The 121896-nt window shown below is 40.5% G+C and overlaps 3 protein-coding genes across 6 annotated transcripts; 1 reads left to right on the top strand and 2 right to left on the bottom strand.

Moving 5' to 3' along the window:
- Positions 1-34413: 34413 nt before the first annotated feature.
- trmt11 (tRNA methyltransferase 11 homolog) lies at positions 34414-104647 on the bottom strand. 3 transcript variants are annotated; one of them, XM_041188087.1, is made up of 13 exons: positions 104555-104647; positions 101050-101115; positions 99509-99582; positions 95629-95710; positions 95442-95534; positions 92958-93092; positions 90449-90605; positions 86238-86318; positions 84164-84328; positions 80489-80561; positions 74366-74497; positions 65415-65535; positions 34414-34736 (listed from the first exon to the last, which is right to left on the bottom strand). In XM_041188087.1, the coding sequence occupies exons 1-13, from the start codon at positions 104630-104632 to the stop codon at positions 34605-34607; spliced, it is 1389 nt and encodes a 462-aa protein (XP_041044021.1). In that variant the 5' UTR covers positions 104633-104647; the 3' UTR covers positions 34414-34604. The 3 variants fall into 3 exon arrangements, with proteins under 3 accessions (XP_041044021.1, XP_041044023.1, XP_041044022.1); XM_041188088.1 differs by lacking the exons at positions 34414-34736; positions 65415-65535 and adding an exon at positions 71742-71880; XM_041188089.1 differs by lacking the exons at positions 95629-95710; positions 101050-101115; positions 104555-104647 and having other exon boundaries at positions 99509-99564.
- Positions 104648-105932: 1285 nt separating this feature from the next.
- si:dkey-29b11.3 (actin-binding Rho-activating protein-like) lies at positions 105933-107447 on the top strand. Its single transcript, XM_041188439.1, has one exon. It carries the CDS (start codon positions 106114-106116, stop codon positions 106576-106578), a length of 465 nt encoding a protein of 154 aa, XP_041044373.1. The 5' UTR covers positions 105933-106113; the 3' UTR covers positions 106579-107447.
- Positions 107448-109640: 2193 nt separating this feature from the next.
- On the bottom strand, positions 109641-119986 carry hint3 (histidine triad nucleotide binding protein 3). 2 transcript variants are annotated; one of them, XM_041188682.1, is made up of 5 exons: positions 119785-119985; positions 116754-116871; positions 114417-114486; positions 113531-113657; positions 109641-110444 (listed from the first exon to the last, which is right to left on the bottom strand). In XM_041188682.1, the coding sequence occupies exons 1-5, from the start codon at positions 119941-119943 to the stop codon at positions 110400-110402; spliced, it is 519 nt and encodes a 172-aa protein (XP_041044616.1). In that variant the 5' UTR covers positions 119944-119985; the 3' UTR covers positions 109641-110399. The 2 variants fall into 2 exon arrangements, with proteins under 2 accessions (XP_041044616.1, XP_041044618.1); XM_041188684.1 differs by lacking the exon at positions 109641-110444 and adding an exon at positions 110451-111999 and having other exon boundaries at positions 119785-119986.
- Between the last annotated feature and the right edge of the window lie 1910 nt (positions 119987-121896).

Here is a 121896-nt window from a genome sequence, read left to right on the forward strand (position 1 = left end):
ACCACCACCATTTAGAAGGACAAAGGCAGCAGATAGATGGGAAAACCTCCACCTGCAAGTTCCCCTCCAAGACACTCACTATCCTGACTTGGAAATATATCGCCGTTCCTTCACTGTTACTGGGTTGACACCCTGGAACTCCCTCCCTAACAGCACTGTGGGTGTACCTACACCACATGGACTGCAGCAGTTCAGGATGACAGCTCACCACCACCTTCTTCAGGGAAACTAAGGTAGGGAAATAAATGCTGGCCTAGCCAGCAAAGCCCACATTCCGTGAATGAATTTTTAAAATGTACCCCGAACCTGTGAGCTGTGCCCCCTTATTATGACCAAGCAATTGGTAAAGCTGAGTTATTTAAAAATAATCCCAGGGGGAAACTTTAAACAACTGTCATAACCTATAATTTTAAATGTTATGTTTGAGATGCAACTCTAAATTCAGGAATCAGACCACCAGTTCTCGAGAGGATTTATATTAAACTAAATGAAACATTTTTTTAATTTACACACATTAAATATATACACATGGTTACAAATTACTACCATCATAACTTTTTAACAACTTCCCAAACTAATCTCTATTAAGGCAACAGCAACCCATAGACTTAACCAGACAGCAGGCAATGTATTTTCATCTTACAGATTGAAAATGAGGTTATTTTTACTTTGGCTCCTGTGGAGACAGTTGGAGGCTTACAGCTGCTTTTGATTTCACATTGTCTCTGCGCTAGACACACAAAACAGTTGTCTTGTTATACCTAGCACAGCCCATTGAATGTAAATTCCCATTGTATTACCAGCCCCTTCTAACAATAAATCCCCTTTCATAGTACCAATTTTATTAGCAATATAAATATATTGCTTGGTCTCTGCTTGCAAGGTGCCAGATTCACCCCACCTCTTGAATGCTTTATACAAAAAATGTAAATGCACGCTATCTCTCTTACATCTCAAAACTAGTACACATCAAAGTACCCAGACTAGCTGGCTTTAATCCAATTAAGACACACCCACAGACTAAACCTCTATTTTAAAAGAAAAATATTTTCCAATAATATTATATACATTAATAGCTTCACGACACCCCTAGAAGAACAAGGGCAGCAAGTGCTTCTGGGCATGATCATCTACAAGTTCTCTTCAAAGACCCATATTATCCTGACAAACATACAGAACCTAAAGTCTGTAATTTCTCATAGCTGTCTGTGTATGAAAGGTTTGCCTGAAAAGTCTACTGACACTCTGTGCAAGGACTAGATCACAATTCCCAGCATATATTAAAGGCTACCTTACACCTGCACATTTTGCTCTTTTTTCAGGTGCCATTTTTAACCAGGAGCAAAACAAAAATCTTCACCTGTATACTATTCCAAAATGCTGATTTTTTTTGTTTTAAATACCTAATTTCAAAATGCATTAATTGTTGAAGAAGGACCTGGTACCTGAATGGTTAACATTTAACTGAGTACAGTACCGCCCATATGGTGATGTAAGAAGGTACATGACCTAGAGCTAGGGCCAATCTAGAGATGAGTAGCAATGTGTATAGACCTAGTATGGAGTCCTCTCTATACCTTCTGTAATATGTACGTAGTTAAATATTGTTAATAAAGACTTTGTTGTAACTTATACAAGACTGCTTCATGGAGTTCAAGCAGAATGCTTCAACTGCAATGACAGCAGAATATATCATGGTAACAGCGGTAGAATCCATCAATAATCAGCTCAATATGTAATATGCTAAATGCAACAACCCAGAAACATTTGCTTCCAGATCAATAAATTGATCAATGGCCCCAGATTCCAATTGCATTCAACCTATGTGGACACATCTAGACCCAAATGTGGGTTCACACGATTTCAAAACTTCTTCCAACAATATGGTTGGCTCTGATGCTGCAAAGCATGTTTTCAGCATTTGTTTTACCTGTCAGCTTTCAGAGCTTATCACAATCAATCATAGACCGGTGTGCTGTTGCCTTGATAATATTTTAAATCTTTTAAATCTTTTAAATCTGTTGCCTTGATGTTTCATTTTTCAGAAGCTAAATTAATTAGTTTGCATCAGTGAACTTGTACTTAATTGGACAGCTACAATTGCAGTTTGAGAACTAATCGCAAAGCAAATGAGTGCATTAGTGCTTTAAGAGCAGACTGACAGATTTGTCTTTTTTAATTGACAAATGCTGAATTTAAAACCCAAGCCTGGTGGCCTGGTAACAATTTTCACCTCATTATAAGATCTGTTAGAGAGGAGATCACTACGGTGTTTTAAAAAGGATGAACTAACCACTGGACTTGGAACAGGCTCTTAATAGTATAACTAATACTGTTTACTACTTTGAAAAATATATAATAAAGATTGATTTATTTGGGTCATTTATTAGTCCACAAATAGCAAGTTGTCTCAGATCATGATACAAATTTGCAGAACAGGCTGACATGAAATCTTCTCCCTTAATTGTTTTCGTGGCACCACATTTGTACAGAATGAACATGTGCCAGACCTAACTGATGCCTCTCTCTTCACTCTTTTCTTTTCTCTCTCACTCCAAATGTTCTTTTTTGTAATGAAAAACCTTTTATGTTCCAAAGACATTCCTTCTTCTGTACTACCAAAGTTATCTTATATGAAAACAGGAAGCATTGGATGAGTGTTATAATGGAGATAAAAGAATAAATACAAAGCAAAGAATTGCAGATTTTGGAAGAACAAGTAGGTCAGTCAGCATCAGAACAACCCCAGGATTACTACTACCCCCTCCTCTTTTTCCTTCTTACTTCTTTCTCACCTGACACACTTTACATTCAGCAGCCACTTATCAATTTTTCCTTGTCCATCAGACTAAAAGCTAACCCTGCCCCTCCCTTATAGTTCAGATTCTGACAGGAGCATAATCGATCCACATTTTTAATAATCCCCAATGTTTTCAGGATGAAGAAGCCAGGCTTGTTTACATTATGGATTACAGCCAACAGAGGAAAACCCATGGGTTTGCAGTCAGCTGCACTTGTGAGTTGTAGAAGCTTAGGTCAAAAAAACCCACACAACTCCAGTTTATATTGGCAGTAAAAACTACTGTTGAGGTAATACTGGGCAAACCTACAGAGTATACAATAAGAACATTTTCCTTCAATCCTTGGCATATAATGTGCCCTCTAGAATCCAAGTACAAACAGTTTATTCAGTGTAAATTGCCCACAACAATGTTGATGGTTGAGAAATCAGCAGATAAAAGCCAATGCACACGCAAGCTGGATCCAGGATTCCATGTGAGGGATTCTTAGGGCAAGCAAAGATCAATAGATATAAAAACACTAACTTTGTATTCTCTCTATGCTGATGTTTTAAGTTTACTTCTAGTTTTTCACTCATAATAGGTGCAGAGTAATTAGACAATTGGTTCTGGGCTCGATTTCCCTCCTGGGAACTGCAGCTGCATATGATTTGCACCCACCCATCTCGTGCCAAACTGACTTCAATGAATTTTCCAGGGTCAGTCTTATTTAAATAAATTTTAGTAGTGTCAGGGTGCCCAATTGAGGAAAAGATGAAAAATTGCTGTTGCAGGCCTCATCGTGGCCCAGCTGTCTCTAGAGTTGCTGAAACCAAGGTTTTGCTCAAAACACAAAATCTATGTCCCAGGCTTCAAGGGTGCAGGGTTATACTTTCAATCATGCTCAGTACTCTACAGCAACACTAAGCATAAGGAAACACTGCTCTTAGCATTCAGCATTGCTACAGCACCAATGAAAGGAAATATATTGTGTGATGTTTACCATGGCTATATCATTTGAATACCTCCACTCATATTTGGGGGAGGTGGTGGCATACTGGTATCATCTCTGGGCTAGTATTCCAGAGGCTCAGGGTAATACTCTGAGGACCCAGGTTCAAATCCCACCAAGACAAAATTCAATAAAAATCTGTAATTAAAAGCCTGATGATGACCATAAAACCATCGCTGATAGTTGTAAAAACCCATCTGGTTCACTAATGCCCTTTAGGGAAGGAAATCTGCTGGTCTGCCCTACAAGAGACTCCAGACCTACAGCAATGTGGTTAGCTCTTAAAAATACCCTCTGAACAAGAGCAATTAGGGATGGGTAATAAATGCTGGCCTAGCAAGTGACACCCACATCCATTGAACCAAAAAATAATGGTTAGCCATAGTCACCAGCCACACTCTAACTTCCAGCATGAAAGCACAAAGGCCAGTACATCTTATACCTTAAAGAAGCAGGGAAGTTGGCCCTGTCATGGAAGCTCATTCCAGTTGGAGAATGATCTTTCATGTTTTGATAGTTGTAGCATTATTTTGGAATTCTGCTACTTTGTCACTAGTGTAGCCTAAAGCACATTAAAGTCCCAACTTTCTAAAACTAAACTGGTGCCACAGATCTTCATTATGAGTAATTATAGGTTACAAAACTGAACATAGACTATCATGCACAATCCTCATGCAGCACACTCCATTTTGCTGTGTAGGACAATACCAGGTTTTTAGACACTGCACTGGTAAGATGGTCAAAATTATTTCATTTAGACACACATTGTGTTATGGAAAGGGAGGGAGACAAAACTGAACTCTTATTTTCTGGCCGTCTGACTGTAAGCAGAGTTTAATTTTTGAAATAGGCTGTGGCAGGTTTCCCCAAACCCTCTGTTTGTGAAGTCAATTTTAAAAGTGACTTTCAGCAAGCTCTTCTTAGGGTTAAATCAGAAGCATGGTTTATTCACACATTCAAACCCAGGAAATGGTCACAACTTCATATACACACACATTAACACACAATAAGAATATAGAAAACAGGAGATTTTACAACCATGAATAACTTAAATAAAAAGAACCACAGATATGAATATCAGTTCGCATGACTTCCAGAGTCCAGAAAGTCAGAGTCTAGTGAGGGTTCCTTCATGGAGAAGCTACAATTCAGCTAGCTGAAACAGGATTTTGCAGAATTCCTTTAAAGTTGATGGTGGTTCAGCAAGATGAGGTTGGTATACAGAGACTGGGCCTAATCAGCAGGCAATGGCAGGAATCTTCCACAGAAACAGGGTCTAAGGAGGCTTAGACTTGATGCCAGCTGTTGGTCAGTCTGGAGTCCTGCTTTGATGTTTGCAGGCTGGAGTTTAAACAGCAGACTGAGTTGCAAACCTGGGAACGTAATATTAAAACTTTACAAAGGCCAAAACTTAGGTCATGTGATGTTGGTCATTAATGAGCCAGTAGCAAGCTAACAAGCTTCTATGCCTCTGGTCAAAATCCATTGTTCATCTTAGGAGATAAATGATGGCTTTCGGTGCCTCTGCAGGTATAACAAATTTCGATGGCTCTGCCTTTGTTATAATCCAGGTTGGGGAGACAAGTTGTCTGCTGGTCCCTGGTTTCGTTGATTGTAATGCATCCTCAAAATGAGAGGTGTGAGATTCCACAAGGATGAAGGTTAAGCTTTTGTCCTGTAACTGCTATTGGAAATTTCCAGAAACTGTAGACAACATGTGAATTATCTGGCCTGTAGCAGCCAACTTTTGGTTCAGCAAGGTCCACTTTTTAAAATAAGCAAGAAGATTGTGTTTGATTTAAACAGTTTGTGATCTCTTTCATGTCTTAGCGCCATGACAATTGCAATAAGTGTCTTCTTTGCCCCCTTCTTTTTGATGTTTTGCATTTTAGGTTTTTTATTTCTTATAATATACTTACCTTCAGTTATATTTCATTTTCAACAACATAAGTATGCAGGGTAGAAATTTCGTTGGGAGTTGTACTGACCATTCTAGGTTTGGAGAAGAAGCTTCTTGAGCGGTCAAGAAAGGTAGGTTAGGTATGCACATATGCTTACTTCAGACCCCAATTACTGTCCCAGACAGTCCTTACAGAACATCTCAGGGGAGGCCTATCTCTAGTGCCTCTGCTTAATAAAGGAAGCTGCACATAGCAGCGCCATCTCCTGGAGGTTGAGCTGCAGCCAACTTGGTGATGGTTCTTCCGAGAGTGCAAAGGTCATTAGTCTGTTAACCTTTTATGGCACCGGTTCCTTCCAAACCATCACCATGAAATACGTCAGATTAATCTACATCAAGCAGGTGACAGAGGCCTTGTTTGTAAGAAACAACACACTCATCACTTTCAGTGTGGTAAGGGGATTCCAACATGACAAAATACAGAATTTTGCCTGGGTGACAGGGTTCCTAAGGGCGTACAACATCATAAATTGCACATAGGTGGCCACCTACTCAGCTGCTCTCTGCTCCTCCTCTACTATGATCTTTCGCTCCTCCACAGATTTGCACTTTATTTCAACTGGCATTACCTAATGTTACTTCATCGTGTTAAAAAATTGCATCTTTCAGGATGTGCCCAGTTGGGCTGGTGCTTGTAACCTTTTGTTAGAGCGATGCAAGATGCTGTATGGTGCTGTCTTACGTTGAATACTGGCAGCTTTTCCAGGCCTACACTGGTAGAAAGAGGACAAATATTAGAATGCTTGTTCCCCAGCACACCTTTGAGCAGAGCATTGCATCATTGTTTGTCAAAAAAAATTGATTGTCTGAGGGACAGATACTATATCCTACCCAACTCTCATCCTTCTCAAATACCCAATAATATGTTAAAAAGGCTGGGTGTGAATGCTTTAGTTGCAAAACAGCTATTTTCCAGGTTCAGCAGTGTGGGTAAGCATTTATATAGATTACTAATTGTGGTGAGGATAGCAGATATTGTATGGGCCTTTCACAGACATTCACAACAGCATCGCAGTGTCTAAATTTCTTACTGCAAATAGAATAAATAGACTTACTAGTTTTTGAGAATTTGTGCCATTTAAGATCCTATCATCTAATTGTCTTTTGTGATTCTCTATGGACAATAGGATCACAAAGCATACTGAAAGGAAGCCCATCATTCCTGTGCTGGCTCTTTGAAGCTTTATCCCCTGCACTTTCCTCGCAGCCAGGCAAATTCTTTTTTACGTAGAAATTCAAAACAGTTCTGAAAGTTACCATTAAATTTGCTTCCACCACCCTTTCAGGCAGTGCATTCCAGGACATAACAACTTGGTGCCGAAAAGGATTCTTATCTCCCCTTCCCCCACCCCTTCATGTGTTGTGTTTGGCTCAGTTGATAGCGCGCCTGCCTCTGAGTCACAAGGTTCCTGGTTCGCCAATCACTGAAAGTAAGCAGGCAGGTGCAGCAAGCAGCTAAGCAAGCAAATGGTATGTTGGTCTTCATTGCAAGAGGACTTGAGTATAGGAACAGTGATGTCATACTGTAGCTGTACAGAACCATGGTGAGACCAACCTGGAGTATTGTGTGCAATTTTGGTCTCCTTACCTAAGAAAGAATACACTTGCCATTGAGGGAGAGCGAAGGTTCACCAGACTGATTCCTGGGATGGCAGGATTGTCGTATGAGGAGAGATTGGACCAACTAGGCCTGTATTCACTGGAGTTTAGAAGAATGAGAGAGGATCTCATTGAAACATATAAAATTCTGACAGGGGTGAACAGACCAGATGCAGGGATGATGTTTCCTCTAGCCGGGAGGGGTATAGAACAAGGGGGTCACAGTGTCAGGATATAGGGTAGGCCATTTATGACTGAGATGAGGAGAAACTTCTTCACTCAGAGGGTGGTGAACCGTGGAGTCTTCGACCACAGAAGGCTGTGGAAGTCAAGTCACTGAATATATGTGAGAAGGAAATAGATAGATTTCTGGACCTTAAAGGCATCAAGGAGTATGGGGAGAGAACGGGAATACGGCATTGAGATAGAGGATCAGCCATGATCATATTGAATGGCAGAGCAGGCTCAAAGGGCCAAATGACATACTCCTGCTCCTATTTTCTATGTTTCTATGTTCAAGACCCACTCCAGGGCCTGGGCATAAAAATCAAGGTTGACACTTCAGTGCAGTGCTGTCAAAGGTAGTTTTTCAGATGAGACATTTAACAGAGTTCCTATCTGCCTGCTCAGGTGCATGTAAAAGATCCTGTGACACTATCTTGAAGAAGAGCAAGGGGGTTATCCCTGGGCTTCTGGTTAATAGTTATCCCTCAATCACATCACAAAATCAAATTATCTGGTCCTCATCACATTGCCAATTGTGGGAGCTTACGGTGCATAAATCTGCTGCCATGTTACCAACATTACAAAAGTGACTACACCTCAAAAATTACTTAATTGGCTGTAAAGCATTTTTAAAAGTCCAGTGGGTTCTTAAAAATGCTAAAAATTCTCGTTTTTTTTCCCCTGGCATTTTTGCCATTTATTTTAAATCTGGGTCCTCGGTTTTGATTACCCTGCCAGTAGAAAGAGTTTCTCCTTATTAATTCTATCAAAACCCCTAAAAATTTTCAGTATTTCTATTAAATGTCTCTCTATCTTTCTCTGCTGTGTAGACAACCATCCTTTTATGTCTTGGGTAAATGAGTTCTTTGGTCAACCTGCAGGCCTTCTTATGTTTTCTTCAGTTGCTGCTTGCAATCAATAATGGGGAGAGACCAATGTAAGAAAAAAGAGATAAAGAGTGATGGTTTATTGAGACATAGAACAGAGCACCAGATCATACATGCTCACTCAGAAACCTCCAAAACTAGACTTCCCGTTCCCAGTTGCCCGTGCAGTACAGTGATTCCTCATTGCTGTTGCATGATCTATACACATGCATTCTCTTAAAGGGACAGGGCACCTCACTTTACCACATCCCTCCCCCTTTACTTAAAAGTACAGCTAACAAGCTTAAAACACATTAATTATTTACACAATACCTATTTACACACTAACTATTTACAGGTCAAGTCTCTCAGAAGACCTTCTTTGACGGGTTGAGCGTTGTAGCCCAACAACCTCAGCTGGTGTTTCCGAGACCTCCTTTTCAGGGACAGTTGCCCACTATGTCCCTCCGTGGATGATTTCACTATCTTCCGGGTGGAGTCATGTTCAACCCTGCTGTCCCTCCCCTCCAAGCTGAAACAGATAAGAGCAACAAACACAAAGCAATGCAGCGATGAGCTACGTGATGTGTGAGGAGAAAGAGGAAGAGGGAAAAAAAGATTTGTGTTTGTTTTTTCATTCCGAGGGCTAGCAATGATTTTCTTTTGTTTCCTGTGTGTCCTTTTATTGGAAGCACTGACCCGTTCCTCTGTCTTCTCTTTAATTTCGCTGTTGGCAGGTCTAGACTTCAGAGCAAGTGAGTTCAGTAGTTGAGTTTTCCAACATTTCTTCTAAGAATTCAGAGTCTTGTAGCTTTAAAACTTCAAGGCTTTTATGCAGCTGCTGCTTCAGCTCTGCCAATTCTTTCCTATTCTCATTAATAGTTTCCTGGAGAATCGCATATTGTTGCCCCTTCTCCGCTAATTTGTTCCTTAACTCAGCCAGAAACAGGCTTAGCTCTTCCTTTTCTTCTTCATATCTTTTTCATGGCACAAAATGGGAGCTGATTGAGTTTTGTAGCGCAGGAAAGCCCTTTAATAGATTTTCCGTTTCCTTTCAAAGGATGCTGACTTCAGATTGAACTCTGTCCTGGTGCAACACTTCTAGGGCCTTCTTCCATTGGGTCTTTACGTACTCATTTTTTTCTTGCAGCAATGCTTCTGGTTTTGAATTGGGAACTTAATGGGCCATCAAGATTTATCTTTCCCAGCCAGTTCCTTCCAAGGAGACTCAGTCTCCTGCTTGACATTACAAATAGGGGTCATTTTGCAGACTGTTCCTCATACTGCACCTTGACTTAACAAATCCCTTTCACAGTGATTTCTTTGCCCACGTATATCTTCAGCTTTGTGTCCGAAACTTCTATCTTCAAAGGATGGTTCGTTTACTCAGATATCTAAATGTATGCTCTCCAGTGATGGATATCGACACTCCCATATCAATTTCCATCTTAATGGGATGTCTGTTAACTGTAATGACTATTTGGATTGGCTCAGTTCCACCCACTTTGAGGTTATATAATGAATGGATGTCGGATTTTATTTCTTCTGGTTCTCCCATGAGGCATGTTTCATGATTTTTCCTTCTGCCTTTATAATGTTGTTTTAGCCTTTCTCTGCAGTGTCGTTTTATATGGCCATAGCGGTGGCAGAAGAAGCACTGGACTTGTTTGAGTTGTCATTTGCTCACTGGAGGCCTGGATGTATTTTTCTCATTCATTATGTGGGTTTTTACTGCAGTAACGTTGTTCTGCAATGGTCTGGAGCTAGAGAGCATTTCCTGCCTTTCCGTGGAGTCCGAAGTTTTCGCACCTTTTGTTGCCGGAGTGTCCTGCACGACCAGATGGATGGCACCATTTTGTGTGTCTTTTATAACTTCGGAATTTTTAACCGCGGTCTCCATCACGGTAGCTAATTCTAATTCCTTATTGAAGTCTGGACTAGGTTTAGCTAGCAAACACCTTTGGATGGTATCATCTCCAATTCCGCATATCAGCCGGTCTCTCAACGTATCACTAATGGACGCTCCGAATTCGCAGTGCTCAGTTAATGCCTTTAAAACAGCCACATAGTCAGCTATTGTCTCCTTTGGAAGCCTGTTCCTTAAATTGAGCGTGAAGCGCTGCTTAGTAACTGAGGGCTTTGGTCTCAGGTGGCCCTGTACAATTTTTATTAACTCGTTGAAAATCTTCGAGTCTGGGGCGCTAGGTGACGTAAGGCTGTGGATCAGCCCATACATTTTGTTCCCGCATGTGGATGAAAGAATCGCTGTCTTCTTCTCCTCCTCTGCGATGTTGTTAGCTGTAAAAAAGAACGCTAGGTGTTCGACATACTGAAACCAGCAATCTGCAATGGGGTCGAATGGATCGACACGCCCTAACTGCGGCATCATGAACGATTGCAAGGGGACTGCACTTCCGATAGGCTTTCAAGGTAATGACAAATTTAGATGTTTGGCTTTCTGTGGAGTTGCGTTCTCTCTGGGGTCTCTTATAATTTTCTGTCCATAGCCATTTTTCATATATTTACCCTTTTAAATGTATTGTCAATTTAAGAGCAGTCACGGTATTTTTTTAACTCTGTCTCTGCAGCTTTCAGCTTTCCCTGCTGCATTTCACGCTCTTTTTGAGTTTATGGTGGGATCCCAGCGATCACAATTCTGCAGGTTTTTATTTTAATTTTAAACTGCAGCACTGCTTTCTGCTCCGATTGCCAGCTGTCACCTATTTTATAAGAAAAGTATAGCTGTTCTTTCCAATGCTTTGCTCACCTGTCTTGAAATTTATTTTCTTTTGTTCCTTATTCTCTTCACCGCTTTTATGTTTTATGTTCGTTGGCCAACCGAACTCTAACCGCACACCTTCCTATGTTTTCTTCAGTTGCTACTTGCAATCAATAACGGGGAGAGGCTGATGTAAGAATTAGCAGTGAAGCTTTATTGAGACATAGAGCACCAGATCATATGTGCTCACTCAGAAACATCCAGAACTAGACTTCCCATTCCCAACTGCTTGTGCTGTACAGTGATTCATCAGTGCTGTCACATGATCAGTACACTTGATTCTCTTAAAGGGACAGGGTGCCTCACTTTACCACACATCCCATCTTCTCTAGTCCCCGAACATAAGTAAAATCCCTCACCCTGACATGATGGCAGTAAATCTCCTCTGCATCCATACAAGACCTTGACTTCCTTCCTAAAATGCGGTGCTCAGAACTGAGCGCAATACTCCAGCTGAGGTCTAGCCAGTGATTTAAAAGTTTAGCATAACTTCCTTGCCTTTGTACTCTATGCCATTATTTATAAAGCCCAGTATTCCAAGTACTATGGGCAGGATTTTTAGTTCAGTGGGCCCCTGAGATCGGTGGGCCCGGGAGCGGCCGGGGAATGGACCCCAACTGTGATTTCGCACTGGCTGGCCAATTAACAGAAAGACAGGGTGAAAGGTGCGCTGAAAAGCTCAGCGCTGCCAGGGTGGGGATGAGAGGAGGGTGAGTGCTGGAGTCAGCGCGGGCGTGGTGGAACGCTCATAGAAAACTTCCTGAAGGCAGAGAGCTGCCTCAGGAAGCTGAAGAATTTAAATGCCAAAAATAAAGATTGTAAAAACTGTGAAAAAGTGCTTGACATTTCTCAGTCACCGAAACCTATATGAGGTGAAAATTCTGTGTGCGCATTTTAATATTTTTTTTAGTTAATATCGGAAACCTCATCCCGCCCTTGGATGAGATTTCCTCAAAAGGGCAAAGGCCACCTGGCTGATTTGCCTGCCCGCAGGCATTCGCGTGTACCCGTCCACCAAAAAATCACGTGACTGCCCAACAACTTCGGGGCACTTGCCCGATGTCATCATGCGCTATTTCACCCTCAAGCGTGTTGGGCGTGTACCCACATGCTGAGCGAAAATTCCTGCCCTATGTTATTTTAAATAAATGTAAATACTTTAATTAAAATTTCTGAAATTTTCTCCTCTCCTTTCCTAAATTCATGGTCCAATTCCACGGATGCCAGCTGTGCTCTGCCCTCTCCACTGCACCAGGCAGCACTGGAATGTTGGTCCAGATCTTGTGGTCTCCAGATGTTTGTACCCTGGAAGATTCATTGGGACATCTCGGAATTCTGAATGCAAGGACTCTGTGGGAATTGCCCGGGAAGTTTCAACTTCCATTGGGCAATTACCCTGCATCTGGAACCCTCCAAGACTATAAGTTAGAATCAAAGGCAGGAATTTTCCAGCCCTTCACGCTGGCGAGATCTTCTGGTTCCATCAGTGTGAAGGGAGATTTCAATGGATTGCCAGCCCTGCCATGGGGGAACAATGGGGGGTGGGTGGGGGAGGCTAGAAAATTCCAGCCAAAGACTTCAGATGATACTGACTCACTTGCCAGAAAAGTTAGAAGGATTAAAACCAGTTCTAACTCCTGGGTAAATAGACTACTGACCCCCCTGACTCCCATCCAAACCACCCCCACAATCCCTGACCACCCCCTCCACGACCACCTGACTACCCTCGACCCCCCCCATTACCCCACACCCCGAATAACACCCCCACCAGCTAACTGCTCCCAATCACCTGACTAGCCCTGCTCCCAATTACCCTCCTGAAGCCCCAAACCACACTACCTCCTCACCCACTTACCCTACACACTTACCTTCTCTCCCTATCTTGTGACAGTGGCTTTGGGACATTTAAACTTACTGCTGTATGGCAGCTAGTGCCTTAAAAAGGGGGTGTGGCCTACACTACAATGGAATGACCCCACGAGCAGTTATGCTTGACATTTCTCAGGAAGCCTGGTTCAGAATTCCAGGCAAGAAAGGTGGAACTCCGGTTCAAGGTAAGCAAATCAGTGCAGAGTGACAATCTGACAGTGATTGCCACTTCTCAGAGGATTAGCTCCAATATGTCCCATTGGGTTTATGGTGCCACTGATACAATCTGCGTCATAATCCATCTGAATGGAATAATAGCAGGACAGGTTGTATTCTCATTGATTACCAACTCTATTTAGAATGATCCACAGATAGCTGGTCTTCCAGGAATGTCAAACATTTCCTGCCATATAGGCATGACAGGATTGATTTGGGGGCTTTGAAGCTTTGTAAAATGTAAACATTGTAATATGGATAAGTAACTGTTAGTTTCTCATATGGCTGAAGCCAAAAATCAATTTAAACATTGTCAGGGATTTCAGAACTCTCTCCCCAGCCTGCCTTTGCTTTGCTTGTGTGATTGGACAATGGAAACTAGAAAACTGGAACATGACTCCATGGGCATCCTCTTAAATTTTGCTTCCCATCCTTAGCAAAGGTCATTCATGGAGGACTGAAGATAACAGTTGTTTAAAATAATGCTATTTTACGTATGAATTGAATTTAAATCAACTCCAAACTAATAGAGTGTAATTGTTGCCACCTTGAGTGAAATGAATCTGTGCAGTTTCATTCCAGTCCTTACAAAAAACATCCAACAGCGCAACACTTCCAGAATTATGCAAAATTAGGATTAAATCGGCACTCCCGTTTGGGGCTATGGGATGGATGCCATGAGGAATGGGAGGGCTCCTTTTCTGAGATTGGAGTTAAGGCAGAATAGAGCATTATCATCAGAGATAAAGGCAAAGAACTGCGGATGCTGGAAATCCAAAACAAAAACAAAAACAGAAATACCTGGAAAAACTCAGCAGGTCTGGAAGCATCGGTGGAGAAGAGCACAGTTGATGTTTTGGGTCCTCATGAACCTTCAACAGAACTAAGTGAAAAAGGGAAAGGGGTGAAATATAAGTTGGTTTAAGGCGGAGGGGGTTGGGACAAGAAGAGCTAGGTAAAGGGCCAGTGATAAGTGGAGATAACCAAAAGGTGTCACAGACAAAAGGACAAAGAGGTGTTGAAGGTGGTGATATTATCTAAGGAATGTGCTAATTAAGGATGGAAAGCAGGACAAACAAGCTACAGATAGCCCTAGTGGGGGTGGGATGGGGTGAAGGAATCTAAAAAGGCTAAAAGGTAAAGATAAAACAATGGATGGAAATACATTTAAAAATAATGGAAATAGGTGGGAAAAGAAAAATCTATATAAATTATTGGAAAAAACAAAGAGGGGGAAAAACGGAAAGGGGGTGGGGATGGAGGAGAGAGTTCATGATCTAAAATTGTTGAACTCAATATTCACTCCGGAAGGCTGTAAAGTGCCTAGTAGGAAGATGAGGTGCTGTTCCTCCAGTTTGCGTTGAGCTTCACTAGAACAATGCAGCAATCCAAGCACGGACATGTGGGCATGACAGCAGAGTGGAGTGTTGAAATGGCAAGCGACAGGGAGGTCTGGGCCATGCTTGCGGACAGACCGAAGGTGTTCTGCAAAGCGGTCACCCAGTCTGCGTTTGGCTCTCCAATGTAGAGGAAACTGCATTGGGAGCAACGAATGCAGTAGGCTAAGTTGAGGGAAGTGCAAGTGAAATGCTACTTCACTTGAAAAGAGTGTTTGGGCCCTTGGACGGTGAGGAGAGGGGAAGTGAAGGGGCAGGTGTTGCATCTTCTGCGGTTGCATGGGAAGGTGCCGTTGGAGGGTGTTGAGGAGTAGGGGGTGATGGAGGAGTGGACCAGGGTGTCACGGAGGGAACAATTTCTACGGAATGCCACCGGGGGGGTGAAGGGAAGATGTGTTTGGTGGTGGCATCATGCTGGAGTTGGCATAAATGGCAGAAGATGATCCTTTGAATGCGGATGCTGGTGGGGTGATAAGTGAGGACAAGGGGGACCCTATCATGTTTCTGGGAGGGAGGAGAAGGTGTGAGGGTGGATGCGTGGGAGATGGGCCGGACACAGTTGAGAGCCCTGTTAGCCACCGTGGCTGGAAACCCTCAGTTAAGGAAGAAGGAGGACATGTCAGAGGAACTGCTTTTGAAAGTGGCATCATCAGAACAGATGCAACAGAGACGAAGGAACTGAGAAAATGGGATGGAGACCTTACAGAAAGCAGGCTGTGAGAAGCTGTAGTCGAGGTAGCTGTGGGAGTTGGTATGCTTGTAATGGATTTTGGTGGACAGTCTATCACCAGAAATTGAGACAGAGAGGTCAAGTGAAGCAGCATTTCACTTGCACTTCCCTCATCTTAGTCTACTGCATTCGTTGCTCCCAATGTGGTTTCCTCTACATTGGAGAGACCAAACGCAGACTGGGTGACCGCTTTGCAGAACACCTTCAGTCTGTCCGCAAGCATGGCCCAGACCTCCCTGTCGCTTGCCATTTCAACAATCCACCCTGCCCACATGTCTGTCCTTGGCCTGCTGCATTGATCCAGTGAAGCTCAACGCAAACTGGAGGAACAGCACCTCACCTTCCGACTAGGCACTTTATAGCTTTCCAGACTGAATATTGAGTTCAACAATTTTAGACCATGACCTCTCTCCTCCATCCCCAACCCCTTTCTGTTTTTTCCCCCTCCTTTTTGTTTTTTCCAATAATTTATATCGAATTTTCTTTTCCCACCTACTTTATTTTCAAATGTATTTCCATCCATTGTTTTATCTTTACCTTTTAGCCTTTTTAGATTCCTTCACCCCATCCCACCCCCACTAGGGCTATCTGTACTTTGTTTGTCCTGCTTTCTACCCTTAATTAGCACATTCCTTTAGATAATATCACAACCTTCAACACCTCTTTGTCCTTTTGTCTGTGACACCTTTTGGTTATCTCCACCTATCACTGGCCCTTTATCTAGCTCTTCTTGTCCCAACGCCCCCCCCTCCATAAACCAGTTTATATTTCACCCCTTTCCTTTTTTTACTTAGTTCTGTTGAAGGTTCATGAGGACTCAAAATGTTAGCTGTGCTCTTCTCTACCGATGCTTCCAGACCTGCTGAGTTTTTCCAGGTATTTCTGTTTTTGTTTTTGTTGTAGAGCATTATCATACATTTTTAGATCTTTGTCTAATGTGTGCTTTGACTGATTTTGTAAAAGCCGATGTTAACACCTGAAACCAAGAATGGAAAATGTTCCATTCTCTCCCACTAACATCTCTTACCTTGATCAGAAGAACATTATTATTAATAATTATTATTGAGAAGTCTGATTTAAACAGATATCTTTTGTTAAGGGCAAATCATGTTTAACTAACTTCTTTGAGTTTTTTGATGAGGCAAAGGAGGGTTGATGAGGCTGATGTCCCACTTTATCATTATCCCCCACATTCCCCACTCTACCATTACCACCAAGCCAGGGGATCAACCCTGGTTCAATGAAGAATGCGGGAGGGCAGGATTCCACAACCAACAGATCAGATCTAAGCTCTGCAATCCTGCCATATCCAGTTGTGATATGTGGTGGATGATTAAACAACTCACTGGAGACTCCAAAAATACCACTATTCTCAATGATCGGGGAGCCCAGCACATCAGTGATAAAGAGAAGGCTGAAGCATTTGCAACAATCTTCAGCCGGAAGTGCTGAGTGGATGATCCATTTCGGCCTTCTCTGAAGGTCCCCAGCATCACAGGTGCCAGTCTTCAGCCAACTCGATTCACTCCACGTGATATCAAGGAATGGCTAAAGGCACTGGATAATGCAAAGGCTATGGGCCCTGACAATATTCCGGCAATAGTACTGAAGGTTTGTGCTCCAGAACTTTCCACGCCCCTAGCCAAGCTGTTCCAGTACAGCTACGATACTGGCATCTACCGGGAAATGTGGAAAATTGCCCAGGTATGTCCTGTACACAAAAAGCAGAACAAATCCAACCCGGCTAATTACCATCCCATCAGTCTACTCTCGATCATCAGTAAAGTGATGGAAAGGGTCATCAACAGTACTATCAAGCGGCACTTGCTTATAAATAACCTGCTCACTGATGCTTAAATTTGGGTTCTGCCAGAGTCACTCAGCTCCTGACCTCATTACAGCCTTGGTTCAAACATGGACAAAAGAGCTGAACTCCAGAGCTGAGGTGTCAGTGACTGCCCTTGACATCAAGGCAACATTTGGACGAGTGTGGCATCAAGGAGCCCTAACAAAACTGGAGTCAATGGGAATCAGGGGGGAAACGCTCTGCTGGTTGGAGTCATACCGAGCACAAAGGAAGATGGTTGTGGTTGTTGGAGGTCAATCATCTCAGTTCCAGGACAACACTGCAGGAGTTCCTCAAGGTAGTATCCTATACCCAACCATCTTCAGCTGCTTCATCAATGACCTTCCTTCCATCATAAGTGTGTTATAAGCATTCTATGATTCTATGAACATGCCTGACGTCCTTATTACATTATACATTATTTTTTACAAACAGCCATTTTTTAATCTAATTCAACATGTTACCATCAATTTGATTAACCTGAATCTGATCCTTATTTGGTAGTCTTGCAATTGAGATATACCAATCCCTTCCCCATGCCCAGAGCAGTCAGTGCAAAGCTAGGCTAACAATGGTACAATGCCCCAGCAATGAAGATCTGCCACTATCTAGAACAGGACAAGGGCTAAGGAAAAAAGAGTGACCACAAAACTGAAAACAATGTAACTAAACTAGGAACTGAAATCAAGCAGCAGCCAGTCTATGGAGCGAGTTGTACAACATAATAAGGAAATATCATCCAAAAGATGCAAAACAAAATGGTCAATGGCATGTGTGCTCTGCCTGGAGGCAGGTCCTTGGCTCAATTGTCTGCTGATGTTTCAACCTGAGCCATTTTTTTTGGCAGTTTCTTTGTCAGTGATAGTTTTGACATCCATTTTCAGGGACAGGGTGAGAAGGCAGGTCCCAAGTCTACCTCAGCCAGAATGAGAATTGAACCAACAACATTGGCATTATTCTGAACCACACACTAGCCATCCAGTCAACTGAGCTCACTGCTTCCCCATAGGGGTCAGTACTAACTGTAAAATGCAAACTAAAATTTGACTTCCAGGTTGGGAACAATGAGCCAAATTTTCTGCTTTTGTTCTTGGGCATTCAGTAGCTTGGACAGGATACATACCCAGGATTTCCTTGGAGCTGTTGGCCTGCTGCTACAACTTCAGTACAAGTACAACGGAAACCCCATTGACCTGCGTTAAGAAGGGATTCTAACTTGCTTCTGGTAATGTTATAGTGGTAGGGTGGGAACAGTTCCTAGGAAATTCCAGGCTGTGGAGAAAACTCTGGAAGGGAGGATCATGCACCATAGCGGAGTCCACTCAGGGTTCCCACATGAACATATAACAGCAAAAGAATGTTCAATGTGCAGCAGAATCTTTTGGGCATAATTTTGCACTCATTGGGTGGGCACAGTGGGCAGGCCTGGGAGCAGTTGTGAAGTTGACTGCTGCCCATGATCAGGTGATGCCAGGGTGGGGCCTGTGAACTGAGTGACTTGCTAGGCCATTTATGAGGGCAATTAAGAGTCAACCACATTGCTGTGGGCCTAGAGTCATGTGTAGGCCAGACCAGATAAGGTAAGGATGGCAGATTTCCAGGTGAGTTTTTGCAACAATTAATGATAGCTTCATGGTCACCATCACTGAGACAAGCTTTCATTTCAATTTTTAATTGAATTTAAATTCCACCAGCTGCCCTGGGGGGATTTGAACCTGTGTCCCCAGAACGTTAGCCTGGGCCTCTGGATTACTAGCCCAGTGACATTACCGTTATTCCATCATCCCCCCTCAAAACAGTAACAAATTATTGTTGCATACTGCATTTACTGGACAATCCTTGGCCATTATCTTAGTGGAGGAATTACATGTTTAAAATAAAATTAACAGCTGCAGTAAAACACCAGAGTAATGTCATCTGAATGCATTTAGCATTCATTTACTAATATCGCGAATACTACTTCTATATGATACCTACCTGAGACTATTTAAGCAAACTCCTGATTTCCTGCCATCACATTGGTGGGTGATTGGCAGAAACAACAACAATAATGTATATTTATATAGCACCCTTTATGCAACAAAACATCACAAGGAGCATCACAGGGGCATTTTTTAACAAAGTGTGACACCAAGCCGTATAAGGAAAAATTTTGGTCAAGAAGAAAGGTTTTAAGAAATGTCGTAGAAGAGGAAAGTGAGGTACAGAGGCAGAGATGCATAAGGAGGTTATTCCAGAGTTTGGGCCTAGGTAATTAAAGGTGTGGTCACCAGTGGGGGAGGAATTAAGATTGGGAGGCCAGAACTAGAGGAGCACAAATATTTCGGAGGGTTGTGGGGTTAGAGGATATTACAGAGAAAGGGAGGGGCGAGGCCATGGAGGGAGCTGTAAATGAGGGTGAGAATTTTAAAATTAAGACATTGCTTGACTGGAGGCCAATGTAGGGTCAGCGAGTACAGGTGCAATAGGGGAACTGGACTTGCTGCGAGTTTAGACATGTATATCTAAGTTTTGGATGACTTCAAGTTTACAGAGGGTAGAATGTGGGACACCAGCCCAGGGTGCATTGGAATAGTTGGTCTAGAAGTAATGGAGGTAAGAATGAGGGTTTCTGCAGCAGATGAGTTCAGACAGGGCTGAAGTCAGGTGATGTTACATAAGAACATAAGAAATAGGAGCAGGAGTAGGCCATTTGGCCCCTCAAGCCTTCCCCGCCATTCAAAAAGATCATGGCTGATCTGCCCCAGGCCTCAACTCCTCTTTCATGCCAGTTCCTCATAGCCCTCAATTCCCCAATATTTCAAAAATCTATCTATCTCCTCTTTAGATACTTTCAGTGATCTAGCATCCGCAACTCTCTGGGGCAGAGAATTCCAGTCATTCACTACTCTTGGAGAGAAGAAATTCCTTCGCGTCTTAGTTTTAAATGAGTGTCGTCTTATTCTGTAACTATGTACCTTAGTTTGAGATTCCCCCACTAGTAGAAATATCTTCTCAGCATCTACCCTGTCAAGCCCCCACAGAATCTAGTACATTTCAATAAGTTCACTCCTCATTCTTCTAAACTCTAATGAATAAAGAACTAACCTGTTTAGCTGTTCTTGATAAGTCAACCCCTTCATCTCAGGAATCAGCCTAATGAATCACCTTTGAACTGCTTCAAATGCCAGTATGTTGTTTCTTACAAACGGGGACCAAAACTGTACACAGTGCTCCAGGTGTGGCCTCACCAACACCTTGTACATTTGTAACAACACTTACCTATTTTTAAACTCTAACCCCCTAGCAATTGAGGCCAAAATTCCATTTGCCTTCTTAATTACTTGCTGCACCTGCATGCTAACTTTTTGTGTTTCAAGCACAAGAACACCCAGATCCCTCTGTGCTGCACTTTTTTTGGAGTCTCTCTCTCCTTTTAAATAATAGTCTGCTGTTTGAATCTTCCTACTAAAGTTCATGACCTTACGCTTTCCTACATTAAATTCCATCTGCCAAGTTTTCGCCCACTCACTCAACCTATCTATATCCCCTTGCAGATTCCTTATGTCCTCATCACAACATGCTCTCCCACCTATTTTTGTATCACCAGCAAATTTGGATACATTACCCTCAGCCCCCTCCTCCAAGCCATTAATATAGACAGTAAATAATTGAGGCCCTAGGACTGATCCTTGTAGCACTCCACTAGTTACATCTTGCCAATCTGAAAAAGACCCATTAATCCCCAATCTCTGTCTTCTATGTGTTAACCAACCCTCAATCCATGTTAATACATTACCCATAATACCGTGAGCTCCTATCTTGTACAATAACCTGGTGCAAAAATATGTGGCACCATTTCAAAAGCCTTCTAGAAATCCAAGTATACTACATTTACCAGAAATAGAATTGGCATGAATCTGTGGTCATCTCAGGATCAAATGACAGGTTGTAAAGAGACTGGGTTAATCGCAGACATCACTCCAGAGAGGGATGGAGTTGATAGTCAGTGAACCGAGTTTAGAGCAGGGACTAAAAACAATGGCTTCAGCCTTAACAATCTTTAAATGGAGGAAATTGCTTCTTATCCAGTACTGGATGTCGGATAGGCAGTCTGATAATTTAGCAAAAGTGGAGATCAAGTAAGAGGTGGTGGTGAGGTAGAGCTGGGTGTCATCAGCACACATGTGGAAATGCCATGCCTTTGTATGAAGTCATCACGGGGCAACATGTAGATGAGAAAAAGGAGGGGACCAAGGATTGATCTTTGGTGAACACCAGCGGTAACAGTGTCAAAGCAGGAAGAGAAACCATTGCCAGTGATTCTCTGGCTATGATTAGATACTTAAGAATAGAACCAGGTGAGAGCAGTCCCACTCAGCTGGATGACAGTGGAGAGGATTTGGAAGAGGATGGTGTGATCAGCTGTGACAAAGGCTGCAGGCAAGTTGAGAAGGTTAAGTGGGGGCGAAAGTTCACCTTTGTCAGAGTCACACAGGATGTCATTTGTGACTTTGATACGAGCTGTTTCAGCATGATGGGGCGGAAAGCTGATTGGATGGATTCAAACATGGAGTTCCAGAAAAGATGAGAATGGATTTGGGAGGTGACAACATGTTCAAGGACTTTGGAGATGAAAGGGAATTTGGAGATGGAATGGTAGTGTGCAAGGGCGGAGGAATTAAGGATATTTTTTGGAGGCGAGCGGTGATGACAGGAGATTTAAAAGAGAAAGTTACAACACCTGAAGAGACAGAACTATTTGCAGTATTGATTGACATGGGGGCCAGGAGGGAAAGTCGGATCAGCAGTTTAGTCAGAATAGGATTGAGGGATCAGGAGGTGGGTCTCATGGACAAGATGAGTTCCAAGATGGCATGAGTAGAAGAAAAACTAGAAAAATACATGAGTTCAGGACTAGGGCAGGTGGGTGGAGCATGAAAGGAAGTTTGCCAGGTGGACTAGTGGAAGGAAAGGGAGTGGCAGAGGCAGCTGATCAGATGGTTTGTATCTTAGTTACAAAGGATTCTATGAGCTCCTTGCAGTGGTTGTTGGAGGTGAGGGTGGACAGCCAAGGGAAAGGGATTTAAGAACAGGGTCTGCAGCCAAGAAAAGAAGCTGCGGTTGTCTTTGCATTTCAGGATGATCCTGGAATAGTGAGCAGCTTCAGCAGACGACAGCAGATATTATTTTAAGCAGTCCAGCCAGATCTGGCAATGGATGCTAAACCAGCTATGCTCCATATCCTGTATGTCTGCATCCCTTGGACTTAAGTGAGTGAAGTTGAGGGCTATAATGGGGTAACAGCCAGGGTGAGACAAGGTAATGGTTTTATTGGGGACTAGGACATCAAAGGTGGAAGTGAGGGTGTGGTTGAATAAATCAGTAGCTGCAGAAATGCTGTGGCGAACAGAGGGTCAAAGGCTAGATAGTTCGTATTTTGAAAGTGCAATGGTAAATGAATTGGGGGATGTTACCATATTATAACCAGGGATGAATAAAGAAGGACTTGGGATTGGGCCATGGAAGGGGAATGTGGATGGTGGATGATACAATAAAGTGAACAGAGATGGCCTTATCTGTAACTGAAACTATAGGAAGAGCAAAACCATGTGAGATGAAGGCGGTAGCTGTGAATATGTGTTGGGAGTTTACATGAAGGGAGAGATTTAAGGAGGATAAGAGGACAGTGAACTCAAAGGAGAGAGAACATGATGAGTTGAAATGAAGGTTGAAATCACCGAGGATGAGAAGTGGTTTGGTGCAAAGGCTGAGGAAGGAAAGCAATGAAGTGATTAAAAAACATACAAAAAAACATATGAATCAGGAGCAGGAGTAAGCCATTCAGCCCCTCGAGCCTACTCTGCTATTCAGAAAGGTCATGGCTGATCTGACTGTGGCTTTAAGCCCACATTCCTGCTCACCCCCGATAACCTTTCACTCCATGTTAATCAAGAATCTGTCTACCAGTGTCTGAAAAATAGTCAATGACCCAGCCTCCAGTGCTCTCTGGCACAGAGAGTTACAAGGACTAACAACCCTCTGAGAGAAAAAAATTTTCCTAATCTCAGTCTTAAATGGGAGACCCCTGATTTTTAAACTGTGTCCCTTAGATCTAGTCTCTCCCACAAGGGGAAACATCCTTTCAGCATTCACCCTGTCAAGTCACCTCAGGATCTTATATGTCTTAATAAAGTTATCTCTCAATCTTCTAAACTCCAATGGATACAGACCCAGCCTGTTCAACCTTCCCTCCCAGGTATCAGTCAAGTGAACTTTCTCTGAACTGCTTCTAATGTGTTTATATCCTTTTTTAAATAAGGAGACCAAAACTTTACACAGTATTGCAGATGTAGTCTCACCAACACCCTATACAACTGTAGCAAAACATCCTTACTTTTGTATTCCATTCCCCTTACAAAAATGACAACGTTCCACTTGACATTTTTATTGTACTTGGGAGGGTGGTACAGAATAATGATTCTGAAAGAGAAGTGAGGGAGGTGGAACAAGGTGAGATGCTCGAAGGAGGGGAAAGTACCTGAGGAGGAGGGAGTCTGGCCAAGGTGTGATCTTGTGATAATTCCCACGCCACCAGCACAACAGTCTTGAGGGGGCGAGCGGCACAAGATGTAACCAGGCGGGCAGGCTTCATTAAAGGGGAAGGTGTCATCACCCCTCAGCCAGGCTTCTATCAAGGCCATGATGTCAATGCAATCATCCACAATAAGTTCATGGGTAACTTGGGCCTTGTTCACAAGTGAACAAACATTCTCCAGGGGGATGCATAGGGGCGTGATGGGAGCTGAGCCACTGGCAGAGTCCACAGGATCAGCAGTGTGAGGGTGAGTTGGACAAGGAGAAGATTGGCATGGCTATCCCCCAGCAGGCAAAATGGACAGAAAAGTTGATGAGAAAATGGGAAAGGGAAATTGGAGCTGCTCCTCGTAATGAGCCAGCACCGAATGTCTCGATGAGAAATAGCATTAACAGACATTTACACTATTTCTCCAGAGTTTTCACTGATCCTCCACCATATTAATGGGGGGAAATTGAAAGAACACACTCAGAGGGTCTAGGCACTGAAACAATTAATCTATGGAGGTGTAGGTGTACCAAATGTCAGAAAGAATAAAATCACTTCAACAAGAAATCTGATGTGGTCAGATTCTGAATTATGGGAAATACGATAGGTCAATTTACCTTGGCTTTAAAGTTTCCAAGGCAGTGAGTTTCCATCATCAGTGCTCAGAAAGTAGTATTAGGATTCATTTTTCTCAGCTTTGAACATAATCTGTAGCACTTGTGCTGGAGGAATGATATGCACTGAACCTCAATTCCAGTGCTGACTTGCTCCATCCTGTGAAGATGTCTGTGCCAGACCGTCTGAAATGTTGTGACTTTTTATCTCCACCCTTGTCAGGGCATTACTGAGTGATGGGGCATGTTGTGAATGGCCTATTCTGTATGTGGAGAACTTGGTGTCAATATCAACCAGAATTTAATGGTTGGCAACCATTCCCTGGGGATGCGGGATACTGAGATCTTTACAAACCCCGCCCATGTCAGCTGTCCTCTAATGCTGATATCGACTCTAGTGCTATTTGTGCTTTGACAGAAACTGATAAGCTTTTTTCAAATTGCTGAGTGCCAACTGGCTTTTGTAAGGAGTGCAGTTTAACCTTTTATTACCCTATCAGGCAAAATGTGCACCCAGGACCCTAGGTGAATCTTTCATATTTTAATTCAAAATATTTCATTTTCAGTAGATTGAGAACATATCGAGAGACCACAGACATAATTTGCTATCTGCATCTTTAGTTAGAAAAGCAACATGTCATTTGCCTGAAGGAAATACTTGTACTGCTGACAGCAGGTTCCGACAAGGATGGCAGCATTGTTTGCTCATCAAAGTGGTCCCAAAACATTCAAACCCATGCAAACAGATGGTTTCCCTTGTGCTTCCAGAGGTCCCATCAGAAGAGTAGGTTCCAGTGGTGACTTCCTCCATTCACTCCTGATGCAGACAGTCTCCCACTCCTCAGTCAATCCATATGGGCTAGCATTGTGGTTCTGAGATCCCTGGCCTATGCAGTGACACATCAAACCAAGGCTCTTTCTTCCCTCTCATGAGGGAAGATCCCATGGCACTATTTCAAAGAAAAGGAAGGGAGTTTGCCTCAGAGTCTTGGGTCACATTAATCCTTCAACCAACATCACTAAGAAGCAGAGTATCTGATCATTGTCACATTGCTGTTTGTGGGACCTTGCTCCGCTCAAATTGGTTGCTGCTTTTTCCAGGCTACAACACTGATTACACTTAATTTAAGTAGTGCCTTGTTGGTTGTAAAGAATTTTATGGTGTGCTGAGGTAATGAGAGGCATTGTATAATTGCAAGTCTTCCTTTCTTTTAGAGGACAGAAACTAAGTTGTGCATCTGTGGCTGCCAAAACTGTCCCCAATGTAAGTGGAGCCAAAGCAAACAGGATTGCTTCAACTTTAAGTAGCTGTGTTATATAATTCCTTTTCCATAGGCTCCCCCACCCAAGACACAAAAAAATCTGTGGTTGATTAATGAAAACCTGTCACTGATCTGCACTGTATTATGTTATGGAGAGACTTAAGTTTTTGGTCATAGTCTTGAAATCAGCAACGTTTTTTGAGATGTCCTGCTGTCCTTTTGATTTTTAAAAATTCTTTCATGGGATGTGGGCATCGCTGGCTCGGCCAGTATTTGTTCCCCAGCCCTGACTGCCCTTGAGAAGGTGGTGGGGAGCCACCTTCTTGAATTGCTCAACTCCATCTGGTGTAAGTACACCCACTGTGCTGTTAGGAAGGGAGTTCCAGGACTCTGACCCAGCGACAGGAAAGGAATGGCGATATATTTCCAAGTCAGGATGGCGAGTGGCTTGGAGGGGAACTTGCAAGCAGTGGTGTTCCCATGTATCTGCTGTCTTTGTCTTTCTAGATGGTGGAGGTTGTGGGTTTGAAAGGTGCTGACAAAGGAGCCTTCATAAGCTGCTGCAGTGCATCTTATAGATGGTACACACTGTTGCCACTGTGCGTCAGTGGGGGAGGGAGTGAATGTTAAAGGTGGTGAATGGGGTGCCAATCAAGTGGGCTGCTTTGTCCTAGATGGTGTCAAGCTTCTTGTGTGTTGTTGGAGCTGCACTCATCCAGGTAAGTGCAGAGTATTCCATCACATTCCTGACTTGAGCCTTGTAGATGGTGGACTGGCTTTGGGGAGTCAGGAGGTGAGTTACTCACCTCCCCCACTATCAACATCCTGCAGGTTACCATTGACCAGAAACTGAAATGGACAGCCATATAAATACTGCAGCTACAAGAGATGATCAAAGGCTGGGAATTCTGCAGAGAGTAGCTCACCTCCTGACTCCTCAAAGCCTGTACACCATCTACAAGGCACAAGTCAGGAGTGTGATGGAATACTTCCCACTTGCCTGGATGAGTGCAGCTCCCACAACACTCAAGAAGCTTGACACCATCCAGGACAAAGCAACCCACTTGAATGGCACCACATCCACAAACATTCACTCCCTCCACCACCGATGCGTAAAAGTAGCAGTGTACCATCTACAAGGTGCACTGCAGGAATTCACAAAGGCTGCTTATACAGCAGCTTCCAAACCCACAACCACTACAATCTGGAAGGACAAGGGCAGCAGATAGATGGGAACACCACCACCTGGAAGTTCCCCTCCAAGTCACTCACCATACTGACTTGGAAATATGTCGCCATTCCTTCACTGTCACTGGGCCAAAATCCTGGAACTCCCTTCCTAACAGCACAGTAGGTATACCTACACCACATGGACTGCAGCGGTTCAAGAAGGTAGCTCACCACTACCTTCTCAAGGACAACTAGGGATGGGCAATAAATGCTGGCCTAGCCAGCGAAGCCCACATCCCATGAATGAATAAATAAAAGAAAATTCAGTGATGGTAATGGGAATGAATATCAAGGGGAGATGGTTAGATTCTCGCTTATTGGAGATAGTCATTGCCTGACGCTTGTGTGACAGGAATGTTACTTACCACTTATCAGCCCATGCCTGAATATTGTCCAGGTTTTGCTGCATATCAACATGGAATGCTTCATTATCTGACGAGTCGTGAATGGTGCTGAATATTGTGAAATCATCAGTGAATATCCCCACTTCTGACTTTATGATGGAGAAAAGGTCATTGATGAAGCAACTCAAGATGTTTGGGCCTAGGACACTACCCTGAGCAACTCCTGCAGCGATATCCTGGGACTCCATGATTGGCCTCCAACAACCACAACCATCTTCCTATGTGCTAGGTCTGACTCCAAGCAGAGGATAGCTTTCCACTTAATTCCCATTGACTCCAGTTTTGCTAGGACTCCTTGATGCCAAGGACAGTCACTCTCACCTCTTGAGTTCAGCTCTTTTGTCCATGTTTGGACCAAGGTTGTAATGAGGTCAGGAGCTGTGTGGCCCCGGTGGAACCCAAACAGCATCAGTGAGCAGGTTATTGCTGAGTAAGTGCCGCTTAATAGCACTGTCGACGACACCTTCTTTCACTTTGCAGGTGGGCGAGAGTGGACAGATGGGACGGTAATTGGCTGGGTTAGATTTGTCCTGCTTTTTGTGAACAGGACATACCAGGGCAATTCCCACATTGCTGGGTAGATTGTTGTTTTATAAATAAATCCAACTGCTAAATTCCACAAATTGTAAATGAGACAAGAAGAACCAGTTAATCGTTCCATTAATGAATTCATTCTCAGTGCCAATCCTACCCTGAGCCTCTGCAATTAGCCCTGCTATCACTTCAATAATTAATAACAGGATGTAGCTGCCCCTATCCTTGGGAAAGAAGACATCAGCCCTCATGCTTGAGTACCAGGCTAGCACATACACATTTCTTTGGGGTCAAACTTTCAGTTCCTAAGCTTTATCTCTTCCTTGTAGGTTTACCACTTTGGTTGCTTTTATATAAATTATTAGAACAATTATGTAACATTATAGATGGAAAATAGTTCACTTTGTTACTAATGACTATCAATTTTAGTGTCACAGCCATCCACACCCTCAAAATTGTGGAATTTAATCTCAGAAGATCATTAGTACTTCTAACAAAGTTCAACTAAGGAAATATGTCTGTACATTATCACCTCTGTTAGACATCTTATTACAACCTATTAACTTCAAGCCCAGTCCTCAGTCAATAATTCCAAAGATAGATTTCACATCAGAGCTGATTGAGGTCGTGCCAGTTGTAACTATAACATGAGTCAGGAACAAGAAATGAAGAGCCAGCATCCTTCGAAGAACCAAGGTCTGGATTTTTTCAAGTTGGAAGTTGACAGAATGTGCACAGACTTTTGGCCTAATAAAACAACTGCACCACAACTCTTGATTGAAATACATTTAACGACTCTAAATGAAGTTATAGTGCTCTTTTTCTATCTTCATGCAAGTTCCAAGTCAGGATAGAGTGGAAATTATTTCCAAATAAATATATTGGCACCCTTGAATCTTTAATTGCAGGAACCGTCATTCACTGATCCTTCTTGTGCTTACCTCAAGTTTAAGCTTCCCACAATAGACCAGCATCAAATGGCAGAGCAGGGCTGAAGGGCCAAGTGGCCTATTCCTGCTCCTAATTCGTATGTTTGTATCTTCACTGTAGCTGTCATAAGATCATAAGAAAGACGAGCAGGAGTAGGCTATTCAGCCAATCGAGCTTGCTCTGCCATTCAATGAGATCATGGCTGATCTGATTGTTGCTTTACCTCCACTTCCCTGCCTGTCCTCCATAACTCTTAACTCCCTTATTGATCAAAAATCTGTCTAACTCAGCTTTGAATATATTTAATGAACCACATCCACTGGTTCCCCTTTAGCAATCCTTTTTGTTACATCCTCAAAGAACATTAATAAATTTGTCAAGCACAATTGTCCTTTCGCAAAACCATGTTGATTCTGCCTGATTGTATTATGATTTTCGACCGCTACTACCTCTCTAATAATGGATTCTAGCATTTCCCTAATGACAGATGTTAGACCGACTGGCCTATAGTTTCCTGCTTTCTGCCTCTCTTATTTCCTGAATGGTAGTGTTACATTTGCGGTTTACCAATTCACTGGAACCTTTCCAGAATCTAGGGAATTTTGGAAGATTACAACCAATGAAGATGCACAGAATCTTTGGTGTGGGCCTGGAGTTTAAGCTGCAAGGGGGAGATGGGGAGCTCATCGTGTTTGTGTCTGTAGTATAAGGGTCTGGCACATATAGGGTCAATGTGGGACTGAGTACAGTACCACCATACAGTGATGTAAAAGAACACATGACCCACACCTAGGGGTCAGTCTAGTGTTGGACAGAGTCATGTGCACAAGCAAGCATGGAGACAGATCCTAGCTTGAACCCTTTACTGTATATGTATGTGTATATATATATATATATATAGGATACGTAAATAATATATATATACGTATACCCATGATTCTTGTAGTCTTCTACGAAGACTTTATTAAGACCTAGTGAATGGTATCCAACACCATAGAATTTTAGGCCATTCAGCTCATGGCGCCTGTGTCAGCTCCTTGAAAGAGTTATCCAATTAGTCCCATATCCCAATTTTTTTTCATAAAGCCCTGCAATTTTTTTTCTTTCCAAGTATACATCAATACCCTATTGAATCTGCTTCTACCATCCTTTTACGCGGTGCATTCCAGATAATAACCACTCAATTTTGCCTATCACTAAACTGGTTCTTTTGCCAACTATCTTAAACCTGTGCCCTCTCGTCACCATGCCAATCACCGGTGGACATTTTATCTTTATTTACTCTAACACAACTCTCATAATTTTGAATATTTCCATTAAATCCCCTGTTAATCTTTGTTCTGAGGAGAATAAATGCCAGCTTCTAATGAATAATAAATATTGCCAATATAGACCATTTTGGATCAAAACGTTTCCTGTTTGTCGGGTTCTGTTTATCCTGTGTTTTCTGTGAAATAGAGTTCCTGGCATTCTAACTGCTGGCAATCTCCAAAATCAAGTTTGCAGATGAACTAGCTTGGCTATCGTCAGCTGCCTACATCTGTGTCTGCTTTCTTTCAAGCAGATACCTTATAAATGGCTCTTTATTTTATAGTTAAAAGAATAAAAAGTGACAAGTTTAAAGACTGGAAAATCCAAACTGTTACCAATATTTTGAAAGCTAAAACTAATTTACCCATTGCTAATTTATACCTAGGGATACAACACAATTTAGAACTCTGGATATTTTTGTGAGAATGTTTTTTTCTCTGAGGAGAGGGGCTCTCCTCCCTATTTATTCTTGTGTGTTTAAACTGCACAGCAACGCAGATGTACTCTCTAGGGTGTCATCAATTCTGGCCTGAATTGCCAGCTGTCCCAATGATAGCTTTCCCATTGATTTTGCTTCCCATGTGTGGTGAAGCAATTGGCTATTGAAATCGGAATGGTTTGCAGCTCTAGTGTCATGTTCTTCTACATTGTCACATTGAGGATTTATCACAAGACAATTATTGATGCCTTTCATTCATTATTGCCTCACCAAAGGAAATCATTTCTTTGCATCCACCCTGTTAAATTTTGAATACCTCAATTAGATCACCAATCTTCTATAATCCAGTGAATATAAACCAATTCAGTTTCACTGCCCCTGCTAGCTTGGTACCATCTGCAAAATTGCCCACATTGGATTCAAAAACTGGAAACAATAGTGATTCCAGAGCTGAACCCTGAGGCTACTCACTCAGTGCTTTCCACCACATTTAGCATAATTCCTTTAACAAGTACTCATTGTTTCTGAACCTTCAACCAGTTTCTTATCCATGTCCAAGGTTTATCCCAAAACTCCACAATTTTGTGTTTATTTAATAATCTTTCATTTCAACCTATTCAAAGTCCAGATAGACTGCATTATAGAGCTTACCATAGTCCACTTGTGTTTCACCCTCTCCTATTTTTACTTAGATCTGTTGAAGGGTCATGAGGACTCGAAATGTCAACTTTGTTCTTCTCTGCCGATGCTGCCAGACCTGCTGAGTTTTTCCAGGTATTTCTGTTTTTGTTTTGGATTTCCAGCATCCGCAGTTTTTTGTTTTTATCACTTGTGTTTTCTCTTCCCCAAAGAAATCAACAAAGTTAATCAGACAGCGTTTTCCTCTGCTGAAGCCACACTTGCTGCCATAACTAGCTTGTCATTGTACAACAGCTGGTCTGTGAACTTACTCCCTAGTTTTACCTTTATTTTGGAATTTTTGAGGTCAGGGAATGCTCTACATTTATGCAAGGAATTCAAATTTTAAATGTGCATACCCACATAGACCTCAAAAGCAAAAGGCTTGGGCATCCTTATGATAATGAAATACTAAAGGGCCAATTCTATGTGAAGCGCCTGAGGTCAGAAAAGTAAGTCACAGCATACTTAGCACCAAATGGCTCATTATACTGAATCACTGTGCGTGCATTAGCCTCATTACTAATTACAAAATTATAAAAATTGCTGGAACTTGTACAAGTACACCACTTAAGTACAGATAATTAAGGATGAAAAAGGACTAGAAAACAAGGACGCATGCCATATTGGAGCCCAAAGCTAACAAGGGGGCATATTAGATTTAGTAATGGGTATCAAATCAGATTTAGGTAACAGCCTAAAAGTCCATGAACATATATCTAATAATTATTATAATATGATCAAGCTCAATGTAGTGCTTGAAAGGGAGAAATGTAAAACAGCTACTAATATCTCAGAGTTAGGTCAGGCTGACTTTACCGTGATGAGACAAAGAGTGACAACAGTAAACTGGACAAGTCTGTTAATGGGTAAAATATTAGAAGATAAGTGGTGTTCAAAAAAGAACTTATAATGATACAGTTTCTATCCTAAGGGCAAGAGTCTATTTACCAAAAAAAACAGCTATGGATGCCTATAGAGGTAAGAGACTTAAAACTAAAAGAAAAAGTACACAAAAATACAGAACAAACATTCATGGCGAATAAGAAAGATACAAAAAAACTGATAATGTCAATAAAAATAAAGAAATGGCAGACATGTTGGATAATTACTTTGCATCAGTATTTACAGTAGAGGAAGAGGTCAACAGTAGAGGAAGAGGTCAACATGCTGGTCATCCCATGAAAATTCATACTGAATCAGTAACAGGGGCTCACCAAAATTAACGTAAGTAAAAGAACAATAATGAAGAAGAGTGACAAATCTCCAAGACCAGAAAGTTTTCAACCTGGGTTTTAAAGGAAGTCAGTTAACACATCAGATGACCTAACGACAATCCTCCAAAATTCTCTCGATTCAGGTACAATTGGAAAATTGTGCAAATTACTCCATTATTTAAGAAAGGTGAGAGGCGGGAAACCAGGGAATTATTGATCAGTTGGCCTAATATCAGGAAGTTACTAGAATCTATTGTTAAGAATTATGTGATTGAACACTAAAAGTTTTCAGCTGATCAGAGAGAGCCAGCATGGGTTTGAACTTTTTGAAGAGTTAATTTAAGTAGTGGACAAGGGTGTGTCTATGAAACACCTTCTGGAATCCATGTAAATAACATCCACAAGGTCCTTCATAAGAGACTGTTGGTTAAAATTTAAGCTCATAGATTTGAGGAAAACTATTGACCTGGTTAGAGAATTGGCTGAACAGCTGGAGACGATGATTTGGATAACTGGCAGGTACTCTAACTGGCAGGATGTGACTAGCAGTGCCCACAAGGAACTGTGTCAAGGCCACAACTATTCACACTATTTATTAACAACTTGGTTGATGGGATAGAAAGCCACATATCCAAATTTGCTGATGACACAAAGATGGGTGCCATTGTAAACAGTAAAATAGATAGGATTCAATCACAGAGATATTGATAGATTAAGTGAATGGGCAAAACTGCAGCAAATGGATTTCAATGTAGACAAATGTGAGGTCATCGAACTTGGACCTAAGAAGGATAGAGCTGGGCACTTTCTAAATGGTGAAAAGCTAGAAACAGTGGAGGTCCAGAGAGACTTTGGGGGTCCAGGTACTTAGATCATTAAAATGTTGTGAACAGGTACCCAGAAAATAATCAAAAAGTTAATGGAATTCTGGCCTTTATATGTAGAGGACTAGAGTACAGGGGAGTATAAGTCATGCTTAAGTTATACAAAGTCCAGGTTGGATCACATTTGGAGTACTATCAGCACTTTTGGGAACCACACCCTAGAAGAATACATTGGCCTTGGAGGCAGTACAGCTTAGCTTTACCAGAAAGATATCTAGACTTCACCAATTAAGTTATGAGGAGAGATTACACAAACTAGGGATGTATTCCCTGGGATTGTGAAGGTTAAGAAGGGTTGATTTGATTGAGATTTCAAAGATATTAAGGGGAAATGAAGGGCAGATAGACAGAAACTATTTCCGCTGATTAGGGAGCCTAGAACTTGAAGGCATGGTTTGAAAATTAGAGCCAAACCTTTCAGGAGTGAAATTAGGAAAATCTTCTACATAGGAATGTGGTAGAAGTTTGGAATTCTCTTTGGCAAACAGCAATTGATGCTAAATCAATTGTCAATTTTCAATTTGAGATCGATTGTTATTGGTTAACTAAAGCTATTAAGCAATACAGGGCAAAGACAGGTATATGGAGCTAGGTTGCAGATTAGCCATGATCTCATTGAACGGTGGGGCATGCATAACAGGTTTAATAGCCTGCTCCTGTTCTTATGTCATTCGGCCCATCTTAATTCACCTATCCAGAAGATCCTACAGTCATCCCATTTCATTGTTCTATAGATTGGAAAACTGCACAAGTCACTCCACTGTTTCTTAAATTTTCCAAGTATTTTCACCATCACTGCTCTGTTTACAAGTATATTCAATTTTCGATATTCACTATTGTTCATTATTTGTTTGAAGAAATACCTCCTAATTATCAGTTGTAAATTTAATGTTAACTAGTTTGAACTTACGTCCGCTTGTCCTTTCATTTTATATATAAAGTGGCAGAATTATCTGTTTCGGCTGAATATTGACCTTTTACTACATCTCAATGTGATTTGCTTTACGAACTGGATTTCTTTGTGTCTTCCTCTCAGACCAAAGAAATTATTTACAAATGCACTTAATTCATACAAAAGGACATTTATTGTTTTAGCTGTTTATACATATTCTATTTGGCCATTTCATATAAAAATACAGTTCATACTAATCATTTCTGTCTCTCACATTTAAGAATGCTGTAACAGCCAAATAAAATGGGCCTTTATCAATTTATTAGCTAAAAGGTCTTTTGCAGTTCAAAATAGATCTGAACTGTTCATTTCTGCGGATTTTCATTTTCTTTAGAAATCTTCTTTGTTACCCCACTGAAGTACTTGTCACGGAATGAATTGTGGCCCACGTATGGACTATACTTTGCATCAATAAGATGGGCATATCGATCCTTATCCTAAGGAATGAAGAGAATGAGATTAGTTTGAAAGACATTATTCACTACTCAATTACCCTAACTATAAACGAATTCAATTAATTAGGCTTCAGAAATACACAGATAAATAAACACATAATAAATAAATATTTGGATATACCACTCCAATCACATCCCTGCCCCTTCTTCTCACTGAGCTTATGGTGAACAACCCATTACGCTTCCTATCACACTCTCATCCTAACACCACCCAACCTCTTCCTAGGAATTATCTGATGCTTCCTCATATTCTTTCCACTTCCTCTCTCTCTCCTGTCAACTCATCCTTAATATGCAATCCACTCCTGTCTATTGGCACTTGCTCCTCTTCAGAGCCAGAAGAAGAGTCATACGGACTCGAAATGTTAACTCTGTTTCTCTCTCCACAGATGCTGCCAGACCTGCTGAGTTTTTCCAGCATTTTCTGCTTTTATTCCTCCTTAGCTTCCCTTCCTAATTTCCCTTTCTATCTATTTTGTTTTATTCATTCATGGGGTGTGGGCATCGCTGGCTGGGCCAGCGTTTATTGCCCATCCCTAACTGCCTTTGAGAAGGTGGAGTCACAGCCACTGGACAAAACTTTCAAGTCCCTGCCCAGGCTTTTAGCAGCTGTTGCGATCTTCAGGTGAAACTTTAATGAAGCCATTAAGTATACACAAGAAAAAAGTCAATTGATGAATTTAACTATACTATTGCAAAACTGTAATGCATTATAAATGTGTGTAAATGAATTTATAATGGAAAAAAGCTTGATACATAAAGTTTATGAAAAACATGGCAACAGGTAATTAAGGAACACAGTTAGGCAGTGCATGTAAATATAAGATGTTTACTGCATAAGCACAGATGGGTCACTGGTTTGCTTGTGAGTATGCTATGTAGTAGTGACTGATTAGTTCAACTATAGAAGGACAGCACACCCTCTTTGGTAGGAAATTGGAAGAAGCTCTTAAAGCTAGAGCTTGTTGAACCACTGTCATTCTCTCTCAATGTAATGGAAATCTACTCATTTTCAATGGAAGTAACGTTTCTTTTCCTCCACCTACTTGACTTATTTATTTTTTTCTCACATTCTTCCCTTTATTTTTTGGGCTTCTCTTGAAGGTACAGCCTCATAGGTACCAACAAATTTCCAACAACTTTATCCAACTGGCCACTCTTGACTTGCAAGCAGAGACATGCAAGTTAGGCTGTTCAAGGGAAGTAACAGGAATGATTGAACGATGAGCAGGAATCCTATTTGATTCCTCCTTCTCCCATAGCATGCTTTGCTGATCTAACAATGCTGGTGTTACCCCAGCTGAGATTAACTAACTCAGCACTCTACTCTGGGTTTGAATCTGGCCTTTTTTTTGGAGCAACCCTCACCTTTCCTTTTGACATTTCCCCATTTCTTAGATTAATGGCCTGTTTTTTTTAAAACATCTAAGCTTACTATAAGCTCAGTGAGATGTCAACGGTGATGAAGGGAGCATCCAAATTATTGTTAGAGAACAAAAGCTAAGATCAGTAAGTGGAAGTCCAGGAGGAGTCCTGGACAGAGCAGAAAAAATGTGGGGAGAGAGTAGAACTAAGATAATTTACTCGGAAATAGTGGGTTTTTTTTTTGTTTTTCATTTGAATTAACACACCATTCCTGCATGAAGTGTGTAGTTTTAGAGATGAAACTGTTCATTTATTAAAGAACATGTATTTCATGTATTTTAATTCAATTTCCCAAGAGTTAACTCTGGAAAAATCATTCCATTGTTTTAAAGTGCATACAGATATTTGACACACTTAGATTTAATGTAACTAATAAATATCACTATTTCTCTAATGCAGCCATTAAGAAAGAGACAGTAACTTTATTTCCTGTTTAATGTGCATTCCAATTCTATTCCAATTAAATACATAAACTAATTTATCAAGGAAGGTTATGCTTGGATCAGGAAACTGCAGTTAAAAGCAGCCAATTTTCAAGTCCTTGTACCGCAACCTATTTAATTTTTTACCCAGCAATTCAATCGAAACAAAAACAGTCACACCCTGAACAGAATCTTTTTCTCGAGTCAGCAGGACATTTCACATGGCCTTTACCAATAGACTCACTGTCTTATCATGCGAATCATTGAAACCAGATAACTAGAGATATTTTGTGCTTGGATCAGCAGTATTTAAATATTGCATTTGGATCAAGAGTTACTACACAATTAGAAGCAAATGCCAAGTGGTTTGGTATAATGGAATCTTATGCTTGGATCAGAAATGCAGTTATTTGGACTCATATGTAACCTTTAAATTTGATTTATCTTTCTCAGATGTTAGAGGGTTAAACAGTGTCTTCTTTGACCTCCAGTGGTTTGTGCTACTATTATTACATTAAAACTTACAGACCCTCTTCAAATGATAACATAATCATTGGTTGAGGTCCCTTACTGCCATGTTAACCACATGTCATTTACAGCCTTTAAACACCAGCTGTTTGGAGAGAGAAATGTTGCTATCTGTAAACCTTTAGAAGCAAACAGCACTTGAAAACATAAAACAACAAAAGAAAAATTGCTCCTGTGTGCTTCTCACCTCAGCTCCTGCAACTTCAAATTAACCCTTGACAATTGGCTTCTAAAAAACTACTGACCTAAAAAGTTGCTCTGGCAATTGTAATATCTAATATGTTATTAGCTGTGCTATTACCATATTATAAACAGGAAAAAGAAAGTATCAGGTAGTGTTGCATTTGCTTACACTTTTTAAAGATTCATATCCTACATTTACTCAAATGGGCCTCAGTTCAGCTTCAGGGTAATTGCCCATGTCTGGTTTTTGTTTAAAAAGCCTGTCTTTCTTATCACAGCTTTTCACTGCTCTACATCTGCTGCTGTACAGTAGCTATAGAAACCACTTGTGCAAAATCATACAATTATAAACATTGTAAAGGACAACTAGTTCTGACATAAAACCGCTGACATGAAACCAGGAAATCTATAGGAGGAGAATGTCATTGGAAAATATATCCAAAATAAATTATTTTACTGCAAACCAACATTTAAATGGTAATCCATTCTTAAAGAATTATGCAAGAAAATGAATAACAATTAATATTAAGGATTAATCTCTTCAACAGGCCAGCTGTACTACAGAAACTGCTACCCAAAACTCGAGAGAAATCAACTGAAAGGGCCTATGCTACAAGTCCTAAAAATTTTCAGCTTTCATTCGAGGTGTTGTCTTCCTTGCACGTATGATCCACTAAAGTTATTCCATTACTTCTGAAATGTACAAAACTAAAGGACTTTTCCTGGATTAAGAAGAAAACTACAACTTTGTTTAATCTTTGTCTGTGTGTCAAAATGATAATGCAAATGTTGACAGGCACTTAGGCAGAATATTTGAAACATAGGACTGAATTTCACCATTCCTCTGGAGATAGGCTGGGAGATGGGAAGGCTTGTAAAATAGTGTCAGAAGGGAGAGAGAAGCCCAATGTCTTCTCACTGCCACAGGATACTCTCAGAAGTGGGAACGGCAGTGGCACAGCCACACACCAACTGAAGGTGTATGGCCAATTAATACAACTAACTAGCCACTGAACAGCCACTTCACATCCCTCACCAGCATTTTACTGGCATCAGGACAGTCCCCCTGCTATGTGGTGAGATCAGCAGGTACATCGCAACAACCTTCCAGTGGCTTCTGAATATGAAGTGGGGGAAATGGCCTTCTTTTCCGGCTGCTCCATGACCTCCAGCTGTAATAACCATTCCTGCAGCTCCACTGCTGCCACTGGTGGGTTCATTCTTCCAATTGCCAGGGTCTGCCTGCCTTAACCCTGGCACATTAAAAAAATTCTTACCCACCCTTCAAGGGCTCCTCAACATGGAGGTATTTTCCTCCTTCCTGCAGTCTCAGCAATGGCCACCTGTATCATTGGTTCTGCCGAGCTCCCGGCCCTCTAATTGGGCCAGCGGCTCTGGGAGGCAAGCTACCATCCTTAATTGGATGGCAGTCCCACAGCAGCCTCTCAATTGGCTGCCACCAGTCAAATCACCCTTGCCATCCTGCAGTCCACACACGCCAGTTGATGACTTATTTTTGGTCCTGGTGACAAGATTTCCTTGGTTCATGTAAAATCCAGCCCATAATTACAAGGGTGATTCAATACACAACACAAAACTCTGCAGCTCCAGACTTTTTTAAAAATGTTGCGGAAAAAATTCCCACAAAGTAAATTGCCAGGCCTTATTATTCAAAAATACAGATTATCCTTTAAAAAAAAAAGCTGGAGAATAAAACCTGCTTTCACTTATATGACGAATGTCAACATTACATATGGATTGCATACTGATGCTTCTCTGTTATACTCTAAAGATATACAATATCTTATCCATTGCACTCCTGTGATAGCCACTTTCATACCAGGATCTTTGTGACTTCTCTAAATATCTAAGTCAATTCATAGATGACATTATGCTATGGAATTACTGCTGGTTGCCACTGCTGGAATCTCACTTTCCTTCCAATCAGCAGAGGACATGGATCCAAACTAACTAGCTTCCGGCAATAGTAATTCATTATGATTCACAAACTGCCACAAAGAAGAGTCTGTTTAACTCTTCAGAAGCGGGTAAAACTGTACAAAGAGGAGGAATTATAGGGCTAAATGTACGATCATCAATTCAAAGAACACCTGAAGATAAAAACAGAAACTGCTGGTTTCTCAGCAGGTCAGGCAGCCTCTGTGGAGAGAAACAGAATTAACTTTCCAGGTCGATGACCTTCCTGGAGATACTTGCATGCTGTCAGCCATTCTATTTTTTTTAATCCAGTCTCAGAATGTGGGAAACACTGACACTCATTTTTTTAGGCTGTGGTGGGCCTTCTTCTGCAAGTGTTATTTTTTGTAGCGGTCTAGTACAATAGAATGGGTTGTGAGGCCATTTCAGAGAGCAGATAAAAGTCAGCCATGTTGGTGTGGGACTGGAGTCAGACATAGACCTGACCAAGTGAGGACAGCAGGTTTCCTTGCCTAAAGGATATTTGACAGCAGGTTTCCTTGCCTAACGGATATTTATGGGCAAGTTGTTTTTTTTTATGACAAAACATCTTTTATATCCAGATTTTTAAAACTTTCAAAATATCTATGCTGGAATTTGAGCTCATGCCAGGCTTCTAATATCATGTCATGAAAGTATAATAATTCTTATTATTATTGTGATTTATTATAAAAGTAGGTTAATAGTGGGATTTGGATAGTTTCTCTGTGTGTGCATGGAATTTCATTGAATTGGAGACAGCTGGTCTGGAGGCTTTGACTCATCAAAAGAAGCTAGGTTTGAAATGCTAAATACGTAAGCATAGCTGAAGTCTTAGAATGTAAAGTGAGGAGAATTTGCATTTTTAGATAAATCAGGGCAGTTTGAATTTCAAAGAGATGGTAGGATGTTTATATACTAGCCAGAGAAGCTAGGCCAAGCAGTGTGTTTATTTTTCCCAAAAGTAACTGACAATATTAGCATCATGAAAAGATTTATGTTATGAGAAAGGTAAAATTCCAAAGACATATGGGAACAATGGAATTAACATTAAAAAGGAGAAACATGTACAATGGAGAATGAGGCTGTGTGTCATTGAGGCATTGTAAGATCTACCAGAAGTGTGAGAAGCCTCCAGTATTTGTGCATTAAGCCAGCTGCCTATAGAAACCAAAGCTGGGAAAAGCCATTTTGAATTCTACTGTTCAAGGTATTATGTTAACTTGCTGGTATCTGTTTAAAATCTATTTCTTTATTACCTTAACAGGGGTGTAACTGGAAGCCAGATTAATTAGGGATTTTAGGAGTTATTATAATGATCATTTGTAGGCCTATGTATGTGCTTGAAATCTTTTTTTTATTAATAAATGTTTAATTTAGCTTTTAAAAATATCCCTGAAGTCTTGGTGGCCTTATTGCTTCTGAATTCAGGGTGCACATCTCAAAAACAAAACACAAATTTCAAAACCATTGTGATAGCATGATCAAGTTTCCTTCGTGGATTTGACCCACCTGGGACACATCATCTGCCACGTCATAACAATCATTACACAATCATACTCCTTTATCCAACAGGAATCTTGCAAAAGAAAATTATTTTTGAATAATAATTGCTTAGGAAATATTTTGTTCCTGTCCGGATTTCTTTAATTTCTTTAAATATTCAGTGTACTGCAGGTATCTTTTATGGTTGGATTCTATAGATCCTGCTTTCAATTTTTGAAACAGGTATTTATTGTTGGAGATAAACTAAAAAAAAAATGTTTTCTATTATTTTCCCTTCCTGTATCATTTTTCTCTCTCTAATTTCTCCTTATTTCTCTTTCTGTGCCCAATTTCATATTGCCAATGACCTCTGTCTGGGGCTCCATTTCATGTTGTGTTCCTCTAACTACCAGTTAATGTACAATGATTGCTGTGTATCATTGGTGAACTGTCTTTTTTCCCTGGTTTGCTTTGTATCTGTACTTTAAAACAGTGTCACAGCTAGCTTTCAAGTATTTTTTAAAATTATATCGTACTATTTACAGACATCACAGTTAATAATTTAGCAGTTCAATCATTGTCACAGATTTTCTAGTTCTATTGTGTATGTACTATGTAACTACTACTGCTTTGAAGTTACAGCCAGACAAAACAGTCCTTAAAGCCACCACCTGTATCCATGAAAGCAGTGGGTACAATGAAAGTTGCAACATTAACAGTGCAGGAAGTGTCAATGTTTACATATAAAGAAGTCAGTAGAATGAACCTAGTCTAATCCTGTATGTAACTACATTCTTAATATACTAGATTATCTGCTGGTAACATGGACATCCTCATTATCTGAATGTGGATTTACATTTTCCACACTGCTTTTCTTGTAGTCTCTCAGATGGTGTTTGCAATTAGTGCCAGATTTTGTGTCATTAGGAACTGGACTTAGACTACCCAAACCTTTTTAATTTAGCATCTTTACAACCAGAAAACAGAGCAGATTCTCATCCAGCAGGCTGTCCTGGTTTTGTACTCCCATCCTACATGTGATAGGATACTGCAGTTTTCTACTGCTCTACTTCTAAGCTGAATGGTATTGTCCATCTATACTCATTCTTTTGATTAGGTTTGGTGCATGTTGAACAAGTGAGAAAATATGATATTGTCAAAATGTGCTATCCTAAAAAAAGGAAATATAGATTTTGATAGTCAATAATTGATAACTGTATTAAAATATTTGAGCTATGAAATAATTCCAATTAATATTGCTGAAAAGAAAGACATGTCGCCAAAGCTTTTCGTCTTGTACTCATCAGGACAAACAAAAGAAGGCCAAATTTCAAACAATCACAACAATTTATACTACAGGAGAAAATGATTCTAATTGGTTGCCAATCTGATTGGTTGAGGCATTGACATGGAGAAAGCAATTGGGAACTACAGATTCCCCAAGCTCCTGAATAATTTAAAATAGGTGCAAGACTTGAGCATATTCTTTTTGTTTATGGAGAACAGGTCCTTCCATATGAATGTATGTTGCTTCCAGCTGATTACCTTATATTGTTTATAAGTGTTAGCGCACTCAGGATCATTCAGCAAGTGCTGCTCCATCGCAGAATCACACCTAGCGTTAGACATTTTACTTTGGGTTTTGCAAGCACGGGCTGATCGAGTGTGATCTGTATTCAACTGAAGGAACATGCTGTTTGATTTGATCAGCCAGTTGTTGGGACATACTGGCCTACGTACCTGGCATTATGCCAGCACTGAAATTCAGACACAGCGATGCTCAATGTGTGGCAGACAGAATGTCAGCATCCTGTTAGTGGGAAGTCACTGCATAGTAGCAGCTTGCTTAACCTATTGTGTAGGAAACAACCAATTTAAGATAATCAGGGAGATTATTCTATACATACTGCATTCTGCAAGTTCTGTCTAATAACAACTTTAAGTTTATGTCCTGGGTGCTAATTCATTGGTTTAATTTGAAGTAGTAAAAATTCTAAACTATTTCTTTTTATGTGCTTCAATGCCACCCTCTTCCCATAAAAAATTAAATTTTCTTGTTTTTTTTTCTTAGTGATCATTCCCTTCACAATTTGTGATCAGTTTTGGCACTAATTTCTTTATGTTTACGAATTGTCATTTTTTTTTGTATCATAGGGATCACAGCTGAACAAGGTTCTCTAATGACTAGTACAGTGCAAAGCCTTAGCGTAACCATTGAGACTCCCACTTTCTATTAGCTTTATCACATTGTCTAGAAAATGATAAATCTACCATTTTTCTGAGGTCTTAGAATTTACCTGTGTTCATTTATATCCATTCATTATATGCTCATGAGGAATACTCTTTGTGAATAATTTAAGCTATTTTATATTTTTGGTGTTAAGTTTTATAAACTACCTCTATGCCCAAATTACATAAACATTAAAAATCTTTCTACATTATCTGTCTCAATTATTGTACTTCTTTTAGTATCATTAGCACTTTACATTTGCTTTCCATATCCAGTTCATTTATTAGAAAGAGTAGGGGTCCAATCATTAACTTAAAAACTCCATAAAATTAAACAGTACACCAATCATGGGTAGTCTTCATTTTCTGTTTTTTCACCTGTCCGTGTTCTATCCTGGATTCTTTTAGTTGATAGACTTTTGTGTGAAATTTTGGCACAAAAGTGCCAGGAAGTCTTGTGATCGCATTGTGAAATTATGAGTGGGATTTTCCGCACCCGCCCATCAGCAGGATCTTCCAGTCCTGCCGCAAATCAATGGACTTCTGGCTGGGGCGCTTCCTCACCTGCGGCGGGTCCCACCCGCGACAGGGCCAGAAAATCCTGGCCTATATCCACAAAGCTCTGCTATCTACGTCAGACAGATCTTCCTCTTCTCAATCAACTTTTCAGCAAAGTTATATAGAGTCATTTACAGCATAGGAGGCTATTCGGCCCATCAAGAGTGTGCCAGCTCTCAGCAGAGCAATCCAGTCAGTCCCAATTCCCTATTCTATCCCCTTAGCCCTGCAAGCTTATTTCCTTCAAGTGTCCATTTAATTTCCTTTTAAAATAATTTTGCTCCTCAAAATAGAAAAATATTCCAGTTCTTAAAGATCTGAGAATAAATACTGAAGGGAAAAGCCAGCTTTGCTCAGTTAGTGTACTCATCTGGTTGGTGGGAGAGGGATGTAGTGATTGTGACACAAGCCCTTTGTTATATTTTTCAGCTGTGCCTACTTCTATGCCCATTCCCACACAAATTAGACAAATTGTCAGGAACATCTCTTTCTGCCTCCTAACCATGACAGCAAAGTGCCTACACCATTTGATTTTTAAAAAAGCCATTATGTTCAATTTTGAAATTAAACAAAGCCTCTTTGAGGAATACAGATAGAAGGCTAAGAGGGATGAGGGGAGAGTCAAAACAGTGAGGGGGTCTCAGCATCCATCTTTGGGGGGAAAATGGTGTTAATGAATGTCATCACTGAAATGAGTGGCTGCAGAATAAAGAAGAGGATACATTGTGTATGAAGGGAAAGACTGGGTAGCAAACAGAGAATAGCAAAGGACTTGGTAAGAACGGTCGACTGGAAATGCAGAGGTATGGGAAACTATAGGGTGCGAAGGAAAGGGTTACTACTGTGAGAAAAAGCTACAAAGGGAATCGCTAATGGCTGCAGCCACGTTTTCCTCCCAAGCCCCAGTCTGTAGCCTTCGCAAGATTCTGTTTTCCACCACAACAGACCATGCATCACTTCCAACATCCTTTATTCCAGCAGTCATCTAGACTACAAAACAATCAGGACTATGACTGACAAAGGTTAACATTAAACAGTATTTGGGACGCTAAAGCAACTTAGGATTTAGAGCCTTGGGAGCGATCACATGGGAAAAGTTCAACAACATTGTATGACAGTGGTGGTACTTACAAAGTCAAGACCAAGTATAATACTTAGGTCAAGAAAATTAGAAGACGGTAGAATAACTGAACCCAGGTACAGGACAGCGGCTAAATTAAGGGAGAGAAGGCAAATGGAAGGAGGAGGAGGAGGAGGAAGAGAGTGGGGCAGTGAGAAAGAGGAAAGAAAGAGATCAAGATATGAGCATGGAAAGGGAGATGGAAGGATGAAAGAGAGGACAGACAGTAGAAGTGGAGAAACAGAGGATAATGGCACTGCGTCAGGGTCTATTTCTTCACAGTAGGAATAAGCAGGAAGTATAAAGGGAGAGGGGGTAAAGGGGGGAAAATAACAATGGGAGAGGAAGGTTGGGGGGCATTAGGCCAAAGCAATTTTCCTCTTACTGGTTAAGGAGGTAATGGCACTCTCGGTAGGAAGTAATGCTTCTGGGTGAGAGATTGGAAGAGGCATGAGCTGTTGAATTTTGTTGGCTTTCTGCTAAGGGAACGTTTGTTGAATTTCTTGTCGGGGGCTGGTTTGTACAGTGACTTCTGCTCATGGGTGCTCTGATTTCAACTCACGTATGCTACGATGATTGTGACCTAACCACTGGTGAGTGGGGTAATTGCTGTTCTATTTTCGGCCTTGTGGGTGGCAACTGATGGCTGCATTTCTGCTCGGTTGAGGGAAGCATTTCTGCTTCAGTGGGGCCCGAGGTGGGATTATTCCAATGTCAGTTCAATTGGTTCCTGGGAGCTTGCAGCCAGGATATTTTTATTTAAATGGGTGTGTGTGTGTGTGTGCATGCATGTGTGTGAGGAGGGAGACACAGAGTGAATGCAACATTACATTGGTCTGCCAATCGCAATGACTTAGTCAAGCAATGTTGTTATGCTCACAAAGCCGCCTACAGTTGCTGAATCTCTGAAATCTTCAGACCACTTAGCTTTAATATATGATGAATTTTTAAACATTGTTTTTGGGATACAGGCTTCACCAGTATTTATTGATCATCATTACTTGTCCTTGAGAAGATGTTGGTGAACCACTGAAGTGAAGATGTGCCCAGAATATTGTTCGGTAGGGATTTCTAGGATTTTGACTCTGACAATGAAGGGACGGCGATACATGTCCAAATCAAGGATGGTGTGCAACTTAGAAAGGAGCATGGAGATGATATGTGCTATGTAATGTTGTCAGGAACCAGTCAAATAGATTCAGATGAGATACAGTTGTAAGATATGGATGATAAGGAGGACAAAGGTGAGTAGGAGCCTCTATGAAACCAGCCAGGACGGTCTCATTGCTCAGTCCCATCGTTGAGCTCTAATCTTATAACACTACTATTTTCTGTTGAATAGATTTACAATTATAGAACGCTGGTTAGGCCACAGCTAGAGTATTGCGAGCAATTCTGGAATCCGCATTATAGGAAGGATGTGATTGCACTAGAGATTGCAGAGGAGATTTACCAGGATGTTGCCTGGGCTAGAGAGTTTTAGTTATGAGGAGAGATTGGATAGATTGAAGTTATTTTCCCTGGAGCAGGAGCAATTGGGAGGGGACATGATTGAGGTGTATAAAATCTATGAGGGGCATAGGTAGGGTAGACAGGAAGGAACTTTTCCCCTTGGTGAAGGAATCAATAGCCAGGGGCCACAGATTTAAGCTAAGGGACAGGTGGGTGGTGGGAATCTGGAACTCACTGCCTGAAAGGGTGGTAGAGGCAGATACCCTCAAAACATTTAAGAAGTATTTGGATGCGCACTTGTAATACCATGGCATACAAAGCTATGGGCCTAGTGCTGGAAAATGGGGTTAGAATAGTTAGGTACTTGTTTGACTGGTGCAGGCTTGATGGGCCAAAGGGCCTTTTTCTGTGCTGTAGAACTCTATGACTATGAGAACACCCATACTTGTTCAATTCTGGTACTCAACGTAAAATAATGACTTTTTCTACACAAGAAAAACAGGGTAAAGTGAATTCAATTTATTAAGCCATTTGTTCAATGTGTTTGCCGTTTCAGAGTTGTGAAGTTCTCTATGTGAGTAATGGATATATTCCTCTGAGAGAGTAGCACTTGTGGCTAGTTGCACTGGGGAGTACAGAAATCCCACTGTCTTAGAAACAGAAAGATTTGCGGCACAGAAGAAGGCCTTCGACTAATCATGTGCATGTTGGTTGAAAAAGAGCCATCCAGTCTAATCCTGACATCCACTTCTTGGCCTGTAGCCCTGTAGGTTACAGCACCTCAAAGGCATATCTAAGTGTTTTTTAAAATGCAGTCAGGGTCTCTGCCTCCACCAGCCTGATTGAACAGATTACTCCTCAACTTCTCTCTAATTCTTCTATTAATTATTTTAAATCTATGTCTCCTATTAACCATGCTGCTAAGAGAAATAGGTTCTTCCTAACCACGCTACCTCAGCCCCTCAATTTTATGCATATCAATTAAACCTCCCCTCGGCCTCCTCTGTTCCAAAGAAAACAATCCTAGCCTATCCAATTTCCCCTCATGGCTAAAATTCTCTAGTCTAGGCAACAGTTTTGTAAATTTCTTCTGTAACCTCTCCACTGCGATCACATCTATCCTATAATGCAGTGACAAGAACCGTAAGCAGTGTTCCAATTGTGGTCTAACCAGTATTCTATATAATTCTAACAAAACCTCCCTGCTCCAATACTCTAGGTCTCAGCCAATAAAGGAAAGTATCGTGTATGCCTTCTTGACCATCTTATCTACCTATCCTGCTGACTTCAGAGATCTGTGGACATACACTTCAGGGCCCCTCTCTTTCTCTACACTTCCCAGAATCTTACTATTTATTCCCTTGCTGTGTTTGTCTTCCCCAAATGCATTACTTCACACTTCTCAGGATTGAATTCCATTTCGTACCTGATCAGTCCATCTTCTTCTTCTTCTCTGGCAGTCCCTTGGGATTGAGGATAACTTGCTTCCACTCAGATTCGATGGATTCTGAGATGGCTGATAAGTCCAATGCATGTTCTGCAGGCTCTGCCTCAGGTGGGGCAGTGGTGCTTGAAGGGTTGGGTAGATGGAGGTTTCTGCACTCCTTCAGACTACATGCTCCCAATGAAGTTTTTCAATATGTTTGGTGTCTTCCTGAATGAGCCTTCTCCCTTCCAGTCAGTCACAAGCCAAGGTCTCACATGAGGAGGGACATTTGACCTCTTTAGGGATTCTTTGAGGACACCTCAAAGCATTTCTGCTATCTTGGGAATCACCACGACGACTGAGTTCTGAGTAGCGCACTTGCTTCATGAGTCCGGTGTCAATCATACAAACGACACGTCTTGCCCAGTGAAACTGGTTTTGAGTGATTACCGCTCAATGTTGCACAAGTTTGCTCAGGACCACCTTTCTTGGCATCAGATTTGGAGGATTTTGCGAAGGCGCCGCTGGTAGTATACTTCTGCAGTGCTTTGAGGTGTCTGTTGTAGGTTGTCCAAGACTCCAAAGCGTATAGGAACATGGGGTTCACTGTTGCCTAGTATACCATTACCTTAGTCTCAGGTTTGAGATCCTGGTCCTCAAATACTCTTTTCCTCAGTCAGTTGAAGGCTGAGCTAGCTTACTGGAGGTGATGATGAATTGTTGTCATCTATGTCTGCCTCATTGAGAGGAGGCTCCTGAGATACGGAAAATGTTCCATGTTTTCCAGGACCTCGCCAGCGATTTTAATCGGTAAGAGGTAGTATTTTGCTGTGGGAGCTGGTTGGAAGAGGACCTTAGTTTTCTGGGTGTTTAGCGAAAAGCCCATTTTCTCATATATTTCAGAGAATTAGCTGGCAACAATTTGAGCTCAGTTTCTGGGTGAGCGCACATACAAGCATCATCTGTACACTGAAGCTCTACTACTGAGGTTGGAGTGGTTTTGGATTGAAGGTTGCATAGGTTGCACAGTTTCCTGTCTGTCTGTAAATTATCTCTACATCTCTGGGTAATGTGATGGAAGTGAGGTGAAGTATTACAGTGAGGAAAACAGAGGAGAGGTGAAGCAATGACACAGGCTTGTTGGATCCCAGTTTTCACTGATATAGGGTCTGTGGCGAGGATCATAGCTTACATGTCACCATGGGGTAGGTAGAGGATGGTAACAAATTTCTGAGGGCAGCCAGACCTGCTGAGAATACTCCATAAGCCTTTGCAGTTGACAGAGTCAAAGGCTTTCATGAGTTGGAAAAAACCATTTACAGCAGTTTGTGCTGCTCATTGCACTTTTCTTGAATTTGCCACGCTATGAAGATTATGTCTGTGTTACCTCTCGATGGGTGAAAACTGCACTGCAATTCTGGAAAGAGTTCCTTGGTCACTGGGAGAAGGCAGTTGAGGAGAATCCTTGCAATGATTTTCCCTGTAACAGACAGCAGGAAGACTTCTTGCTTGCCTATCACATCCCTCCAGAGATTCACATCCTCCCCGTCCATGGCGTCGAAATCTCCAAAGAGGATCAGTTTATCACTTACTAGGACTTGGGCTGGGGATCGCTCAAGGGCAGTGTAGAATTGCTCCTTGGTCTTGTCTCTTGCCTCAAGTGTAGAATCCTCACTGGGGTGAGCCAAGCAATGGTGAAGTGCATGCTTATCCCATAAGAGGAGTCGCTGATACACCAGAAAAGCTCATTTTTGATGCGGTAGCTCACCCCAATGGAGACATTGTTCTTTTCTGGAAGATCCTTGTTCCTTCAGTTTGCCTTCTCCTGCACATCATGTCTCATTTAGGGCAGCAACACTGATGTTAAGGCACCCGGCTTCCTGAGCTATGATTGTGGTGCAGCACTCAGGTCCATCACCTTTGGGGTTGTACATGAGGGTGTTTACGTTCCAGGTCTCAAACTTCATTTTGATGAGTGGAAGATACCTTGTGTGATTTTTTTAAAACATGGATTGGTTGTTGCTAGCTGACTACCACCTGGTCTCGGCAGAGTGGGCCCTTGGTCCAATGGCAAGGTAATTCCAAGATGATTGGAGGCCAAGCTCTGCTGTGAAACATTAGCATGTTCTATGCAGATGCCCACCATTGATATCTTCCTGCAGTCCACAGCTTTCTTCCTCACTATCAATCACAGGGCCAATTCATATCAACTGCCAACTTCTTAATCACGCCCACTGCCTCCCGCTATGTGCGAGTCTAATTCGCTGATAAATACCCCAAACAGCAAGGGATCCAGTACTAAACCCTGTGGAACCCCCACTGGAAACAGTCTTCCAGTTGCAAAGCATCCGACCATAACCCTTTGCTTCCTTCCACTTTACCTTGGATTCCATCAGCTTTTAATTTTCTAACCAGATCTTCATCTTCTGCAAACCCTGATGCATCTTCATCAGCGCTAGTGTTCTCTTTTATTAAATGCTCTGTGGGTTCATTGTTTTCAGACACAGCACCTACTGTCACTCGCCTAGGGCAACGTCATGACAGAGCACTATCATCAGCATGTATGCTACTGTACCATGCAACTGCTGAAGAGAATCTTCTCAACATAAGCACTAGACAGTAGTTAATTTCTGGTTGCCTGTAAAACTCCTCTCTAAGCAACTTAAAGTCAACTATGCATCTTGGGAGTTTAGTAAAAAGTGGGAACAATCATAAGGGGTATTTTCTCTATGCTTATGGCTGACAGCCTCTATTGGAGATGTGTCTGATATTGCCACTTGATCAACTGAAGACTTCAGTGAAGACAATGTAATGTAGTGAGATGAGAGCCAAGTAAGCGACAGAGCTGAAGGTACTGAATTTGCTTTTTCAATAAAAATAGAGGATTCTTTGTTTTAAAAACCCTAATACTAAAAAGCCAGATGGCCAAAACGTCAGAGTCCAGGGCAATAAATCAGGTCAAATGGGTTTCCTGGGTTTACAACCATACTGTTATAAACAGAAACAGCCAGAGAGAGTGGGGAACCATAAAAGTCTTTTTATCTGTGTTTACGATGAGAGAAATAAATGCTTGTTTTTCACTGGCAAAACAAATGGCCAAAAGCTTGAAGCTTCATCTTGAGCACAAGTGTTTACAACATTGGTGTAAAACAGGAAAAATTTATTCTGAGATACTTTCTTTTGAGGAAAACATTTCCTGATAATGCCATTCTAACCAAAGGGCCACTTTTTTGAATCTTTGCAATGATGTCAATTGAGAATTACTGAAAAATCCATATGTTCAAGAGGTAAAATGCTTTATTTGTTGGGATTAAAAACAAAGTCCAAATATCACTGCTATGATACAAAGTACCCACAATTCTTCACCTTAAATGAATGATGAGGCGTAGAAGCTTTATAGTAAAAAGCAAGAGGCAAAAAAGTGGGACTCAGCAAAGCAAGACAGCTCAGAAAAGTGATTCAATCTGCACAAAGTGCAGGAACAGAAAAAATATGTTTTGAAGCTGCTGCTGCCTGGTGTAGACAGATCTGGTGGAAGCACATGAGTAAACCTCCTATTGAACATAATTGTATCAGACTGTTACAGTGACTGATTCAGATCACTTTGATTGCAGGTCAGTTCAGATCAGTGTAGGAAAATGAGACAAATTCCATAAGACTAAAATCAACCAGCTGAGTTATTCAGTAAACCGCACTTGAAAACAAAATAACCTAGCACAATGGTATTGATATATGAAGTGTTAACTGGAAGAATGAGAAAGGCTTTCTGGCAAACTAATGGCAAAGGTTGTGCCACAACTTGCTGGAGTTATAACCTGCAGATCAGAATCAGCACGCCACATGAAATAAAAGACAGAATCAAGGAAAACACTATTTTCACTAAATCAGGATCAGAAGGTGCACAATTGCTACCTGCTGCGCTAGAAACTTTGAGAAATTTATATTACATGCACTATTATACGAGAAGTCCAACATCACAAAAACAATCTCAGTTAAGACTGCAGTAAATATCACTCTCTTAAAATCCTTGAGCTGGAATGCGAGTTAGAGACGCTCCACACATAAATGAAGGAGTGAAGAATTTGTGTTTTCCATGAAGTGTTAATGCACAAGTGCAGGAAGAGGAGAATATGAGAATATGACTGCAGTTAGCAAGGTAGGGACCAAGGGACGATAGAGGAGATGGTACCACAGACAGTGGTCCTATCCAACAGGTACAATGTACTTGCTGGTGGCAGTCCAAAGTTTTTGTGTGTGTGTGTGTGTGTGTGTGTGTGTGTGTGGGGGGGGGGGGGGTGGAGAACAGGTTGGAAAGGCTGCAGTAATAGGGGATTCAATAATTAGGGGAATCTGCAGTCGTGACCGACAAGCCAGCAGGCTTATTGACTACCTGGTGTCAAGGTAAAGGGTATTTCAGGGCAACTGTTGAGGAATCTGGAATGGGGGGGTGGGGGTGCGATCAAGTTGATGTGGTCCATGTTGGGACCAATGACAGAGGGAACAAAAGGGAAGAGGCCCTGCTAAAAGGAATATCAGAAATAGGGCCAATCTGAAAAAAAAAAGAACTCATAGCTGTAAGCTCAGGGTTAAAACCAAGCCATGTGCTAACTGGCACAGGGATAGACTGATCAGGAACGAATGCATGGCTGAAGAATTGGTGTGGAAAGGGGTGGGGGGGGGTTCCGTTCATGGGATTCTGGTACCAGTACTGGGACAGGAAGAAGCTATTCCATAGGGATGGGCTCCACCTGAACCCGAGTATATCATTAGCATGAGCGATTCCTTGTTACCTTTGACTTCAATTCATGTGGTTTTGGTTTCTAACTTTCTTTGTTATGTTCCTTTAAACTACTGCCATTTTGCTGTCTCTAATTAGTACAGCTATCCCACCCTCTCCTTCCTAATCCTTTCTGATTATAACATGCATGTAAGCAAATACATGAAACGAGTAATGGACATTGAATAATAATCCTAGAGGAAAGGAATCATAGGACCAATAGGACTGTTGATAAGATTTTAAACCAGTAAGCCAGGCAGGAACAGGGTGTCAAAGAGGGAGGAATATGGTGAAAGTAACACAAGTCTGAAGAAAAAGGATATAGGAAACGAGCATAAAGATGAGACCAAGGTAAGGAGTAAGGAGAACAAAGCTCTGAGATGAAATACAGCTATTAAAAGTCTGCTATTTAAGTTAATGGAACAACTATTAAAGAGCAGTTGCACTGCCTGTACAGCAATGTGCACAGCATCCAAAATGAAAGAGGGGATTTGAAGGCAATAATCCATAGTGAGGAATGAGATGTAACAGGAATAATTGAAACATGGCTACATAAAGAACAGGACTGGCTACTAAATATTGCAGGTTATACATGATAGGGTAGGAAGGATGAGAGTTGGAATGGCTATACTAAGTAGAGATAAAATAATACCATTAAATGAAAAAGGCATAACTAATAGAAGGATAGAAACAAAATCCACATGAATTGGGATAAAAGACAAGAACTAGTGATTTGATATCTGGGCAATAGCATTACTTTGTAAAGTTTTCCTCTGTGCAATGCCAAATATTGAAATCCAACAACATTTCTGCAAAATGTCAAAAATATATGCATACTCCATGTATTAAGGTAATAAATGTTTTTTCCAAAAAGATAATGACACAAATAATTTTCACCCATTAGATTTCCCTCAGTTCACCATAGCTGGAAATCTGAAGGTGATATGGCTGCAATGGCAACATCACAACTGGTCAGTGTTCATACAGTAGAGAAGAGGTTGAAAATAATCATCCAAGATCCCTGCTCAAGACCAAGTGGCTGCCATTCAAAAGTGCACATGTGAAGAGACAATCAGACTCAGTTGTAATGCCATCCAGTCAAAAAGTATTAACTATTCAGGTTCACAGATTAAGAATGCCAACTTGTGCTGCCCTAGTGTACAACCAGCAGTCATGGATGCGTACTGAAACACACACACACACACACACACACACACACACACACAGTCTTTCTCTACATTTAATTTGGAGAATATGGCCAATTGCTTAACTGTCTCTAATGTCATGTCAACTGTGAGAACTGTTGTTGAGATAATCTTTCTCCCAATTAGAAGGCTATAAGCGGGAGTTGTTATTTTTTGTTACTGCAGTCTGAAAACTGGAGTGTGTCTTTAAAGCACCAGACTTTTTAATGATAAACAACAAGGCTACTCACAAAGTGAGAGTCATGACTTCCTGTTTGTAAGTCCTAGCTTACCTGTCTAACTAGTACTGTATTAGGATAAGAAAGCAGTCTTAAAAGTGCATTGAGCATTGTAACCTACTAGAATAACATGAACAAAGAGTCACTGGTGTATTTTGGAAATCTTTGGTTTAACTAGGCCTTTTCATTCAAGGACTTGAGGAATGGCAGCAGAATTTAAGCTCCAGGATTCAGACAAGCCTAGGTGGAAGGAACTTCATGGACATTGCTAAGAAATAGCAATTGATATAATGGGTAGGTTCCATGGATTTTTAAGAATTTTTTTCAGTAAGTTTGTTTTTTTATGAATGTTAGTTACACTAAATTCAGCTGTCAGAAATAAAAGTGGTAATTACAGTAAAATAATTAAATGATGTTACTGGTTGAAAGTAGAACTTTGAGTTGGTTTCTGTAGGATATTTGCTGATCTGTATCTTGCAAATCAGTACTTACAAGTTGCTCATTTGAGTTAATAAGGAAAATATACTAGTTTCTCCCTCACTCCTAACAGAGTCAAAGCATTACCCACACAAAACAAGACTGAAACATGGATAGTAAATAGATGCATATATAGATTGACATGTTAAAGTAAAAAGGCGACCAGTCACTGAGTTCAAATTAAGTCAAAATATTTTTCTCTAGTGTATAACACACGGATCTTCTCACCCTTTCCTCTTTACTGACCTGCATCGAATTCAAGTTTAGTATCCAGAATTCTTTAAAATAATTGAACCAAGAATACTAGTGGTCTTGAACAACATTGTAAGCAGAGACTTCTGATGGAAAACGGGTCACTAAACTTAATTCCCAAGAAAATGCAAATAAAAACAAGTGATTTTAGAAATAGTTTTTCAACTTTTTTAGTCTATTTCCAATTTCTTCTGGAACCATACAGCCAAATACCAGAGGGAAAATCATCACCAACATTCAAGGGTCAAGTCAAGCCAGTTAAAAGACATAACATGACACAAAACAACTTTTCTAGGAATCGCAGATGGTTTAATGTCTGAAGATCATTCATTATCTTTGACTGTTACATTGACTATATTAAAGGTCAACTGGAATGGGAATAGGCCACTCAGTTCTTCAAAGCTTCTCTGCCATTCAATTAAATCAAGGCTGATCTGCACCTGAATTTAATTTACACCAACCACAATCCCCCCACCCCACCTTGATCCATATTCCTTTGTACCCTGACCTAACAAAAACCTATCCTTCTTAAGCTTGAACATTCAATTGAATAAGCATCCAGAGGTGGGGCAGAAATTTCAGATTTCCATCACAAATTGTGTAAAAAGTGCTTCCTGATGTTTTTGCCCCTGTTTGTTTGCTTGTCAAAAAAGCTAATGGATGGATTTCAATAAAGCTTGGTACACAATTAAGGTATGGCTCAAGGAAGAACTGATTAGTTTTTGACAAAGATGCGGATCCAGATCTGAATCCCAGAATTTTTTTAAATGTTCTGTTAACATGGAGAGATGGGGCGAATTGAACATTTTTTTTTTTACAATGTTGTGGGTTATTTTATTTAGAATTTTGCTAATTGTTTTAGGATGTTGCGGATTGTCTCAGCTGCTATGGTAGAAATTGCTACAGCTGTCAGAATGTGAACAGAGTTTTCAGAGCAGATTATCGGATGTGGATTGGCCTGAAGCCTCAATGAGATTGAAGTTCTTAATAAAAAAATCTTTTTTCAACTTTGTGGTTATAGAGTATCAACCAGGCAAGGAAAAGCTGCAAGAGTAAGATGCATAATTGTAATAACATTGAGTTAACATTGCATGACAGCAGTATGTACTCCACTGAATGTCCTCTTCATTTGTTTAAAAAATGTGCCTCCTTGGTCCTTGTCAATAGAAACAGCTTCTTTGTATCTATCATATCAAATATTTTTGTCATTTTAAGCACCTCAATTAGAATACCATTCAACCTTTTAAACTCAAGGGAACACAAGCCAAGTTTAAGCAACTAGTCCTTGTAATTATACCTTTTTTATATCTTGCCATTACTCCAGCAAGTCTGTGCTACACCCCATGCCAATATATCTTTTCTGACATACGATGTCCAAAACTGAACGCAGTATACCAGATAGGGTCTGGCCAAACATTTGTACAACTGAAGTATAATTTTTTCCCCTTTGTATTCCAGCACTAGAGATAAAGGCCAATATTATAGTCTTTTTGAATACCTTTTGTACATGTGCACTTGCTTTTAGTGATTTATTGACCGGGGCATCTATCTCCATTTGCTCCTCCACAGTTCCTGGTTTCTCAACATCAAGAAGATATTCCAATTTATCTTTCTTAGATCAAAAGTGGGCAAATGCTCACTTTTCCACAATTTTGCCCACTCACTTAATCTATCTGTATCTCTGTAACTTCCTGCTCCCAACTACTCATCTCAGTGTGCTTCTTAACTTAGTGAGAGCTGCAAATTTGGACATACAACATTCTATTCCTTCATCCAATTTATTGTATTTATGAGGAAAACTGAGAGTCCAGTACAGATCTCTGTACACTACTTGTCACATCCCACCAGTCGGAGTATATTGGCCTTTATTCCTACTCTCTATCTCCTATGTCCAAATAATTACAAACCCACATTACATGGTTACATCCAATAGATAAGCTATGTGCTGGAACTGGTAAGAATCAGGTAGGAAGTACATTCAGTTTAATGCTGGAGTAATAGATAACAGCCAGTTGAATTCTCAAAAAAAATTTTTGATCTATGCAAGTACTTATTAAGTTGGAAAGAAGTAATGAGGATTAAAATAAATTAAGATTTTATCAGTACAGCATTGGCCAATGACATCGCTACACGATTAGGCTTGCTAACTGAACAGCATATACTGTGGAAATTGGATTAAAATTATTTTCATTTGTATAGCAGGAAACAGCAAGATATGACAAGAATATCTTTGAGGGCCTTACTTAAGACTACATAATGCATGAATGGAAACAGGAGAAAGAAAACTGTTCATATCTAAATATAATGGATATGAAACGTGTTGAGGTTAAGTGAACATTCAGCACAAAATGATAATTGACAAAAGTAACACAGACGTTTTGAAGTGAAATGTATTTAAAATAAGGTTGTAAATTTGGTCATTTCACATTTTATAACACTTGTTCAGGGTTAATGCTGGCCCGTATAAATAATTTTTATACATTACACAGATTACTGGTGTGGTCTTCACTAATGGGGCAATGGACACGTTGTAGCAGCAGTACCACTCTGCATCATACAACTAAGAATATTAAGTTATTCAAAGCTTTAAGGACATTCTCCCCACAATGCAATCAACACCACAGGTTCTCAAACCTTTCTTTATGGATGATTCCTGCAAATTTTAAGGACTCTATATGAATTTCTAAAAGACAGCGTTTGCTAATCCAACAAAAGCAATACTATAACAACAGAAGATTTTTTAAATTAATTTTCTAGCACCAACAAGAACAGTTTACCTTTTAGTAAACACAAAGAACCTATTGAATTCATAGCAGCTTCATATTCGGGCTTATTATCATCTGAGTACTGGATTGCAACCATGAGAATAAATATAAATAAAGAAAACATAAAAGTCAATATCACATTATATGCAACCGAATACCTTAATTACAACAACAAATTTTGGTTTAAGTTCACCAAGTTGGACATCTGAAGTAAAATTAGGAACTCAGCAATAATGTCACAAGAACATAAACAAAGACAATAGTAATGATGAGAGTCTCTTCTGGATAGATGAGCTAGGATGGAATTATCTTGCAGTCCTGAGCAAAGCATCATGATTAACCTTAGCATTTTGTTGATTTCCAGGCAGGTCAAGTTGTTGTTTTGGGTAATGTATGTTGTTTACAATTCTCCATATTATACTTGTGGTCTCAATTGTCATTGATTACAAATTAAATATTAATGATTTGCTAATTTTGATATTCCCAATCTATTTTATGCCCATGTACCATGTATACTTCATATGCAAGATGGTTTACACTCTTCCTTCTGCAAGTTTTCAATGATCTGAATGCCAACTAACAGATGTTTAATCTTATTTTATGACTTGCGAAAGAATGCATTTTTCTAGATACTGAGTCTAGTGTTCCCCTAATGTACATCTATAATTCAGCATTTATGCTGAAATGCCATATCTACATTACTTATGCTGGCTTTACTAATCCAACAATTCAGTAAAATTAGTGAGTTAAGGAATTAACTGGTCTCATGGGACATAAATTCATGTTATATTTATATTTATTCCTAGCTCTAACCACGGTTTTCTTTCGTAGCTTTCCTATCTCCCCTCATCTCTGAGCTCATCTTGTCTAAGACAGACCTCCTGCACCCTCAATCCTGTTACCCATTAACCTACTGATTACCCAACTTCCCTTCTTGGCCCCCAGATTAGCTGATCTTGTTAACAATTTGCTCTTCAGGTGCTCTCCCTCTTTCATTTAAGTCTGCTGTCATCAAAAAGCAACCTTTGACCCCACTGTCCTTGCAAACTACCATCCCATCTCCAACCTCCCTTTTCTCTACAAAGTCTTTGAACGTGTTGTCACCTCTCAAATTTATTCCCATCTCTTCTGCATGTTTGTAGTTAAAGGCAACTTTTTGAGCAGACTTAGAACCTAGAAAACAGTATTATCCAAAGCCATAGCCTACTTTTCAAATTCAGATAACAATCATAAACCACACTGAGAATTTAGAATATTATTTAAACCTCATAAATATTATTCTCCAATAAACACATTTGGGCAACCTTTGTCTCTATATTGTAGAAGTTTTACAATATGCTATTTCAATGGGAATCATTTCTATGTTGGGATAACTAAAATGTGTTTACAGTCTATCCAATTTTCTACAATATAGTAATGCCCAGCATACATTACTGTTGAAACACATGGGAATTCATACACAAAGCTCAAGAACACAGTGTGCTGGCATCATTTATTACATCTGAAACAGCATTGTAGGGTAATTTATTTTTTTATATAAACAAAGAGAGATTTTTAACAACCATTACCCATGAAACCGAGTAAGCTGCCAATGTTCAGTTTCTGTGAAGTGCTCTCATCAGGAACTGGAATAATTTATATAGGATTTGGAGTGTCAACTGATATGGTAGCACAGATAAAATATGAGAAGCAACAATTGAAATGTTGCCAACTTTCCTGTTCAGATCAGTTCAGGTGCCCATTGTATCAATAAATCACCATCACTAAGCACAAGTTTGATTACTTCAGCTTATTTGCAAGTTTGCACTTGAGGAAAAATTACCTTCTTCTCAAACCAGCCAATAGTTACTATCTATATATTGAACCAAACACGAACCAGAGGGCTGGCAACACAGCATCGCTTTTAGATGTGGCCACTTGCTGAGGATGCTAGTCCCATCATATAAATCAGAGATAGGGACATCTCTGATCACTTTCTTGTATCACTCTCCACTCACATTCCCCTTTCAACCTCAACCCTAAAGCCTTCTGAATCTTCTCCTGGAAAAAAACTATCCTCAATACATTTACAACGGCACTTACAAAACCCCAACTGTCTAGCCTTTGGCTTCTGTTCAACACAACATTTCTAAAGCTACTGATTTGCTCAACCGTACCTCACCTCCAACTTTGAAAACCTAATCCCCAACAAAACCATTACTCTGTCATATCCTGGCTGTTCTCCCAGTACAACACTCATCTTTGCTCCTTTAGGTCCAAGGGATGCAGACTTAAAAGTATGCGGCAGACAACTGGTTGAGCCATTCAGCTCCTCTGCCCAGTCTTTCCCTTCCATTAGTCCTCCAGTCCAAACTTCCTCTAAAGATGCCCCCTGCCCTATTCCTAGATCTAACTGCATTTTTCTTTAGTCACTTTCCTATCTCCCCTCATCTCCTGAGCTCATCTTGTCCAAGGCAGACCTTCTGCCCCCTCAATCCTGTTACCCATTTACCTACTGATTACCCAACTGCCCCTCCTAGCCCCCAGGTTATCTGATATTGTTAACAATTTGCTCTTCAGGTGCTCTCCTTCTTTCATTTAAGCCCACTGTCATCAAAGAACAACCTTTGACCCCACTGTGCTTACAAACTACCATCCCATCGCCAATCTCCCATCTCCCTTTTCTCTACAAAATCCTTGAACGTGTTATAAACTCCCAAATTTGTTCCCATCTTTTCTGGGACTCCATGTTTGAATCCCTCCAATCACGTTTCCCCCCATCACAGTACCGAAGCAGCTCTTATCAAAATGACATTCTATGTGACTGACAGAGATAAGTTTGCCCTCTCTTCATTCTCGACCCATTTTGTAACCTTGACACTGTTCATCACACTATCTTTCTCCAACACCTCTCCACTGTTAGGTAGGACTGCATTTATCTGGTTCCAATCTTAGCTAATCATATTCAGAGTATCACTTGCAATGGTTTCTTTTCTTTCACTCACACAGTTGCTTCTAGGTCCTTGCCACCACCCCCCCACCCCCCCCATTTCTCAGCTCTATACTGCAGCTCAATATTATCATCCAAAAGCACAGCGCTAGTTTTCAAATGCATGCAGACAATACCCAGCTCTAACTCACCACGACTTCTCCTGATTCCTCCACTTTGCTAAATTGTCAGACTGCTTATCCAACATCCAAAATGGATAAGCAGAAATATCCTCCAGTTAATTATTGGGAAGATTGAGACCACTGTTTTCCATCCTTGCACCAAACTTTGTTCCCTAGCTGCTGTCTCTATCCTTCTCCCTGGCAACAGTCTGAGATTAAACCAGGCTGTTTGCAACCTTGGTGTGACATTTGCTGACCACATATTCACACCATCACTAAGATGGCCTATTTCCACCTTCATAGCATCACCTGACTTCAGTCACGTCTTAGATTATTTATTGCTGAAACTCTCATCCATGTCTTTGTTATCTCTAAACTTGACTATTCCAATGCACTCCTGGCTGACCTCCTACATTCTACCCTCCATAAACTTGAGGTCATCCAAAACTCTGCTGCTCATGTCCTAACTCTTGATAAGTTCCATTCCCCCATCATCCCTGTGCTCACTGACCCACGTTAGCTCTTGGTCAAGCAACATCTTGATTTTAAATTTCTCACCATTGATTTCAAAACTCTCCAAGGCCTCATCTCTCCCTATAACTGTAATCTCCTCCCGCCCCGCAACCCTCCCCGATATCTGCATTAATCTAATTCTGGCCTCTTGAACATCCCCGATTTTAATTGCTCCATCACTGATGGCCATGCTTTTAATTGCATAGCCCCTAAGCTGAGCCATAAAACAAAATGCTGCAGATGCTAGAAATCCAAACTAAAAACAGAAAGCGCTGGAAAAGTTCAGCCTGTCTGACAGCATCTGTGGAGAGAGAAACAGTGTTAACGTTTCAAGTTGAATATGGAGAGTTCCAAAGAAGAGGCCTATTTGACTCGAAACATTAACTCTGATTCTCTCTCCACAGGTGCTGCCCCATCTGCTGAGTTTTTTCAGCATTTTCTGTTTTTATCCCTAAGCTCTGGAATTCTCACCCCTACACCTCTCCACCTCGCCTTCCATCTTTATGAAACTCCTTAACGCTCTTTGACCAAGCTTTTGGTCATCTGATTTAATATCTCCTTATGCGTTATATTTTGTTTCATAATGTTCCTGAGAAGAACTTTGGGACATTTTATTACATAAAATGTACTACATTAATATAAGTTGTTGTTTCAAGCTCCTGCACAATCTCTTTACTACCTGCTTCCAGAAATATTGCCCTGTTGTTCTCTGGGAGAACATGACTTGAATGTGAAATCGTACAGCCCTTCTCACACCGACCTAATGCAATGGCATCTCCATTTACCCACTAATTAAACAGGAGCTCAAGTGCTATAAACCGTACTTCACTTTCCCACAGAAGCTGTTTTATGATTTCATGTCGAGTTTCCTTTCATTTCATTTCTGCCTAGTGCCTTTCCCTCTCCCTTAACCAAGGTTAACAAGTATCTGAAATTGATTTTGTTGTTGGTCAAGGCCAAAATAAATATTTGTTCACATATGCAGGCACTTCCCTTTTAATGTGCAGATCTCTTAATTTGGACCTGCTGCTCAGAATTTCCACTTATCCCATTGGGTTTGCTACGCGCATTAGCTGAAGCAGGATGTCGAGGCAATTAGTGGCACTGCTCCACAGGCACACTTTGCAGCATGAAACCCACAACTGTGCTAACTGTAGAATTTTAGCCCCACAAAATCTTTTAATGTTCTGTCTTAACAAGTGCAAATTTTACAATGTGTCCTATTGGCTCTGCCACTGCTATCTAGCTGCTGCCTTCATATCATGCATGAATTCCCCTACTCTCCTACAATATGTTGCTTAGATGACACAACAGAATTGCAAGCTTCAACCGGTATTCTCCTCAATTTTAATGGTACCACTTGCTGAAAGTCCAATTTCTTTGTTAGCAGATGCAAATAATGCAAGATCTTGTGTCCTGCATAGTCACAGCTTGCTGTGGTCTGAACAACCTGTTCTAGACATGGAGATCCCTAGGAAGGGAAGCAAGCCTAGCTGCTTTGAACCAGAAGAACATTGAGTAGGGCATCAGGATGAGGACCCCTCAGTGATGGTTGTGGAACACAATATATCAATGAAGCACCCTCGTCTTTTTAACACGGACCATTGTCACCACTGTCATAACTCCTTCTTATCTGACATCACACCAGACTTCATGAACATGCAATGCTTAACTATCTAATTGAATAACTCTATATTAAGTAAATAATTGCACCATTTCCTGCATGAATATAACCTCTATGAATAACAGAGCATAAGCATATACTTCCTTTAATACAATTAACTCAAAAGTGACTATAAGACAACCCATTCCTTCTTCACACTGGGCTTCACCTGGATATCAAAATTGCCCTATTTTCTCCTATTCCAGTGCTTCTCTTTGGTAATTGAGAGAGATTTTTTGATCGGCTTCCTTAAAAAGGAACACAGGAAAGGCAATCGCAGGAAGCTTTTTTTTTTGAGGGGAGGGCTCACCTGCGACCATCTATTCCCACATCTTCCACCATCCCTTCTCTAATGGGCACACAAATGCACCCATATCTAGACGTGCCTGCCAAAGTGTCTAAATGAGGTGCCATTGCCAGATTGCCCTACTCTTCTTACATTCAGCATAGTCAGAAGCAGAGCTTAGTGGAGTCCGCTTCACCATACATACATTGGCGCAGTGGGCCCAAGGAATTTTCATCCCACAGCTTTTTTACTGTCTTGTATAAGCTTAGCCTGTCTGCACAGGCCAGTGGTGCAGCCATCAGTGGCTTGCAAAGACCTTCCTCAACAGTGGACTAAGGTCCATCAACCAGAAAGGAAGTTGTGAACTGTATTGTTTCTCTCGTGCTATCACAAATCTGCCCTATAATATTAAATAGATGGATTCCACAGGACCAGCCGTATAGTACAAAACAGAAGCACCTTCTCTGAAGGTGGTCTGTCACACCCAAGCTACAGTGTAAAACAATCTATCAGAGTAAACACTAACAGGATAAAATAACAGGAGTTTCTTATTGCAGCTTAATAGAACAGAAGAAGGCATCCTAAAATGGAGCTGAAATGTTCACAGCCATGTAATAGTTAAAAACAACACTGACAATGACTGTAGGGAAGATTGGCTTTATAAAGATGTCTCATGATTCATGCCATACATCTATTAAAACAGCGTCTGCAGGATACAATTACATTTTTAATAAAGAAATCTTATTTTTGAATTGCGAAGCAGAAAAGAAGCCTGAGGCAACCTGCTTTATCGAGCTCACACGAGCATCTCATAAAAATACAGCTCCAATTACATTTGACTAAGACTCATCCAAGTGGCTGAAATGACCACATTTTTCAAGGGTGGAATGGAGGTTTCTTACTGCGATTCACACTGGTTGTCATCTGAACATGCAGAAACACTACGTTATCCAGGGGCTTCAATGAGATAGGGCTGCAAGGTGGGTTAGGAAGGCAGGGGAAGGGGAAGTGAGTAACTAAGTGCAAAATTCAATTATTTTGCAGAGAATGGCACAAGCCTTCAGTTACACATATCCAAAGCAAAAGATTACTAGGAACAATTGACATGCAGCTGAACTGCAGGTGTATTTATGACAGAAAATAGGAACTCACTGCGCTGAATTTTCCTGGTCCTGTGGAAACGGCTTTGGAGATAGGAGCGTGGGGTTGCTGGGAAAGCACTAAGAAATCCCGGCTGCAGGGCTCCCCGGTGCCATCTTGGCTCTAGTCAGCATTCTCGGAGCAGGCTGCCACAACAATCAGTAGCCTGTTCGATGGAGTTAGGCAGGGAATGAAGCCAATTAAGGCCCCAATCAAGGGCCATTTCCCCAAAGGCTGCAACTTTCCCAGTATTATGTCAAGAGTCCAGCAACAGGTCAGAGCTGGCTTTGCAGTGAGAGGTCTGAGCTGTGACTCAACTGGTGCTTACGTTTATTTGTCAGCACTCCATCCTCAATAGCAGGCACACCCTTTCAGCCACTTCGTGGAGACTGATGCCTCCACTAATGCTTGCCTTATTTCAAAACAGCCATATCCCTCCCATGATACTGCTGCCATTCCTACTGGGAGCTGGCATCGCACACACTGCAAGGGCAGCTAGGAGCCATCTCCATGCGCCACATTGTTTGGACTTCCCAATGCTGAAGCCCTGACACTGACCCTGATTGGACAGGCCTCCCAGATTCGGCTTCTTAATTGTCCACCTCCAGGAAGATTGCTCTTGCAAAATTGCGACGTGCTCTTCCTGGGTCCCAATCCAGAATTCATCCCGATGTCGGGATCAGCACACTAGCATCAAAATTCATCCCAGTGGTCGAGAAAAGTCCATTTCACGCAACACATTATTCTTTCTATAGGCCATATACAATGTGCTATATCATGAACTCCAGTCATCCCATTGAGTCTCCCAAGGAGAAGTCCTGCAAAACTTCTCTCTGCTTACTCAAAATGAAGTCAAACAGAATTCCAGAAAATCTGAATAAAAGTCAAATACCTGCAAATGCTGGAAAACTGCAACCAAGAAAGCCCAATTGCCTGTACCTTATCCCCAAAGTTTGACTTGACCACCTATGTATTTCCAGTAATTTTTGTTTTTTTCTGAGGTATCTGACTGTGTATCCTACATTACTTATCCACCAATAATTGTCTTCCTTGGCATTTCCCAGCATTTTACAATCTCTGTGTACTTAACCTTGCAACTTTCCATCCCAATCAAAAGAGGATTAAAACACTTCAGTTGAAAGGAAAATGCCCATAGACACTATTATGGAGAGAAATATTTCACAAATCTTAAGTATTTCTTAGGTTTGTTGATTTTAGACACGTCTGCAGATGGCACTCAACATTCAGGGCAAATAATTTGTATGCATCTACATTAATATTCTTCTCACCACAAGCATAAAATGTAAGTAAAGTCATAATTGAACAACTCTGCCTACATCACATGATGAAAACAGATAAGGGAGTCTATTTAGCACAACCTCAGGCTCTTCCTTCCCCATTAAAAATGCAGTATTCCACATGGTAACTGCACAACCCCTTTCCTGGTAAAGCCAAAAGGTGAAAAATAAACAGAAGCGCTGCTTTCATACCTCAAATTCTTTCACCTTTTCCATTGTAATTAACTGCCGTGATGTATGGGTTGTGAGAGACTGTTCACAGTTACTAATAAGTTTCAGGCAAGGATGCTGGGGGATAACATCTTCCGAGTAGCTGAGAGAAGAAAAAAGGAGAAAATTATGAAATAGTGGTGGAAGGAACAGCTGCTTCCTAAACAGAAATGTTTGAAGGCTCTGGTCAGAAATCATCTCATGCCCTTGTGCCTTAACCTTAACAGTCACTTATATTTGGACATGTTAGCTATGTTTAGGACTATTATGATAAATTTCCTTTGTAATTTTAATCCATCTTCTATCAGGAACACCCATGCCACAAGAGTGGAGTGATAAAAATGTAGGGGCGAAGGATCATAAACTCTCTCTGCTACATGGCTGCTATTTGCTTGACCATTTTTGTGAAAACACTAACGAAATATCCTTAAAAAAAAAATCAGACCAATACGATGATTTGTCTCACTTACTTTTTTAGCTAGGCTGGGGTGGCGTGGGTGAACAATCTGCAATGTTTCCATTCCTGACACTAACTTGTGACTCCTGCTGAAAAGCAGACGTCAGGTGCAAGCACGATCAAGCTCGCTGCAATCTCACATGCAGCCAATAGCCAACCAACATTCACGTTTGAAGAATGGTCACTTAAACAAAGTTACCAGAAGTGGTTGGTGTCTGTGAAACCCTACCTGGGCATAAGTCACTGCCTTCATGAGAGAAGTGGACTGTATTGGAGAAATATCCTACATGGGGCACTGGAGTCGTGTTGTAAGGAAATGTTCAATTGTTCTGTGTAAAAACATCAACTCTGTACTGCCATGGGGAATTTGTTGATATTAAAGGTGTAACAAATAAATACAAGGTTTTGTAGTTGAGAAGTTCTTAAGCCACCAAAAAATTTCGTAAGAATCACAAATCTTTGACCATTTTGAATTTTGTGTTCCTTTGAAGCATTTTTCATTTTTGGTAAAACACTAACCTAGATAGCCCAACTTAAAGAAAACACTTTCTCAATTTCCTTTCATTATGGAGATGTACCGTCAAATTTATTTTGCTTTATAGTTTTCTTTCAACTGTTTGGACTGCTGTCAGATTGAATCCTGCATTTCCACTGCAGCCAAGGGTAACGTAATGTGAAGTTAGTTGTATTTGTTTACCTTTCAGAGCTATCACATTATAGTAACATTGGTGGAATTAAACAGAACAGTAGTCAAATATTTATCACCACCATAATCATAAAATGTCAAAACCATTATATTGTGTGGTAGAAGTTGTAGGATTAGCTGCAAAAGAAATCCAGTGCAAAGATATGCTAATTGACACAAGCTGTGATATGTCACAAGCTCGAAAATCTTTCCTTAGGACCCCAAAGCATTTAAAAATAAAATAGTGGAAGTATTTAATAAATCACAAATATACTCAAAACCCATCAATCTGATATAAAAATTTGGCTGGATAAATATTCTTGGGGTGTAGGAGCTGGTCTGAAAAAGCCCATTTGAGTACCAGACAAGTCAGAAAGTCAATATCTGCTATGCTACCCTTCCAGCCACCCATCCCATATTAATTTGTCAGGTCCAGTGCCATGAGGTAAAGCAGTGTTCCGATTTGAAATGGGGGAAGAAAAAAGAAAAACCAACAATCAACAGGACAGTAATCTAGCTCACTCAACAAAGCGTCATACATTATCCTTTGGTGAGTTGCTTTGATTATATCTATTGAGAATTCTGCAAATTAACATGGCCTGTCATCCTTGATAAAGGAGAACAGCACAGAGCCATTACAGCAATGCGAAAAGGAATAAAAGAAAAGACTAGATAAGATCCTCTGCAAATCTGACTTATCTGTGTATGTCTATGTAGGGTAACTGCCATTAGGACACACACACTACAAACCCCAGTAACCAAGACAGAAAACGATCATGGAAACCTAATGGTTGACGAGACAAATTTCCTCAATGAAGCAGCTGATCAGCTATGACACATAAAATACACATGAATTGTGAATCTGCAGTACAGGTTGCCATACAAAGATGGCAATTTCCTCAATGTACTATCTGGAGTAAAATCATAAATACAATATTTGTAAAGCAGTTTATGATTTCAGTACATATAGTGCACAGAGGACATTTTCCCTCTCTAGATCTTTGTCATGAACACATCAGTTCCCGTGGCTGTGAAACTGAATCTTCCTCGCCTGCATCAGCCTAAATAGACAGCACTGGAAGATCTGTAGCAGTTAATCTAATACAGGCTATGAAAATATTTTCATAAGTTTATAAGGATTGCAGTTATACAATTCAATCTAGTATTTTCTGATTTGACTGAATTCTTGGTTTGTAGCATCCCCTGCTGGAACTATTTACCAAGTTTACATTTTTTCCAGAGATGAACTAAAAGGTTTAATGCAATTATTGCCCTTGGTATTATTAGAAGCCTCCGTCAACAAATGAAAGCAAATCTGGAAATCCATACACCTAGCTCAATAAAATTCTGATGTACTAATCTGATTATGTAACATTTTAAAAAATGAAAATAAAACCCAAAATGGGATTCACCTTCAATGGAGTGCAGGCTAAGAGAAACCTAAGGTGCAAATACAGAAATTGCTATAGACAAGATTAACAATCAAAAAACCATTAAAGGGTAAATGATTTCCTGGATTTTATACGTAGGAACACTGAATACAAAAACAAGGAGGTGGCAGTGAATTGATGTACAGCATTATTTCAGATACAGTCACAATGTTGCATGTAATGTTTTGGGCACCCCATTGCAAAAGAATATTAGAACCCTGGACAAAAGTACAACATTGGTTTGCTAGTCGATAACTAGAATGAGAGGATATATATATATATAGTGAAACATCTGCAAAATGTTAAAGTTTTATTCACAAGAGCAGAGAAGATTAACACATGGGGGAAAATAACTGAAGTAAAGAAAGGAAGGATACGGAGAGGATAAATAGGCAAAGATTACTTCCAATGCCAATGAATCAGTAACAAGGGGACATAAATTTAGGGTTAGTGCTTTCAAAGCTAGGGCTTTCCCAGTCTTTCATTACCTGAAGCACTACCTCTGTAAAAGTAGTAGCAACAGACATTTGGCAGCTGGGGTAAGATAAAAACAACAGAGTTTGGCAGGAACATATGACTCAATGGGATCTATTTTGACCTTTAGGAACCAACTGGCAGAGCGTGCTAAACAGGCTCCCTGGATCGAGGCCTCAAAATCAGACTGTGATGGCTAGCAGCAATTGCAGTGAAGTGCAGCTGGGCCTCTTCAGTTCCATCACCTCACCTGCACAGAACCACGCAGGCTCTGACCAGTTCAGATCTTAAATGGTAATCTGGGTCCTAGTTACATGAAAGAACCCACAATCTCCATACTAAAAGGGGCCACAATCTCCATACTAAAAGGGGCCTATCACTGAAACAGCACTAGATCACTTTCAAAATGCAGCTGGCCACATATGTGTTCTTAAAGGGGGCCATAAGATCATGAATGTCATCGTGAGTCATTACAGTTAGCACTAGGTGAATGCACTCTAAATCAGCCCCAATTTATTTTGACTCTGTTCAAGCGTGCGCTCAAATGCTGCTTCCTGTTAACGTGCCACTGAATTATATGAAAACTATAGTTCTAGATGACACTACCGCAGAAGGATTCCATTGCAAAAATTAAAAAGACAATGATAGAACAGCTAATTTGGTTCCGCTATTTAAGAAGGGTTGTTGAGATAAGCTAGGGAACTACAGACCAGTGAGTCTCACGTCATTGGTAGGGAAACTATTGAAGAAAATTCTGAAGGACAGGATCTATCTCCACTTGGAGGGGCAAGGTTTGATCAGGGGTAGTCAGCATGGCTTTGTCAGAGGGAGGTCATGCCTAACAAATTTGATTGAATTTTTTGAGGAGGTGACCAGGTGTGTGGATGAGGGTAGTGTAGTTGATGTAGAAACATAGAAACTAGGAGCAGGAGTAGGCCATTCGGCCCTTCGAGCCTGCTCCGCCATTCATTATGATCATGGCTGATCATCCAACTCAATAGCCTGCTCCCGCTTTCCCCCCATACCCTTTGATCCCTTTCACCCCAAGAGCTATATCTTACTCCTTCTTGAAAACATACAATGTTCTGGGCTCAACTACTTTCTGTGGTAATGAATTCCGCAGACTCACCACTCTCTGGGTGAAGAAATTTCTCCTCATCTCAGTTCTAAATGGTCTACCCCATATCTTCAGACTGTGACCCCTGGTTCTGGACTGCTCCACCATCGGGAATATCCTTCCTGCATCTACCCTGTTTAGTCCGGTTAGAATTTTACAGGTTTCTATGAGATCCCCCCTCATTCTTCTGAACTCCAGCGAATATAATCCTAATCGACTCAATCTCTCCTCATATGTCAGTCCTGCCATCCCAGGAATCAGTCGGGTAAACCTTCACTGCACTCCCTCTACAGCAAGTACATCCTTCCTCAGATAAAGAGACCAAAACTGCATACAATATTCCAGGTGTGGTCTTACCAAGGCCCTGTACAATTGCAGCAAGACATCCATGTTACTGTACTTGAATCTTCTGGCTATGAAGGCCAACATACCATTTGCCTTCTTTACCCCTGCTGCACCTGCATGCTTACCTTCAGCAACTGGTGTACAAGGACACCCAGGTCTCGTTGCATATTCCCCTCTCTCAATTTATAGCCATTCAGATAATAATCTGCCTTCCTGTTTTTGCTACCAAAATGGATAACCTCACATTTATCCACATTATACTGCATCTGCCAAGCATTTGCCCACTCACTCAGCTTGTCCAAATCACACTGAAGCATCTCTGCATCCTGCTCACAGCTCACCCTTCCACGCAGCTTTGTGTCATCCGCAAATTTGGAGATATTACATTTAATTCCCTCATCTAAATCATCTAAATGTAGTTTATATGGATTTCAGCAAAGCCTTTGACAAGGTCCCACATGGGAGACTTAAAAAGGTGGCAAATGTACATGGGATACAGGGTAATTTGGTAAGGTGGATGCAAAATTGGCTTAGTTGTAGGAGACAGAGGGTGATGACAGAAGGCTGCTTTAGTGACTGGAAGCCCGTGTCCAGTGGCATACCACAGGGATCTGTGCTGGGTCCCCTATTATTTGTCATTTATATAAACGACATAGATGACTATGTGGGGGGGAGGGTTAGTAAGTTTGCGGATGACACAAAGATTGGCCGGGTGGTTAACAGTGAGGTTGAGTGTCTTGGGCTGCAGGAAGATATAGATGGGATAGTCAAATAGGCAGATAAGTGGCAGGTGGAACTTAACCCTGAAAAGTGTGACGTGATACACTTTGGAAGGAGTAATTTGACAAGGAAGTATTCAATGAATGCATGACATGAGGAAGTTCTGAGGAACAAAGGGACCTTGGCATGTGTGTCCATAGATCTCTGAAGGTGGAGGGGCATGTTAGTGGGGTGGTGAAAAAGGCATTTGCGACACTTGCCTTTATCAATCGAGGCTTAGATTACAAAAGTAGGGAGGTCATGTTGGAGTTGTATAGAACCTTGGTGAGGCCACAGCTGGAGTACTGTGTGCAGTTCTGGTCACCATATTATAGGAAGGATGTGATTGCACTGGAGGGGGTGCAGAGGAGGTTCACCAGGATGTTGCCTGGGATGAAACATTTAAGTTATGAAAAGAGGTTGGATAGATTTTGTTTGTTTTCGTTGGGGCAGAGAAGACTGAGGGGTGACCTGATCAAGGTGTACAAAGTTATGAAAGGCAAGGACAGGGTGGATAGGGAGCAGCTGTTCCCCTTAGCTGAAGGGTCAGTCATGAGGGGACACAAGTTCAAGGTGAGGAGCAGGAGGTTTAGGGGGGATGTGAGGAAAAACATTTTTACCCAGAGGGTGGTGACAGTCTGGAATGCGCTGCCTGGGAGGGTGGTGGATGCGGGTTGCCTCACATCCTTTAAAAAGTACCTGGATGAGCACTTGGCGCGTCATAACATTCAAGCCTATGGACCGAGTGCTGGTAAATGGGATTAGGTAGGTAGGTCAATGTTTCTCATGTGTCGGTGCAAACTCGATGGGCTGAAGAGCCTCTTCTGCACTGTGTGATTCTGTGATTATTCATTATTAGCCTCTGCAGATACAGCAAATATGAGATGAAAAAAGTTCATTTTAAACCATGAAATATACATAAATCTTGATCTATGCATATGACTTTTTTTTTTACATGCGGCTGAAGTGAAATGCTGTGAAAATATTTGTGTGTTACTCAAGATTTCCTTTTGCATTTGTGGGCTACAAACCTTTAAATGTTGTGTGATGCTTTGGCTACATTGCTTCAACCAGATAGTTTTTGATAATAGTTCTTCATGCTGTAGCGCTGTGCCATATCACTCACAGGTACATTATGACCTGAAGTCTATTAGTTACAGTTTCCTTGCAAACTATTATTCCTAAAAAAGATGAACAATCATTTTTATACACCATTTCTAAAATGATAATCAGCAACATCTCAGTAATACTTTGGGATTTAAGTCTAATGGTAAGAAAGACTGATGGAAAGTATACGCCAATTCTAAAATGTATAACTTCAGAAAGTAGTCTCAAACCCATCTGGTCTTACAAAACAAAAAATTATTTTTTTTTTTGAAAGCCAAGTGTAATAAAAAGGATATATCTCAGGGCCATCACTTGATACGATAAATATCACCACTTGTGAGGTAAACTCTTAAATATCTCCAGTCAGCAGTTATCCATTTAACTGCACTGGTAGAGATATTTCTCATGTTACATGGCTGGCTCCAAAGGATCCCCCATTTGTAACATTTGATCAAATGAAACATACTGTCTCTGAGCAGTAATGAAAAGGTTCAAAAGTAATTTACTGAAAGTTTGATTTCATGTAACATTTCACTCTATAACTGAAAGCATATCCTCTCTTTAGTATACTTGATGCTGCTTTATTTCCAAATTCAAAATTTTTATTCATGAGCTTTTGAAATGCAAAAAAATGAAAGTACTTTGCACATTGCACTGTGTGGAACAAAAACATATGAACCTGATAAGATCTAGAAGGTATGAGCAATGTTGCAAACATCACAGTAATACTGGACTGTTAATTTTACTTGTGAAAGCTTCCTGTTAATATGTTTCTTGTTGGAGTATTATGAACATATCAGAAGCAGGTGGGAGACCACTGCCGTGAACAGTTCCACTTGGAAAAAACCAACTGAACATTGAATAGCATCTAATTAGTCTAAGCATGAGCAGCACACTGTAAATAAGTATGAGGAAATTCTGTTGTGCTTCAAATCCATGTAAAGTGATACCTAATGGGGCCTTTCAAACTTTAATTCTGGCATTTTTAAACTGCATAACAAAGTGCATATAGTATCACAGCAGCAATAATCAACACCAAAATTTGAATAAATTACCTTTCTAAATATACATTTCCACAGTATACAGTTTAGAGTTTGCTACGAACTGGTAAAGTACATAGATTCAGACAACTGAGAGAGCAAAGCTCAAGCTAACATCACCTGAACCCACAAAGCATTTTGCATAATTGAAACAATCTCCAGTCTTTGAGGTATACAGCCACGGTATGATTTTCCTTTTTTAAAGAATGGCGTTTTATGTCAATGCAGAGGATGATGTGGAGGAACAGAAGTGTTATTGTATTTTATGATTTCAACAAGACTATTAGGTTTCCCTTGACTGCATCTATGAGGAAATATCATTCCTTCTATATGCTATGAAATACTGACATTTCAATTGTACAGTCACTTGGGCCAGTGTAGTAGCTTTCCTCCTCCTCCCAACCATTAGCTTCACTGAATGAGCATAAACACTGTGTTATTTGACTATTGTATTGTTTCCCTGTTGACTTCATTCCTCTTCCTGGCAACTGTCTGAAATTAAGCTAATCTGTTCACCACCTTGGCGAAGAGTTTCGTAGTACAGAACTTGGCTATTGCAGAGGAAAGATATTTTGTCGAAGCTTTTCGTGCTGCACTCATCAGGACAATCACAAGAATACCAATGTCAGAGGAAGCAACAACTTTATACTGCATGAGAAGAGAGTTCTGATTGGTTGGTAAGTGGACACTGTTTGCAACAGGCAAGGTACAGACCGTATACCACCAGCCCATGCTTGCAAAACTCAAAACACAGTGTCCAACATTAGATGTGATTCCACAATTAGATAACATTTGCTAAGTAATCCCCAGCATGCTCAAAGTTACACTGGCAACCAATTTAAGATAGTCAGTCGGGCTCATTTGCATGTACTGGAAGGTACACACATTAATACATAGGGGCCTGTTATTTGCAGACAGAAAGAACATGTACGCACATTGCATCTGTCTCAGCTAAATAAATAAGTGATAGCCATTCGCTGGTTCATTCCTCAGGGCAATATCTTGACCAATCAGAGTCAAGCTACCTGATTTAAAATTTCAAACAATGCTTGGCAGTTAACTCTCAGTCACCATTTTCCACAGCAACATCTCTACCAATCAGTGTCCACTTGCCAACCAATCAGCACTCTCTTCTCATACAGTATAAAGTTGTTGCTTACCCTGAAATTGGTATTCTTGTGATTGTCCTGATGAGTGCAAGATGAAAAGCTTCAACAAAATGTATTTTTTCAGCAATACTCTTGGAGAATACTAGATCTATTCTTTCTGTTCCATATATCCCTTCAAAAAGAGCAAGTGGGACTCTAAAAAGCCCAATACAAAGTAATCCCAAGGAAGTGTCCTTTATACCTTCATACTTTATTTCATGATGGTAGAATAATAGTGCTAAAATACGCAAATAACATTTCAATGACAGACAAATATATGAACACCACCAGATTTATTATTACAGGCTATTGGAAAGTTCAGAAGTAAAACAGTATATTTTCAAAAAGTATAAAAATAAATAAATGCTTACTCAAGTTTATATACAGGTAGCCAGTAAACCAGACGACCATTCATGACCAGGTTTTCTGCAGCAAGGTTCAGCAGGTCGATGAAAATGTCACTCAAGTGATAACTCATGGAGACTGGGACATGACTTTCGATGCTGAAAGGTAATAAGAACAAATCTGATCATTCTTCAGATGACAGAAATTTTATTTTCTACGAAGAGTCTATATTATTAATTGGTCTGTTGTTATTTAGTTCTTGAATGCCTCAATTTCTTCCCTCTAGCTTTTAAAGTAGGCACATGGAACCAAGTTTAAATTTTCAAATGTCAGATAGGAAAAATACAAATTTTTCACCTTAATTCCCTAGTTTAAAAAAAATTGACAGAACTGATGGCTTTGAAGTGCACAACCCCAAAAAATATTATTTTCTTTGCGGTGCAGAAAAATAGAAGACAACAAGGGGCAACTACGAAAATTATCCTTTAATGCTTCATAAGCTCTGTTAAATACTTAACCAGTTTAAATGTCAAGGGTGAAAGAAAGCAGTCTTAGTGAAAATGTAGGGGAGGAAGAAAAGCACAGGGTCTTTTGATACATGCTTGATACTAAGGTTCCATATATCAGAGGTTAACCCGAGGTGACAGCCTGGGAGGTTGATAGAGTTGAAGTTGGAGGCACATAGGTGAAGCGGGTGGCTTCAGTTTTACTGATATCGAGCTGGAGAAGATTTGGACAACATTGCTGTACAGCCACTGCCTGGTGTAATGCCTGTTGTGAATCATGTGTCACCTAAATCCTCCGCACTTTTCTGAGACCCGCTCTTCTCTTCTGTTCCATTGCAATATACCTTAGAATGGCCACTTCACCCATTCTTACTGACAAAAGCTGCTCTTCACTGTTCATATTTATTTTAAATTAGACTGGTGACATTTAAAAATCTTTTCCCTTCATTAGATTCACAGCAGGTCCAACCTGTGGTAAAATACTCACTTTTTGATTTAACTGTACAGATGTAGTATGCTGCCCAAGTTCACCTTTAGGTAACCTTAACAACCAAAAAATAACATATGTAGGATCCACTTTCAAAGGGGTTAGAATCTTTAAATCACTGCTAAATAGAGGCCTGTAGTCCATTAGCGATTCTATCTACATTCAACCACTTTTTAATGACATCTATTTTCTCCAAAACTTAGTGAAGACATGACTGTTTTAGTAAACAAAATTAATGCTTAGCCTGTTAAATAAACAATTATTCACTTATATGATCACAGCACAATAATGTTATTAATAATATTTAACATGTTAACATTGACCATTAGCCTTAAAAGAGTAAGTGATTGGAAGAGAACTGTAGAGTCCAGATAATATCAGGTTAGCAACTTGAGCATGTTACAAAGTAATTTAAAATCTGAGATTTTTTAAATTATAGACATGTTTTACTTGTTTACAACTATTTTGGAGCTATATCCATTAAAGTTTTAACAGAGTTCACATCTTCAGTTACAGCCATAAGACCATAAGACAAAGGAGCAGAAATTAGGCGATTCGGCCCATCGAGTCTGCTCCGCCATTCAGTCATGGCTGATAAGTTTCTCAACCCCATTCTCCCGCCTTCTTCCCATAACCTTTGATTCCCATACCAATCAAGAACCTATCTATCTCGGTCTTAAATACACTCAATGACCTGGCCTCCACAGTCTTCGGTGGCAATGAATTCCATAGATTCACCACTCTTTGGCTAAAGAAGTTTCTCCTCATCTCTGTTCTAAAAGGTCTTCCCTTTACTCTGAGGCTGTGCCCTCGGGTCCTAGTCTCTCCTACTAATGGAAACATCTTCCCCACGTCCACTCTATCCAGGCCTTTCAGTATTCTGTAAGTTTCAATCAGATCTCCCCTCATCCTTCTAAACTCCATTGAGTATAGACCCAGAATCCTCAAACGTTCCTCATATGTTAAGCTTTTCATTCCTGGGATCATTCTCGTGAACCTCCTCTGGACCCTCTCCAGGGCCAATACGTCCTTCCTGAGATACGGGGCCCAAAATTGCTCACAATATTCTAAATGTGGTATGACCAGAGCCTTATAAAGCCTCAGCAACACATCCCTGCTTTTATATTCTAGTCCTCTCGAAATAAATGTCAACATTGCATTTGCCTTCCTAACTACCGACTCAACCTGCAAGTTAACCTTAAGAAAATCCTGGACGAGGACTCCAAAGTCCCTGTGCACTCCAGATTTTTGAATTCTCTCCCCATTTAGAAAATAGTCTATGCCTCTATTCTTCCTACCAAAGTGCATGACCTCACACTTCCCCACGCTGTATTCCATCTGCCACTTCTTTGCCCATTCTCCTAACCTATCCAAATCCTTTTGCAGCCTCCCCGCCTCCTCACTACTACCTGTCCCTCCACCTATCTTTGTATCATCTGCAAACTTAGCCAGGATGCCCTCAGTTCCTTCATCTAGATCATTAATGTATAAAGTGAAAAGTTGTGGTCCCAACACTGACCCCTGCGGAACTCCACTAGTCACCAACCGCCATCCTGAGAAGGACTCCCTTATCCCCACTCTCTGCCTCCTGCCAGGCAGCCAATCTTCTATCCATGCTAGTACCTTGCCTCTAACACCATGGGCTCTTGCTGAGCAGCCTCCTGTGTGGCACCTTGTCAAAGGCCTTCTGGAAGTCCAAGTAGATAACATCCATTGGCTCTCCTTTGTCTATGTGGCCTCTGAACTTAATCATGTGACTCCCCATTGTGCAATATGAAGAATGAATATTTTATAACATTATATAAAGATAAGATACCCATGAACATATTAAAGCATTTGCAGCTTGTAAAGAGACATAGAATAATGACTTGTAGAACAATCTGAAAGGAAATTATGAATGCAATGAAATAAAAGAAACTCGAACAGGATGCTTAAATTAAGATCATCTGGCAATCATTTCCACTTTATTTTTGGGGGTGGGTTGAACTTATTGATCAAAGTGAGGAATGTTGGTCCTGAGGAATAGAAAATTAATGGTTTCTATTAGTAAGAGAGTCATTCACAAAATAAACACCAATGAGGAAGGTCATTCAGTGCCTCCTGGACAATTCACTCAGAAAGATCTTTCTCTTTCCCAATGAGGCATCTAATTGTTTCTTAATTCCAGAAATCTCACATCCACACTCTGTATTAATCACTCATCCTGTTTCCTCATGTTCACTGTTTAGGCTTGAAATTCACCTAGAAATTGTTTTTTGGATTAACCCATTCCATAAAAATTGACTGTTTTATGTACCTCAATCGTCCCTTGTTCTCCTCCTTTTGAGGCTGAAGAGTCCAAATTTCCCCAGTCTTTCTTCGTAACACTGACACTAGGGATCAGTCTCCTAGCTCTTTTTTGTATTGCCTCCAGCACCTGAATATCTCTTGTGTCACAGTGACTAAAATGTTGCACAGTATTGAAGCTTTGGTTTGACTAGCACGCTTCAGAGTTTCTAGTCTTTTGGTGATATTGTTCGGCATTCTATTTGCTTTACTGATGGCTGTTCTCCAGTAGTCAGACACTGATCATCAATTCTAAAGCCCCTAGATCACTTTCAAATACAGCTTTAGATATTTCAACAATATTTGAGGAGCACACTTATTGCACATTTCTTCAAAATAAAAGGAACAAAAAAAACTCTCTTACCGTCTCCCTGGACCTGGACTTATTTTTGTCCACTAGAAAGGATTTAAGGTTGCATTTAGCACAGAGACTATAATTCATGCTGTAACCAGATAAATGGTGCCACCTAGCTGTTGAGCTTGACATCTTGAAATATATTACTGCAAAGAAGGAAGCCAGCAAGATGCAACCTGAGATCAACAGTGGGAAGCCGCTCCATTTTCTTGTCCAGGCCTCATTTAACATCCATCCGGTCATATACAACAGGTATTCAAAGGCAGTTTGGTGGTTTTCGGCCTGTGAAGATCAGCAGCCTAGAAGCCATCCGTCAGGTAAGTTTCGAAGGTTTGTTGGGAAGAGAGGGTGATCCCAAGGTGGGAGCAATCCAAACTTCTTTTGTGGTGCCTGGAGCTGCACCCCTGCCCCTTCTGATTCCATAAGGATAAATTTTAAACTTTCTTTACAGAGCTTGTGTAATGGACAGCCTGCTCAGTAGGCAGTTGAAATTGCATCAGTATCCTTTCTACCTGATATGACCCCAATTCGCATATATTTATGAAGCACCCGCCCTTGTCAGATGAATGTACCAATTGTCCAAGAGAACAGCAATGATAAAATTGGACTAAAACGAGCAGTAAGAGTACTTATAGGATTTTAACTTCCTTCAGTTTCTGCCAGGCAGAGGAGATTCAAATAAAAACAGAAAATGCTGGAAAGACTCAGCAGGTTTGGCAGCATCTGCTGTATTTTGCTTTTATTTTAGAGGAAATTCAAATTCACATCAGTGTCTCTTTCATGATTCAGAATGCATTCAAGTTGCTGAGTATTTAAATATGAAGGGCTATCTGAGGAGAGAGCTTTCTGTACTCACCCAACTCCATCTTTCCCAATCTCTGTCTAGAAAAAATACAAATGGCAACATATACAAGTTACCTATCAAAAAAGAATCACCTGGCAGCAGTGCCAGAGACTCAGCTTTGAATCTCCTTCCCTTTTTAGCAACTTCATGCCTTAATTGACTAGATGCAACAACTAACGTGGAGCATTTTAATACACTGTCCTTTAAACCTGCCTATAAGATTGGCCCCAGAAAAACACACTACTGAATGCTGGTACATGCACAACCACTTCCAGGAGTCAGTTCACTCTAAATCAGCTCCCAGGCCATTCTTAAGTGTCTGCATTCAGTAGAGCAAAGGGAGCCATATGAAGACATAGATCAGCTGATGAAGGAAGAAAACAAACTGAGAAGTCTCCATGAGGCTGCTAGAACAATATTTTATGACAAGCACTTTTTCCACGTAAGGTAGTAATAGATTTGTAAAGTAATTTCAAAGCTTCAAATATTTTCAAAACTTCTGTCTATAATGTTTGTGAAAATGGCTGTTATTTTTAAAAATATTTTTGGGTATTCTGTAAAGAAGGCTGTGAGAGAGTGTGTATGTGTGCATGTGTAAGTAATTAAATTGGGGGAAGGTTAGTAAAGACAATTTGTCTGTGGGAGCGGAGAGATGAAAGGTAAAGGTGACAGATGCATGCATTTATAATGAGATACTATGGTGACGTTGAACATACAAGTTGGGTTTGGAATTTGCATTGCGTGAAGTAGGAACTTGATTTTTCAGCTGTTAAGTTTCAAAGGGAGTTTAGAAGTGACAAGGGACTTTTACAACTTACAAAGGTTTCATAGGTAAACAAGGGGTTATTAAATTTTCTTTGATCCGAAAATGGAGGCAATAGGAAAACTTGAAAGATTTTTATATTTTGGAAAAATTGAGTTCAAACAGGTGCTTAGAAAAATGAACTCTAAGATCAAAGGGAAAAAGGGTATTTAAGGAAAGGTATTTAGTTGAGTTGCGTTGGCTAGGTGGGGGAGATGTCGTGAGACCAGGTCTGTGCTGAGAAAATTTGTGAATTTGAAGCAGCCATCCAGTTTCAAGCCAAAGAAATCTTTGTGTTCAGAGAGCAGTCTGTTCCTGAACTTACTTCAGTGTTTATATTTCAACAGCAGAGTGGAAGAGAGAGAGATGTTGTGTGGTATACTTTATTAAAATAGCAGCAGGTTTTGCCTTAGGTAATATTACTGGATTTTTATGGTTAAAATCCATAAGGGAGCTGTTGCCAAGTAGTTTACTCGTGTGTTCTGACCAACTGGGTTTTTGGGGGAATGTTTTGTAAGACTGTTTTAACTGTAATTTCAATCTTGTGTGTTTAAGTTTTTTTTCTTCTTGTTAATAATTCTTTTAATTCTTTTAATTTTAGAATCCTAAAAGTGTTACTGGGATTCTAAGTTTCTGGGATCAGTGGTTTTCTCCTCGTTTTCAAAATACAAAAAAAAAGTTATGATCAGTAAGACAAGTTTCCTCTGGGAGCGATTAATATCAGCTGCAGCCGTAACATGTTGTTGTTATAAGTTACCTAAAAATGTTAAGATGTTAGTATTTGCTGTATCCAGAGGTATTTTAATTGTTTAAATCAAATTAATACTTACTATTCTTCCGTCGGTTTTAGAATTTCTTTCTGTGATCCTGTTTTCCTTGTGGATTCCCTTACACCATATGGAGCTAGAAAAAAAAATTTGCCAATTTGAAAAATAGCCTTGACAAAAATTATCTTTAAATTAAGAATCCCAACAATTGAGGTGACTAGCATTGTTTTCTTTTATACTCAATTCTTCACTCATTTTGACATCATTGAATTTAACTATGGAGTGGTTTCTGGGCACAGGTGAATGTTTTTACAAACTGAAACACAACATAAATGCACTTTAAACTGCAGCTCAGTCAGTGTGAAGAGATGTTACAAGCTGTTACGGGAGAAAACCATGTTCTAGGAAACACTCCAACTTTATAAAAAGATTGTGTTTTGTTTTTATCCAAATGATATGATAAATCATTCATCAAGCAGACCAATCTCTTTGCAAAGACAAACAGACTTGTATGAAGGATGAAGGTGAGAATTGTACTTATAGTAATCATGTACATTAGAAAAGCAATTATTCTTCGAATGTACTTCATTGGCTGTAAATCATTTTGCGATGGCCTGAGGTGATAAGTGCTATGCAAAATGCCTCTTTCTTCATGATACAATGCTCAACTTTGATTCACAAAACCGCTTTTTTTTATTCATTTACGCGATGTGGGCATCACTGGCTATGCCAGCATTCATTGCCCATCCCTAATTGCCCTTGAAAAGGTGGTGATGAGCTGTCTTCATGAACTTCTGTGGTGTATGTACACCCATAGTGCTGATAGAGAGGGAGTTCCAGGATTTTGACCCAGCAACGGTGAAGGAACGGCGATATATTTCCAAGTCAGGATGGTTGGTCAGGAGGGGAACTTCCAGCTGCTGGTGTTCCAATATATTTGCTGCCTTTGTCTTTCTCGATGGTAGCGGTCATGGGTTTGAAAGGTGCTGCCTAAGGAGCCTTGGTGAGTTTCTGCAGTGCATCTTACGGATGGGACACGTTGCTGCCACTGTTCGTCGGTGGTGGAGGGAGTGAATGTTAATGGCAGGGATGCCAAGCCAGCAGACTGCTTTGTCCTGGATAGTGTCAAGCTTCTTGAGTGTGTCGGAGCTGCACTCATCCAGGCAAATGGATGATATTCCATCAAACTCCTGACTTGTGCCTTGTAAATGGTGGACAGGCATTGGGGAGTCAGGAGATGAGTTACTCACCACAGGATTCCTAGCCTCTGACCTGCTCTTGTAACCACTGTATTTATATGGCTAGTCCAGTTCAGTTTCTGGTCAATAGTAACCCCCAGGAAGCTGAGAGTGGGGATTCAGCAATGGTAATGCCGTTGAACATCAAGGGGCAATGGTTAGATTCTCTCTTGTTGGAGATGGTCATTGCCTGGCACTTGTGTGCCGTGAATGTTACTTGCCACTTGTCAGTCTAAGCCTGGATATTGACCAGGTCTTGCTGCATTGGACATGGACTGCTTCACTATCCGTGGAGTCATGAATGGTACTGAATATTGTGCAATCACCAGCAAACAACCCCGTTCTCTTGATATTACATGGAATGAATTGAATTGGCTGAAGACTGGTATCTGTGATGCTGGGTGCCTTATGATGGAAGGAAGGAAGGATATTGATGAAGCAACTGAAGATGGTTGGGCCAAGGACACTAACCTGAGGAACTTCTGTAGTGATATCCTGGAGCTGAGATGATTGACCCCGAACAACCACAACCATCGTCCTTCATGCTAGGTATGACTCCAACTAGCAGAGAGTTTTCCCCTGATTCCTAATGACTCCAGTTTTGTTAGGACTCCTTGATGCCACACTTGGTCAAATGCTGCCTTGATGTCAAGGGCAGTCATTCTCAACTCACCTCTGGCATTCAGCTCTTGAGCCAAAGCTGTAAGGAGGTCAGAAGTTGAGTGACCCCAGTGGAACCCAAACTGAATGTCAGTGAGCAGGTTATTGCTAAGCAAGGGCCATTTGATAGCACTGTCGACGACCACTTCCAACTGTTTACTGATGATCAAGAGTAAACTGTAATTTGTAATTACAGGGGCTGTAATTGGCCGGGTTGGATTTGTCCTGCTTTGTATGTACGGGACATACCTGGGCAATTTTGCACATTGCCGGGTAGATACCAATATTGTAGCTGTACTGGAACAACTTGGCTAGGGACGCGGCAAGTTCTGGAGCACAGGTCTTCAGTACTACTGCCGGAATATTGTCAGGGCCCATAGCCTTTGCACTATCCAGTGCCTTCAGCCGTTTCTTGACATCACGTGGAATGAATTGAATTGGCTGAAGACTGGCATCTGTGATGCTGGGGGCTTCCACAGGAGGCCGGGATGGATTATCCACTCGGCACTTGTGGCTGAAGATTGTTGCGAATACTTCAGCCTTAACTTTTGCACCAATATGCTGGGCTCCTCCATCATTTGAGGATGGAGATATTTGTGGAGCCTCCTCCTCCAGTGAGTTACTTAATTGTCCACCACCATTCACGACAGGATGTGGCAGGACTGCAGAGCTTCGGTCTTATCCGTTGGTTGTGGAATTGCTGCTTATGGTGTTTGGCACGCAAGTAGCCCTGTGGTGTAGCTTCACCAGGTTGACACCTCATTTTTAGTTATGCTTGGTGCTGCTCCTGGCATGCCCTCCTGCCCTCTTCATTGAACCAAGGTTGACCCCCTGGCTTGGTGGTGAGGGTGGGGGAGATGCCAGGCCATGAGGTTCCAGGTTGTGGTTGAGTACAGTTCTGCTGCTACTAATGACCCACAGGCCCTCATGGATGCCCAATATTGAGTTGCTAGATCTGCTCAAAATCTATCCCATTTAGCATGGTGGTAGTGCCAATCTTCAATGTGAAGACAGAACTTCTCCGTGAGAATGACTATATTAGGCTGCTGCTTGACTAGTCTGTAGACAGCTCCCCCAATTTTAGCACTAGCCCTTGGATGTTAGGGTAAGGAGGGAGGACTTTGCAGGATTGACAGGGCTAGGTTTGCCATTGTCATTTCCGGTGCCAAGTTTCATTCCTTTTTAGCCGTTTGATACAACCGAGTGGCTTGTGGCTTGCTAAGCCATTTCTGAGAGCAGTTAAGAGTCAACCACATTACTGTGGATCTGAAGTCACATGTAGGCCAGACCAGGTGAGGACGACAGATTTCCTTCTCTAAAGGGCATTAGTGAACTGGATTAGTTTTTAAGACAATCAACATGGTTTCATGGTCATTGTTAGACTTATAATTCCAGATTTTTACCTGCCATGGTGGGATTCGAACCCAGGTCCCCAGCCGCCTGGGTCTCTGGATTACCAGTCCAGTGACAAAACCCTTATGCCACTGCCTCCCTCTGGGATTTGCTGATCAGTGCAAGTCAATTGTACCAATCAGATGCATGTTTGGTCCTCATACAAAAATATGCTCTATTCATTGTTCTCGACTCAACCCAAAGTTTCTTCACACTGTTGCATGCTCCCATCACAAGACAAGGTCAGACAGTGGGAATCCTACAATAACAGGCAGGGAACTCTGAGCCCAAATCCAAAACTGGTTCGAGCTGGTGAGCAACATTGTTGGGCAGTTTAGCAGTGCTGACCTGCAAATTAAAATGATCAGTAAAAAATGCAAAATATGCTGCTCAGTCTCTTCTCCCCGTCGGTGTATTAGAACTTTACCATTCTTCAGTATCAACTTACGATCTGTGACGATTGCATCAAACAACTTCCCTCTCCTCCAAATATTTTTCGATGCATCAGAAACAAACACATCAACGTAGAAATCCTCCAAGCCATACTGGCGAAGGTTTGCCCGGATGTTCTCATCTGGTCCTCTCCATTTCTGGTTCTTCCTGCTGGCCTTACCTGCAGAATTAGAGTGGTCCGTAGTAATCAATCAGTAGTAATAAAAATTACCTTCAGTCCAGAGCACACTAAATCTACTGTGTAGCCAACAGATGTGAAATTACTTTTATCTTATCCTTTTCATTTTATTCCATTTACAAACTTCTCAGAATCTGTTTCCTTTTCATGCTTCTATTTCCACTTTTGTATTTTATGCTCCTTTCATGTGTTTTCTATTTAGTTCTATCACTTGCTTTGTTCTCTTTGTTCTTATAATGTTTTCAGCCCCCAACTACCTCTGCCATTCATCACTGAGAGCACCTATTTTAATCTATAACATTAACTCCCAGCCCCGCTGTATGCATATTTTTGCAGCTTCCAGACATGCTTATTCCAACATTCTCCATTCTGGCTTCCAATCCTCCATAAACTCCAGCTTGTCCAAATGTAACTGCCTATATTCTGTCTCACCCAAGTCCCACTGACCCGATTTCCCCTAAACCCACTGAACTACAGTGCCTCCCAACATATTAAATGTCAGCTCATCTTCAGATTCCTGCACTGCACTACCCCAACTATAGTTGCAGCCTCTACAAAATTATATCCCTTCCCCGTACCCTTTGGTCTTCTGAATATTGTAAGGGAGATGGTGGCATAGTGGTAATGTCACCGGGCAAATAATCCAGAGGCCCAGCTAATGCTCAGGAAACACAGGTTCAAATCCCACCATGGCAGCTAGCAGAATTTAAATTGAATTAGTAAAATCTAGAAATAAAAGCTGCTCTCAGTAATGATGACCCATGAAACTATCAATTGTCATAAAATTGGTATGGTTCAATAATGTCCTTTAGGAAAGGATCCTTATCTGGTCTGACCTACATGTGACTCCAGATCTACAGTAATGTGATTGACTCTTCACTGCCCACTGCAATGGCCTAGCAAGTCACTCAGTTCAAGGGCAATTAGGGATGGGCAACAAATGCTGGCCTTGCCAGGGCACTCGCATCCCATGAAAGAATAAAGGAAAAAAAATCCACGTCATCCTTTACTTTATTGCACTGCACCACAAGTGGCAAAGCTTTCCACTGTCTTCATCCCACGCTCCAGGCCTGCCTACCTGAAGCCCCTTCACCGCTCCATTTCTCTCCTCTTCTTTTAAAACAGAAGAAAATAATTTGTATTTACATAGCACCTTTCAAGTGCTCAGGATGTTCCACAAGGCATTAAAACCAATTAAACGCTTACTAAGCGCAGGCAAATTTGCATACAGCAATATCAGACAAACAGAAATCAGATAAATGATAGTTAATCCGTTTTGGTGCAAGAGGTTGAGGGGTAAATGTTGGACAAAACACTAAGGGATCTTCTCTACTATTTTGCAAATTCTGCCATTGGATTTTTAATATCCTTCACAGCACGCAGATGGGGCATTGGTTCACATCTTGATCAAAAGGCAGCACTCCCTCAGTATAACACTGAAAAGAAACGAGAATCCAGCCTCAAACAAGTCCTGGAGTGGGGTTTGAACCTTCTAAAGCAAAGGTAGGAGTGTACTACTGAGCCAAACCTCAAAATTTTATCAACCTGGCTTTCAATCACCCACCTTAATCTCTCCCTCTATAGCTTGGTGTCCATTGCCCTCTTTTCTTTTGTGAACTTCCTTGGGACTTTTATTTAACCATTAATGGTGCTATGTAAATGGAAGGTGTTGTTTCCTTTCACACAACATGTATATCTAACTCAAAAATTAACCCACTGAAGTGAAGTTAAAGGGGGAAAGGTCTTATCAGTGATTTATTTTTTAAAATAAACACCAATTTTCACAACAAAGCAGGAGAAACAAATCTACTCCAATTTACTTTTAACAAAGAAAATATTCCTTTATCAGCAATGCTTTACAAAAGGGTTTGGTCACTATGTGGTTACTTACCACGCCCATGAATAATGTTGTAGTCAATGTCAGTCCCACATACGTATGCTCCAAAATGTGCACAAGCTACAAGAAGACTACCTAGAAAAAAACAAGATACGACCACGAAAAATGAACTGCTGTATCAGGATATTAAGCTATCAATATAATACTGAAAGAGATTTACAGGCCTATAGAATTGCTCGTCTGAAGTTCTGCAGTGGCACTCGCCATCTCAAACAGGAACTTTGACAATAGACCAGCAGGCTCCACCCATTCCCCCCATCAGAAAACCAGCTGAAAATGACTACTCACGCTGACTGTCCCACAGTCTGACATACGAAAACAGATCTGTAAGACTTAGTCTCACAACTGAACAGATTGATCTTTAGCAATGTTTGTCTCAAAGTTAACTGGACTGTGATGGCCCAAACTTTGGTGGTGGAGCACAGTTTTGCTGATATGTGCAGCACTCTGTCACAACAACGTGATCCACCCAAAGAACAAGTAGGAAAATCAGTGACCTGGATATTGCAGTAGGAGTAACAGTGAGAGTAACAGTCTGATTCATGTATGGGGACTCCTAGAGCCCTCTGTACTGCATCATCTGCATGCCTCTCTCCATTTAAATAATATTCTGCTTTTCTATTATTGATGGGAGGAATCCCAAAAAGTTAGCATGGATGCACACCAAGTAGTTAGGAAGAAAATGGAATGTTAGCCTTTATTGCTTGAGGGATGCCGTATAAAAGTAGGGGAGTCTTGCTACAATTGTACAGCGCATTGGTGAAATCGCATCCAAAGTACTGTGTACTGTTTTGGTCTGAGGACTGATATAATTGCGTTAGAGGTAGTTCAGAGAATGTTCACCAGGTTGATTCCTGAAATGAAGGGGCTGTCTTTGAGCTTGTATTCATTGGAGTTTAGAAGAATGAGACATGCTCTCACTGAATCACATAAGATTGCGGGTGTTTGACAGGGTAAATGCTGAGTAATGTTTCTCCTTGTGGGGAAATCTAAAACTAGAGGGTACAGTTTCAAAATAAGGGGTCTCCCATTTAATAGAGTTGAGGAGGAATTTCTTCTCTCAGAGGGCTGTTAATTTTTGGCATTATCCATCCCAGAGAGCAATAGAGACCAGGTTATTGAATATATTCAAGGCCAAGTTAGACAAATTTTTGATCCACAGAGGAGTCAAGGGTTCTGGGGGGGTCAGGTAAGAAAGTGGAGTTCAAGCCACATTCAAATCAACAATTATGTTATTGAATTGTGGTGCAAAATGGCTCACTCCAATTTCTTATATTATGTTCTTATCAGTGCTCACTGTTATTAGAATATATCAGACAGAAACTTGTAGTGTCCGCACATGTACAGTTAAACACAGAAATCAAGAAGCTGCTGACTTTGCCTTGTTCTATTACAAGCTTCGCTACACTGATGCCTCACAGAGAGACCTGGCATTAAAAGACATGAAGAGTTTGCAGTTGCAGCACTTACACACTAGTTACCCACTAAACACGCCAGGAAAAAAAATAGGGCTTGTCCATTCAAGCAAAAGTGAATTTTAACAGTACAATAATCTAATTACTGCCAAGCAATCTCACTGTCACTGAAAAAAAACGTTCTACAAGCACGGAGTCTCATTTCTTCAGATTTTAATTCTTATTTGAGATGCTACAAAATTAAAATTATTAAGATTTTACTTTCTCTGTCTCCTCTCTCTCATTCGTATTTTTCTTTCACTCTCTTTCTTTCACACTCTGTGTATGATTCTACTTGAATTAACATTCTAGCTAACACCTCCTGGTTTAGACTTTGCATTACTCAATAAGGATTCTTCAGTTTGATTGGTTGAGGAGACACACCACTGCTTGTCTTGTTTACACAGGTTCCAGATCCCCTATGAAGGATGTTGTGCCATTTTTAACTGTATGATAACTGCAAATTGCAGTATTACAGCCCACAGGAGTTCTATGGCAAAGCATAAACATAAACATAAGGAAATGCATGCTGTTCATTCGCCACTGACTGCAAAATCCAAGTCTTTAAGTCAACAACAGCTACATTGTGTGCTTAGAAAGATGTATAGATAATGCTAATCATATAAATTATAAAGACAAAAGATAAAGTTCAATCCAGGCCATCCATAATTGCACCTGAATAAGGCAAAAACAAGAATGAATTTGAAGCTAGGTCCTCAAGGAACTAATATAAAATACATTGGGCAGAATTTTGCCCTCGCTGAAACGGGGCCCGCCGCCATTTTAATTGGGCGGGCCAATTAAGTGGCTATGCGCTTCCTGTGCGGGGTGGGGTGGGGGGATTCCCCATCTGTCAAAGTGCGCTCTTTCGCGCGCATGCTGGGAGCAAGTGCTGTCTCAGAGAGATTACTGACAGGTAAAAAAGACTCCAAAAATAGAAAAATATTAAAATTATTAACATGTCCCCCTCCTGTGGCAATGTCACACGAGATGGGACATGTTAATAAGAAACACATAAACTTTATAAAAACGGACATGAAACCTCATCCCGCCAGTGGATGAGGTTTCATGTATTATCAAGAGCCCACTAGGGCTCCTGGCCTGCCTGCCAGCCTTAAGGTTGTACGGGCAGGGTCTTTAACAATCAAATGGCCTTAATTGGCCATTGACAGGTCGGCGGGCGGACAGCTGATTTCGCTGTCCGCCTGCCCTCCTGAAAAGAACCAGGACGACGTCAGGGGTTCCTCCTGACGTCATCCCGCGTCATTTTCCCGTCGGCGAGCGGGCCACGTCCCCAAATCGCCAATGGGAAAATTCTGACCATTGTTTTAGAAAGTAATAGATAGAAACCTGAAACTAAACTAAATTGTATTCTTCAAGACAAATGCAAGAATGCCAAATTTCAAACAATCACAACAATTTTAATACAGGAGAAATGGGTGCTGATTTGTTTGGCAAGCCAACTCTGATTGGCCGAAGCGTTGCCATTGAGAAAACGATGGGGAACTATAGGCTCCCCAAATTCCCAGGTAATTCAAAAAAAGACACAAGGCTTGAACATATTCCTTTGGTTTGCAGGGAACAGGTCCTCCTATGTATGAATGTATGTCACTTGTAGCAAGCGTAAATGAGTGACACTGCGAGCCTGACTGATCATTGTAATTGGTTGTTAGTATAGCTGTTAACACACCCATGATTGTTCAACAAGTGCTGCCCAATTGCGGAACCACATCTAACAATAGTCATTTTATTTTTGAGTTTTGCAAGTGCAGGTTGATCGAGTACGATCTGTACTCTGCCTATTATGAACAATCGAAAGAACATGCTGTTTGATTCAATCAGCCAATCATTGGGACTTACAACCTGCATACCTGGCATCACACAGGCACCAATGTCATGAATGAATTTCAATACTGTTGCAATGTTAGGTACAGAGGCTGTACATTGCAATGATTGGGTGATCAAACCAAATAGTATGTTCCTTTAATAAAAGCAAAATACTGCAGATGCTGGAAATCTGAAACAAAACAGAAAACGCTGGAACAACTCAGCAGATCTAATAGCATCTGTGGAGAGAAAGACAGAGTTAACGTTTCAAGTCCATATGACTCTTCTTCAGAGCAGCTCTGAAGAAGTCATACAGACTCGAAACATTAACTCTGTCTTTCTCTCCACAGAGCAGCTGTGCAAACATCTACTGTTAGATGTGATTCAACAATTGGGTGGCACTTGCTGAAAATCCTGAGTATGCTAATAGCTACACTAACAACCAATTTAAGATAGTCAGTTGAGCTTGTAATGGGGCTCATTTATGCTTGCTAGCAGTAACATACATTCCTACCCAGGGACCTGTTCTTTGCAAAGAAAAGGAATATGTTTAAGTCTTGTTTCTTTTTTGAATTACCTGGGAGCCTGGAGAGCCTACAGTTCCCCATTGCTTTCTGCATGATTATGCCTCAGCCAATCAAACAGCAGCCTTTTCTCTTACAGTATAAATTGTGATCATTTGAAATTTGGCATTCTTGCATTTGTCATGATAAGTGCAAGACAAAAAGCTTCAGCAATATGTCTCTCTTTCCAGTAATATTCAAGTTCAGTACCAAGTAACTGTTTAAATTGCATCTGTGCGTTTTCTGTACAATTTGTCCTTGGAATTATTTAAGATGCAAAGGGAAAAGGAACTAAATTATTAGCAGACAAAAATGGAATAAAGTATGAACTTGGTGTCTGCTTCACCAATCTTCTACTTACCTGTTCCCACAAATGGATCAAATACCAAATCATTAGCTCCTGCTTTAGCGTGATTTGCCATTAGAAAGGAGAGACCTGCATCCATGCTGGTATTACCAATGAAGTGACGCTTCTTCACACTGTACAAGTTGATCAGCTCCCTTCGACCATCAGCAAGCTAAAACAGAAACAGATCATGGCAGCAGGTTAAGGATTTACTTCATTAATTCGCCAAATCATTTTTAAGGGTATACTATTTCTAGTATTTTTGATCAATACTAATTAAAACAAAAACAAAACATGTTAAATAATGAAATATATACCTAAACTTTTGGTCAAGATTTCTAACTTCAACAAAATTGATGAATTTACCAATTCTCTATAGGATGTATTAATCCTTCATTGTTTATCGCTTAAACTCCTCAATCTATCAAGATTGAAAGCCAAGACAAAAGTGAAGCATGCCCTGATCAGAGAACTTCTGTATACTGAAGATGCTGCACTAGCTAACGAGGAAGACCAGTTCCAAAGGCTCATGAATCAGCTGTCCCATGCCTGTGTCATGTTTTCCCTTACCATCAGTGTCAATAAAAGTACAAATGTGGGACAGGGTATTGTGTCTCTGTCTGTGATCAGACTCAGCAACACACCACTGGAAGTAGTCAGCAAATGCTGCTACCCTGGATCCACGGTGACAGAAAACCTGTCTCAAGATGTAAAGCTCAGCGCATACACTAGAATGGCAGCCACCAACTTTGGCCGACCAACATTTTGTTTTTGGAAAGAATGGAAGAACAATGGCATGGAAGAACAAACCAACCCACAGTACCATGATGTCCTTCTACAAGGTTTGCATCCTCACACATTGTTGCATGGTAGCAAAGCCTGGACAACTTACACCTAGCAAGAAAATGACTTAACTTTTATCTCTAATGTCCACAACATATCCTCAGCATCACAAAATCACCATAAAGCAGTCCTTTTTAGGGCAAACATGCCAAGCATGCTAGCAAAAATCAAAAAAGGCTTCACTGGCCTGGGCATGTGCACAGGATGGAAGTTGGCTGCATTTCCAAGGATATGCTATACAGGGAGGAGCAATGCCAAGAGACCAACAGGACAACCAAACCTTCAATTCAAGAATGCTGTCAAAAGAGACATGAAAGCCCTCAACATCAATCACGACAAGTGGGAAACTTTAGCTGTTGATCGATGCAAATGGAGACACCAGCTATGGGTAGTTCACCACCATGACAGCATATGGTTTCAGAAGCTCCAAAGCAGACGCCAGTCCTACAACAAAACGTCAGCAGAGATCATCCTGCACCACCAGCAAGAAACAATTTCACATGTGGCAGACTTTGCATTTCCAGAATCAGTTTGTTTAGACATCAAAAGAAGTGCAGCAGATGATCTCAGCTCTTCTCACCAAAGTTCTAAGACTGCATTCCCAACGTCTCTTGCAAATGGAAGGATGCCGACCACTCACAATTGCTTAAAGAGAGTGTTTTTCCTCAATATAGGAACATTTTTATTTAAACCTCCTAATTCCCCTTCACTTCCCTTGAACATTCTGGGTCTCAGAGGATACAGTGCTATAGATAAATACTCCTGCTCCCTCTTGATCAAGTGTCCACTCTTCAGGTGTGTGCCTAGACAACAAGATACAAAGCTCATGCTCCTGTTCTGCTGACATAATGGGATGAGCAGGATCATAGGTGCACCACATAGTTACCACCCTGGACCCACTGCAAACCCAGGGTCCAGCTATTTATATAAGTAGGTGATCACCTACCAGTAGAGGTGGAGCTGGATGGAGGGGTTGGGTGGGGAAGGTGGAACTACTGGTGTTGGACAGCTATTGAAGCGAATGAAAGAGCGCAGCACAACAGGCCCCCTTCATTAATGTCAGCTCTGCAAATGACTGCTGAAAGACAACCAAGGTCTCTGCCCCTGGCTTAAAGCGTTGCTTGCCTGCTTCATGCAAGTGTATATTGTGCTAGGGAACCAGAGTCAGGATGGGAAGGATTTTTTTTTCCAGTGGCAATATCATCCTGGCAGTCCCATCAAGGACAGATCGACGTAGCACCAAACTCCTTTAGCTAAGGAAATCCCCCATAGCCATATTCTGTCCTATTCTCTATCCATTCCAATAAGAAACAACATAGATGCCCCAAATGCACTGTCGGTTTTTTGGCCCCCAAGTCTCCACAGGCAATTTGATCAAGGAAGTCATCACAGAAAAGACTCAATATCTATACGCATTTTTTTTTAAACCATAGGGCACACAGTAGGAGTCCTAGCTGGATCCCATGCAGGCCAGGCATTGAGGTCATTGAAGCATGCTACTACCAGTTTGGTTGAGGTCAACTAACACAATGCAGACGAGGGTTAAAAGTTTGACATTTTCTGGTTTGACTAACCCTGTTGTTCAGACGGCGTATTTACCCAGCGAGGGAGGAGTATTAATAAAAGTTAATTATAAGCTAATATTGAATTTCCCTTAAGGTGTGTGTTCTATAAATCTCACCCATCTTCCAAAGTAAATAGAAAAGGGCTTCTCTGGAGCATTATTCGGGTCTGTACCATAGTCTTCAAGTAACCAGAACGCATGCTCTGGATTCTTTAGGTTCACTGTTCCTTGAAAGGGAAGAAATTCTAAATTCTGTAAAACACATGAAACAAAAGTTAAGATAAAACCACATGTTACACCCAACACAATTCACCACTCAGAATAAATATTTTATTAACTTTTTGACAATTTCAATAATTAGGTAAATGCACTATTAGCTAAATTAGTGATTTGATAATGAATTTACTCTGAGCCTTTTATGATTGTCTTATGCAACAATGCTCCACACTTCATTCAAACTTTCTAATAAATAAGACCATTTGGATTAACATTGAAACTCCATTTTTATGGTTATAAGAAATAAATGAAATATAACCATTATAACAGTGAAATTCAGGGATGAAGGGTGCCTTATCCTTATGCTGGGTTTAGGGAAGCAAATTCTAGACTAGACATTTTCTCTGCAGCAACTTGTATAGAACACGTCAGGTTCTCTGACTCCTCTGAACACACTTTTATTTTGTTCTTGGGATGTGGGAGATATTGACATTGCACATCCCTAGACATCTGCAAACCAGGCCAGGTAGTGTTGCAGGTCCTTTGCATCAACCACTGGTAACTCAAATGGGTATCTCCAACAAGCTCGCAGTTTGCAAGGTTACTTTTCTTATGAAGAATCATCATATATTTCACAAGTTGCTATAGTGGGATTTGAAATTACCACCTCAGGATTAGTGCTCTAGTATAATAACCAGTAGATTATCTTAACTTTACTTGTGTATCAAAGGATCTTTTACCACTTTTTCTTCAGCCAATGTACCTTTTCTAACCAGCAGGAATCCTGTCCCCATCATTCTCCCTGACCTTCAGGCATGTTTCCACTCACTCTTTAACCAGCACACATGCATCTTACACATTCCCATTCTGACTGCTGGGTGCCTTGATTTTGCTTTCCTTCAGGATCTGGGTGATACCCAAAAGACCTTAATAATGCCCATAGCTAATCACCTCAAGAAGAGAATTGTGAACTTCTCCATGAAACACTGCAGTCCATGTGGTGATGATGTTTCCACAGTGGTTTAGGAGGTAATACCAGGATATTGATCCATCAATTATGAAGGAATGACAATATATGCCCAAATCAGAATGATGTGTAACTTTGAAGTGATTTTGCTACCATCAATGCTGCTTGTGTCATTAGAGTCATAGAATGGTGATAGCAGAGAAGGAGGTCAGTCATCCCATTGTGTCCATGATGGCTCTTTGAAAAAGCAAGTCACTTAATCCTACTCCCTTGTCTTTTGGTGGTAGAGGTGACTGGGAAGGAAGGTGGTATCGAAATGATCATGTATGTTTCTGCAGTATATCCTGTAGACTGTAAGAGCAGTAGCCACAGAGCACCAGTGATGGCAGGGTAAAATATTGAGCCCCATCATGCAACAGCCTTGAAGTCTGGCCATAATACTATATTTTTGGAATATTTATTTTTTCATTCTCGGCTTTTCTGTATCACAAGCCAAGTAGGGAGATGGCTTACTCCCAGGCCACTGCTGTTAATAGTTAGCCACAATGAGATACATAAGCATGAGCTGTTTAGTCTCAGATTTACTGTCTATCTTTGCAAGTGGCACCCTACACTGGTATGATTGTAGATGAAAGTAGTAATACACGAGGGAAACGAGGCATAAATAGCTTGATGGAAAAACTTAACAGTTATTAAAATGCTTGCTGCTGTCAGCTTTATTGAAAAGAAAGTGAACAGTAAAATTAGTAAAACAGAGCAAAGTATTGGCTGGAGAAAAAGTGTAAAGGCTGCTTTAAGAAATTATTGAGTGACATGCATAGTTAAAATGGCAAATGAAAATATTAAAAACAAAAATTTTCCCAGAAAAGATATTCTAAAAGACCCTCAATTATTTTGACACAAGTATCAAACTTGATACAAGTAACTGTTTTAAATGAAGCAATTCTTAGGCAAATCATTTTCTTTGCTTTGTCATAAATGTCCCCATCTCTCCTGAAGATAAGGATCCCTGTTCCAGCAACAGAGCTCTTATCTGATACCGTACTCCTGTTCTCATTTTTCCATGTGTTTGGGAGTGTCACCAGCTCAGCTACTGTGTCGATTATCAGAACACAACCTGATCCCATGTCCAAATTTTCACAGTAGTCACCTCGATTTACATTTCCCACCCTAGCCTAGATGTGCTAAGACTAATTTTAATACCCCCTTGTGACCATCTCATTCAATGAAGAACAGGGATAAAACCCAACATCTTCCTGTTGTGTGTGGCTTAGTACCACACTTACTATTAGTTACCAACGGAGGCATCGAGGAAGCTCTTATCCCAATCATAATCTCAGAACTCTAAACTAATCAATGGTAGTATGAAAGTAAATATAAGCTAAGTCAAAGACACTAAGATAAAATATCATACATACATCTATCTTTTGAATCCTCTCTTTATGTGTCAATGTTTTATTGAATGCATAAACGTTTATCTGATATGTTGAACCACACTGAAGAAATGGGATCTGAAGTAGGAAAATAAACATAGTTAATTTAACTCAGACTAACAGTTTTAGTTACATATACCAGACAATGTAGATGATTCCTGTGCATACACACCATTCTGTCTGCAGGGTAATTTTTCAGTGAGTTACATAGCTCTTCATGTGTTCTTCCTTGACCCCACAATTCAAATATTGATCTGCAAAGTAAAGCATGGTTGTTGTGTCCAAAGCAACTACTTTAAACATGGATGCTGCTGCCATATTGTGGCTGAGGTGCAACACCGGGAGAAATACTTGTACTGCAATTCTTCCATTAGTCTGTTGTAAGCTATCATGCTTTGAAAGAGCTTTCCTTAACAGATAAATGGGCCAATTTTTCTGACATTTTCATCCAGGCAACACCCATGTCCCAGGCACAAAAGTCACTTAAAGGCAATCAACTTACCTGGACCAATGCCCCTTTATGTTACCCCGAAATTTCCAGGGCTTCTCCAGGGAGGTGAGATGACTCAAGCTGTCTTTGCATTGTATAGGGCCGTTGGATATATATGAATGAGGAAATAGGAAACAGTTCCAGCTTTGCATCTCATTTTCTTTTACATCAATCTGCTGGGAGCGCAAAAAAATTAGACTAGAACTAGTGCCAAAACCTTTGCAGACTGATGAGTTTACAACAGCTCAGGCTGAAAGGGAACTGCCTATGATTGCAGGTACTCTCTGGTCCCCACCAAAACAATGATCAGGTCTCTGGTTCTCCAACAATAGCCAGTAGGACCAGGGACTCCTGTGTCAGCATATGGAAGGATTTCAATCAGCAACTGAAAAAATACTTGAGTGGTTCTCCTGCAGAATATTAGGAATTAGAGTTCTGATAGAGAATCTCTCCTTAAGCATTAACCATTCTTTCTCTTTTAAATGCTGACTGAATTTCCAGCATTTTCTATTTTTTAGGGTCACAAGAACAGGAGTAGGAGAGTCAGCCAATTGAGCTTGTTCCACCATTTAGTTAGATCATGGGGGATTTGTATCTTAACTGCATTTACCATTAGGTTTAATATCCCTTAATAAAAACAAAAATCTAACAATCTCAGTTTTGAAATGTTCAATTGACTGAGCTCAAAGGCTTTTTGGGGAGGAAAGGAGTTCCATACTACCTCTAATCTTTTTGTGCAGAAATATTTTCTGATTTCACTCCTGAACAGGCTTATTTCAGACTTATCAATGCATCTGTTCCTTTAACTTGTGGCCTCTTCTGGAAATTCTGAGACTGATGTAAACTCAAACAACCACAGATGCATAGGGATAGTTTCATCATTTACTTACATGAATAAATGACTCCCAGGGAAATAGGAGACAAGAAAAGGACAGTGGCAGTGGCGGAGAATTCTGTAACAAAGATACAGACAGCACCCGCCTACCCCCATGGCGCTTTATAGCACTTATGCCAACTTAGTGCCGATTCATGACTACCCCCCCACCTACCACCCTTTGCCCTTACACCTTCCATCCAACTAGCTATTGAGTTGGATGATCAGCCATGATCATAATGAATGGAGGAGCAGGCTCGAAGGGCTAAATGGCCTACTCTTGCTCCTAGTTTCTATGTTTCAACTCAGCCAGTATAGACCATGGGCAGGCCTCAAGAGCTATACTGAGATTAAATAAAATAAAGTTCTAAATATCCATTGCAGATTTTACTATACAAATAGCACTCCCGTTCATGAAAGCCCATTCAATACAATTAAATCCCCTCAAGTACCTAATCCATTATGAAAAAAAAATTTGTATTCGTAACCCCACATCAAAGACAATTAATTCTTCAGTAACCTCTGAGTTGTCAATCAAACTGTGAACTTACAGCCCCTTACTGTGCTAATGATAGATTGTGGAAAACAGTCAAACAGTAATAAGTCTATCATGATAACATTTAGGATTATGTCAACAAACAGCTATTGAAACTACTAGAACATTTTTTTGACTCTCAGACACAAGCAGGCAGTTTTAATTTCAATTTTTAAAGGGTAGGGGATTTAAATAACTTGATATCTTGACAATTCTACAGACCTGATTCATCTATCCTAAAAATTCATAACTCTCACATTGTGGGAAAAGGCCCTTGCTCCAGTGAAAATGGGGTCTGTTTCAACTCAGCACTCAGTTCAAACGGCCTTGCTAAGTTTGGATTTCCCCCACCCCCACAATGGCTTTTGCCAGATATGGGAACGAAACTTCTGGATCCAGGGTCCATTTGCCATCTTAGGTCTACGAAAATCCAGGCCAATGAGTTTAAGATAATGCCACAGTTCAGTGAGATATAAACGGATCTGACCTAATCAAATGGGAAGAAAATTTAGAAAACAAGTTAACAGATTAGTGGGAAGTTTTCCAATACGAGATGGATAGAGTATAAAATATATCTCTATACAGCAGTAGAGTAGTTGATGTAACACCTTTGTTCAAAAGTGAGAAAATCTGGTAATTATAGACCATTTAGTCTAATATAAGTTGTGGGAAATATTAGGAATCTATAATTTAATAAATGGGCTGCTGTTTAGATGAATTTATCAGAGCTTTAAATTAACTGACTGATTGAACAGATAAAGAGAAGATAATAAATGGATTTTTAGAAAGGTGAAGAAAGTTAAAAAAATGGGAGGGAGAATGAAGACAAGCAAAAAATTATTTTTCACTGTTTACTTCAATTAAATAAAATAACTAAAGTTGTCAGTTGGGCTTAGACTGTGCAATAAATAAAGAATTTCTGCAAGTACTTATTTTTCTTACTGCATTCAACTGAATACTGATACCATACTTTCGACAATAGCAGCCACTTTTGTATTTCACTACGACCACTATTGACCCTTGCTCCTTACACACGAGTATCATGCAGAGCACTACACAGCCCATTTTCAACAAGCTGTGCACAACAACCAACCTTAATAAATCCCAGTGACACATATGTCAGGGGCTGGCACCATTAGCATGGGTCACAGTTCAATATACAAACAATTAGAGACATAATCATAGAGTTATACAACACAGAAACAAGCCCGTCGGCCTATTGTGTCCACACCAGCCATCAAGCACCCACCCTTTGGAATCCCATTTTCCAGCACTTGGCCTATAGCCCTGTATGCTATGACAATTCAAGTGCTCATCTAAATATTTAAATGTTGTGAGGGTTCCTGCCTCTACTACCCCCTCAGGCAGTGTATTCCAGATTCCAACCACCCCCTGGGTAAAAAGATTTTTCCTCAAATCTCCTCTAAATCTCCTGCCCCTTACCTTAAATCTATGCCCCCTGGTTATTGTCACCTCCACTAAGGGGAAATGTTTCTTCCTATCTATCCTATCTATGCCCCTCATAATTTTGTTTATCTCTATCTGGTCCCCCCTCAGCCTTCTCTGTTCCAAGGAAAACAACCCTGGCCTATCCAGTCTCTCTTTATAGCTGAAACGCTCCAGCCCAGGCAACATTCTGCTGAATCTCCTCTGCACCCTCTCCAGTGCAATCACATCCTTCCTATAGTGTGGTGACCAGAACTGCACACAGTACTCCAGCTGTGGCCTAACTAGCATTTTATACAGCTCCAAAATAACCTCCCTGCTCATATATTCTATGCTTCATCTAATAAAGGCAAGTATCCCATATGTCTTCTTAACCACCTTATCTACCTGTGCTGTTGCTTTCAGGGATCTATGGACATGTACATCAAGGTCCCTCAGATCTTCTTCCTAGGGTCCTACCAGTCATTGTGTATTCTCTTGCTGTATTAGTCCTCCCAAAATGCATCACCCCACACTTCTCAGGATTAAATTTCATTTGCCACTGCTTTACCCACCTTACCAGCCCATCTATATCATCTTGTAATTTAAGGCTTTCCTCCTCACTATTTACGACAGCACCAATTTTTCTGTCATCTGCGAACTTACTGATCATAGAGATGGAAATATTATTATCCAACGCCATTGCATCAATTACGTGAAGCACCTACTTTGCACACACTGTCCGTTTCATGATTCCTTTTGCCATTTCCTCGGAGGGAATGTGTAAAATCCAGAATGGGGACTAAAAAGAAACATATACATTAAATCACCTTGGAACTTCAGCAATGTTGTGTTGATGAAACTTTTAAAAGCACGTTAGTCAATGTGAATCAAAATTCAAAAACATTGGTATTAAATGGAATTTCACATCTAGGAAATTTTCAGAGTTAATTTAACATTAGGGAATCTGAACGTTTATGTTCATCAGTCTCCAACAAACATGTGCTTTTAAACTTCTAACATTTCTGAAAATGCAGCTTTACACATCTACTTGGAAAAGTGAGTGAAAACTGCATCGAGAATTAGAACTGGCAATAAAATTCCAAATCAGAAAAATAGGCAAAGGAGCATCATTAAATAGACAAATCATCTCTATGCAGCATAGAGATGATATGTAACAACTCTAAAATCAAATACCATCACAAACTGCTAGTGCTTCATGAAATAAGTCCAATAATAGATTATGGCAATAGTTACACAGGCAGATACAGCTAATCCTTTTTTGTTACATTTTCCCTTTAACAGACCTTGCACTCAATGGAATTCTGTGAGCCAAAACTCAAACATAGGAATTGCAGGTCCCTCAGGACACCAGCCCTGTTCATATTTAAATGCACTAAGACTAAGCAGGCAAGGATTTGTGATTTCGATACCTTTCCCATTACTGGTCCTGTCGTGGCATAGGATTTGATACCGGGGCATTTGAGCCTCAACAACATTATTGATAAAGCACCTTTAACATAGAATAATATCCCGAGGTGCCTCACAGAGGGATATGGAAAAAAATAGGCATTGAGGCATTGAAAATAGTGAATCAGTTTTTCTCCATGTCAAACACCCACTTTAAGAAGTGAAGAACATACTATTAGATAAGGGCTTCAATCTCCCCCATGAAGTTCATAAGACTTCAAATTCTTCAATAGGCATTGCCTAGCCTTTAGATATTTTCTGCTTTTATTTCAAGTTTTGAACACCTGCAGTTTGTCTTAAGGTTTAAATTTAGTTTCTCATTTTACAGGTATTTAGGTGGGCAGGCTTAATAGTTTTTGTTTGATGGTAGAGGGGGTGAAAACTGGCCTGGGAGAACATGACGAAGGCCACAAGGATGGAAAAATTAGGCTGGTAATTTAGTCTGAAATGCAAAGTGTAGAATAATATGTACTGATTGTGGAAAATTGGTGATCATCATCAGCCATTAAAAATTACTCTCACCCTCAAAAGGCTTTAACACTGTTTTCTGAATATTGATGTACAAACAGATGCTTGCACAGCCAACCATCACAAGAGTACATAGCTCATAAACAGAAAATCCCACAAACAAATCAGTTTGCATCATACTGAAAACAACAATATACCAAGGAGAATCAGAGTGTAGTATAACTTGAGATTTCACATAACAATTATAAACAAATCCATAATTCTGCATATGTAGCATTGTTTGATTATATTAGTATATTATGGTACAAACTGAGGCTATACTACAACCTACCTTTTCATCAAAGTTTTCTTCACATCTTAACTGTCCACCGCAAAGAGAAAACAGGGATTTAAGCTCCTGAAACAAGCAAAAAAGGTATTTGGTTGGCACAACAGACATATAAATTCTGAAAAGCAGCTGAATCATACCCTTTTGAAACAAGGTGCATTCAGTTAACAAGTACTTCCTTCATCACAGCACAGAACTTTCTAATCTGGGCTGCAATATCCATCTTCTATCTTTTGCATGGGGCATTTTAGGTGTGCTTAATAATAGCTACGTAATGTTACTAAGGAATAAAAAGATATTAAATAAGATTTTTACAATTCTTCAAACCTGTGATGATAGTCTTGAGAACCACTCTGGACAAGTGAGGATAGTCTAATGAATTAGCAGTCAGGTGGCATTAAAATTATGACAATTACTTCAGATTTTTATATCAATAGCTTTGAATCACAAAGAACACAGAGAGCAATACAGTGATGTTATCTCATGTTTAGAAGGATCACTGAATGGCATGCAGGTTGAATCAGCAAAGCTCGCTAGATACTTCACCAGAGTTGACCTTCAACTTGAGAATTGACTATTTTCTCTTTATTGGACTAGAATGCATTACCTGAAAGTTACTATTCATTTTGCACCACAAGGATAGATTTTGTGCTAGATAATATGCACACATACGCACACTGAAAAGATCTTTTTTTATTCATTCATTCATGGGATGTGAGCGTTGCCAGCACAGCCATAATTTTGCCCATCATTAATGGCCCTCAAGAGGGTGGTGGCAAGCTGCCTTCTTGAACTACTGCAGTCCATGTGGTGAAGATGCTGTTGCCGGGGTTTTTGTTCCAGAATTTTGACCTAGCGGTGAGGGAATAGCAATATCATTCCAAGTCAAGATGGTGTGTAACTTGGAGGGAAACCTCATGGTGGTGCTTCCATGTGCCTGCTGCCTTTATCCTTCTAGGTGGTAGAGATCCCAGGTCTGGGAGTTACATTGTGAAATGAACAACCCAAATTAAGCTCAATTAGAACTTTTAACACACATCAGAAAGAGCATTCATCTGGGGCTGCAGAGCCAAGTACCAAAGGGAAACAATAGTGCTCTAAACCATCAAATGGTGTATACAGGCATATGATGGCACCATCAGCAAAGTTTACAGCATTACAACAATTACACTCATTATTCATGGACTAGAAAGGAAAATTTTTAAAACATGTTATCAGACTGCTAAGGATTCATCAAATCATCATTAGTACAAGTTAACTAATACTGGGAAGGGGAGGGGGGACTTAAACTAATTTGACAAGATAATGGGCCTAAGATAAGAACCTTAGAGAAAGAAGGTGCACAGAATACTGGGAGGGTAAATAGCACAGAGTAAAGAGTAGTCCAGAAATAGGAAGAAAGGATCAGACTGGGGGAAAATTCAAAGAATCTAAGGTGAGTTTGATGTACATGTAAGTGCATGGAGGGTAGTAAATAAGGTCAGTGAGCTGCAGGCACAAGTTGCCATCATAGGCTGTCCTTCAATTCAAGGATGACATCTACTCAGGGTTGCAAGTTTCTGCCATGGGTCTTCATGTGACTGAACAGGCCAATTCTCAGCCTACAGATCTTCAGGCACATGGGGCAGGAAATCGCACAAGGTAGTGCAAAGAAGTGGAGGATTAGAATCTTAATATTCCTGGCAAGAAATATAGAAAAAATAGTAGGGCGGAGTACTGGTCAATGCTTCCACCTGGAGGGGAATGATGTAGTTGAGAGGCCAAAGACAGTGCCTATTTGGTTAGAATTAAATAGCAATAGAGCTAATTATGCTATTCAGTGAATTCTATAGGCCACCAAACTAATGGGAAGATGATAAGAGGAGCGAATTTTCAAGTAAGTTACTGAAAAATGCAAGAACTATAAAGTAGTCACTTTGTAGTACAGAGCTTGAATACTGCTGAAAAGAGAAACATATTGCCGAAATTTTTCCTCTTGCATTCATCAGGATAAATGCAAGAATGCCAAATTTCAAACAATCACAATTTATACTACTGGAGAAAAGTAGTGCTAACTGGTTGGCTAGTCCACTCTAATTGACTAAGGCATTGCCATGGAGAAAGCAACAGGAACTGTTGGCTCCCCATGCTTCAGGGTAATTCAAAAAAGGCACAAGGCCTGAACATATGCCTTTTCTTTGTAGAGAACAAGTCCCTACATTTGAATGTATGTCACTTCTAGAAAGCGTAAGTGAGTCACACAAAAGCTTAGACTAATTATCTGAAATTGATTGTTAGTGTAGTTATTAGCACATTTAGGATTGTCCAACAAGTGCTGCCCAATCGCAGAATCACATCTAACAGTAAATATTTTGTTTTGGGCTTTGCAAGTGCTGGCTGGTTGAATACAGTCTGTATTCTAACTAATACAAACAACCAAAGGAACATGCTGTATGATTCGTTCAGCCAGTTGCTGGGACATATGGCCCATGTATTTGGTTTCACAACAGGATTCATACATCGTGTTGCTCAATTGTGTGGTAGGCAGAATGGCTTTTTGGACTGATGGCAACGTTCTGTTGTTCTACTATGAATGGAGCATATATGCTTGGAGATACCCCTACCATAACCCTATTAGAACTCCCTGACAATGGGTTTCCAGGCACAGACCCATTCCACCTAGCTTTGCCACAAATCTTTTACACCCAAGGTTCTTAAAACCTGACATATCTTCATGTCATCCAATGTGGAAAGTTCTCCACAAACCTTTAACTATATTGTTAATGAACAGCCCTAGTATCAATCCAAGTAACTGGACAATTTGATGCCTGACTGTCATTGGGTGGAGAGATGCCCGCTGTGAGGGATAATTACATTTTTTCTTAATATAATATGGAGGCTTTTATTAGAGTCAAGACTTCATTGGCTTGGTTCTTATCTTATTCCATATGATAAGGCCCATTTCCACCGCTATTTTATCCACCCCACCCGCAAGAAGTAAAGGACCGAAGCCTGGCAGCCAGCAAAGCAGGAACTCCTGGTGGAGGTAATGCGGGCTCTTCCCCCTCCCCGACATTTGTCTTGCAGGGAGCGAGTGGAGGTTCCACCCCTTAAAAAGCGCCACAATGAGACTACGAAAGGTGGCAGAGGCCCTGCAGATCATAGATGCTCATTACAACTTGACAGCCCGCCCTGTCTGGAGTGATTGCTGCAAGATATCGGAGCTCACACTTGACACGAATTTGGCTGAGATACTGCGAGCACCAACTGTCCTAGAAAAACAGACATTTCTGAACAGGACGCCGAGATGTCGTCCCTTGAATAGCAGCAAAATGCTGCGGGTGTTGGAAATTTGAAATAGAAACAGGACAAGCTGCAAATTCTCCACTGGCAATGCTACCACCGTGTTTCCAGAGTTTTCTGTTAGTGAAGTGGGACCCGATCTCATGTGGAACTCAGTCACTGCTCCAGTTACAACCCCACTCCTGATATCACCGGGCGGGCTGAACCCAGCCCGACTCAGACTCACCGGGAGCCGGAACTCCAGGTTTTCTTGAGCTAAAAGCAACAAAAATCTCCGAAACACATTCCCACTGCACAGCGCCATCTTCCCGTCCGACAACTAAACAATCCCGACCCCCCCTCCCCATCCCTGAATATCAGTTCCGGCACTGACTCACCCACCCTCCCATCCCCGGGTCAGAGAACATACCACCTTTTATATTGTCACCCCTGATTTTATATTCTTATCACTGCATTCCTGCTTTTTTAAACTACTTCCAAATTGAATTATTTTATTCATTTCGTCGAGTATTGCTGCATTATATGCATTTATTTTTATGTTTTTGTTTGAAATTATTTTCTTCAGTATCATTATACAAAAAAACCCGTATCTCTTTTCACATTCATGGGGTAGAAATTAAGTTAAACAAAGCACACAATTACAAATGAGATTCTGTACAATGAAAAAGAATATTACTGTTAGTGGTGTGCAATTGCCTTTAAGTTGCTCCTGTTCCTGAGGAAGCGAGCGGAGCAGGCGACTTTAACCGACCCAAAGCAAACAGGGCAAAGGGCAGAAATCAGATCTGCCACTCCTCTCCATCAGAGATTGTTGCACTGAGAGAAAAAATCTATAAAAGATATATATAATTGTTCTCCTCAACTCTCCTTTTCAACAATTAACTTATTTTGCGTCATTTTTGTGCAGTTTCCATAAACGTGTCTACTTGTAAATGGCTCACTGTATCCTGCCCAGGTTTCATCCTTTCATACCATGTATGTGTGCTTCGTACTTTATCAAATGCCTTTTGAAAGTTCATATATAAAGACGACATCCTTCATCACCCATCTCTGCTACCTCGAAGAACTCAGTAAGGTTAGTCAGACACAGTTTGGCTTTAACCTATCTGGACTGTGTGTCTCTCAGGAACCCATGCTTGTCCAAGTAAGAATTAATTTTATCCTTGACAATGGTCTCTAATAGTTTACCCATTTGTCTACCTCTCCACAATACACTTTAAAAGTACTTCATTGGCGTTTTGGGACGTCCTAAGGTCATGAAAGGCTCCATATATGCAAACATTTCCTTTCCTTTTAACTCGCTGTTTCAAATCTATCTCTGAGCATTGTTGTGTTGCGAACTTAACTCATTGAAAACAAACTCAAAATAAGCGAGTAGACTAAAGAGTGAATATTTCATCCAATATTTGGAACAGTAAGCAGTATAATTTTGTATTACTGGGAAAGAACACCAACAGTTTACAACATTGCCCAATGGGCAAGCGGCACTCCCACCTTCTGTTCTTCCCCATTGGTGTACTGATAGAGGGTCTCCTTCTATTGGTTGATTGGACCGTCAATCATAATGATCCCGCCCTGATTCGGTGATCCGCGGGGCTGACAGGCAGCCTGCGGTGTCCAAGGCTGCAGCCTAGGGTTTCGAAAGGCAAAACCAGCCGGAAATTCTCCAATGCAAGTGAGAGATAAAAGCGAATCCTGCTGTTCAGCTGCGGATTATTTTGGGGAAAGAAGTGGCTCTGATGGCCTTCCAGGATTAGAGGATCCTAATAATACATTGAAAAAGAAATGGCAGAAAGTGGAGGCAATCACAAGGTGCCAGGGACGCCAGGACAGGACGGAACAACAAGGCTCAGACAGAAGTGGCAGGAATGGGCCGATGACCACAGGGACTATCAGAGATGCAATCCTTTCAGTGGTTCCCATGCGGTGACTTTGCGGCTGCAGAGAGAGGGGCAAGAATACGGGCATCCCAAAAAGGGATCTAAAACCGAGCAGAGGGGCAAAGATGCACATACCCTGGTCGGGAAAGAAGTCGAAGAGTTACTTTATATTATTAGAAGATACGGAGAAGCCGGCCCGGATGGAAACATTTGTGTAACTTTTGGAAGATTGTTTGATGCCTATGTGACAATTTCCAATAAATTGGTGGGGATCCTGCTGCGAGCGCGGAAATACGGTCTGGTCCACTTTGATGGGGAAATGCTTTGGCAAGGAAGGGATGATCGCACTCTCATCATTCTGCTGGAGTGAAGATAGGCGATAGTTTGTAGGAAATGAGACCAAGTAATTTGTGAAGTCGCACCTTTCGTTGTGGTTACGCTTATTTTAATTTTAAGCCTTTATTGAAAAACACCAAGAATACATCAGAAATGTGAATGCATTTGTCCTGAAAAGTGCAAGATTTATAGTAAGAGAAACAAGTATTTTATTGCAGTTGTAGTAAATGCAAAGCTGCAAACTAAAATTTGGCACGGAAGCAAAGCATCGCGGAAGCTGGAAAGGTAAACAAAAACAGAAAATTCTGGAAATTCTCAGTATCTGTGAAAAGGGAAAGTGTAAATGTTTCAGGTCCATAACCTATTGTCAGAGCTGGCAAAACTTACCAACTGTTATTCTTCTTATACTATGAATATTTTTGAGATTTGTTTGCAAATAAGTTGTAACAATCTATTTACAAAGCTGAAGAATTGCAAAGGCTGGGTTATTAAATTGGATCCAACACTCCTTACCAACAGAAGACCGAATGGTGTATGATGGGGAATCATCCTGTCCTAGAGATGTCCTTTCCGCAGTGCCCCAGGGGACAGTGCTGGGGGCTTTACTCTCGGTGATAGGTAAACGACCTTCCCAACAAGTTGAAAAAAAAACTGTGGGGTTTACATATCAGGGAACACTTAAGATCATTTCAATGCACTGCAAGATGATCTTCTGGAATTGCAAAAATGGCAGGACTAATAGGAGATGGCAGAATAGGATATTGGTCTGTGATGCCGACACAACTAAAGTAGAAAAACAGATGAGTTACAATCGGAAACTAATAACAGGCTCAGCAAAACAGTACCTGCCTTTGTTTATATCCTATTGTATGTTTTTATCCTAATTAAAAAGAACCAAAACAACTTGCATTTAATTAGCACCTTCAAAGTAGCGGAACATCCCAAGATGCTTCACAGAAGCATTGTCAAACAGAACTTGCTCTGGAACCACAGATATTAGGACGAAAGCGTGGCGAGAGGTTTAGGTTTGGAATTCCAGAGCGATGAAAGTCCAGGCTGCACAGAAGGCCATATTGGAGGAGCAGGAATCTGGGGGTATGGGGGTTGGTGAGGTGTATGCTGTAGGCATTACAGGAGCGGCAGGCAGCCCCCCCGCCGCCCCCCCCCCCTTGTTTGAAAATAAGGCCGAGAATTTAAAAATTGAAGCCCTACACATCTAGGAACCGATGCAGGTTAGCACTCATAAGAATGATGGATGAACAAAACCTAACAGCTGACCACATTTTTAAACAGATTGTGTATCGTGCTAAAGTGGTTCAATTTCTATAAACCTCTACAGAAATAAGTAAAACAACACAATGCAAAATAATACAAAAATGAGAGGCTCTTGATTCTTCATTATCACAACATGAGTTGGATGGCATATTAACAGTGTGCACCTAGATATAATGCCATGAGGAGTGATGCCTGACAAGCTTGACTTTGATGACTGCCAGTGGCAAAGAAAACTCAAAAGTTTAGTATGGTACCAACAGGCACTTGTATACCTGAGGCCAAACTCATATCAATTGTGGGTCAGCAAAATGGTAAATTTTACATTTAAATTCCTACAAAAAATTCACAATGGCAGAAGGTACTCTTGCCAGTTTCTTATTTACTTAAATAATCTTGAATATAGTGGTGTTGATCACTCCCACAAGCAGTCTGAGCATCTCACTTTCAAGTGTGCTCATACTACCCAATATCCAAATATATAGAAATATAAACCAAGGATGTAACAATAGAACACCCTTGTGATCTTAACAGGCAATTTATAAACTGCAAAAATGTACCTCCTATATTTTAGTTTCCAAGTTACACCTCAGTGTCTTATTTTAAAGCTGGCTGACTGCTCAAGTGCTATTTTCCCTATATTATCTGAATATTCCAATACTGCCCAAATTGGCCTCCTAACTTCCACCATCCAGAAACCTCTGCTGCCCACACTAAATTCTGTTCACCCATAATCTCTATACTCGCTGACCTAGATTGACTTCCAGTCCAGAAACACCAAAATTTTAAAATTCTTACCCTCATTTCCAAATCCCTCAACCATCCCCATCTCTGTAGCCTCATCCAATCCTACAACTCTGAGCTTTCTGCAATTCCAATTCCTCCAATTTTAGCATCTTGTATATCCCCAATTTTAAACACTCCAACATAGGCAGCTGTGCTTCTAAGCTCTGAAATTTCTCTCCTGACCAAACTTTTGCATCACTCTACTTCTCTCTCTCCTCCTTTAAGATGTTCTTTAAAACCTACTTCTTTGACAAATTTTTTGGTCACCTCACATCTCATTTCATGTGGCTTGGTGTCAAAGTTTGTTTGATACTGTTCCTTTGAAACACCTTGGAATGGGTAACTATTCAAAGCGCTTTTTAAATACAAATTATTGTTCAATATTCATCACCTGTGCCATAAATAATTCTGTGAGCCAAATCTTCCAGTCTCCAGGTCAGGGACGGGACATACAATTGAAGATGTGCATCAGGACCCTGTGGAAGTCCTGACTCACAGATCTATGTGGCAATTGTCCAGGAAGTTTCAACTTCTGGTGGGCAATTTCACTGCTCCCCAGGACCCTCCAAAAATGTCTCCAACTCTGAGTTAGAGTCAGAGACTTTGGACAGTTCTGCAGTACTTACCTGAATGGTTACCCAGGAAACGTTAAGACAGATGAAAACTCGGTCTAACTCCTGACTCTACAATCACACCCCCCTGACTACCTCCCGAGCACCACCCTGACAATCCCCCTGACCTGATTATGTAATGGCACTAATTATATGTACGAATTGTACATTGCCATAAATTAGGACTTTAGGAAGAACAAAATGGTAATTTCCAGCATTTCAGAGGTGCAAAATCTCAGATCTGAGCTGAAAAGCAAATTTCAACTTATTAATACAGTTAGAGTTTGCAGACACAGTAGATCAGAGAATGCCATGTTATAAAAGCAAATGGTGGCTTTGGCAGAGAGAACCACCACCAATTCAAATTATTGTGTGGTGCACTTATAAGACATGGCATGGATGTAAATGAATGTACACTACAATTGTATAATGTTTCCATTTTATTAATATTCAATTTAATGGAATCTTTCACGGCTGTTAAATTAGAACAAACAATTCGTCACCAACACAAGAAAATGACACAGTAGTGAATCATTTTTACCTTAACCCTCTGTAAGAATGCATTGTACATTTTCTGAATTACATGCAGAAAAGAATTAGTCTGTTCTCATATTAAGTTCTGTAAGTTGAGAACAATTCAGCCAAGAATACAACTGTTAAAATATCTCTGAAAATCCTGAACCAAACTAATGTACCAGTATAATTTACATGCTAAAGTACTAATAATCTTACAGACACAAGATAAGTATTTTATTGCTGCACATGAAACATATTTATACACTTATTAGAATGTCTTACATTAATGTTGATGCAATTAAATGTTTCATACAAACAATATTTCAAACAAAATCTTACATATGAACATTATGCAATTTAAGTTCTTCAATCTTTCCAATATTACATTGCAGCTAACCTCACTGATTGGCGCACAACTAATAAGTTTAACAAATTATTATTTTTGGCAAACACATGCAAATGTTGTCTCTGTTAAACAGTCTAGAATAGTTACAGATCTTTACTTCTTAAATCAAAAATGTTGCACTTTTCAGTTATGATGGACACATATAAATTCTTGTTGATTAAAATAAAAGCTGTATAGGTAAAAGATCAACTGTAGTCTTGAAATCAAGTCACCTTCTGAACTATCTGCACTGGAATTCAACTGCATGTTTTTAGATTCCACCACTCAATCATCCGGAAGAGACTTTAGCTTTTTAATCAACTGGTCAACCTTTAGGTGAGGAAAAGGTCCGTATTGTGGTAAGTCAGGTACAATGTGTGCAAAACACAATCTATAATTGAACCATGTAAAGCAGTGTGTTTCTTTGTTGAACCTTTTAGGAGATCATCTTAAACCTAATTGAATTGATAGCATGGAAGTTTCCTCTGCCTACTGCTTCCACGGGTTCTATGTGAAATGAATTTGGGTAATCTCAGTCCAGTTCCCAGTAAGCATGCAGCATAAAACAACCCAATTATTTAGTTTCATTTGCAACTTCCTTCAAAGAAAAAGCTGGAATTATCACATTGATGCTACAAGGATTATGGAGGTACAGAGCTGCACAGAGTCAAAAGCAGTTTGTTCTACATCTAGCTATGCTATATATTTGGAGAATATATATGTGGCTATTTGAACATACCAATATAGCATTTATGTCTTTTTCATTTGTTCTTTAATTTGATTCAATCCATAGTCTTAATAGTGATAATGTAAGCACAGAAGGACACTATACAATCATCTAACTTTTAAGTATAAAAACGGATCAAATACAAGAAAATTTGATTAACAGCCTTTTTCAACTGCCTACTGTTCATTTTTGGAACATTTTTGTTGAAGCAGATTCTTGCAGAAGTTTGAACATGAAAGGGTGAAGGGGATGAATATTTACTATTGCAATTGAGGTGATCAATGCAATGATCCAAGTTATTAACTACAAATCTGCTACTTGAATCAGCTCATTCACATAATTAGACATAGTGTGGTGGAAAAGGTGGGCTGGTGGGGGGGTTGGCTTTGGTGGTAATATTCAACTTCAGTCAGACTAACCAGAGTGATCCAGCATTACTCTTCTATTAACGTCCTCTACTTATAGACTCTGACAAACACTCCTCAGAACACAACTTGCAGCTCCACTCATTCCTCTCTCTCCAGAGACCTCCTCACATCTAAACAGCCAACACTCACGCTCATCTATTTCCCTCTCGCACCCAGGCCTCACAGCCATCCTCCACACGTTGTTCTTCCCTCTTCTCCAGTTGCTTTCAAACCCACCCATGTCTGCATCACTTTTAGGAGATTTAACTCCCCACACACACCCAAATTCACCTCCCCTTGCCCGAGAACATTCCCCCAGGTGTATGAGAAAAAAGCTGGGGTCTTGGGCTAAATTGGACAGCTCTTTCATAGAGCCAGCACAGACACAATGGGCCAAATGACAGCATCCTGTGCTGTATGTTACTATGATTATTTTCAGGACAATTTAAAGTATTTTGTAATAGTTATTTGTGCAATTATTTTCTTACAAACACTATGACCTAACATGGTGTGTGTTTTAATCTTCAAGTTGACAGGAGAGACCATCTATGCAATTTTCAACACAAAAGATGACAACAAAAGAGCAATTAGCATGTTATTCCTTTACATTTTACAAATTTACATTTCAGATTTTAGGATTTGTGACAGCTTATGGAAACTGCCTTCTTTGCTGCAAACATCAAATGGGGGATTCCCGATGGTGTAGCTAGAAGTATGCGCCACTTCTGTTCTCTTGCTTTTTCCCCATTTCCTACATGAATACAATTAAAATTTAAAGTGCTGGCAGTGTGCACAGGAGACACATGCACTCTAGTGGTGGGGGATGCTTTTCAGTGATGAAGCCCACTGTCAGCTGACAATGCTGCAGCTTTGGGTGGGCTATAAAAGAGCCTCCTGGCCAAATGGCCAAAACTTTCCTGTCCAACTCTATCGCCATTAACGTAAGACTTGAAAGTACAATGATGACACGGGTGTTTTTCAAAATTAAATTTAAATTATAAATAATTCACATTACATTGGTTTCACTTTATTAATTTGTGCATCATTGTTATTTGTTGAGACTAGCTTACTTACAGAGTTAAATGTATTGGCACACCTCATGGTTGACATGCATTGATGGTTACAGAGGAGTTAGGGGTATTTCTTATTTTGTGGAAGAAACAATATTGTGTTTTTTGTTCACTCTTTATTGAATGTTTATGTTAGTGACCAGTGTTGTACTCGCCACTCTATGGGACACGGCTGAACTTGCGGGCTCAACTTGCCCTCCCTTATATGCATTGTAAAGGACATTGTCTGAGATTGCTCTCAGCAGGGATAATTGAAATGCTATAGGTGAACTCAAAGCCCTGTAGGGACTCTGCCAGCCAACACCCTGAGATGGACAAACATATGGACAATACTGACAACGCCCTGTAGACCCCTCACTTTCTTACCTTGGCTGACTATTCTCATCACCACTCCTTGCACCACATCTCCTCCTATCTTACCCAGGATGCCAGGTCCTTCCCACTTCACTCCTCCATAGCTCTGATCCCACTCTTTGCCCTCCCCTTGATCCCTCTTCTATTCCTCCATGCCCCTGACCCTGCTTAACACCTCCTGCTCACCACCAACTCACCCTTGCTGGTCCCAAGCCTCCATGCAAGCTGCCATTCTTCTGCTCCCCTCCCTTGTGCTATAGAGTTAAACAAGGAAAACCAGTGACTTTGCACACAACTGCAAAAAGCCAGCAGATTCACGCCACCTTTAAACAAACATGAACTGGGTGCCACAAGATTCTCATGCACCACTGACCTTAACTTGAAAGTATAACGTAATTAAAAAATATTTTACACTAATAAGTATTCATGGCTTGCAAATGTATTACAAGTATGAACCTGCCACAGGCCCAGCATGCTGCAAACACGCTATTGACTTGATTTCTGCATCTCAACTCGTCAGAAAATTGAATTTCACATCTCTTGCAGGATCCATAAACTCTCCCCCAAAGAACTGGGAGAAAGCCTGAAATATAGCTGTCCTTACGAGTATACTTTTCAGCAGAATTCAAGCGATAGGAACTTAGGACATAATCGGACTTATCCTCTTCCTAGCCTGGGCTGCTGAAACCAATACCAGCGCCTCCAACGCCATTATAAGACAAACCAAGGATTGAAACTGTGTTACTCCCTAACACGGGGCAGCAAATATTTTAGCTAAGCCATAGCAGAGTTAATGCAAGGTGGTTTATATTTTCGCTTATCACAACATTATTCAGCAACAGAAACAAAAGTACTTACTGTAATGAACCAGTAGGAATTGGCTCTGTAAATCATTCTTGATATAAATCCCATCTGACTGGCTGGAGCCAGTACATGCAAATGCAAATGAGTCATTGTGCAGAATGGAGGCCAGTGAAAACCCAGCCTGTAAAAACATCCAATAACTCGGTAACTATACTCAACACAGTGCACAATCAGAATAATCACAAAAATCACATCACAGCAGGAAAGCTGCAAAGAAAGGCTGAATTAGGTTAGTTATATGAACCTGGGAAATGTTCACTTTATTCATATTTAAGTTTATTTTTATTTCGTGGCTTCAGTGTAATTTATAAGTATGATAATTGACCTGTGAAAATAATTCAACCCAAGTTACATGAAATATACCAAATTGTTTACATCCCTTCATTTTCAATTTTACTGTAATGTGCTTTGAGTGTAATTTTAATATTGTTTTGTTATGAAAACTTGCCGTTCTTTTCACAATGTTTAAACAGTGAGGATAATTGTTCAGTAGGTTAGAACATTGCAGTACAATGCCTGCTACCAGCATGTATTCAGACAATAACCCTCACAGTAATTGTGTGCCAGCTTCCTCTGGCATTGCTGTGCTGGATTAAATTTAAATTCAAGCACTATACTTTGCGCTGCTATGGTCCAAATTGAAATATCTTTTTAAAAGGTGAACTGTCAATAGATTTCAGAGTATGTTAAATGTTTACAAGAAAATGCTAGGTCTAAGTTTGTTATTTCCAATTTGTCTGAGCATGATACATGCCTTTCTAGAAAATTACTAAAATGTCCACAGGCAGCTATCAAACGAACAAATGTAATAGCCATAACGACTTCAGAATAGTATTCAATTACCAAGTGCCCAGTTAGTTTTGTGCAATACTGTGCATACCTTACATCTGTCAGGTCATCAAAACCGTTTTGTTGCAGTACATTTTCTCCAATGTCCACCATCTTTTGAACTATTCATTAAAATAGAATTTTACAAATTAAAGCATACCATTGAAGCATAACTTAGCCTTAAATCACATACATCAGGACCAATATATAAAATTGGGGCTGATAGTCTAAAGCTACAGTTCAGTTTGCATTCTTTAGAATCAGGGCTTCCCAATACTGTGGTCACGACCGCACATGATGAGATTTTGGAGTCACAAGGTCTGAGGCACCAATGGCTGCCACGGAGCTCTGACTGAATGCTAACAGCTGCAAAGCCCCTTTAAAGCCTTGTTTCTTTTCTAATGGAGGGCATGGCCTAATGGACAGATCTTTGAGATAAGAGTCCTGCTGCACAAAAAGACTGAAAATAAAAGCAAAATATTGTGGATGCTGGAAATCTGAAACAAAAACAAAAATTGCTGGAAAAATTCAGCTGGTCTGACAGCATCTGTGGAGAGAAAGACAGAGTTAATGTTTCAAGTCCGTATGACTCCTCTTCAGAACTAAAGAGAAGTAAAAATGTGGTGAAATATATACTGTTTAAGGGGGGTGGGACAGGTGAAGCTGGATAGAAGTCCAGTGATAGGTGGAGGCAAAGGAGAGATTGCAAAAGATGTCATAAACAAAAGGTCAAAGGGGTGTTGATGGTGGTAATACTAGCTGAAGGAGGTGCTAAAGGTGACATTAAGAGTAGAAAGCAGGATGAGCAAGTGACAGATGGCCCTGGTGGGAGTGGGGTGGGGGGAGGGGACAGTGTGGGAGAAAAGATCGAAATAGGCTAAAAGTTGGGAATAAAACAATGAATGGAAATACATTTTAAAAATAATAATAATAGAAATAGGTGAGAAAAAAAATATATATATAAAAATTTAAAAATAAATATTTGAAAAAAGAGGATCAAAAAGGTGTGAGGATGGAGGAGGGAGTTCATGATCTGAAGTTGTTGAACTCAATGTTAGTCCGGAAGGCTGTAAAGTGCCTAATCGGAAGATGAGGTGCTGTTCCTCCAGTTTGCGTTGAGCTTCACTGGAACATTGCAGCAGGCCAAGGATGGACATGTGGGCATGAGAGCAGGGTGGTGTGTTGAAATTGCAAGCAACAGGCAGGTCTGGTCATGCTTGCGGACATACTGAAGGTGTTCCGCAAAGCACTCACCCAGTCTGTGAAAAGGTAGTTTCTTTTAAAAAAACCCTGAAGTTTAAACGTTTCCCACCACTCCCAACCTCACCTCCCCTCCAACCCATTCAGCAACTGTAGCCCACCCCACCACTACTCAATAACTCTCGTATCCTCAAATTTTCACTCTTGGGTCACACAAAGCCTGGGACGTTAAAATGGGATCACACTGGGAAACAAGTTTGGGAAGCACTGCTTTAGAACATAGTCCTTTTCCATTTTGACCGTCAGCTGCCTTTCAATCACATTTTGGCCATACGTAGGTGCAGCACATTGAAACGTTTTACCATGTCTCACCCCTGCTACTGAGACTCTTGTAAAATGGAGTAGCATACATGCAAAAGAAGTTAACTGTGTTGGCAACGTTAGGACTTGGGTTACAATAGCCGAGCACCAACTAACTGTTCCCTCTCAATTGCTTGTATAGAGCAGACCCCAATAATGGCAGTATAACAGGGCAGAACATTACAAATCAATCGATGGAAATCTAATATTCCATCCAAAGGAATACACAAGTTTGCTTTGTATTTCAAATAGGAATTGATTCAACAAACCCCATTTGATATTACTCCCGCCAAGACAGTGTAACATCTTGCATAATGCATGCTAACTATGATTTAAAACATTGAAAGTGGACACTCAAGGCAACTAGCAAAGCACCTGTAGGTTGTTCACAATTTAACCAGAATGCAGTTGTTTTTCGTTCTGTGTGAATAAAAATGATCTCCGCTGTGGTATAATATTGTCAAATATTATACTAGAAAAAAATCAATGTTGCCATATATGCAACGTTATCTACTCCATGTACTGGGTGTCCTCAAGGTAGGCTGCAGTTAGCAGAAGCTGTTTAGAAGACAAGGATGCTAGCAGAAGTTCGTGCTGGAACCTGAACTTTAATGCGGCTTTCAGATTTTAAACCTTTAAAAGAAATACTGGACTTTCAGGTGTGACTGAGAGGCAATCATGCCACCAAATGAATCATTTATAATTAGGACTTAATGATCCTTTGGCATTTAAACACATTTGTAAAGCTTTTACAAGCACTGTTCAATTAAGAAAGAATGCAGTACAGTGTTATAATATGATTTGAGAAATGAAGTGAATGCAATCTCACCTACTGATATGTGCTCCTTCTTCAAAGATTTGCAATTTACAATGTGTTTTCTTGGCACAACAAGATAATGATGGGGCGCACCAGGTCGAATGTCCCTAAAACAGGCAAACTGTTGATCCTGCACAAAAAAATGCAGCAATTTAAATGTTAACATCTCTTTGACTACTTACTTTAATAACGATATGGCAATTTAGCAAGATAAGTGTTGTCATTTATAAAACACTGACCAAACCAGGAACTTTGTGGACAGAAATTATGAATATTTTTAATTTCTCAGCTGTATATTCATTTAATACAATAGGTTAAATATATAGAAGCAACATATTGCAGATGTTGGAAATCTGAAATGAAAACTAAGAGTGTTGGAAATAGTCAGGTCTAGCAGCATCTAAGGAGAGAGAAAAAGTTAATGTTTCAGGTTGATGGGCTCTGCCTAAAGATGCTGCCAGACATGCTGAGATTAAAATATATGCTATGCCACAACTAATATTTGTTAAATTAATAGAACAAGCTATACTTTAAATTTGTTGATCTTAGTGGGTATTGCAATACAAGACTAGTTGCAAAATTAGACATTTAGCACAATTACTTAAAAAAACCTTCATTCTAAAACTCTGGAGTAAATGCATTTTGCAAACTCCTGCACAGACATCAGTGATTGCCAATAGATACCAGTTAGCACAATAGGCAGGATGTCCATGTGATAATGAAATGTAATAGAGGTTAGCTAATATTTCATGTGACCTTTAACTCCAACTAGAATGTCAGTATCATAGTCATAGACAGAGTTATACAACACAGAAACAGGACCTTCGGTCTATCATGTCCACACCGGCCATCAAGCACCCACCCATTGGAATCCCATTTTCCAGCACTTGGCCTATAGCCCTGTATGCTATGACAATTCAAGTGCTCATCTAAATACTTAAATGTTGTGAGGGTTCCTGCCTCTACCACCCCTTCAGGCAGTGTATTCCAGATTCCAACCACCCCCTGGGTAAAAAGATTTTTCCTCAAATCTCCTCTAAATCTCCTGCCCCTTACCTTAAATCTATGCCCCCTGGTTATTGTCACCTCCACTAAGGGGAAATGTTTCTTCCTATCTATCCTGTCTATGCCCCTCATAATTTTGTATACCTCTATCTGGTCCCCCCTCAGCCTTCTCTGTTCCAAGGAAAACAACCCTGGCCTATCCAGTCTCTCTTTATAGCTGAAACGCTCCAGCCCAGGCAACATCCTGGTGAATCTCCTCTGCACCCTTTCCTGTGCAATTCCTATGGTGTGGTGACCAGAACTGCACACAGTACTCCAGCTGTGGCCTAACTAGCATTTTATACAGCTCCAAAATAACCTCCCTGCTCATATATTCTATGCCTCATCTAATAAAGGCAAGTATCCCATATGTCTTCTTAACCACCTTAACTACCTGTTCTGTTGTTTTCAGGGATCTATGGACATGTACACCAAGGTCCCTCAGATCCTCTTCCTAGGGTCCTACCATTCATTGTGTATTCTCTTGCTGTATTAGTCCTCCTAAAATGCATCACCTCACACTTCTCAGGATTAAATTCCATTTGCCACTGTTTTACCCACCTTACCAGCCCATCTATATCATCCTGTAATTTAAGGCTTTCCTCCTCACTATTTATGACAGCACCAATTTTTCTTTCATCTGCGAACTTACTGATCATAGAGAGGCAAATATTATTATCCAACCCCTTTGCATCAATTATGTGAAGCACCTACTTTGCACACACTGTCTGCTTCATGATTCTTTTTGCCATTTCCTCGGAGGGAAAGTGTAACATCCAGAATGGGGACTTTTCATCAAAGTTTTCTTCACATCTTAACTATCATTTCCACATACCCCAAATGACATCAACATTTTAGTTCAATACAAAAATGTCTTAAAAACATGTTTTCCTCACTAATTCTCTTTTACCCCCTTATCCCCTGAAAATGTTGGCACAAACTAGAGTACGGTTGCTTCAGTTCCAGATCCTGTCAGGTACCTTTATATTATAATTGAAGCGCAGAAAGAGAACATCTAACATAACATGCGCCAAGTTAAAAAATATCACAAAACCCAAGGACAGAAAACAAAGGTGCTTCAGTCAAGTACATGTACTTTTCTTCATATACATGAACACTGAGCATCAATAGGCAGATAGGATAAGCGAGTCACAGCTAAACATAAACTCCAAACGAAAACAGACACCCACAGGGCTCACTGGATAGCAATCAGGACTGCAATCAAGGTAGGAGTGAAAGCACAGTCAAAGAGAAAGGTTAAAAAGGGGGTTTTGAAATTAGAGAGGGATAGGCACTGTGGCCAAAAGAACAGCTACCAACTTAAAGTAGAGAAAGAAGGGGCTGAGGAAGTAGCTTGTATGAGGATGCATGGTTGATGGAGATTGGAGAAGTAAAGGTGTGTCATACCAAACAGATTGAAGATTGAATTCACACGAAGTGCAACATCTTTGTGAAGCAAATTTGCTTTGCAGCAACATTGCAGTTATAGCGTAATAGGGACTTTCTACTCCATCACTGTTAGCTTCTATCGGCCAACGTGCCCATCCTTACATCCCTCTCCAAAGATCCTCTTTATAACCTTCCTCTTTGTGCTTTCACCTCCACCTTGGCTTCCTCTTCTACTTGATGCTCGGCATTGTAACGAGCTGGAATTTTTTCACTTCATAACCAACACTTTAAAAATGTTGCATTATGATTTGTAAATGTTCTAATCTTAATTGCAGGTTTCCCTTCACCTGTTGCTAGCAGTACTGTGGCTTTAACCGAGTAGTTGCTGGAAATGTTGAATGGTCCTGAACTCCAGTATTTTCAGCTGTTATAGATTCAGTTGATAATTAATAATCTAGTAAAGGACACACAGCGATTTATTTAAAAAATCACATACTCTGCTTCTCACGTCACCGTCTTACCAACAAATATACAGAAAGGTTAAAGTCACGCCAGCTCTTTTCAAGGCTGCTTACAGGGAATACATTCTATAATGTCAAAGTCCCCTCACCCAGTGCAGCAGATCCACCGACTCCTCTTTATTCCCAATTTTGCAGAAGATGCACTTCTTATTAAACTCCGCGTCGGCCACTCCTGGTCCTTCCACCTCATACTCTCCACCTGCCGCTGCCGGGGCCGAGGCCTCAGCTTCGCCCGCCGCCGCCGCCATAGTAATCACATCAATCAAACCCAGAGAGCGTCGATTCACGTCAATCAATCAAACCCAGAGAGCGTCGATTCACATAGATCGTATTTGACACGATTGTGCGAGTTTGCTATGTGTATAGAGCCAGCGCCACCCACCCCATCGTGGTATCAATGAATTGATAGTTTGTATAAATGCAGAGGTTAGGCAAGCATGTAGTGAAGGTAAAGTGGTTTTAATGGAGGATTTAAACTTCATTTTTTTCTTAATTCTTTCATGACGTGGGTGTCACTGGCAAGGCCAGCATTTCAGAGGGCAATTAAGAGTCAACCACATTGCAGTGGGTCTGGAGTCACATGTAGGCCAGACCAGGTAAGGGCAGCAGATTTCCTTCCCTAAAGGACATTAGTGAACCAGATGGGTTTTTACGACAATCGATGATAGTTTCATGGTCACCATTACTGAGACGAGCTTTTTCATATTCCAGATTTATTAACTGAATTCAAATTCCACCAGCTGCCGTGGTCCCCCAGAACATTATCTGGGTCTCTAGTTTACTCATCCAGCGACACTACCACTACACCACCATCTCCCCCCTCCATATAGATTAAGAGATAAGATGTTGCCATGTGTCCAGAATAGGTTTCTAAAACACTATGCTCTAGAGCCATCAAGGGAGTGGGCCATATTACATCTAATGAGTCAGATTTAGTCAATAGCCTAATGATACAAGAATATTTATGTGGTAACAATGATCATAACAAGCTTAATGTGTCTGAAAGGGAAAAGTACAGATTCTAGATTAAGGTAAGTCTGACTGCAATAAGATGAGACTGTAAAGTTGGTAAATCTGTGAATGGATAAAGTGACAGAAGATCAGTGTTAAACTGCTTACCTAACTGGCAAGTGCTCTACTTGCCAGAAGAGGCAGCCATAGACAACTAAAGAGCTAAAGTACATCATAATACTAAAAGATAAAGAGAGACACATTACTGAAGTTTCTCATCTTGGACTCATCATGACAAATGCAAGAGCAAAATTGTTGAGATCGTTTGAAATTTGGCATTCTTGCATTTGTCCTGATGAGTGCAAGATGAAAAGCTTCAGCAACATGTCTCTCTTTTGAGCAATATTCAAGTTCCGTACTGTTCAAAAGAAAAAAACATGCAAAAAAATTACACAGATTTTGATTAATTCGAAAGATACAATGATAACAGATAGTAAGAGCTACTAAAAAGGAGTATAAAAGGAAACATGCTAGGAACATCAAAATCAATACAAAAAAATTTCTGCAACAATCTTAGGAAGAAGAAGCAGGGCAGGTGCAATATGGGTCCCTTGAAAACTAATAACGGTGATATTGGCATGAAAATAATGAGATGGAGGACATGCTGAATAGTTATTTTGTGCCAGTATTTACAGAAGAGAAAAAGGTCAGCATTTCAGCCCCCTCCAAGAAATCAAAGTCAAGGACGCGCCAAAATTAATATAAGCACAATAGCTGTAATGACAAAAATAATGGCACTCAACAGTGACAAATCCTCATAACCATACGGTTTTCATTGCAGGTTTTAACGGAGTAAGTGAGAACATCACAGATGTTCTAACTATAATCTTCCAAACTTCTTCCAATTCAGGAACTTTTCCTTTGGATTGGGAAATTGTGGATAGCAGTGTACTATTTAGGAAAGGTGACAGAGAGAAACTTGGGAATTATAAACCAGTAAGCCGAACATCTGATGTCAAGAAATTACTAGGGTCTATAATTAAAGGTAGAGTGACTGAAAGTCTTGAAATTTTTCAGCTGATCAAAGAGAGCCAACAAGGTTTGTAAAGGGTGGATCATACCAGATGAATCTGAGTGATTTTTTTGAAGAGGTGACTGAAGTAGTGGATGGAATACCTATGGATGTCATTTATATGGATTTCCAGAAGGCATTTAATAAAGCCCCACATAAGAATCTGTTGGCAAAAGTT

The sequence above is a fragment of the Carcharodon carcharias genome, chromosome 5 (assembly GCF_017639515.1).
Source record: "Carcharodon carcharias isolate sCarCar2 chromosome 5, sCarCar2.pri, whole genome shotgun sequence".
Classification (NCBI taxonomy): Eukaryota; Metazoa; Chordata; class Chondrichthyes; order Lamniformes; family Lamnidae; genus Carcharodon; species Carcharodon carcharias.

Coding starts and splice junctions, on each gene's coding strand:
- trmt11 (XM_041188087.1), bottom strand. CDS start 104,632: ATGGCGCTGTGCAGTGGGAATGTGTTTCGGAGATTTTTGTTGCTTTTA. Junction 84,329..86,237: donor CAACATTATTCATGGGCGTG/GTAAGTAACCAC, acceptor CTAATTCTGCAG/GTAAGGCCAGCAGGAAGAAC. Junction 74,498..80,488: donor CTAAAACCGACGGAAGAATA/GTAAGTATTAAT, acceptor ATTACCTTTCAG/CATCGAAAGTCATGTCCCAG.
- si:dkey-29b11.3 (XM_041188439.1), top strand. CDS start 106,114: ATGGCAGAAAGTGGAGGCAATCACAAGGTGCCAGGGACGCCAGGACAG.
- hint3 (XM_041188682.1), bottom strand. CDS start 119,943: ATGGCGGCGGCGGCGGGCGAAGCTGAGGCCTCGGCCCCGGCAGCGGCA. Junction 116,872..119,784: donor CGGTGGATCTGCTGCACTGG/GTGAGGGGACTT, acceptor TTTTTTGTGCAG/GATCAACAGTTTGCCTGTTT. Junction 114,487..116,753: donor GAAGGAGCACATATCAGTAG/GTGAGATTGCAT, acceptor TTTAATGAATAG/TTCAAAAGATGGTGGACATT.